The sequence below is a fragment of the Azolla caroliniana genome, unplaced genomic scaffold, assembly GCF_043228905.1.
Source record: "Azolla caroliniana isolate FFs.n. ecotype wild unplaced genomic scaffold, voAzoCaro1.0.p SCAF_4, whole genome shotgun sequence".
Lineage (NCBI taxonomy): Eukaryota > Viridiplantae > Streptophyta > Polypodiopsida > Salviniales > Salviniaceae > Azolla > Azolla caroliniana.
In genome coordinates this window covers 24,389,710-24,514,377 of record NW_028230439.1, presented here as the reverse complement: position 1 = coordinate 24,514,377, position 124,668 = coordinate 24,389,710, and the positions used below count along the sequence as shown (strand labels likewise).

Below are 124,668 nucleotides of genomic sequence, written 5' to 3'. Positions count from 1 at the left end.
GTAATGCTCTTTGGAAAATCACTAAATTTGAATTTTTGGAGGAAAAGATTTTATAAACATTGGAGATCAAGCTTATCACCTAAACAAAAGTTGTTCTCATGGTAACATTTATTGGGTTAGAAGAAAGGCATTCTCTTTGTTTGAGATGTCATAGAGGATTGGAAACAATGATCCACTTGTTATGTACTTGTTCATCAACAAATTAAAAAAATAAAATGCAACCTTTGAGTATTCAAGAAATCCTTTTGGTTATTTTGCCTATATTCTTGATTAGGTTCATGACAATGTCTTTTTTCCCATTGGCTCTAACTTTAGATATTTTGGACTATTTGGACAAGCCCAAATTGTACGGATTAGGGGGATCGGCTATTGTCACATTCATTCTTTAAGCCCTCTTAGAGACAATCTTTCTATGATCGCCTCCAATTTGCTGAAATTTCGAAACATGTTTTTCACCGTTTTCTTGAGTGCTTTTGGGCAGTAAAAGTTTGTACATTTTGTGTTGATTTTTACCTCAAGATAAACTTCCGACCAATAATATATGCATTGCAAAAAAAATAAAAGAGAAAGAAGACCAACACCATAAATAGACATTGTTTTATATCCACCACGAGTGCATCCTAATCTTCTTCTTTTTTCCAATAAAGAATATACTCCATTAGTTAAAATGTACACAAACTCGATCCCTTTCTTAGGTAGGCCGTGCCAAGACTATCCTATCCTACATAAGAGATCTCGCTTATTTATCTTACACTTTCACATATGTCTCTAGCCATCCTTTCATACACTTCACCTACATTCACTATCCCACATGCCATGTCTTTCATGCACCTCGTTCAACTAATGGGAGGGGGGAACAACCATCTAGGTACTTCATACTTCCATAGTATATCCATTCCATTTGCTGCGGCCATCGGTGTATTATGTCAAAATGGAAGCATGCATGCTTTTTTCACGAGAAACAAATCTTCAACATGCCAAATTCGATCCTACTAGAGCATTATCCAAGGTCATCTTCAGATCTTAAGAAGAAACTCAATAAGTCTACAGAAATATCACGTGAAATACCCCATTGTGCCATTATTAGAAGCAATGGAAAACTAAATTAAAGAAGCCAATGCCTAAACAAGGAAAAGTGGAATCTCGGATATAAAACACTGCATGCTTGAGACCTAGATTGGTAAATGATACACAAACGAACACAAAATAAAAGAGAAGATATCATCATATTTTTGTATTAACCTAAGTAGAATTTTTATTAGCCGAGACGTGCTTATTAAACTACTCTAGACACTTCAAACAACTTGCCATGTTATGTGCACAAATACTCAATCATTGAGAGGCCAACAATTTTCCTTATGTCATTATTATTAAGTTGTAGACGATAGAGAGCTAATCGAAGCTCTTCAAACAAAATGTTATGTTTGTGTGTGGCCTCATTATCTCGGAGGTGAGAAAAATGTTCTTTGTAGCCCATATTTAAGAATTCGTCAACCTAAAGACTTGGCAACACTAGAGGTATGTCCTTATTGTACGTCCTTTTACTATTGACTCTAACTATAGGAGATAGTGGATATTTGCTCACACTTTGTCCTATCAAGACACATTAGTGTGCATGATCTAAATGTTTTTTTATCATGACTACAACATTAAGTCATCTATTCAAGAATTGATATTACCCTTAACATCTCAAGTAATATTTTTATATTTTTATTTTTAGGACTACAACATGCTAAAGTCATGAATCTATCAACAATAATTTGTGGACACCACCTTCAATCTCATATGCATGTGAGGCATGCTTTGACATTTCTAATTAGCATGTAAATTATATGTCTTGTTCATTTACAAGATTGGTGTCCAATGTTTTTTGCCTGTAATTGTTGCATCATAATAATATGTTGTATGTTTCATGTGAATACATTTTCAACATGACGTGTGTACATGCTTGGCCACTACTTTGTAAGATTGTTTGTTTTATTATTACGATATTTATGATAAGTAATCTACATAAATGTTTATATTTCTTCATGTTAAAAGTTTTGCTTATTTTGACAATTATTTGTATATAGTAAGGCCATGGGTATATATACATGCAAAATAAATATGTATATTTATTAATCCAGACCTTCTTTTTCCACAATGAATATACTATAAGTCGACTCAATGATTTGGACCCAACCCTAGATACTTGATTCTTAAGGGTTTTATTTTCCCAAATCTATGTCAAAAGTACGTATATTAATTGAATATGGTAGATTGCTTAAGATATTCATATAAATTTGATCCGGTCATGAATACTACTTAGGATGCCCAATGTGAGAAAAGAAGATAGCAACACTTTGGAGCTTTCATGAAGTGTGTGGGTCACTTACCAACAACCACTTTCATGGTTTTCGAAGTAAGTGTAAAGAATTTAGTAATAGCAAAGGTTAAAAACATGAATAGGGGAATAATAACCACCAATCCATTCCGGCCAATTACGTTTTGATAAACGGAGTGACCCATTCCATTTTTTACATAACGTTTAAAAAATAAGCTTTCCGAGGCCCTAATAAAATACCATTTGATGAATTGCATAATGTATTAATAATAAGAAAGATCAATATTATTACTACATTGCGCCCTATAACAAAACAAAGTTTTCATCATGACTAACAAAGTTACAAAATTGGGATTCCATCATTATCAATTTGATCGCTTTCAATTCATGCATGTGAATAGGGATACGTAGCTATTGCTAACGAGACATAATACATACATTGATCAAAATAGCCAAAAAAATTATTATTCCATAGATTGTGTTACACTTTATGTGACTTCATATATCTCTATAAACTACAGGTGTTGGGATTAACCAAAAGAAATTGCAACTCGCTACAATCATAACAAAGTTTATTTCCATTACATCAATGTCAACTACTAAAAAGTGAGAGACATTACCAAAGGCATTGTTGTGCCTTTATACTTATGCATCATAAAGATGGATATTCCAAATGTCATGAAGTGCTTTCACATCTTTGCAAGGAATCTAGAAGAGTGAAATCAAGAGGGGGGGGGTTGGAGGAGATTTATGGGAGTGAAATTCATTTGTTTTTTTGAGGTATCTTAGCCATAGAAATATGATGATGAAAGAGCATTTGTCCTTTTCGATTTTACAGTTAACATGAATGCTTCCATATATGTGTTTGCAAAAATTGTAAGGACTTTGGGGAACGTGGGTTACTTCCATGGAAAGCATACAAGGGATTCTATGGAAATTTCGACAATTAGAATCCACATTGGGTCCTGAGCATGAGAAAGTGATGTTCAATATTGATATTAAGTTATTTCCTCTCTTTGATCAAACAAAATCCAAGAAAAGAAAAGTGAACCAAGTAGGTCCTTTGAAATTTTAGAAGTTGGAATTAGGGAGGAATTCTATTAAAGGAAAAAGAAAAAGCAACTCAAATTTACAATGGACAACTCAAGTCGAGGAGCTCAGTCCAATGCAATATTTTTGTTGGTTCTCTCTACTGGAGAAAGAAGAGAATGTTGGGATTATGATTCAATGAGAACCTAAGCCAATGCAAAGTTTGGAAGCTCCGTCCAATATAGATTTGGATCATGTCTTTTAAACAAGTCGGATTCAAACTTAGGGGTGGGAATACATGAAAGTGGTTAATAACTCTAGACAGCTAATTAGCATATTTCAAAGTTCTCTCTAAAAACATCAACAAATAACAAGCGAGATTCAAAAATTGAGCTTATAGTTATACCAAAATTGGAAACTCATTTCTTAACTTATTGTAAAATCAATGTTACCTATTCTAACCTAAGACTTGAACTCATAACCTTAACATACAAAACACAACAAAGCATCATGTTTATCCCATTCTAACTACTGTATCGATATTTGTAATCTCAATAGTAAACTCATTAGACAATAGTGTATGTCCATTCCAATATAATAAAACATTTAAATGGACATGTGCTAGTGAATCAAGCAACATTAAACCCATTGCTTGAGTTGAGACTTGAATGTGTCACCTTTAGTCTCCTAGCACACCATCATGTTTATCCACCGTTAGAATACACTTGTTACCTTTAGTCTCTAACCACACCATCATGTAAATCCACCTTTAGAGTACCATTTTTTCGTATACTTTGCATGCTTTGTGGATTATAAATTTCACCAAAATTAAATTTGCATTTGTGGGAAGATAGCTTAGACATGTCCATGAACTTCATGATTGCTAACACCTAATATGTCAATGGCCTATGCTTCCATTAGATCTTTCATTTACTTTCAAGCTATTGGTAAATATTGTGCTCACTCTAACAGGAAAAAGAAACATTTATTCAATTCTAAGACAGTAGGTCTAATCCCATGATTTCATATGTAGTTTGCGTATGGGGTTGTAAATACCCCATGTACAAAAAAAGGTTGGTAACGGTGATGCATAAAGGCTAAATGCCTTCATATTGTACTTGAACATGTAAAGTTGTGTTGTTTTTTTCCTGCTTGAAAAGTTGTTGGGTTTTTTGGGTGATAATTATGAATGGAACCTAACTTGTTGTTTTCCTCCCTCCCTCCGCAGAAGATTTCAAAAGGAGGAAAAGACCGAGAAGAGAGAGAGAAATACGTATCGTGATAACAACGGGTATGGAACGACTCACTTTATGGAAAAGCGCAGATGTACTAGAAAGTGGGGGGCAGAAAGGGGAGCCTATAGGAGGGGAGATAATCCAGATAAAATGCAGACGAGCCAATGAGGGATTGCAATGTGGCAAGGAGAAGGCAGATAAGGTGATGTGGAAAAGGCTGACACCCACGGTGAGGTGGTGGTGGGGACAAACCAGTAACATCCCAAATTCCAATCATCATCGAGGGATCGACGAAATCATCCAAAACAAAACATTGATCATCGAGAAGGCGTGGGACGTAAATATAATAAACTAAAACTTGTTCGAAAAAGATGTGTTGGAGCCCCCACCCTTTTGTGTTTTTTGGATTGTATTGTGTTTTGTTTGTTATTGCTTTGTGTGTGTGCTGTTTTTTTTAATGTATAGGTTTTTCATGTGAAAAGGAATGGTATATGTATCTTCACCAATTTATATATGTAACATACATAGTACGTAATATACTCGAATGCATTGCCAAACATTCTTTTACAAACGAATGCAAACGAATGCGTAGGTTATCAAAACATTCTTAGGTTTTTTTTTACCCTTTTTACCTAAACTTTCATACGTTAAATTTTTTTTTTCCTTATAATAAATAATGAATACAAAAGTATGGTATTTACCATACTTCGAGGGTGTTTAACATACTCGAATGCGAATGCACGTATGGTTCTTACTATGCATACATACATACATACATACATACTTACATACACACACACACACACACACACACACATACATACATACATACATACATACATACATACATACACACATACATACATACTTACATACACACATACATACATACTTACATACACACACACACACATACATACATACATACATACATACATACATACTGCTTCATAGATTGTGATTATCCTACGTGTTCTTTTGTTCTTTTTATTATTTATTCTGCAGTTAATTTTTATTTATTAATAATGTTTCCATCATCATCATCATCATCATCATCATCTACCCTGTTTCCTCTTCTTATAAGTCCTCAAAATGCTCCCTTGATACTTCCCTTAATCATGTTTTGAAATGCTTAATCCCCGTATCCCACATGGGTTTAATCCCTTAGCCGTTCCTAATCAATTCTGTTCGCTATCATAATTAACTTCTGATGTGGTGGGCTAATTAACTAACTGGATTCTTGGATTTTCAAACAATCCGATCCATCGCAAAAACAAAAAAAAACCCCAACACAATTTGTCGAAACAACACTCCCCGATCTCCGATTAGTGCAAGACGATCGCCTACTACTACTACTACGGATGTGGCGAGGATTGCACACACATGGATTTATAAGATTATACTTTGCATACTACATGTCAATTGCGAATTTCCGCATTGAAGAAGCTCGCTTACAATCTCGATTCAATTAACTCATCATCGGAGGAGGAGGAGGAAGAAGAGGATGGTGTCGGTCATTTCGAGCAATCAAACATACTCGAGGTCAGGTATGGCTATAGCGGGGCGGGGGGCGAGGGCATGTGACATGTGTGGTAAAGAGAGGGCTCGATGGTATTGCGCCGCGGATGAGGCATATCTGTGCGAGAGGTGCGATGCATCTGTCCATTCTGCGAATTCTGTCGCGAGGAAGCATGACAGAGTTAAATTGGGTCCCAATGGAGCTCCCATGAAGCTCAAACCCTCTCATCACCACCATCATCATTCCTCTGGCCACACCAACAAAATTCGCAAGACTGCGGGCGGTAACAAACTCGGCTCGAATCATAACATTAGAATGGATTGTGATCATGAGATTCATGATGAATCCTTGCCACTACTACTACTAGAGGGTGGAGCTGCTAATGTGTTAAGCCAACAAGTCCCTAAGGTAGAAGAAGAAGAGCGAGAGCAAGAGCAAGCAAAAGAAGAACAAGTAGTATGTCAAGACCAAGGGGACATCATGAGCTCAATGGGTTCTCGTCGGTGGTGGCGAAGCTCTAGGAAACGTGCCCGGACACCCCGTGCCAAGTGTTTCACCCCGGTTACCCCATCGAACCTTATCTTATCGAATCATCCACATCCCAATAATATCGAGCACGATCATGATCAATACATAACTTGTGGCAACCCTATAAGTTCTATGGTGAAGGAGGAGAAGGACATAATTGATCAAGATCAAGATTCCATCCTCTTGTTTGACTCTCTTTTGTCATGTGATGATGATTGCATGGATAAATTTGGTCATGACTACCCCCCATTGCCTTATAAGGAGGATCCCTTCACTCTAAGCCATGGTGCTTACAATACTTGCTTCACCACTAGTGATCAATCCATGTCACACCATGAAGTCCCCACATATGAACCTCTCTTACAAGAGCTCATTGATGATGTGAACCATCATGGGGACTTGATGGAGAAGATCTTATCCCCGTCGTGCTCGACTAGTCCGTCATTTTGCATAACTAATGCGAGTTGTTGTCATATAAATGATAACCCCGATATCCATGCACCCCCAAACCTCGAATTTAGCCCCACACATGACACATGCGACAACAACAGTGGTGAAGGATTAAGTGGGATCTCGTCGTCTAACGTGGAAACAAATAGTTTCCGAGGATGTGATTTCATCGATGATGGGAGCCTTTCGATCAATGAAGACTCGGAGATCGATACATTTGACATGATGGATCTATGCTCCATTAATGCAAACCTTGATGATGATCAACTAAATGGTAGCGACATCCAAGAAGAATTCCCTGGTGTAGAGATATGGAGAGAAGCCTATGGGGAAGATCAAATGGCTTGTAATGGCAATGTCATCTTTGAAGGGAATCCTTTCAATGGGAAGGGAGAGAGGGCCTTAGTGGAGATTGGATCATGTGTGAAGATGGAAGAATTAATGGATGGAGAGGTGGGGTTGCCACAACCATTACCTTCAAGGAAAGTTTTGTCACTAAGGTTGGACTATGAAGAAGTTCTAAATGCATGGTCTGATAGAGGATCCTTGTGGATGGATGGTCAAAGGCCTCAAATTGTCCCGGATATTTGCCTTTTTGGCTATGTAAGTATCCTTAACTCCCATGGATGGACATGCTCATTTAATGCATTAACTTGTCTCTTTTAGTGATGCTAAGTTTATAGAAGTGCCATGGTGGACACTTCTACGTGTATCTCAATTTATTGCATTTTCAGGCCTCAAGTTTTGGTTATAAGTTAATTGAAGTTTGTGGTTTATATATATATTAATGCATTCATAGTGTATCCTATACTCATTGTGAATGATGCTATGGTATTAGGGGAATGTAGAGCAATACGGTGGAGCAATATTAATGGTGGACAAGTCCAACGGTGACAACAATGGTGGTGCTAGCCAAGTAGGACAGGTGCCCATGTTGGTGACAGATAGTGGGCGAGAGGCTCGAGTGTCACGATACCGCGAGAAGAGGCGTACAAGGCTCTTCTCGAAGAAAATACGCTATGAAGTCCGCAAGCTCAATGCAGAAAGACGACCTCGAATGAAGGTATGCCACTCTTGTCTTAAGCAAAGCTCTACTTTTTGAAGCTCTACTTTTAAATTGTAGTGCGGAGCTAACTCTCCATCTTGTTGGATGATTTCAGGGGAGGTTTGTAAAAAGAACAACAATTGCGGCCATGTAAATGTGGAGCTATGATATCGTGTAGAGAATATTGTGCATACCACCCCAACTCCTAGCACCTCATCCTCTTAATAACAGAGGAAAGGAAACGGGCTTGTGCATTACCTAACATTTGTCTTCTTCTGTCTTTTGTCGAGTCTCTTGTAAAGTAAAGGTCATGGCATGATTTGAAAGAGAGGGGGGTTGGGGATGCTTTGATCTATGAGACTTCCTTCTTTTTCAATCATGCACGAATGAAGTTTGCAAGATCACAAGTCTCATTGTTTTTCTTTTTCCTTTTTCTTTCTAGGCGTCATTAGATGGCCTTTGAGTCCTAAAAATCATTGATTTTTCCATGGACATTCAAGAGTATCGACCACCCATTTTTTTAGTATGGGTTCTTTTCTTTTTCTTTTAGGCCTTGGTGTAAACATTTCGTCTTGTACCTTTATCCTTGTATCATCAAGTCACTTGTATTGTCATGTGGACAATTGCAATTCTTGAATGAGAGGTATCTAATAAGTTCATCGAATGCACACAATTGCAATGTACTTTTTCCATGATAATAAAGTGACACCTAGATCTAACTAAAGAAAACATAATATTTACCAAACTGGTTATATAGACAACCAACTTAAGTACAAAATATGCTAGTAGGTAGTATGTACATGTAAGGTAACATGGATAGTGCACTCAACGTTGTGAAAAGAAACAATAAAATACCAAAACACAACAAAATTAGAAATTTGTAACCATGCATAAGAAGGAAACCCGTCCTTCATATCTAAATGAGGTACACAATCAAATACATCACAAAGATATGCATTATTTGTGTTATAAAGACAAGGAATTACTACTGTGTGTGTGGAATTCTTTTACTTTTTGGTGCATAATTCCCAAATTTGACTTCTCAATTTTCCAACAAAAGTCTTTTTTCACTAGATGAACCATACTTCAAATTGAGCCATGATGATATTCAAGGTAGTACAAATAGGAATAGAAATTGTAAAAGTTTCCATCTGATCATTATTGTGTAGAGTGCACCATAAGATTACAAAGTCATAGTAATAGAGTACTTGTTTTTGACGAAATTGAACTCTTGACATTGCCACGAAAGTGGGTATTCATAATATGAAGAATTTTACAAACTCTAAATAGAATAGAAAACACATAGTTATTGTAAGCTTCTTAATTACCAAAGACCAGTTTTGATGGGAAAGGAGGTAATAATTGGAACAAAAGGCAATTAGTTGTGGGGCATATCAAAATGACAAATGATTCCGCATAAAATAAAAAATTGTTTCAAGGAATATTGTCACTTTTGGAGGCGACAAAGTCTAAAAACATTCATCATTAAGTATTATACATACATACCTTTCAAATCAAAGGGAGATCGTAAGGCAAATGAAGCCCAAGTCAAATTCATTGCAAGGAGACATATCTACCAAAGAAATCTTAGGTGTGTGATGTGTCCTAAAGGTTGAAAGTAATTTCGGGGTTAGGGGGGTGTTAAAAAATGGAAGTCAAATATCTTAGAGAGCATTACATTACATTAAACCTTCAACCTTGGGATGTGGAAAGTAAAGGTTGCGTAGATTGTAGTGTTATTTGCTTGCAAGCCCCCTAGAGGATGTACACAATGTATAAAAAGGGGATTCCCCAAGGTAGACCTCAAGTAGATCAATGTCAATTAAATCCCTGTTATCAATGTGTCTTCTTGTTTGTTATAAGGATAACCTTAAAGGCCAATTCTAATTCTAATATTAATGGGTTAATGTTAGGATAGTTGGGAAATTAGTTATCCCAAGATTTGGGACAAACCCATAAGTATGACACATGGGAAGTTGGAACATGTAGTGGTATGGAAGCCTCTTCCTACGACATCGTGAGACTCTTTAGGTGAGTTGAAGCTCTCTTCTCAGACCCTTTACTCAACTACCAAAGTAGAACATAATGTAACATTCACTGGTTTGGGACATCGAAGGAATTATATGTTTTTCTCATGTCCTTTGCTTGGGGATGGTCGATGTGGTTAAGCATACTTAATCCATTCGTCTCCTTAATATTGTATTCCTTTGATCATCATTAGTTCAATCCATTATGTAATCTATCTTGTTAAATCCTCATTATACCAAATTTCCATCATCATGACTAGTAGCATTGTCAAGTTCACCATGTTTGTCTCATCTTTTCTTGCATCTATGCCTCTCCCCTCTTCTAGCTTTGCTCATTCAATTTAACTCCTATGTTTGCTCATATATGTATTCACCTAATCGAAGTCACATGATCTCGTCCATCCATCATCAAATCCTTAGACCCACTCATCTACATTTTCATTCATCTTATCGTCCAATATCCAACTCATTGCTTGTCCTCTCATTCCACCCCCCTCTTGTTTGCACATTCTCTCATCTGCACTTCTACTTGTTCATCCGCCTATCTTATCATCAACAACTTCATTCACCCTCTTGTTTGATCCCTTGCTCATCAACCTATCTGCTTGCTAAATCTTTCACACATTCATTCATGCTTTTCTTACATCTAGTCATTCCCATGTCATGCTCCCTACATTTGTTTGACATACATGACTAGTGACATCATAAGTATCTTACATTTATTTGTAGCGATAATTTGTTGGCTCAAAATGGAGGGAACATCTTAAGTGTCTTATATTTATTTGCAATCTAAGAATTTCAATACAACACACCCGTGAATTTGTAAACAATAATTGACATAATCAAATTGGTGAGGATATCTTAAATGTTTTATGTTTATTAGTAATCTAAAAAGTTGAATGTAATAAGATCGTGAAACCTATAAGGAGTAATATTATGGATTAGAATAATGAGATATTATGAGTGTCTTATATTATGTACAAAGGAGATATGTTGCACATTATGCTTAGGATAGTGTTGGTCATCCAACGAGTTGTAACATTATGACGCAATGTAAATGTATGATCAGCCACATATAATTATAAAGGGTTCGAGATCAAATAAAATGTCATTGTTGAATTTGAATTATCTTAGAAAATGATTGATGCAATCGACAAAGCTATAATGTGGCATGCAGTTGTATAGTCTTCCCTCCCAAGTCTCTCTATAAAAGAGGGAACTATATAAAACTAGGGAGCTCTAGTTGACACTTCCTAGAATAATTAGGGGATTAGTAACTATGAGAGCTCTAATTGACACTCCTAGAATAGTTAGGGGATTAGTAACTATGAGAGCTCTAATTGACACTTCCTTGAATAATTAGGGGATTAGTAACTATGGGAGTTCTCCTAATTGACATGTCATCATAGCATAGCATTGCTCCTCTAATAATCGCCACTAGTAATGTTCTTTTTTGAATGACCAATTGGTTACTGTGAGCGGTGCCATGACATTGCACTACTTCTTGTTGGTAAACCTTTTTTGGTTTGACCATTATTCTATGTTGACTCTATTTCTTCTTGTGGTGTTAACCTTGTGTATTGGATGCTTCTCACTACTGATCATACACCACAAAGTACTTCATTCATAATGAAATCCAACTAGCTTATGTCCTCACTACCAATTACCATCCATCCATTGTCAATTAATGGCCACCATTAGCACGACAACACCTAGTCATTTGAAGGCACACAATACTAAATTTAGTTTCAATCTACATATTCTATGACATGGGGTTATGAGAAAGAACCATTCAAATATGATTCGCTTGCCTCTATAGCAAGGAAGCACAAGAATATTGAAACGTATATGAATGAAATTGTTGCGAAGATTTCAAGGTGCAAAATCGGTTATCCAAGTGTTTAAAAAAAAAGTATTCTAGGTTAATTTGAATGGGGCTATCATGGTAGGAATCATAGTATGAACCATACGTAACATACGTGCATTCGCATTCGCGAATGATTCAAACATTCGCGAAAGAAAAACACCCTCAAAGAATGATAAATATCATACTTTTGGATTAACTATTTATTATGAGGTAGATAAGCCTAAAAATGAAAAAAAAAAACAAAAAAAACATTAAAAAAATGGGAAAAAAACAAAAAAAAAAACACAAGAATGTTTGGATAACATTCGCATTCGTTTTCCAACGTAGGAAAACGAATGTTATACTAGACGAACACGAATTTTACGTACTATGGTAGGAATGACTAAAGCAACGGTCAATGCATTGCTAGTTTTTCACTCATAAAAGGCAAGGTTTCAAGAAACTATTAGGGAACCGGCTAAAGCGTGCTCTTTAGAGTTCAAATTGATTGGTTTGACATCATTAAAGGGTTATTCCTGATCTTAAGGGGATGGGCAATCGAGAGGTTCTTAGTTCATCTAAAAGTGAAAAACAAATACAAGGAGCTTCGTTTGGCTGGGCACCCGATCGGCTAAAAATACTAGACGAATAAGGATTCTGAGAATGTAAGCCAACACAACAATTCAAGTGTCCGGTGGTTGGGACTAATTTGGACACCGGACAAAAATTTAAGCGCGCGACCAAATCAAACTCAAAGACCTAACACTTGGGAAAGACAAGACCTAACACTTGGGAAAGACGCAAAAGCATGTGTTGAAGAAGACATGATTCCATGAACTAGCCAAAGATATGTCATTCTCATTCTATGTATATATATGTATGTATACCCCTGCATGTGCTTGCTTTTGCTTCTTCCCATAAGAAGAAGAAGAAGAAGAAGAAGAAGAAGAAGAAGAAGATGATATGCATTTCATGGGCTTCTCCTTCATCCGAGAAACAAAAGGATTACCTTGCAAGGATTAGGTGTGTCTGTGTATATGGGTTACCTAAATTCTCCTCCCTGCTCTCTGTTTGAAGAACAGAGGTAATTGTTGCTGCTATTGTTGTTGTTGGTCAGATCAGGGGGGTTCAATTATGATGAGAAGTATGTGGGCAATACCCAAGCAGAGCCCTTTTCTCACCACATCGAAGACAATCTCCGAAAAGATGGATATGCTCTCAATTCCGTTCGCATTCGGCTTGGAACAGGAGAAGCAACTTTCCGAAGAGCAAAAGAATGTCTCAAGAGATGGAGGTAATGACTCTTCCCCTCTCTTTTTTTGGGTGAATGTGGGACAGTCCTTTATAAGATGTGCAGGCATTTCCAGCTAGGATGGGCTTCAGTAGATCCGAGCACTCCTATCAGAGTCCATCAGAAATTTTGTGTTTGTGTCAATGAATTGATGACATGGATTACCACACCTTTGGAGATACTGTATGTTAATGAAGTCCAGCGAACACAAAAGGATGTGTCTTCTGTTCTCATTAAACCAAACACAAGAGCATATTTTGCGTTCGGAAGTGGTACTCTTGAAGGGCACCTATTGGTAAGTGATTCTAATGCCCTTCAGCAGTTCAGTTGAAAAGTGTGATAATCATTGCGAGTTATGGTAGTCAAACTCATATGATTTATCCCTCAATAGCAAAAGCTGCAGGATTAGATAAGAGGGTAGGCCCTTTGATCCTTGTCAAGAATAGAAAAGAATCCCACTGAAAAGGCCGATGTTTTCATAAGGTTTTTGACTAGTTATACAAATCGCAAAGGTGTCCTGACATTTAGCATGTTAACCCTACAAAGAGACTTCATTTTAGTTACTATAGTTCAGTTCATTTGGTTCAATAGCTTCATTGATGCAACTTGAAATTAGAGATTGTGCTGAAAAGATAATGTGTTTTTTATGTCTTATATTATACCTAGAGAATTTGCTTATTTTAAATGGAGATTGCTTTTTCAAACTATGGAAAATCACTAGACATGTTGACTGAGATAAAAATAAAATAAAATGCAATGTTATATGAAGGCTGGTGAAGAAATGTTCGCTGTGAAGTGGGAAGAAGATGATAGTGTTTGGTATGAGGTTCTTTCATTCTCAAAGCCAGCAAAACTACTTTCTAGAATAACTTACCCCTATGTCCAGTGGAGGCAACGACATTTCGCGAAACAATCAAGCAATGCAATGCTAACAGCTGTGTCAGAGCTCGGATATATTTGATATGAGAGCTCCAAGTTCAATGTGATATATAATGTTTTGGTGTGGTTGCACTTTTATTTAGAGATCCAAAGACAATTCCAATGCAAAGCAAAACTTCACTGTCTTGCTCCGGACTATTGGCTATTATCAACATTGAAGATTGGACAAAAAGATACGTTGCTTAATCTTATATTAAAAGCAGAAATTGATCCCAGACGAGTTTATTGTTTGATTGATAACGAGAGGGGAAACTCCAAGAAATGCTTGCAATATTTACTTGTTCCGAATGTATGCCTACGGTATTGTGATAAGTCTGAATTTTAACTTTATTGGTGCTAATAATATGTAAACGAATATAACTATTAAATTAAGAGATTAATGAGAGGAATCAAGGTAAGATTTGTGGATTAAAAATAGATTTCTGAGGTGGGTAAGATAGATAAGTGGATTCAAGAGAGATTAGTGAAGGGTTTAGCATAAAACAGTTGCATTAAGAAAGAGACTCAGGGTCCGGGTACTTGAATGTTGGATTTAAGAGAGATTATGATAATGATATTCAGATCATTGGTAGTTACAAATTTTTGATGACTGCGATCATTTTCCTCCAAGGTCTACGTTTTAGCCTTACCGCCAAAGTTATTAAACTATTGATATTGAAGTTCTTTGCATTGAAAAGTACCTAAAAACATATTAAGTGGACCTTTTTTTTAGTTTCAAAAAGGCTGATATTGATTTCTTAAAGTTTCATTGACCAAAATGAAATAATTGTTGTTAGAAGTAATTCCTAACGGTAATTCCATATCTATATTTGTTAGACCATTGTTTGTGGGTGAACACCCTTACAAAGTGTGGGGTTTTAAAAACTTAGGGTGATGGAGTGGCAAGGAATGTGGTATAGCTCCTTAGTGTGGTGGTTTGGTTTTCTTCTTGTCGGATAAACTCCATCCTCTAATAAAGACTTCAAAGAAACATTTTCTTTTGAAATGTCATTTCTTTGTGTGGTCTCATCCTTGTCTTTGTTGAGAACTTGAAATATCCATTCATCGATTGCTCCTTTGCAAGTTTCATAGAAGCTCGCTAGTAGCGTGTCGATTTCATTCATTGCATTAGTCATCGATCACATACGATTTATCAATTTCATTCATTTGCATTAGTCATCGATCACATACGATTTATCAATTTCATTTCTTAAGTCTATGGCTAAGCCTAGGTCTAAACAAAGGATTCTTTTGATTTGTATTTGTCTTCATGTATGCTTGGAGTACATGTAACAATGTTGCCTTGTCCACCAAAGCTATAAATACAATAAACCAACTATTATATTATTATTATATATAAGGTAGTGTTTGTAATTAACATTACTTATACAATCTCTCTTGTGCATATACTAATAATAAAATTATAGAACTAAAGGAAAAAACATTCTTGATTGTCCATGAGGTCACCTTGTTATATTGTTTATAGGATGAATTTGCCCCTGCATGTTTGAGCTTAGCATGCATATTGTGTGTCCCTAATTGTGTTGCCTGTATTATTGCTTCATCTAGCATTGCACCTTGTTGAAGGAGTATGGTTTGAGCATTACGGCAATAATATTTCTTTGTGCCTTTTCTAGTACTAGCACCTTTATCACTAATAGATGTGTCTCCATGAGCTTTTCTCAACCACCACAACTTGAGTTGTAAATATGACATTGAGTACAATCAGATGTTCTTCCCATGAGGAGTGACAATAAAAGGCCATACATGCATGAGTGAACTTTGTATTGGAGCTTAGAGGCAAAGCATTTTATTGAAACTCCTTTAGTAGCTAACATATCCCATAAAATCATGGAGTTGTTTCTCGATAGTGCGATCATGCATATCGAGGGTAAGCTTGACATTGGCTTTGTTGGTCATAATACCAATTTTGTCGGTGGCATGACCCAATATAACACCATGTTGAGCTAAGAATCGGCAAATATAAATGGGTTCAACAAGGGTCGGTACTCAAGACTTCGTAAATATGGCATGAAGTAGAATCAAATTTTCTTCCCATTAGTTAGAACAAGGTCTTCCATGTATGAGTCAACTTTGTTTTGGACCTTAAAGTCAAAGATATGGTTGGCACCTCGTTAATGTGTGCATAAAGCACTAGTTACTACAAAAGGCATTTGTTTGTTGGGGAACATGCTAAACTCTGTAAGAAAATTTTGTTTTATGATGATGGTTAGGGGCTGTCATTATTTGATTATACCCACCCCAAAAGGGCATCAATAAAAATATGTGTCATTCACAACAATGTCTTCAAGGAGGTGCTCAATACAGAGACCAAATAGCTACCGCAAATGGTAGGTTCATTCACCTTCCGAAAATCTACACATTCTAATTTTATTGTTCCTTCTTAGGGACAATGCTGACAAGAGATACCCTGGTTGTGCATTCTATTTAGTAGATGATGTCGGCATCTTGCATTTTATCTACATCTTCCTTTACCTATTGTGCATACCATAGGTTCATGGGTCTAGGGCGTTAAAGGACTAGCTTCACTCCTTTCATCAAAATAGTGTCTATCACTACTTCTAGGTACTCCTTTTATATCATCATAGCTCCATGCAAACATATCTTTCTTTTTCATATTTTTCAAGTCAAGATTCACGTTGGTATTAATGAAAAGATGCCCAAAGGCTACAAAGAATCCATACAATAAAATATAACCCTCCTACCCACTTTAGTCAACATGTCTAGTAGCGGAAGCCCTCATGCAGTGTCCTTCCACGGTGGGGGGTGGAAAAAGCCATCTTGGTGGAGCATATCTCCACTATATTCTCTCCCCCAAAAAGGTGAAGCCCTTTGTCTTTTTCCAAATTTCCCGAAAATGTTTTTGCTTACGAAACACAACATCAGGCTCACTAGGTGTTGCCTCATATTGACCTCTTAGAGTATGCAAGAGCATCAACCATATCTCCTTGACTAACTCCATCGCATTCGGTTTGACTTTCTGAAATACATACTTACATCTTGCCTTCAATAATACCCAAACTACTAAAGAAGATATCGTAGACCAAACCTTATCCTCTTCTGAACAATGGATTGGTGTAATATAAGAGACCTCCAATACATGTCTTCCATCGGAGAGGAGAAGAAAATCAACATAGTCCCTTTCATAATTCTGTGTCTTCAGCCAACCTTCCCCAGCTCACAAAACCCCATGTGTACACTTGTTTACCATAAATAGGATACAAAATTCTCAACATTCTTTTCCATACTGCTCTAGCAATAGGACATACCCATAAAACATGGTGAACCGTTTCACTAGGAAAACCATAACTGTCACATTTTAAATCGTTGCAATGGCCCCTCATCCATGACTTCATAGGAATGCCATAATGTACCAACAACCATCTAAACAAGACAACTTTTCTAGGAATTTGAATGGCCCATAGCCATTTCCAATAAGCATTCAACCAAGAGTGTTGTACAGTACCTAAACTCCACAATTTACACGTTGCTAACGTAACAACCATACGCCTCCTTAGCAATTCTCTACCCATTTTTACCGAGTACTAAAAAAATGGGATTAGTGTACCTAGAATTCCTTGTGTTGATATGCTTTGCCATTTCTATTCATTGGGATCCCACAAAAGGTGATTAATGGGCTTATTCTCGTAGGCTCACGATTCAAATAAACAGTTTATATCATTTGGATGTGGATTCAACATCCATTTTTTATTGTTCTTCCACAATATACGAACAAGCAACATACTCCCTTGAGTTACAACGTCGTCTTCCATAAGGATAGAAATAAAGACGCAAAACATCAAAATAAAGACAATCACGAGAGTTTTTATAACCCCTGACCCCCAACAAGACATGTAAAGATGAAAACATACCATACCTAAATAAACTAATTTGAGAAGGCTGAAAGGAAGACATCGTAAACATTGTATCAATTTCTGCATACATAATGTTCCCACCGCAAATTGTGCAACAAGCATGGGTTTTGTTTTCCATTGTCAAAGAAGAAAATTTCAGCCAATTCCTTACTGATCCAGCTTCTCCTCTCTCAAAATCGGCCCACTTCAACCTAGTTCTTTTCCCTAACATTACCCCCTCCTCTGATAGAAACAATGGGTTCATTATGAGGGGTTGGCACAATCATTCCTCCATACATGATGGTAGAGATTGGACCAAGTTATGTTTCAAATCCCACCATGCCTTCATGATACCTCTAAAAAACTTAATATCCTATTGAAAAATATCAATGGAATGATTAAAATCTTGACTTAAAAACCACCATCTAATATTATTTGCCAGTTGCCACCTATAGAAGGCATAACCTTAACCATTTTGTGCCTTAAGATTTTTTTCTATGGGCTCCCCACCTGGCAACAAGCCTCTTATAATAAATTTCCCCCAAAAAGCCTTACATTGTAATAGAGGATCAATCAATCCAAGACCACCCTCATCCTTTGGACCTGTAATAACTTTCCAAGATACTTTGTCTCTCACATATGAACAATCTTTAGATCCCTAAAGGAAATTTCTAATAAACCTTTGTACTTGTGATCAAGCGGAACGTGAACACAACCAAACCGACAAAATGTACCACATGGAAGCCAACAATTCTTGATTGACAACAACAACCCTACCTGCCAATGACAATTTCGCAACATTCCAACATAGCAATTTCTTCCTTATAGCAAGCAACAAAGGAGCTAGATGATCTTACGGCGAAAGGTTAATACCTACCTGACATCCTAAGTATCTTACAAGTTTACCATGCGGAATCCATTGAAACCCTTCCTGTGGACAACACAAGGGTTTTACTGTGGTACTTACCCAGAACCCCATACTCCTATCTTGTAAGAACCCTGTTTGAGTGTTATGAATGATGTCTGTTAAAAATGCTTGCAATCTCATAGCCAACAACTTAGCATATATTTTGTAATAGTATTCAATATAGTAATAGGTCACCACTTCCTAATATCATACCTTCTGTCCATTTACTTGGCATAATTCTAGCGTCAAACACCTCTTAGAATACAATAGTTTAATGTCATTCCCAATAAATTCTCAATAATTCCGAAAAAAATTTGTTGAAAGCCCATCAATACCAAGGCATACAGGGGAGCCAATTGCATCCAAAGCAACCCTTACTTTAGAAATCAAAACTGGCTTAACCAAAACAGTTCCCATATGTAGTGAAACCCGTGTGTATATGGTCTACCACACACATCGACGACTCTCCAATTGATCAAGTGTAAAACATTGAACAGACAATAGATTGCATAAACACGTTCGCATTCACAAGTGGAAGGATCGCGCATTCCACTTGTAGAATCTTCTTGAAAATATCCAAATATACCCTCTCTACAAAAATTGGATGCACTAGTATCACATGTTCCACAACTTGATTAGAATTTGCAAATATAAAAATACATGATAGGTCTACGAGTGGAGATCATTAGAAATTCAAATAAGTTTGGATGTGTTGATAAGTTAATGTAGGCATAATAAAGTTCAACAATGGTTCAATATCTCATTAATGTGCAACATGGGAAACACTAAGTTAAAGACTTATATTAATTTGGTAAGTTTTACAAAAATATGAGGTGTACTTGTAACCATACTAATAAAATGAGTTATAATTTGTACTTTGACCCATACTCGCATGTATATAATTGTGGACAATGTAGGATGGTGAACTTTAGGATAATGTGATTGGAATAACTAACTTATTAAGGTATTTAATACTTGTATTTAAAGTTGATCTAATCTATTTCTTAGGTGATTCACACGGGATCAAACTCTGAACGATAATGCTAGTGGAACTACAAGCGTATAAAAACATGCGGATAACGCTAGTGGAACCATTATTAACACACTACACAATCTAAGCAGCAAAGGAAGAGAAATATAACATTTTTAACAATAGAAGACAAAGATCTATAATATGGACTGGTATATATTAGACACGGAATGACAATCTCAATAATTGACCACAAATAACAACATGGACAATCATGGCAACAATTCTACGAGCATGTTATGTTAAGGTAAAGTCTGACCAAAATCAGCCTTAATTTAAACTAATCCATGTTTCTCCATATTGGTAGTCAGCAATGCACGCAGTGAAACTAATGTCATAAGTCTACAAACCAAGTATATAGAAATAAAATTGAAACATATAGAAGATTATAAAGATTGGAATACACCAAGTAAAACCCAAAATTTATATTGGTAATGTGAATTCCAAACAATACATTTCGTGAACAAAAGAGTCTATTACATATCAAGCAAATCGTCAATGTCATTTTCTTCTTCATCCTGTATAGAAGTCTCTTCGGCTATACATGCGTTGTCTTCCCCTGTTAGCCGAGCCAACGAAATATTTTCTATAAGCTCATCATCAAGCTCTATTAGCTCCCCCGGTTCCCCGGCTAACAGAGGAATAGGCTCTTGTGAAGCAGAACCTTTCGGTATCAGCGAGGTTCTTTGCACCGACCTCCTCGTCCTGGTCTGGGCACTCCCACAAAGCCTTAATCCTCATTTTTATAAATATAACTTGCTCCTCGTCCTTCTCCAATGAAATTGTGTTTGTAAAGAGCTTCAATGCACATGCAAATGTTGTCCATGTGAAGAAAGTAACAGGAAGAATTAGTTTTCAAACAAAAAAGATTCAGTATTGGTTATCTCAAGATTGTTAACCTAGTTTGAGGAATACTTGTGCTAGAAAAGAGGTTTAATATCCAATCTCCTTCTACAGAAAACATCTTGATCAAGCTCATCATAAGTCGTTGAGGTTTTTGGTATGGGTTGACAAGTCCCCGTTCTGTCGTGGTGGCATGTCGCAATTTCCGTGTTAGTAGATTTGAACCTCTAACTTCATTAGAATGCTCCTTGATTCTTTGTTTCTTTATTTCATCGAAGTAGCCAACCGTAATGTATTCAATGACATTTACGAACCGAAAGGTTGGCCCTCTATTGACATTGGTTTTTATCCTATAACAAATATTGCATCGAGTTAAGAATAGATTGAACAATCTTAAGAAAGGCAATATAGTGAATGAGACTTATAAATAATCCTTACCATGTAAGGTTCTCGATGCCATGGCAACGAGATCTCAAAGCTTGAGCTACCGAGTACCCTTGGTCCATACTATGAAAGACAACTATCCTCCACAAGGATGCAATCATTAGCTCAGCAAAATCCTTGACCATCTTCTCTAACTGTTTGAACCTAAATGGTTCATCGTCGTATGATGACCCTGCCATTTGAAATTCGTATGGAATATCAGCAATCATTAGCGTATATTCCTTCTTTGGCACTTTTTGGATCATGTCAACGACATCGCCGTAAATCACGTTGTAGTAAAGATCTCTCGTAATATCCTTTTTGTGGCTAAATTTTTTGAAGGAGCCATCTTCCTCAATTTCATATGCCTTGACTAAGCGACGATCCTTTTCTTGTCTGGCTCTCTCGAGATGTGCAAGGAAGGATGTCGGGAAATCGTGTATATCCTTATCTTCTCCTTGTTTCTTGCCACGACACGGTTTCTAATAGAAGCAATAAGTCATCAATTATTATTACACAACCTCTACATATGAGGAAAGCTTAATGAAAAACACCAATACTAACCTAATCCTTGAATGCAATAAAATACTCGGATAACGCCTTAAATGAAGACGTCAGAGGATAATCCTCGGTCACTTGTTCCCAAGTTATACATCCAAGTTGTTTCATCATAACTTCTTGGATCTTCATGTACACCTTATGATTGTGAAATTAGAAAACGAGATTAGAACTTTCAATTGCACCATATTGAATTCAATATCACTATTTGAAAGACTTACTTATTGAACTCAGTGACCATTTCTTCACGGCTTAAATCTTTCGCCACAACCCTTGACAAAACAGACACAAGAAGCTGCTCGTCCTTAATACCTTGCATCGCTCTCCATAGAGACAGCTTCATGTCGTCAGCCGCTTCTTCCATTGTCAAATCAATTTTCTTGGCCGCTTGTGACTTTAATTCTAGTTGAGGGTCTACCTTACATTTCTTTTGTCGTTGACCCTTGACCTCCTTATTCTCCCACATTGAGAAGATTTGATCTTGTAGGTCCCATACTTCTCCATCTCTAAAGGCAAGTTGAAACTAGGACTCATATTTCCGAAGACCATCGGACTTAACATTATCATCCACCACAATGCCGACTTCATGCTAGCATTGACGTCGTAGGCCTGGATGTAGCTTCACACCGAACTTTTGTTTGACGTCCAAGTAATAGTGGTGGAAGAACCTTATACGCTCAATCGATGACATTTTCTCCCTATAGTCATTATCATTATTGTGGTCCCATGCCAATAGCTTTGCCTCTTCAGTTTTGAGGCACACCTAAATTTTGCACTCGGCATACTTGAAGAAGAAAGTCATTGGATGTTCTCTCACAAGTTGCTGACGTGCCTCCGCCGAATGCGATCTTCCAATTACAAAGTAATTGTATTGATCATGCTTTCTTATGTTGAATTCTTTAGTGGCTTCACATTCTTCGGGATCCACCATAACAATAAAAGACACAACGGTAGCATGTGGATTAATTTTCATTTTTTTCTTGAGATTTTGAACATGCATTCGGTGTGGCTCTCTGATCTCAAGTGGTCTTCGTCCTGTTTTTTCATCTACAGGGGGCCGATGGATGTGTGTTATAGGCAAATTAAACACTTGCCCTTTTCTCACCAATTTATGCTGCATTAACTCTCTCCGTATCTTATTCTACTTGGATGACAACACACTCGATGCCAGCTCAACACCTGGTGTCCCCCTAGTGTCCTCATCTTCATTTGAGCTTCATGAGTCGGAGTCTGACATTTTAGTGGTCTTCTTTTTTGCTGGTCTTGATTGCACTTTAGATGCCCTTTTCGAGGCCTTCACTAGGGAGGGAAAGGGCTCCCTTAGAGTTACATGGCCTTGTATATAAGGCCTCAAGGTGACAATAAGGTTTTGTGAGCTTCGTAGATCTTTTTTAAAAGATTCTGGCCCACAAGATTCCTTTACTAGTCGATCTTCAGAAAGGTACACTTTACGTACCCCCTTCGAGCACTCTATCATTACAAGAATGTTGGTTGAATCTAAACATTCTTAGTCAAATCGTAGAATATGGCCATACATAAATGCGGTGTCATTTTCAAGCTGATCATCACCCTTCTTCTTTGCTGTATAAAGCACGACTTTTTTGTTGGAGTCGACGTACTACATACACCATTCCTTTTCCGTTAGATCACGGTCAGGAAGGCCCTCACCACCAGTAGCTGCTAACATTTTCTTTTGGCTAACATCATCAGATGGTTGAGATTTTGTCTCCTCGTTAAAGAGAAGTTTTTTTTCCTCTCTTCATGTTCTGAGGAACTATTAGTTTCCGGGTCTCAATTGGAGAGCCCTGAAGCCGGAGCTTTATTTTCTTCACAGGTCGGTCCGACAAGTTCTCAAATGACCTATTTAAGAAAGGACGTGCGAAAATATAAGCTAGTTGGTTCCCTAGATTAAGGTTACTTATTAAAATATACATAAGTAGATCAAGACAAAAATTAGTAGGCGATTTATGCTAAACTCTAAATATCAATCATACCTTCTGTGAACATGATAGACCTTTATTCAGAATTTAAATCTAGTAAGGGCTATTCAACTTCGAAAATTATATATCTTAATAATTATACCAGGATATGTATGATATTGAAGGGTAGGTATGGCTTATATTGATTCCATATCCATATTGTTGAGAATTTTAATACGATAGACTTAAATTTGGTATATCATAAAGGTAATTCATGGGTTATTTTCTATTATTTTAAGCTATTATAGGTCATAAAACCTTTTTAAGTAAGGCCGCTAAATGTTACAAAATGTAACAAATGTCACTAAAAAAGTCTGAATTGGACATAAAATTGGTATCTTTTCACACATACCAAATTGTTCCCCCAAAGACACAATATTCCTATTTAAATTTTGTGTTTTATACAATAACTCGATACGGCATATTGAGTTCATGTATAAAACACAAAATTTAAACATGAACTCGATACAAGGTATCGAGTTCATGTATAAAACACATACTTTACACAGGAACTCGATCCGCAGTATCGAGTTCCCGTATGTAATAGAAAATTTAAACAAGAACTTGATAAGCCGTATCGAGTTCTTGTTTGAAACACAAACTTTAAACAGGAACTTGATACGGCGTATCGAGTTCTTGTGTAAAACACAAACTTTAAACAGGAACTCGATATGCCGTATCGAATTCCTGTGTAAAACACAAACTTTAAACAGGAACTCGTTACGTATAAAACACAAACTCTAAACAGGAACTCGATACGGCGTATCGAGTTCCTGTTTAAAACACAAACTTTAAACATGAACTCGATACGCCGTATCAAGTTCCTACAAACTTTAAACATGAACTCGATACGCCGTATCAAGTTCCTGTACACAGTTTGTGTTTTATACAGGAACTCGATACGCCGTATCGAGTTCTTGAGTGCTAAAACATATTTACAAAAATGTTTGGACTGCCAAGCACTTACCTGGATTCTTGGTGCTCGATTTTCTTCGAAGACATGATTCTCGTTGTCGATGCTTAGGGGGAGATGACAATTTGGTGTTGCGTGCTATGGGCTCTTTGTGCTTTGTCTGCTCTGTGTGCTTGTGTGCTCTGTTCTGCACGTGAGTGATTGAGAAATGAGGACGTCTTCCTATTTATAAGGATTGACCACTATGGTTAAAGTAACCACAATCACTTTAACTAGGGTTGGTAAGCTTAAGGTTAGTTAGTTAGACCTAAGAAAGAGTTAGTTAGTTACTTTATATAGTACATAATCTTGAATGTACCAATGACTCTCTAATGGATTTAAATTAAATGATGCTTATGAATGAATCAATGATTAAATACTCAAACTAACATATTAATGATTATTTTATACTCAAACTAACATACAATGCCTTTGAAGGTCATGAAGGAAACAATGATAGAGGTTCATGAATGAAACAATGATTGAATACTTAAAGCAACATTTTTATGACTCTAATGTTTTGTATTAAAGATGTGGCCATGAATGAACCAATGATTGAAAAGGCTATTTTGGCTATTTTAGCCCCCCCCCCCCCATTTTTTTTTAGGGGGCGGGGAGGGGGGATGTGGTGGTGGTTTAGCCAAAATAGGGGGGCCAAAATAGCCAAAAGGTTTGTATTTTTAGGAGGGGCAAATAGCGCATTCCTAAATTTATTATATTAAAAATAATATCTTTATTTATTGTATTAATATAATATTAAATAATATAGACATTATATTGAGGGAGCTTCTGTTTAGAGAGGAGTTTATGTTTAGAGAAGACATTATCAATTTTTTATATTGGCCCAAGCACATAACTTAAAGAGCTCTCAATGGACCTTAAGCCATGAGTGAAGACTCACCGTTCTCGATTGAAGAATATTGTTTGTCATCAGACTCTTCGTTTTCTACCGAAGAGTATTGTCTGTCGATAGACTCACCATTTTCTATCGAAGAATATTGTTTGTCGATAGACTCACCCATTTCTATCGAAGAGTATTGTCTGAGCTCATCTTCACCTACAACACATGTGAAGAGTTCTCTATTGAAGAATACGATATTAATAAAGATACGGAGAATGAAAGTAGTGCCAATGAAACATCGAATATCATGGGCGATGGTCACAACAAAGAATTGGATTGTAACAAGGTTACTCCAACTTCTATGCAAGAAGAGAAATCTGGAAGTCCTATGCATATTAGAAGAATCCCACGTAGAATTCGTCTGGCCAGATTTAACTTGGTGACATCAGATAAGCATATTGGATTTGATGTCAACAAAATATGTTGTGCTTGTGGTTGTATGTCTTTGATTGGAAAATCAAAGTTGCGAGAATTAAGGCGATACTATTTTCGATGACTGGTGATGACCAAGACACTTACCTCGGGTCACATATGCAACTAGTGTCTGACAAATGTACGGGGATCAAAGTATCATTTGAGTATTATATCTTCCATGCACAACAAATATGTAGAGTTGCATTCAAAATTGTGTCATGTGTTAGTAACATGTGGCTACATAGAGTACAAAAACGTCTACTTAGCGGGGATCAGATGCTCAATTGTAAAGAGGTTCCAAGTATGAAAGGTGCAAGTGGAAGACATGCTATTGGTTGGATGAAAAGTTACTTTCAGTTAAATTGTGAAGTAATGCCCACTACAGGTAGGATGCACCTCTCTGATAATTACACACGTCGGGAAGTTTATGATGTCTATCAATCTGATATGGTGGGCTCACGTAATAAATCTGTCACATATAACCAATTCACAAGATTATGGAGTGCTCAGTTTTCAAATGTTATCATTCCACGTAAAGTGCGCATGGGGTATTGCTCCATTTGTGCAAATCTTAAAAGTTTGGCTAAAGGTGCAAAGACATCAATGGAAAAGGATATGCGTAAGAAGTTACTACAGGGGCATCGTGAGGCACAATCGTTAGAATGAAAGAAGGCGATGCATCATAGAGAGAAGTGTTTGAAGAGGCCCTAACAATACATGTGCTTAATGATAGATGGCATAGACCAAAAGAAGACGTGCTTGCCACATATGCGGAGGCTCCCCAAAGACATCAATGATGAGTGCCTTGTTCAAATGCACTTGGTGGGATGCTTGGCTTATAATAGGTTAGTTGGACCTCACATCTTCATTACATACCCCAATGTTCACAATGACCCTAACCTAACAGTTACAGTGATTCACCAAGTTTTGATGTCATGGGGCCAACCGTTCCCCCCTGTTCTATACATTCAATTGGACAATACTACTAGAGAGAACAAAAATTCAACTGAGTTTGGCTGTCTAAGTATGTTGGTCAACCAAGGATTGTTTAGAAAAGTGAAAGTCAATTTTCTTTTGGTTGGCCACACACATGATCATATAGATCATATGTTTAGCACATTCTCCAAACTGTTGTCTCGGCATGATGCTTTCACATTACCAAAACTATTTGATGTCATTTATGATGCATATACACCACGCCCAAAAGTGTTACACTTGAAGGAGGTATATGACTTTAAGAGATATATATCAGATGGGGGTGTTGGGAATGTTAAAGTGCCGCCCAGTTAAACAATATAAGCTTCAATCACATTTTTATGATAAAGAAAAATGAAATAAGTGGTTCTACGCATTTGTATGCTAAACAATATTCATCTTCTACAACATGGGAACCTGAAGGTGATTGCGAGTTATTACTTTGTATGCCGAGTACAATTGTCCATGGTGACAGGAATGCACGCTCCCTTTGCACACCACTCGGCCACAACCGAGTCTAAAATCGAAGCACAGAAAAATGGATAATGAATGCACGACACAAAGGAGAGAAGAGTACACAGGAAAGAAAAGAGAATACAGGATGTTAACGTGGAAAACCCAAACTAGGGAAAAAACCACGGCAGCCCACAGACTGCAAACTATCACTATATCACAATGATTACAACAGTAAGCTCACGGAGGCAACGATCTCATGCTCACGATCTTCGCCACAGGCGGCGGTTACAACAGAGATACGAACTCTTCTTCTCTTTCTCTCTCTCTCTCTCTCTCTCTCTCTCTCTCTCTCTCTCTCTCTCTCTCTCTCTGTACACGGCTGCGCTATAATCTTGCGCCAACAAGAATGACAACAGCTACACACACACATCATAAACAACAGTTTGCCCTAAGTCATATTTATAGTAATATGACTTTCCGGCTATTTACAAATATAGCCCCGATGGACTCTCAAAAACATATTTACGAATATTTCCCTTCATCTGGTGATCACTCTTCACCGGGCCTGCATCATCCAGCGCTTGCCGGGCACTCATCATCCGGTTCTCACCAGGTCTTCATCATCCGGTTCTCACCGGGTCATCCGTAGCCGGGTACTCCTCATCCGGAGGGATCTGTTTCCTAACACATGGAGCTAAACAAATGCCAATTGAGAAGAAAGGATAGTTGCATAGTGACTTGGTATCGGAACAAAAACAATTATGGCTCCAAGCCTTAGAAGAAAAAAGAAAGCATATTGAGGATGCCAAGAAATATGCCGCACAACAAGACACGTCATGGTGGGATGTATTTTTTAGTGATTGGAAAGGAATTATAGACAATTGTGTATTCGGTGATAATTGGAATTTGGAAACACCATTCACATGGTCGCTAGAACATGATCGTGTAAATAAAACTCCGGAGCAACCAACAAATGCGATTAATGACAGTTTAGTCCATCCACAACAAAGAGACATTTATGTGGGACCAAGGATGACCAAAGTAGCCGAAGCTAGATGGCAAGGCAATTTGCAAGAGCTCGCAGCGGGGATGTTGATTGCAACGCCGGCTGATGAGAACTCATATGACCACTAATTTTGGGTTGGTAAAATTCTAGAAGTGCTAATGCATGAAATAGAAAACACGATCAAGTCCCTAAACGTTTATTGGTACAACACTAGAAGTGCAAATGCTTTTACAAGTAAGTATACATTGGAGATTATTGAATGCCCAACGACAAGGGGAGGTTGGAAGAGGAAGCGAAACATTCGTAACACCTCGACCCTTGATATCTCTGATGTGGATATCATCGTGTACGACCTCACGCTTACAAAAGCCGGACGATTAAGGAAGTCAACAATAGATATAATAAAAGAAAAATTACCAGGTCTACAAGGTGGCTTGAGTCGAAGGCAAACGAGATCTGCTACATATAATCTAGAGTCAAACCATTTGGTTTATGACGAAGATAATGCATTGATTGGTACATCCGAGGATGACGAGGAGGAATCGTCATTGTACATTAGTTATAATAGTGATTCTCCGTAAAGGAGTGATCATGAATGTATTTTTGGCTATTAAGTGTAACTACATTCCGCTTGTAACAAATCGAGCAATATAAAAGCATGTGTTTTGAATTCTTATGATTTCTAAAAAATCGTTTCTTATAAAATAACATTGGCTGTAAAGTTTGTGATATAAATTGAGAATGTAACTTTTTGAAATTCCTCTTCTTCTTCTTTTTCTAAATCACAAAAATAGTGGATTTTTAACCTTTTTCATAGTATATTTGAACATGTATGATACTGGTATTAATGTGTTTTGTAAAATCATTGAAAAAGTACTAAAATCAATCAAAATATTCCTTATCCTTCCATTTATGCGTGATCCTTCCACTTGTGAACGCGAGCGTGTTTATAAAACTATGTAGCAATATGCCTCATTTCCTCAACATCCTCCGTAATGGATCCATCATCCCTCTGAAGTTGTTTCATCCCATTACAAGATTTTTTTGCAATTACAATTTTGAAAAAATCGGCAGAGACTTTATCCCCCACTTGTGCCCACTTTGTAGCAAATGAATTATAAGTGCATTGAGCCCAAACATTTTGTAGTTTAGAAAGCTTATCCATTCTATTATTCAATTCAAACATCACCCACATCGCTCATGGCATACGTTGTTGAAAATGTTGCAAAGAAACAACCGTTTGTTTAGTACTCGCTATCTTTTTTTTTAATTGACATCGGTCCTCCTTTGCTTTACTACAAAACCAATTACTAACATTGGCAATTGCATCCACAAATTTATTACACCCCATCAGTTGTGATACACTTGTATCCTTCCAAATTACTAAAACATCTCTTCTAATGACAACATCATCATACAAAGAGGAAGGTATAGGTGTCCTAAAGGCCTTCATTTTTCCCTTTTTTTCAAAGTAACAATAAGAGGTGAGTGATCTGAGAAAGTTTTCCCAACTAATATATGTAATGAACCTCCTAACTTTAGCAAGAAGTCATTAGCATACAATTTGTCTAATTGATCTAGATTAGTACCCAACAACCGTCTATCTAATCTAGAGAATTACAAGGATTCAACATGTTTGCTAAAGGAAGAAGAGTGCCAAGTATCTTGAAAACCATACTTAAAGCACAACCTCTCCCAAAAGCTTAATTCCGAACTATATAAAACAACTTGGCTACCTCCACTTCTATCCAACATATCCTCGATCATATTAAAATCTCTGACCATACACCAATGATCCACATTGGCAAAGTATCACGTAGATAAGACCATAACCTTCTCCTATCTGATGACGCATTATGAGCATATACATTTATAAAACCCAATTGTAGATTTTTTATTTCTACGAGTAAGAAACTTGATTCTGCTCAATGTCGGTATACCGTTCAAGAAAAGGAATTATTTGCAGTTATACATGCGCTCAAAACATGGCGCCATTATCTTTATGGAAATCGCTTTGTGGTAACTACGGACCACGAGTCCTTGAAAGATTTTTGTGACCAACAAGACATGAAAGGTCGTAAGGTACGATGGGCTGATCTCATCCAGGACTTTGATTTTTCCATACGATATCGTAAAGGTTCCATGAATACTGTCGTTGATGCACTAAGTCGCATCTATGAAGTTAACATGCTTAGCTTCAGTGAAATAACATCAGATCTTTATGATCAACTTCGAGGGAAGTATCCTGATGAAAGTTATTTCGCAAAATAATGGGCAAGAGTTGACTCTGGAACAGACACCACCACATCCTCGAAGGAATACTTCCACATTCCTAATGGTCTGCTCTACCATAATGGGAAGGTTTGTGTTCCAGATTTGCCTGAGGTCAAAAAGAGAATTATGTTTTAATGCCATGATGCACCCTCAGTAGGGCACCCTGGTATACATCGTACACTCATTCTCATCTCCACTCAATTTTATTGGCCTAAGATGCGTCCTGACATACATAGCTATGTGACTAAATGTCCCCAATGTCAGGTTAACAAAGCCGAGCGACCTAAAGCCACAGGACTTTTACATCCCTTGGACATTCCCAACAATAAGTGGGAAAGTATATCCATGGATTTTATTGCTAGCCTTCCTCGCACCCAAAAATGCCATGATGCCATATGGGTTGTGGTTGATTGACTAACTAAAATGGCCAGATTTATTGCTACTAAAACCACAATAATAGCTCCTAAATTGGCTTACCAATTCGTTGACGAGTTATTTCGTTTTTATGGGTTACCGATGGATATCGTGAGTAATCGAGATCCAAAATTGACTAGTGACTTATGGACGGAAGTCTTTAAGAAGTTAGAAACTATGTTGAGCATGAGCTCCACGGATCATCCTCAATCCGATGGACAAATAGAACGAGTAAATCAAATTATTGAGGACATGCTTCGAGCATACGTTGGTACAAAACCAACAAAATGGGAACGTTATCTCCCAATTTTGGAGTTTGCTTATAACAGCTCCAAGCATACGTCGATGGGATATAGTACTTTTATGTTGATGTATGGTTTTCAGCCACGAGCCCCGATTGATGCTAATATACATCATGATGAGTTGCGAAGTACGCAAAACTTTCTTCAGGATATGTAAGATATGTTGCATATTGCACGAGACAATATAAAAACAGCTCAAGATAGATCGTGTTTTTATGTCGATCATCATAGGCAACCTCGTGTATTCAACCCTGGACAGAAGGTATTTTTACGTGTACCTCACAATTCTAAGACATTGTCTACGGGTAAGTGCGCTAAGTTAGCCCCACGGTTTTGTGGACCTTTTACAGTGCTCAAACGCATTGGGTCATCAACCTATCGTCTCGCTCTTCCCGATGGTGTTGGAATTCATCCAGTCTTTCATGTGAGTCATCTAAAAGAACTTCTAGGTTTCGGCGACAATACAGTTACAACTGAAACTCTGGTTACTTCTGAAGATTTATCTTCTAAACCACATGTACCTGAAAGAATTCTCGATGTTAAAACAAAAAAATTATGTACTAAAGAAATCCGAGAATTTAAAATAAAATGGATGGATAAATCAATAAAAGATGCCACATGGGAACGCGAAAACATAGCTGAGAAGTTTTGTCTATATGAACTTTCCATTGCAAGAGTGCAATCTTTTAAAGAGGGGGAGTATGTTACGGGCATGACCATATAATATCCCATGGTGAGAATTTACCGTAATATTCTATACACGTGGATAAGTGTAAGGGTTAAACGAGAGTGTAAAAAAGGGAGGATTACTTTTAAATCCTCGGGATTGAGACAACCCATTAGGCCAAGTGTGAACATGGTTGGGGGCCTTGGGTATCGCTATAAATAGAGGCCTAGCTACCCTCATTTCGGGATCTGGTTGACTACGTCGAGACTCTGTCTTGTGGTTGATCAACTCTTGTAGCGACGGCGCCAGCACCAAGTACGACTCGACGCCACGGCGGTGGTATGGGACGCCGATCGAGGCTCGAGTCCGTCTTGATCCCTTCGCTCGGGGGTGGTCGGGTGGATCGGCACCCTTCTTTCTCTCTCTCCTTTTTATCTATTCATCTATATTCTATCCTTATCTAATGCTTACATTAGTGTATGTCTCTAACAGAATTGGTGCCTTAGGTCATGGCCATCTACATCTGTAGCTATTAAAATCCCCACCTTGAGTTCTTGCAAGTTTCCACATAAATGTTGTCATGTTGTCATCCTTAGTTCCACATAAATGTTTCTCTGTTGTAGATGAACCAAACTATGAAGATCAACATTAACTGCTTGAAGTGGTGATTAAGAACCACGAGAATATTTTATGGACCACGTAAATGGCATTTGCAATGTTCAATTACCATCAACACAATTATTAATGGATTTTTGTTCATCAATGTTGTCCGCCGGAATAGTAACCGACGGCCAAAAGCGTAGGAATAAGAAAATATATAAGCGTAACGTATGTAACGGTTCACGCGGGAAGCGTGAACGACTAATTAGACCCTGCATATATAAAGGGCAGAAAACCTCCTAAGGAGGTGCGTGTAATTTTTGGGAAATGTAAAAGAACGCCTGATAATAAAATACTATCTTCTCTGAGTTTCTGTGTATAGCTACGACTAATTCAGTGTTTGTGTCTCGGATACGTAAGCATAGTAGTACGTAAGTGCAACCTGTGATAAGGAGTCGGTTGTAGCCGTTGAAGCACATGTTCACCATAAGGTGTCTTATTGTGCAACATACTTCTTTGCAGTATTGATATGCATTTTTTTCTCTTGTAAAAATGGAGATTTTAGTACAATTCGAGTTCATGTAAACCCTAAACCTCTTTCATTTGAAAAAACAGAAGATTTCTAAACATGAACTCCATACCTTGTATCGAGTTGATGTAAAAAACAAGATTTTCCTTGCAATTCCATACAATGTATCAAATTCATGTTCAATGTTTTTTTCCCAAGATTTAAAAAATAAAAAAATCAGGCTTGAGTTGATGAAAAAACCAAATTTTTCACCACAATTCAATACAATGTATCAAGTTCCTGTTTAAAGTAAATTTGTTTCAATTTCTTTATTTTTTATTTTTGAAAAAATAAAACTTTAAACATCAATTTGATACATTGTATCGACTTGTGATGAAAACTCTGGTTTTTTCATCACTTCAAATTTATTTATTTATTTTAAAAACAAAAAGACCCAAAATAAATAAATAAATAATCAAATTTGTTTTTTAAATAAACCCAAAAAAAAAAAACTTTAAACATGAACTCAATACATTATATCGAGTTCGTGTTGGAAAACAGGGTTTTCAACAGCAACTTGATATATCGAGTTCATGTTTAAAGTTTTCTTTTTGGGTTTTTTAAAAACAATTGTGATTTTTTTCCATTTATTTTGGGTTGTTTTCTTTATTAAATTTTAAGTGATGAGAAAACCAGAGTTTTCATCACAAGTAACAATCGGCAAACGGTTCAGTTTGAACCGAACCGAACCATGAAACCGTGGTTTAAGGGTTTCACTGGTTCAATTCGGTTTCAACAGCCAAAAACCGCGGTTTAAATGGTGTCGTGAAGATTTCCGACTTTGGTGTGAAACTGGGATGGAATGGGCAAGTCGGAAGGGTGCAACATGTGCACATGTATAGTAGGAAAATAGTGTATAGAATAAGGGGGAGAATTCATCCCACATTGTAACGTTTCTCCCTCCTTGGGCTATAAAAGGAAGGGAGGGGTCTCTTGTGAAGGGGTTGCCTATTTTGAGTGAGAAGGGTATACCACTTAGGTCGAGGGTTTCTATTTCGGTTTTAGGGTTTCGTTTAGGGTTTTACTATTCTTCTTCTTCATACCATTTCGGGTTTAGGGTTTTGCTTAGGGTTTCTTCTTCATCATCTTCTTTACTTTACTTATCCAGTTAGGGTTTTCTTGTAGTCGTTTTGGTGCGGCCTATGCGGCCATGGTTGTAATCGTTCACGGAGCCTTAATATAACTTGTTGTGTTTCTTTCTCCATCTATCTTCTTGTTCCATCCATTCTATGTTCATGTCCTAATCTTTCTCCTCTCCTCTCGAGTGAAGCTTCCATTCCCCCTCTACTCCCTAGTCCAAGACCCCCGTGGTCCCGCCTAAGATCTTACACATACTCGCGGAATACCGCGACAACAGTTTAACGGTTTTTTTATTTCTTTCTTTTTTAAACAATTTTTAAAAAATTTAAAATTGTTTTTAATAAACTTTTTTATTTTCACGCCTTGTTCTCACATTTTGGAAAATTCTCAAAATTTTAAAATTTTAAAAATTTTAATTTTGACCTAAGGTGAATACCGAAACCCAACCACGAAACCACGATTTTACCGATTTAGTGGCTTAACGGTTTGAAAAAAAAAATGGTTCGGTTTAATGGTTTCGTGGTTCGGTTCAGGTTTCAGAAATTGTAAACGGTTCGGTTTTGGCCCTCTCGAACCGAACGGAACCATTGCCGATTGTTAATCACAAGTCGATACAATGTATCGAATTCATGTTGAAGGTTTTTTTTTCCAAAAAATAATAAACAAATTGAAACAATTTGAAAACAATTAAAAAAAATTACTTTAAACATGAACTCGATACATTGTATTGAATTGTGGTGAAAAATCTGGTTTTTTCATGAACTGAAACTCGATTTCTTTTATTTATTTATTTTTAAATCTGGGAAAAAAAACTTTGAACATGAATTTGATACATTGTATGGAATTGTGATGAAAACTCTGTTTTTTACATCAACTCGATACAATGTATGGAGTTCATGTTTAGAAATCTTCTTTTTTTTCAAATAAAAGAGGTTTAGGGTTTACATTCACTCGAATTGTACTAAAATCTTTGTTTTTACAAAAGTAAAATATATACATATCGATCTTGTAAAGAAGTATGTTGCACAACATACCTTATGGTGAACATGTGCTTCCTTGATTAACGAAAAACCATTAATAATTGTGTTGATGGTAATTGAACCTTGCAAATGCCATTTACTTCACAAATTTTGTAGGGGAGTTCTTAAAATGAAGAAAAGGAGAGCATTTTGGATACCTTGATAACTATGTGATATGTTCAAATTGATATATTAATGTTTAAATCTAAGTTTGGCAGTTTTGACAGTTTATGAATATCGTTTACATTTTAGGAGTGATGGATTTATCAAAATAGTTTATGAATATTGTATACATTTCTTGAGTTGTGAATTTATGGATATTAATGAGCAATAAATGTATAGATGATAACATTAAGGATTGTAACAATGTTACCTCTTATACTTAAAACATTTTCAAGTCTAAAAATAGATGTAAATTCCACTTATGGAACCTACATCTCCCCAAGATGGTGAAACCATTAATCTTAACTTGTGCCTTGAGTTAACCATTGTGATTTTCTTTAAGTTAACTACATTTCATATCTGTAGACCATCAACATTTAAACATTTATTGAAAAACTATTCAATTTTAGAAATTATCATTTTGAAACTTGTCGAATATGAAAAAAATAGCAAATTTTACATGTTATTTAAAACATGTGATAATGATGTATCAAGTTTATGAAAATTGCCTAAAATAGCAAGATTATAGAAAGAATCTATAATTGGAATGCGCGAACCTTCCTTGTGAAGTCGAACGTGTTTATCATATTTTGAACATCAACAACTTGATGAAATCTTAAATGATTTTTGTGATGTTTTTCCGTGTGGACTACCACATGGGTTACCTCCTAAACATAATATAAACCATCGTATAGATATTGTACCTGGTGTTGCACCAATAAGTATACCTCCTTATCGCTTAAGTTGATCCGAAGAGGATGAGGTATCTAAGCAACTCAATGACTATTTATGAATGGGTTATATACGTTATAGTAAATCTCCATGGGGTGCACCTGTTCTCTTGGTATAAAAGAAAGAGGGCACATGGCGTATGTGTATTAATTACCGACGCTTGAATAAAGCGACGATCAAGAATTCATATCCATTGCCCCAGGCTGACGATCTAATTGACCGTCTCTAGGGAGCTCAGTATTTTACGAAACTTGATCTTCGTACGGGCTATGGGCATTATGAGTTTTTGTTCATGCCTTTCGGTTTGACCAAATTTGCTCCGTCCACATTTCAACAACAAAATGAATGACATTTTCCAAGAACAACTTGCAAAATTTGTCGTCATTTTCTTGGATGATATTCTAGTTTATAGTTGTACATTAGAAGAACATGCTAAACATGTCCGCTTTGTTTTACAAACTATTGTACGCGAAGATCTCAAAATGTCAGTTCTTTAAGAAATCAATTACTTATCTTCAACATCTCATAACCGAACGAGGAGTTGAAATTGGTCCTTCTCACATCGAGAAAGTCAAACTTTGGCCCACTCTTTGGAATAATCGAGAAGTTCAATCATTCCTTGATTTTTTTTGAGTTTTTGCAAAAATCTCTTTGTAATTACTCCCAATTGATGACAACGTTTACCAATCTTCTCAAAGGTCAAATGTGTAAGTCTACAAAACCTATTGTGTGGAATGCTACACTAGACCTCGCCTTTAAGGAACTCTAGGACCTAGTGTGCTAGGCTCCTTCGCTTCTTTTACCAGATCCTTCAAAACCTTTTAAAATTGAATTTGACGCAAGTGATTATGTTATAGGTGTCATCCTATATCAAGATGGAAAACCAATATCATTTAAGAGTAAGAAACTTGATTCTGCTCAATGTCTGTATACCGTGCAAGAAAAGGAATTATTTGTAGTTATTCATGTGCTCAAGACATGGCATCTTTATGGAAATCGTTTTATGGTAACTACGGACCACGAGTCCTTGAAATAATTTTGTGACCAACAAGACCTTAAAGGTCATAAGGCACGATGAGCAGATCTCATTTAGGACTTTGATTTTTCCATAAGATATCGTAAAGGTTCCATGAACACTTTCGCTAATGCACTAAGTCACATCCGTGAAGTTAACATGCTTAGCTTCACTGAAATAACATCAAATCTTTATGATCACCTTCAAGGAAAGTATCCTGATGACAATTATTTTGCGAAATACTAGGCAAAAGTTGAGTCTGGAACAAACACCACCACATCCTCGAAGGAATACTTCCACATTCCTAACGATCTACTCTACCATAGTGGGAAGGTTTGTGTTCCAAATTTGCATGTGGTCAAAAAGAGAATTCTTTCTTAATGCCATGATGCACCCTCAGCAGGACACCCTGGAATACATCGTACACTCTTTCTCACCTCCACTCAATTCTATTAGGCTAAGATGCATCCAAACATACATAGCTATGTGACTAAATGTCACCAGTGTCAAGTTAACAAAGCCGAGCGACTTAAAACCGCATGACTTACATCCCTTGGACATTCCCAATAATAAGTGGGAAAGTATATCAATGGATTTTATTGTTAGCCTGAAGGCAGCACGAGGATTAGGGTTTAGGTCAAAAACAGAGAGGGAGAGAGTCCGAGTGAGAGAACGAGATGCACATTGTCTTGGGTACAAAAGAGTGTACCTCTTTTTTGGTTTTTAGATATTATGTATATACAACTCAAAAGTGTGTTACGAGTGCGTTCACACTCGTGCACTAATAAAAGGCACGATGGCCCTTTATTCCCAACAATCTCCCACCTAAAGGCAATGTGCCCTGAGAAAAACAAAAAACAAAAAAAAAGTCAACTAAGTCCAAGTATGTACAAAGCTGAACTACATACATACATCTATCCAACTCCCATCATCTGTCGGCAATGAGCAAATTGCTCAACTGGAAGACCCTTCGTAAGAAGATCTGCAGGATTATTATTTGTATGTACTTTGACAAGCTCAATGCTCTTGTTGTCAAGTACATCTCTGATGAAGTGATACTTCACCTCTATGTGCTTCGTCTTTGCATGAAAGACGGGATTTCGAGCTAGCATGATAGCACTCTGGCTGTCACAATGAAGAATAGGTAACTCTGTAATGCCAAGATCTCTCACTAGATATTAAAGCCATAAAGCCTCTTTGCATGCCTCAGTGGCAGCAACATACTCTACCTCTGTAGTAGACAATGCAACACACTTCTGTAGTCTGGAGATCCAAGAGACCGCTCCTCCTGTGAAAGTAAACACATACCCAGAAGTAGACTTCCTGCAGTCTGCGTGACCAGCATAGTCTGATGTTGTGAAGAAAACCGTCCCTTAGCGCAATCGGTGCATAGCACGCGTGAACCAGCTCTTCACGCATGCGCGCCCTTTAATGTATATAATAGGGAATTAGGTACATAGGCATATCCGGGGGTAGTTAGATTCGGTAGGTAGGAAGTAAAGGAGGGAGACGGCTCCCTTCCTGAAGCTATAAAAGAGAGGGAGACGCGGGGGAGAAGGGATCGCGCATTGAGGAGGACGAAGTGTTGTCGAACTGTAACCGAACGCTTCTCCTCTGTTCATTCTCCGTCGCTCTTCTCTGCAGGATTTCGGGAGGCTCGCGCTGCTTCGAGGAACGCCCGTGTGCTTCCGGCAGCACCTCCATCCTATCCCCTTTCGTGCGTAGACGAACAGGCATCAGCATCTGTTCGCCGGCCTGTTTGGTTGTAACCGCTCGCGTGCTCTGTTGTTTTGTGTCATTTGTTAATATACAAACATTCGTGTCTCTCTGTCTCTGTGTCCATTCGTGTTTTTTGCATTGACGGGCCGTGCCCCTGTGTTTCTTTGCTCATACATAACCGGTCGTCTCTCTCTTTCTCTTTCCCCTCCTATCACCTGCTCTTCGGTTCAAGACCCCGGTGGTCCCGCCTCGTTTCTCCACGCACGCGCGTAGCAACGCGACATATTTGGTGAACCCGATGTGAACAAGGCGGCAGAGGAGCAGAAGATGAGGGGGTCGGATCTTGCAGAGGCCATGGCTTCGGCCGTGGACCGGATAGTGAGCGCGCGCGAGGGCACCGGTGCCCTTGACAGGGCTATTGAGGCGATCGTCGATACGATCAGCCGGTTCAGTGGAAAGGATGCCACGAGTTATTTGGCGTCCTACCGGGCGGAGATGTTGATGAGGGATATTCCAGAAGAGAGGCGTCTTGCCGGATTCCCTCGAGTGGCGATGCCGGGCATCCATGCGGAGGTGCTCGAGGTCCGGGCGGAGAGCCGGACCTGGGAGGAGTTCGAAGGACGGCTCCTAGAGAAATACGGGCTGGATGACGCGCTTCGACTTTCGAACTGGGGCTTCATGGAGTGGGTGGAGTCCCCCAACAAAGGAAGAAATGCGTCGGTACTCCTCTGGGAGTTTCAGGAACGCTTTGCGCGCCTTTCGGCGCTCGATCGGACCGTTCTAGACACAAGTCGTGTCCTACTGTTTGTCAAATCGGTTGACGCACGGGATCGGGAGCAAGTGGGCTCCTTACTGGAAACCGAAGACGGGCTGATGGCCGACTGGGCCGTGGTAAAAAGAGTCTGTGGTCGTTTTGACAAAAGGTGGGAGTGGGCTGATACAGGGGTGACCGGGGCGGGTCCTGTCGCAGCAAGGAAGCTCGAACCGATACCGCAAGCACGACGGGAAGAGACCCGGGAGTGGCTCGAAACCGGTTCGGCTTCGACCGGCGTGGTCAGAGGCTCGTCCGGGGGGACAACTTTGGAGGAGTTGACACGGGCGGTAAAGGATCTCCAGATCGCCCAGGCTCGGAGGGAAGGTGGCGAACAGGCTCGTGACCGACAGCCTCCGGCAGGAAATAGGTGCATGTGGTGCGACGAGGTCGGCCACATCCGGAAAGACTGCGGGGACTTTGCGGAGGCTTTGAGAAACCGGGTAGTATACCTGTGGGAAGGTCGGGTGCACGCCAGCGATACCTGGAGGGCGCTGAACCGAAACGACGGGCGAGGAGGAATGAAAAGGTTGATGGAAGAGGCGGCGGCCCGGCACGCGGAGACCGTCCACTACTCGGCGTCAGCCGGTATTCGGGTCCGGTGGCAGCGAGGCCCAGAAGGGGAGCAAAGTCGGGTTCTGGCCGACGGTGCTGGAAGGCCTCGCCGGTGCCCGACTAAAGAAAGACGAGGCGGACCGCGCGGAGAAGCGGGTCCAGGAGGTAACTGGGTGGAGTGACCCGGTCGGAGAAAAGGTGGGTTTCGTCGAAGCAGCTTGCCAGAACTACGAGGCTCTGGTTGAAGACAAATGGGTAGGTAAAACCGGAGGGGCTGGACCCTCACAGAGATACGAAACCCGATTCAGGCCGAAACAGAACGAGGCCGGTGAGACCAGTGCCCGGGATAACCACAAGAAGGGCGGATACCGGTTGGGCACGGAGATCGAAAGGACCACGGACCTACGAAAGGTCCTCGAAGAACGAATCCTCGACAGCAAGGTGGAACTGTCGTTGTGGGAGGTGCTCGGAATCGCCAAGAAGGAGTTCCACGACTCCATCGTAGACTTGGTGAAGAGGAAGAGGCTGTCGACGGAGACAGAACCGGAAAGGCCGGTGGAGGTGCGGGCGACGCACATGGAGGAAATGGCGATGGAAGACGAGTGGGCGGAGAGCCACTACTTGAGGCCACACTGGGCCCGAGCGACCACGGAAACCCTGGTGAAGATCGGAGATGTTCAGGAACCGGTGGTGGCGCTGGTGGACCACGGTTCGGAAATAAACCTGATGTCCATGGACTTCTACAAGAAGGGGAAATGGTCGATCAACACCAAGCACGGGTGGAAGATACAGGCGGCGACTCGTGCCACCGAGGAACTACACGGGGCCTGCCCAAACGTGCGAGTCAAGATCGGCGACGTCGAGATAGATCAGCACTTCTTTGTGCAGGAGACGTCCTCACACCCGGTCATACTGGGAGAACCGTACATTACGGCAGCGCGGATGGAGACCAAGGTGCTAGACAACGGGTCGGCTTACGCGAGGGTCAAGAGTCAGGACGGGCGTCATTCGGTCCAATTCCTAACGGTGCGACCAAACCACGAGCGAAACCGCGAGTCCCTCGGTGGCGAGAACCGAGAGGATTTTTAGAGAGGGTTGTCAAGGCGTGGGGCCACGACAGTCCGGATGCTCTGGGAAAACCCCACAAATGTACGATAGAGGCGAAACCGAAGAATCCTTGTACCATAAGTAGGAAGTTTTGTTTCTCCGACAACGGAGAGTGTACGATAGTCGGCGTCGTTGGCCGAGAAAAGACAAGGGCGGAGGAGTGACTTCGGGCGTGCGGAGTTCTCGGGCCCAGCGAAGAAATCAACGGAGCCGTGGAGGCGGTCTCCTTCGACGATACCTTGGGAGTACTGCAAGAGGTGGTCGGAGAGGGCCTTAAAGAGGACCGGACGATACCGGTTTGTTCAGAAGAGATGTACGAAGTCATCGCGGACATCAGTCGAGGGCTCGAGTCGGATCGGACGGCCCGGGTTAACACGAAGTACAAGACTGTGGACCGAAAGGTAAGGCCAGTCGCGGCACCCTTACCAGAGGGCAGCGAGTTGCGAATCAAGGGGGTCGCGTCGGACCCCAGTTTACGAGATCCGGCCTGCATAGGACACACCTTCATCGACAGAATGCTACGGGAGCTCAAAATCGGCGGGGGCGGGTTCCTACTGCCGGCGGAAGAAGACCGGTTTCGGAGAATACTCGGAAGGCACGGGAAAGCCTTCGCATTCTCACCGGGAGAGATCGGGTGCGTAGACCCGACAGTCGTGAAGCCGATGGTGATATTCACGGTACCGCATGTGCCGTGGAATCTCAAACCAATTCCGGTACCGAGAGCTCACATCCCGGAGCTGATGGAGCTGTTGAGGCAAAAAGTCGATATGGGCATCCTCGAACCGTCGAGCACCCCGTACTCGAACCGGTGGTTTACTGTACCGAAGAAGAACGGGACGTTGCGCTTCATTCAAGACCTGCAACCAGTCAACAGAGTGACCATTCGGAACGCAGGAATCGGACCAACGATAAACGAGTTCGCAGAGGCCTTCACCGGAAGGTCGATCTACTTGGTCGGTGATCTGTACTCGGGGTATGATCAGTTCCAACTAGCCGTAGAGAGCAGAGACATTACGACGATGCGGACTCCACTCGGCCTAGTGCGGATGTGTACCCTGCCACAAGGAGGGACGAACTCGGTGGCCCACATGGTGAATGCGATGAACAAGGTGTTGAGGGATTGTATCCCGGACATCACCATGCCATTCTTGGACGACATCCCGATCAAGGGATGTCCGGTGGAGGAAAAGGACGAAACGATCGGACCGGACGAATGCCGGAAATTCGTGGCGACACACATTGACGACTGCGAGAGGGTGCTGCAGAGGCTAGAGGATGCGAGGCTCACCTTCTCCCGGGAGAAATCGGCCTTCGGGCAATCAGAGATCATGGTCGTCGGACATCTATGCGGACTGTATGGCCGGAAACCGTCTCCGGCTAAGGTGGAAGCCATCTCCGCAATGAAGCCCGACTGTAACTCGGTCACGGAGGTACGGAGGTTCTTGGGAGCATGCGCGTTCTACCACATATGGATCCCGCATTACGCCCATGTTGCCGAGCCGCCTTACGGGTTGCTGAAAAAGGGGCGAAAATTCGAGTGGCGAGACGAGCATACGGAGTCGGTCCGAAAGATGAAGGAGGCTCTTGCTGCAGCTCCGGCACTCCGGAAGGCTGTCTACGAGAAAGGCACTCCCATCTACATAACGGTAGATACGAGTCCAACCGGGATCGGATGGGTTGTCAACCAAGAAGATGAGGACGGCATTCGGTTCCCAATCCGGTTCGGTGCGAAGGTCCTCAGCGAGCGACAGCGAGGATACGCCCAGGTTAAACGCGAACTCTGGGGTATCGTTTCGGCGGTGAAGGCCAATAAAGACTATCTGATCAGGACGGAGGTGATTATCGAGACGGACTGCTTGCCGATTCTGGGCATGGTTTCTGGATGCGCAACCCCGGACCTGGCAATGCTCAGGTGGATAGTGTACATCAAGTCCCTAGATCCGGAAATACGACACATTTCCGGGAAAGACAATGCCATGGCCGACATGCTTTCGAGGGCGCAATTCGACGACGAGGGCGGCATGGTTTCGGAGGACGAGGAAGTCGGCGTGGACTTCTTCGAGGCGGCTTACGTAACAACCGAGGGGGGGAGCACTCCGGCGCTTAACGATTTTAACGAGAGCAAGTACGATGGGGAGTGGCTGCAGATTGGAGGATTCTTAAGGACGATGACGTCGGACGCGTCATGGACAAAGGACGAGGCCAACCGGATCCGGATGAAAGCGTACCGATTCTTTCTCCGAGACGGATACTTGTGGAAGCACCCGAAGAAGAGAAACGGCATCCCGCTCCAAGTAGTGGCGATGGAGGAACAGGAGGAGTTACTGAAGGCCTACCACGACAGCCCCTGGGCTGGACACCGTGGAACGTGGCCCACGTTCGAGAAACTAAAGGGGAAGTACCGGTGGCCGAGACCGTACCGGGACGTACATCGGTTCGTGACGACTTGTGAGAGCTGTCAGATACACTCCATAGTCCGACATCGGGACGAGCTTCACCCTACATACCCTCCAGTCATCAACTTCAAATGGATGGTAGATTTGGTGACGATGCCGATGGGCGTAGGGCAGATGCGATATCTGGTGCTGGCCCGGGAGGACCTGACGAACCAGGTGGAAGGCCGAGCCCTGCAGAACAAAACGACCGCGGCTGTGTGTCGGTTCCTGATCGAGGACGTGATATGCCGGTACGGGTGCGTCGGGAAGATCGTGGCTGACCGCGGGGAGTTGGACGCCGAAGAGGCCGAGGAGTTGTTCGACCGGTTAGGGGTCAAGCTCTCGCTCACCACAGCGTACAATCCGGAGGCGAACGGGAAGGTGGAGCGCGGACACGGACCGATCGTCAAAGCATTAGTCCGGGCATGCGGAGGCCAAGTCGGGAACTGGCCACGACTGTTACCTTATGCCTTGTGGGCGGACAGGACAACACACAGTTCGGTAACCGGGATCATGCCGTCAGAGCTCATGTTCGGACAGAAGCCGATCATGCCGATGGAACGGACAATCTCCTCTTGGGCGACAGTGGACTGGAGAGACGAGATGAGCCGGGAAGAACTGCTAGCGATGCGTATACGGCAGCTCGAGCGGAGGCCAGAGGACGTGGAACGAGCAGCGGAGAGACTTCGGATGGCGAGGATGAGGAACAAAGCCCGGTTCGACCGAACCCACCAGCTCCGACCAAAGAAAATCGAGGAAGGAGACTGGGTGCTAGTCTACGACAGCAGCCTCGACAACCAGCACCGGGCAACACGGAAGTTTGCAAAGCGGTGGTTCGGGCCTTACGTGGTAACGAGCGCCAACGACAACGGGACGTATCACCTGGCGGAACTCGACGGTACGAGGATGGCGATACCGGTAGCAGGGAAGCGGATCAAAGCGTTCAAGAAGCGCCACGACGGCGAACCGGATCTAAGAGGCCTGGACAACGACGACGAACAGTCCGAAACGGAGGACGAACCGATGGACGAAGAACCGGAACTCGGACCGGTTTTCTCCAACCAGAGCACAATTTTGGCCAATACCGGTGGATGCACGGTTAGGTGGGGGCGGATGTCGTGAAGAAAACCGTCCCTTAGCGCAATCGGTGTATAGCGCGCGTGAACCGGCTCTTCACGCGTGCACGCCCTTTAATGTATATAATAGGGAATTAGGTACATAGGCATATCCGGGGGTAGTTAGATTCGGTAGGTAGGAAGTAAATGAGGGAGACGGCTCCCTTCCTGAAGCTATAAAAGAGAGGGAGACACAGGGGAGAAGGGATTGCGCATTGAGGAGGACGAAGTGTTGTCGAACTGTAACCGAACGCTTCTCCTCTGTTCATTCTCCATCGCTCTTCTCTGCAGGATTTCGGGAGGCTCGCGCTGCTTCGAGGAACGCCCGTGTGCTTCCGGCAGCACCTTCATCCTATCCCCTTTCGTGCGCAGACGAACAAGCATCAGCATCTGTTCGCCGGCCTATTCGGTTGTAACCGCTCACGTGCTCTGTTGTTTTGTGTCATTTGTTAATATACAAACATTCGTGTCTCTCTGTCTCTGTGTCCATTCGTGTTTTCTGCGTTGACGGGCCGTGCCCCTGTGTTTCTTTGCTCATACGTAACCGGTCGTCTCTCTCTTTCTCTTTCCCCTCCTATCACCTGCTCTTCGGTTCAAGACCCCGGTGGTCCCGCCTCATTTCTCCACGCACGCGCGTAGCAACGCAACACCGCATCCATAAAACCAACGACAGATGCCTTTTGCTTTCCAAAGCAAATACACAAGTCCTTTGTGCCTTTGAGGTATCTCATAATACCTTTCACCGCTTCCCAATGCTTTTTGCCGAGATTTGCCATATACCTACTAACCACTCCCACTGCAAAGGCAATATCAGCGCGTGTAGCAACCATCGCATATATCAAACTGCCAATGGCAAAAGCATATGGAACCTTAGCCATTTCAGCCTTCTCATCATCAGATGTAGGGTTGTCTTCTGCACAGAGTTTCAAATATGGAGGCAATGGAACCCCAATTGTTTTCCCCCCCTCCATATTGAAACGCTACAAAACCTTAGAGATATACTCCTGCTGAGATAGAAAGAGTACCCCTTTCGATCGGTTTCGGAGTATTCGCATGCCAAGGATGTGATTTGCATCACCAAGATCCTTCATATCAAAGCTGCCATGAAGGCTTTGACAAGAATACACGCTCCCGATGAACAACGCTCGGCTACAACCGAGCCTAGGATCAAACACAGAAAACGGGTAATGAACGCACGACACAGTGAAGAGAAGAGTACACAGGATGTTAACGTGGAAAAACCCAAACTAGGGAAAAAACCACGGCAGCCCACAGACTGCAAACTATCACTATATCACAATGTACAACAGTAAAGCATCGAGGCAACGACCTCGGGTTTGCTATCTTCGCCACAGGCGGCGGTTACAACAGAGTCAATGACCTCTTCCTCTCTCTCTCTCTCTGTACACAGTTACTCACTCAAATCTTGCACCAACAAAAATGACAACTCTCCTACACTAAGTTTGCCCTAAGTCATATTTATACTAATATGACTTTTTGGCTACTTACAAATATAGCCCCAATGGACTCTCAGAAACATATTTACGAATATGTCCCTTCATCCAGTGAGCACTCCTCACCGGGCCTGCATCATCCGGCTCTTGCCGGCCACTCGTCATCCGGTTCTCACCAGGCCTTCCTTGCCGGGTACTCGTCATCCGGTTCTCACCGGGTCCTCCATTGTCGGGTACTCCACATCCGGATCTCACTGGGTTTTCCGTTGTCGGGTACTCCACATCCAGTTTCGGCCTCGGCCGAGTTTGCTCATCAACACTGTTCTTCTCACTTCCCATCCAGAGGGACCTATTTCCTAACAGGCTTTGCTTCAATGAATTCAAGGCATGAACATCCTTGCCAACAATCAACATATCATCAACATACAAAACCAAGATAATCAGGCTGCCATCTCCTGCCTTCATGGTGTACAAGCAATGGGTCCACTTGACTTCTACGAAAACCTTGAAACTGCATAAATGCATCAAATTTATGATACCATTCTCTTGGTGCTTGTTTCAACCCATACAAACTCCTTTTGAGCTTACAAACCATCTTCTCTTTGCCTTTAGTGACAAAACCTTCAGGTTGCTGCATATATATGTCTTCATGTAGATCGCCATGTAAAAAGGCGGTCTTCACATCCATCTGTATGAGCTCCATATCTTCAGCTGCAACTAAGCCCAAAATGATTCTTAATGTAGTCATCTTGACTACAGGCGAGAAGATCTCATCAAAATCAACTCCATATTCCTGCTTGTATCCTTTTGCAACCAATCTTGCTTTGTACTTTGGCGAGGAATCAGAAATGACCTTCATTTTATAAACCAATTTGCATGGAAGTGTTTTCTGCCCTTTAGACAATTGCACCAAATCCCAAGTATCATTTTTCTCAAGAGATTCCATCTCTGACAACATGGCTTTATACCATTTCTTATTGTCTTGTCTGTCCATTGCTTCCTTGAAGCAAGTCGGTTCGCCACAATCAGTTACCATGACATAATCAGTCACATTGTTTGCATCAGGAACAAATCTGTCAGGCAGTCTAGTAACTCTAGACAATCTCCTAACCCAATGCTCATTGTTTGGTAGCTGTTGAGCCTGCAAATCATCATTTTCAATTTGCAGTCCAGGCATTTCAGCCTGCAAATCAGCATTCACAGCTTGTTGTTCTAGCTATTCCTGCACATTTGGTGGCTCATCATTATTGGCAAAGACTGGATGATCATTTCCAACCTCATTTTCTGCATTTGCATGTAATTTTACAGCAGGTGTTTGCTGTTGTACAGCGGGCACATTTTCCTGTCTAAAAGGTATTTCTTCTCGGAATACAACCCTACGTACTTCCTCAGTCTTTTCGGGTTGTTTATGCGTGCGATTTTCCCGGAAGATAACATCATTGCTGCGTACTATTTTTCTTTTCTCGAGATCCCACAATCTATACCCCATTTCACCCTAGTCACCGTATCCTAGGAAAATACATTTGCAGGACTTTGGCTCAAGTTTGTTGCGTTGTTCTTTACGAATGTGCACAAAAGCCTCACAACCAAACACTCTCAAGTGAGCATATGAAGGTGGCTTGCCCGACCACTCTTCTTGGGGTATTCCCCTTCCCAAAGACCTGTTAGGTGACCGATTAATCAAGTGAATAGCTATCATAACAGCCTCTGCCCAAAAACCATGGGGTAATGCAGCATGAGACAGCATAGTACGGACCTTATCTTGAATAGTCCTATTCATACACTTTGCAACTCCATTTTGGGGTGGATTATAAGGGGCAGTGAGTTCCCTCTTTATCCCTCTGCTGTCACAAAATGCTTGAAAAGCCTTGGACACATATTCCCCACCATTGTCAGAGTGAAGACACTTAAGTGTCTTATCAATTTGATTCTCAACTAATGCCAAAAATGTTCGAAATTTGTCGAGCACTTCATCCTTGCTACGAATAGGGTAAACCCATACCTTCCATGTAGCATCATCGACAAAAGTGACTAAGTATTTCTTTCCCCCTAATGATAGCCCTGGCATCTGACATACATCTAAATGTACTAACTCAAGCGGGGACGACTTCAGCAAAACAGACTTTTTATGAGATGTTTGTACATGTTTACCATAAATGCAATGATCACAATGTTCAAAATCAGCATAACGAAGACACGGCAAGTAACCCAAACGAGAAAGTACTTTCATACCAGTTTCACTCATGTGTCCCAACCGGCCATGCCACAAAGAAACACTAGGTTGCTCGGTTATGGCAACAACATGGTCACTCACACTAGATACATGGAGAGGATACAAAGTATCACTTTTACTACCCTTGGTAATAACTCTAGATCCCTTACAAATCTTCCATTTCCCATCACCAAAGGTTGTGTGAAATCCATCATCATCTAGTTGTCCTATGCTAATCAAGCTCTTCTTGAGCTGAGGTACATGTCGTACATGCTGAAGTGTGAAAGCAGAACCATGCTGAAACTGTAATTGCACAATGCCAATACCTGCAATTTCACATGCATAGTTGTCCCCAAGATGGACAACACCATGTCGACCCCCTATGTAATCTGAAAACCACTCACGATGAGGGGTGACGTGAAAAGAACCACCGGAATCGAGTATCCAAGTGTGCATGTCACCATCCGTATCTGCAAGTAAAGCATGTTCTCTATGGCATGATGAAACAAAGAGTACATCATTTCCACTATCACTATCATGAGTGACTACATTCACCTCTTCACTTTTAGTATTGCCTTTCCTCGGTTGAATGTCTCTCTTTTCTTCTATGAAATCATCTATCTTCTTGCCCTTTCCTTTCTCTTTCTTCCATTTGAAACAATCACGTTTAAAGTGACCCTTTTTGCCACAATGATGGCATTCTACATCTTTACCACGTGATTTACTACGGCCATAACTATCAAATTTGCCTCTTTGTTATGACCTACCCCTCATATGCAACGCACTAGAGGACTTATTGGATGCATTATTTTGCCGACTCATCTCTTCCATGAGTAGAGAACTCTCTACATCGGCATAAAGAAGCATCGCATTTGAATTGCTCATAGCAGTCCTGAAAGTATCCCAACTTTCTGGCAAGGTGCAAAGTAAAAACGTGGCCTTAAACTCATCATCAATGATGAATTTCAAGGCAATCAACTGGCTGAAAATGGAATTGAACTCACTCAGGTGAGTTGACATGGGTGTGCCCTCAGTCATACGCAAATCCATAAGTTTCTTAAGCCAATAAACTTTGCTAGCTGCCGTCTTTTGGGCATACAGTTCCTCTAGTCTAATCCATATAGAATAGGCGGAGTCCAAACCTTCGATATTAAAAAGCACGGCATCAGAAATCGACAACTCAATAGTCGAGCGTGCAAGCTCATTCAACTCTTGCCAATCATCTTCGTCCATATCTATAGGCTTTACCCCTTTGACTTTTATAGGCTTTGCATGCTTCTTTTGCAGCAGGATGTTGTAGCACTGCTTTTTCCAAACTGCAAAGTTATGTGCACCCTCAAGCTTCTTGATGTGCATAAGGTGGCTACTTTCAGTGCTACTAGTCATGATTCTAGCCCAAACGGAGGACCAAACCTGCACTGCAGAAAACGTGACCTGCTCTGCAGAAACCCTAAACTCTGCTCTACAGAAACCCTAATCTCTACTCTACAGAAAACCCTAATCTCTGCTCTACAGAAAACCTTAAACTCTGCTCTGCAGAAAACCCTAAACTTTTCTCTGCATAAAACCCGAAACCTTGGCTCTAATACCAGTTTGAAGGCAGCACGAGGATTAGGGTTTAGGTCAAAAACAGAGAGGGAGAGAGAGAGATGTGCGTTGTCTTGGGTACAAAAGAGTGTACCTCTTTTTTGGTTTTTAGATATTATGTATATACAACTCAAAAGTGTGCTACGAGTGCGTTCACACTCGTGCACTAATAAAAGGCACGATGGCCCTTTATTCCCAACATAGCCTTCCTCACACCCAAAAAGGCCACAATGCCATTTGGGTTGTGGTTGATCGACTATCTAAAATGGCCAGATTTATTGCTACTAAAACCATGGTAACAGCTCCTGAATTGACTTACCAATTCGTTGACGAGTTATTTCGTTTTTATGGGTTACCGATGGACATCATGAGTGATCGAGATCCAAAGTTTACTAGCGACTTTTGGATGCGAGTCTTTAAGAAGTTAGAAACTACATTGAGCATGATCTCCACGAATCATCCTCAATCTGATGGATAGACAGAACGAGTAAATCAAATTATTGAGGACATGCTCTGTGCATATGTTGGTACAAAACCAACAAAATGGGAACGTTATCTCCCAATTTTGGAGTTTGCTTATAACAGCTCCAAGCATGCGTCGACGAGATATAGTCCTTTTATGTTGATGTATGGTTTTCAGCCACGAGCCCCGATTGATGTTAATATACATCATGATGAGTTGCGAAGTACGCAAAACTTTCTTCAGGATATGCAAGATATGCTGCATATTGCACGAGATAATATAAAAACAAGTCAAGATAGAGCGTGTTCTTATGCTGATCATAATAGGCAACCTCGTGTATTCAACCCTGGACAGAAAGTATTTTTACGTGTACCTCACAATTCTAAGACATTGTCTGCGAGTAAGTGCGCTAAGTTAGCCCCACGGTTTTGTGGACGTTTTATAGTCCTCAAACGCATTGGTTCATCAGCCTATCTTCTTGCTCTTCCTGATGACGTTGAAATCCATCCAGATTTTCATGTAAGTTGTCTAAAAGAACTTCCTTGTTCTGGCGACAATACAGTGACAACTAAAACTCCGGTTACTTCTGAAGAATTATCTTCTAAACCACATGTACCTGAAAGAATTCTCGATGTTAAAACAAAAAAATTGTGTTCTAAAATAATCCGAGAATTTAAAATTAAATGGATGGATAAGTCTATAAAAGATGCCACATGGGAACATCAAAATACTCTTAGAACTAACTTCCCTAACTTTCCATTGCAAGAGTGCAATCTTTTAAAGAGGGGCAGTATGTTACAGGCATGACCATATAATATCCCATGGTGAGAATTTACCGTAGTATTATATACACGTGAATAAAGTGTGAGGGTTAAACGAGAGTGTAAAGAAGGGGAGGATTACTTTTAATCCTCGGGATTGAGACAACCCATTAGGCCAAGTGTGAACTTGCTTGGGGGCCTTAGGTCTGGTTATAAATATGAGGCCTAGCTACCCTCATTTGACACATTATCGACTACGTCGAGACTCTGACATTGTGGTGGGTCAACTCTTGTAACGAGTGCGCCAGCACGAGGTACAACTCGACGCCACAACGGTGGTATGGGACACCGATCGAGGCTTGAGTCCATCTCGATCCCTTCACTTGGGGGTGGTCGGGTGGATCAGCACCCTTCTTTCTGTCGCTCCTTTCTTATTTATCTATCTTTTATCCTTATCATATGCTTACATTAGATCATAACTCTAACATCAATAGTAAGGTCTATTGGTCGAAATCCTTGGTGAACCAAATCATACATATCTAACATGGTCGAAATTTGCCACGTTAGAGCTACAAAAACTATGCATGAGAAAGCTCAAACCAAAAATCCTATGTTGTGAAGAAGGTTGAATGATGTTGACAAACTCTCCACCTTTATTGGGTGCTTGCCTTTGTCAGCGTATTATTGGTCGTTGCCTCGATTTTTATGAGTAGGATTCATCATCTAAAATGAGGGAACGGTTAATCGAGAAAGAGAGACAAATGGGAAGGGGCAATAATGAAAAACCAAGGAAGGGAGCAAAACAATAATGGGAAAGAAAACAAAGAAAGAGAAACAAGGAGGAGGCATAAAAACAAAGGAAGACAAAGAAAGAGAAATACCCCCACTTCATAATAAAGAGAAAGAAAACAAGGGAAGAGAGAAACAAAGGTCATAGACTAAAAAAATTAAGGAATAAGGGTGCCACTGCATGAATCATGAAAATGAGTTGCAAACAAATATAACCTTGACCTTTGTTTATTTATTATCAATTATTTGGAGATTATCTCTTTCCTAGAGCTTTTTGTATCAAACTTTTGGTTAGTTACACAACCTCGCTTGCTTTTAACCAAATATATTAAAACTTGAATTTCTAATTACTAATTACATGTTACTGATTATAGTGGTTAACTAACAATAGATCATTTCCAAATAGCCTAATTCTCTTAGCAAGACATTTGCCAACTCATAGGACAAGTGCAACGGAGCGAACTCGTTAATATTTCCCTCCAAGTGGGGGTATGTTATTCAAAGCTACCCACTACACAATTGAAAATTTTCTAAATGATCACTTAAGTTCACACGATTTTCTTCAAATTTAAAGTTTGATTTAGGCCAACAACATTGTTGAGAAACTTAGATAAGCTCTTTAGTTCACCTTATGGCTCATGGCCTCTCTTCCTTTGTCTTATTGAGAAAAGTGTTCACCCAAATTTGTCCAATTTTAGGAGTTGTCATGTTTCTCTAATTGTTGGATTTTGTTTGATAATCTTTATGAAGAAATTTAAACACAATCCATATTTCTATATTTCTCTTATGGCCCACTCCTCTACCTCTTGGAATGATTGTCTAATCACCCTCTACCTATAGTTGGCTCAATTGTCCTCATAGAGCCACTATTTCATGGTCAGTATTGTTTGCTTGCCTCAATGATTAACATGATAATGTTGTGTAACGTATTTCTCAAGTCTCATGGAGAGTGCCATTATCAAATATATACATGAGCTCTTTACAAGGTTCTTAACAATCAGAATTTCTAATATACTCTTCCAAGTGAAACTCATGTCTCCTTTAATTGTTCATTGTTGATCTATAACTTCTCCACCAAATCATCAAACAATCAATGTTGATCCTTGATAGTGATATTCTTTACCACCAAAAAATCCATGGGGAATGGTTCAATGGGTGAACTATAAATTTTCCTTATGTTCCATTTTTGGGCTTGGTTGATGGAAGACAATGTTCGCTTCATTTGATGTCACTAATCAGATCTTCGTAGAACACTAGTGTCAGATTTGTTGATGGATTAAACTGGTCTTGGGAAGATTTTCCTACAAGATCCATTTGTCTTTCTTTGTACTCCTTGACTTCTTTCGGAATCCAATGTTTTCACACCATCTTGATCATCATTGTATGAGGGATCACAAACAAACAATTTGCATTCTACAAGTGGTCATGCTTTGTTGAATTTAATAAATGACTAAAGCTTCCATGGATAAAGCTTGTTGGATTTCATCGAATTCTTCTAGGTTTAGAGTGAATGGTCCTCTATCATTCTTGCTTTCAACATATGGATTGACAATTCTACATGCATTTCTCAACACAAAATACATAAATATTGTAAATATATGATTATTATGGTGCAACCAAAGGTATATTGTTTCAATTGAAGCAAGCAACAAAATAAATAATAATTTTTTTCTAATAGACCCATGCGTAATGTTATAGTATAACATAACATGACTAGATTTAAATTACCTCTCTAATTTGATCCAATATATTTACTTATTGGCCCAAGTCTGAAGCAAATGAAGGTGTAAAGTTGCAATCGTTAAATTACACTACCACAAATTTATCCTATAAACTAGTTTAATAAAATTTACATTTTTCCTAATGAAAGGGAAAACATTGTCTATTCATGAATAAATGCATCTCCCATACTAGTTGGTCCAATTTATTGATAGATGTACGAAAAATGAAAATTGTAATATGTACAAATCCGACTATGATCTTTCATTTATGGTGATTGTCTCAGAAACTATAGTTGTAATATGAAAATTATATACATGTTGGGTCAAAATCAAGTGTACGATGTTTAAAAGATGGCATGATTCAATAAGCATTATACAAAGATATACATATAATTTTCCTTTGTAATCGAATTGAAAGAGCATTGAATCACGCATGCTTCATGCGATACCTCTTCCTTTTCCTACAACTAATAGTGTCACATAAACTTTAATTCAAGTCAGGTGACATGTTTTGTTTTGGGAAACAAGTTATTCTCTAGTAACACCACTATCTTCAATTTTTTTCACTAGAGAGTATCCTTGTTCCTCAAAAACTTGGAATCCACTTTTCTTTGGTGACACCACTTCTATTTTTATAGGGATTTGGATAAGGTAGCTTATGTGTTTGTATACTTAATGTTGTATTATTGAAATAATTTTATTGTGATACCACCTAGAATGGGATTTGACTGTGATGTTTCAATTATCCAATAAGAAATCATATCTTCATTAAAACGATATTTACCACAAGAGACACTGTGAAAATTATCAATAGAAAATATAGTTATAAATTATCAATAGAAGCGGCATCTATAGATGTGACATGTCAAATATGAAATGTATCTTTTTCTCCTTCCATCGTTGTAAAGATGCAATCTATTGCTTTCAAAAGTCTTGTTTGCAATGATAGCAAATCCTATGAATCCTAAGTGATATGATATATATTAACAATTATCTTGTTAAAAAAACAAAAAATGCTTGTGGATTTCGTAGTTCATGCATAGTGGTAAAAAAATGGAATTAGATTATTTATCATTTTCTCCGCAAGGAGTCGCTCGAATGTATATTTTGGGGCAATTTTGTCACAACAATGAGAATTTTTGTGTGTACATAAGCAGATGTTCAAATGGGAACCTAATTCTACTCATCCTTTGAGTGGATGACAAAGAACATTTTGGGTATGTAGATCACTCAAGCAATAAAGAATCTATGAATTCATCTATTTCAAGGAGAGTACCTCACCAAGATAATTGATTGGTTCTCCATGAGGAGAGTCAAACATGAGACTGAGTAAGGAAATTTCTTAAAGCCAAATCTAAGTGGGAGGTGTTGCAAAAAGTTCCATACTAATCTGTAGACAATAGCCTAATGTATTCCATGCTTGGCATAAGGCTCAACATCACATTATTGGAGTGGTAAGCAAGTTGACATTATCGACATGAAGTATTGGCAAGTGGTGATGAGCATCATATAGTACCTGTGTGGTACAAGACACCAAACCTTGAGCTTTGGAGAGGGTGATTCCATAGTAGTTGGTTGTGTGCCTAGTAAAGACTTTGACTCCGGGCTATGTCGTTGAGTCCACAAGAAGATTGATTTTGTGGAGGTTGAAACTTTATAATTGCAAGGAGGTGTGACAACAAAAACTAGTAATTGAAGCATACAATGAAACATTGTGGCTTTCTCACCTAGTGACATGGGAGAAATCCACCAAAGCCCATGTCTCCATTGCAGTACTCAACGACAAGCAACAAGGTGTAACATCACTTCATCCAAGCTTGTATACAGAAGAACCAAATTCATCTATTGAAGTTGTATACATCAGAGGATGTCATGAATGCACTATCAAAGATTGTTTCTATAATATTGTTGAGGATGGTTGCAAATCAACCAAGTGTTGGACCTAGGATTGTTGATTGTCAATTGCTAGTCCAGGGTTGATGTAGGATTGTTGATACCAAATTACCCTCAATATGGGGGCTTTAAAATTTTTACTTAACTAAATTCTCTCCAATATGACCTATGTAATTAGAAGTCAAATATTTCCTTATAGCTTGTGTAGTGTTGAATTTTACCATTGAGTGTTCCTATTGATAGTGCAGAATGTGGAATCTATGTAGTTCTCCTCAATGTCAAATATAACTTATGGGATGAAAAAATGGAACATTTTCATCTAGTATGCATAGAATTGATAGTGATTGTCGATGTTGAAGAATTTTACAAATGACTATTTGTTATTGAGTTGGCACAATATTAAATGTGTGTAGGGATAGGATTATATTAATAGCATATGAAAAGCAAAAGTCGAGTCAAAGATAGAGCACATATCTAAGTATATTACACAAATAATCAAACCTATTTAGGGCTAAATATGCATAGTCGATGATCCTCCCTACTTATGCCTCAACCTCCCATCTTTCATTGAAAAGAACATGAGCCAAGCTGTATGGAAGCAATTGTGTACATGGCAAGCAACGCAATGGGCTCTAACATTTATCAATGACTTGTGTGGTTTCAATATCAATGACTTGTAGTTTGGTGCAACATATGTAATGCAACTTGTGAAATGTGAGACTCCATATCTTTCTCACATTGTGCTATAATGGCATTGCCAAAATCCTTATTCACAATTGAATCTATTGGAGTAGAATGAATCAATCGTAATTCAACTCATTTTCCAAGCCATTTCTTCATTATCCATCTAAAACATAGAATTTTGCGTTTGTGCCTCTTTTGGATCCTTTTATTTGTTTCCCATATTATTCAAGAAAATTGAGGTAAACTTTACTTGTTTCCAATGTGAATCAAGGAAGTTGAGGTAAAGGGTTTTTAACCTTAAGCATGTACTCAACAACACTTTCCATGATCACAATCTCTAGAAGTAGGCACATCTATAGTGTTTGTGGCGTAACTTAACAAAACCTCATAAGGAAATGCTTCCAAACATTTTCAAAATCTTTCCATGTGGTTTTAGGGATGCTACAACCCCACCTTGTGCCTCAACCCAATAGAGCTCCATTGTTGTTATCAAAGGGTCGAAGAGGCATTTCTTAAAGACCCAAACTTTAAAATCTCCAACATTGCATATTTTTTAAGAATGCAAGAGTTTTCATGGTGATAAAATGTCTTTAGGATAAACTAGCAATAGTTCTTCATAACCATATGAAACCAAGAACAAGCTCAAGATCCAGATCCTTAATCATTAGTTTTTCTCTAATCAAGTGAATGACAATGTGAAGGCCTTAAAATATTTGTCAAGACGATAAAATGTCTTCGAGTTCGGCTAGTAGTACTAGGGGTTGGCGAAAATGGACGTTAAGATAACACAAAATCGTATTCATGCCCAACTTGCAAAATCTAATGGCCGTGTCAGGACAATGACTACTCTAATGAGAACTCTCCCACTTCCCCTTGGAGAATTATCCACATTTTTCAGATGTGAAGAGATGTAGATAGGACCACCTCAAAAGACAATTAATACAGATCATGCATGCTAGACAAGATTTCTTAAAGAGAATGGTGAAAATCAACCAAAATTAGATGCCACGACTATAGTAAAACAGGACATATCACAAGGACTACATATAAAACAATAAAAATTTGATGCTATCTTTATGTTTGAGGACAACGAAGAGCTCTTTGCATAGTTGGTTGATGAGGAGAGATTAGAATCACTTAGGAGCACATGAGACATAAGTTTCTTCGTGACAAACCCACATTGTAATCAACTTAAGCATTCTACATAATATAATTTATCTCTATTTCATTCTTCATTGTCTTCTTGTCAAACACATGGGTCTATGCAATATTAGCAATTTATCATAATATAGGGACTCCATTTTCTCCATCCAAAAATCTACGGTTAATACAATCTAGTAGTGACTTACGCTAGAGCTCCTATGATCCCTTTTTTGCAAAATAAAATAGACCTCCTTACCATGTCAAGGATCCAAAACCAAATCAATGTGGATAATGGAAACTATGAATCAATATGCTACTACCATTTTCTTAGTCTTGTGTGTGTGTGTGTGTGTGTGTGTGTGTGTGTGTGTGTGTGTGTGTGTGCACGCGCGCGCATGCGTGTGAGTGTTTGTGGGTGTTTGTGTGTGATTACATGAAGATACCTTTAGTTGTTAACTTCACATATTTAATACATGTCAAATAGATGAATATGAAAACATCATCTATTCATGGAATCATATGTAGAGTACATGCACCTACACACACGCAACTACATATTTTTTTTTTTTTCCAAAAAAAAACACTACTTCCCATTAGTTAGCAAAAGAATTACATCGAAGAACAGCCATAATCAAAACAGCATAATCCTCACCTAACTACATATTACAAAGGCATGCATAAAACATTGGTATCACGCCAAATGCTATGACATAGTAGGAGTATTGTGTAAGATCCAAGAGTGGTGAAGCTTTGTTGTAGATAGATTTTCTTCACAGATTCACTTTGTTTTGGAAAACCTCTTTTGGGTGTAATTTTGCTTACTCTAATCAGTGGATGATCTAACACCCATCTACCTTGATTTATAGACATATTGTCAAAACAATGTGAGGAAAACTGAAAAGGTGAAATGAATGAGTAGAGAAATGAGAATCAACGATAACTGAGGAGTCCTATAGTTTAATACTATTTTGTCATAAACTTTAACATCGTCCTTCTCTTTATTTACTCTACATCATGGGATTCTATATACAAACAAGTGAAAATCTGAATGAAGGGAAAATGTAAAAAATTTCACTCATATTAAGTGTATGTTGAAATGTTAATGCAAACATTGGTAAAAAAAAACATGATGGAGATTAATGACAATTGAACCTTGATTAATTAATACTCTCATAGTCTTAAGTTCACAATCTTCTATAGTCTACTCTTTCTCTCTAAATTTGTCAACTTCTGTCTCTTTCTTAACGATAGTTCCTCTATATATGTATAGCTCTCTCACACTCTCTTTCTCTTCGTCTTTTCTAAATCTCCCGCTAACATGTCAAGGAAATGCCCTGAACAACTTTAGAGAAGAATGAGACACCCAAAAAAGGTAATGTGAAGCATCATAGGCTCAAGTCAAGACTTCTCAAGCATAATTGTACAATTAAGACGAGGCATTTCATAACTGAACATGAACAATCTTACCTTCTCGCTTTTTATCTATATTTTAAGTTCTTGAACAAGCGAACAACCTATGAGGTGTATATGTTTTAATCTTATAGTCTAGATATTGGTATCTATTGAGATTTTGATAATACTAACTTGCAATTTTTTAGTATAACTTCTCATGTTATAGAGAGAGGAAGGTGGTCAGAAACTTGTGACATTAGAGTTCTTATGAGTGTTGGATTTTATATTTTCAAAATTAGGAGGGGTACTTTTACATTACCTTTAATATGATGTGAGTTTTTCGCATTGTATGGAAACTGTTGGAAGCGGAGGAAACCATTCTCCCTTGAATGAATAGTGGACCTAAAAAGGAGAGTTTTAATGTGGTTAAAAATTTCCAACGGCAAAAGATATAGATGCTTCTTCTTGAAATGAATATGGTTTCAAATTCCCATGATAACAAGGAAATTTCTTAGTTCATATTCTTTGGGAAAAGATGTCACTTTTTTTAATTGTTGTGTTACTTGTCAACGAGGTTCCAATCCATAAAGAGCATTAGTTGGTAAATTGGCTTCTTTGGAGAAAGCACTTAGATGAAGGTGGGTAAGCTTCACATCTTCAATCGTCATCGAATTGAATGAAAATTTCCCTTGGTGAACGAAAAATCTTGAAGATATAGATGCTTGAAAGGATTTTGGGACCAACTGCTATAAATGTTGAGCTCGACAACACTTTGTCTTATTCAACTCATCATAGTCACGTCAATTGTTTGGCAGTAGGACAGACTAGTTCAATTGAATGTTGTAGCATCTTAAAGTCCAACGAATTTATCGTATTCCTAGCAACCTAATGAATGGTGAAGGGAAGATACTCATGCAAATGTTGCCATTGCTAGATGCACGGACAAATTCTTAGTAAAAACTGGACCTCGTGTAGTTGTTCTCAAATTTTGTAAAGTTAAAGTGTGAACCTATGAGGTTAAAGCTTTCATGTCCATTAGTATGTAAGCAAGATTCTCTGGATTACAATCACATTTATTCCATAATCAAAAAACTTTGTGTAGCTCCAATTACATATTCTCTTGTTGAAAAGTAGGTATTTTCTAGTCAATAATAGAATGCATATATGTAAACAACTCATTAATGATGGAACATGAAAGATGATGATGAGTGATCTCCCCTCCATCATCTTTGGCTATGAAAATATCACGTAAATGTTGCTCCATGGAAGGAAGAAGCATACAACTTCTGTTGAGTTGTTGCTATATCCAGTCACATGCCTACCCTCCACTAACATTTTATTTGAACAAATTGATTAAGTGTTAATTAATCATGAATTAACTATTGATTATGTGTTGACTCTTAGTGGGCAAGTACCAACTACTAAGAAACATGTGAATCAAAATAAGACAAGTTAACAGTTTGTTGCTACATCACACAAAGGGGCACAATCCTTATTCAAGAATCAAGGGAAACCTATCATTGGTTTGTGTTCTATAAGTCCAACACAGCAAAACAAAACACCACATTAATCACAAGAACCTCTACTAGTTTTTCTTTTGGCAAATACTAGTTAAATCTTGTTGATGTGTTGATATATACTTGGGTTTGTTTACTATACTGTGCTCAATTGTCAAAGCTGCACAATCAATGCTTCGCATGTCCATGGACATGATCTTGCTTTTAGGCATTGTGAAAACTCAAAACTTTAGGTTGACACCATCAAAGTTCCATTTCTAGTGAATAGGGCCGAACCATAACTCAAGTGTATAGTTATTGGGACTTGTGTAGAAGTATGAGGCTCGTGGCACAAATTACATGATATACCAAAGGGTTTATAAGTTTCTTATAATGTTTTTTGTCGATGCGTGAGTTCTTGAGCCCAAGACTGTTGAGAATGCATGAATAAACCAATGCCTCGAATAAAGCGTGTGTGATTGGAATAACAAAGAGAAAGAAAGTGTTTTGGCCCATAACGAGTTAGGAAAAAGATGCATTCCATTTGTGGGGTCTCATGATCTCATTGTTAAAGAAAAAAATGATTGGGCCCATAACTCATTAGGAAAAATATGTATGTGAGACCAACAACTTCACAAATATGAGAAGATGATGAAGCCTTTGTAATTCAATGACATGCATGCTTTGAAAGTTTAATGAATGCTTACAAAACCAATGTACATTTTAAAGAATTTACGTGTTTCCCCCGTTTTCGTATTGCTTTCTTTGGGGATGAGGAACATTAAATTGTGAGTCTTTTTAAGAGAAAAGTGTGTGGCTTCATCTCGTGAAAGTTGGGAAGGAATGGGAATCCCAAGTCAAATACATATATCTTGAAGAGAGAGAGAGAGAGAGAGAGAGAGACAGCTATTTACAATTATTGGTCTCCGATGAATCCTCAATAATTTGTATTAGCTTACCACAATTTGGACCAAAGTTACAACAACTATCAAATAGTTGGGGAAAATTACTCACTATAGGTAACTTAGGGGCCAAATTAGCCTAATGCCTTGGCAACTTTATCAAAGAAAGGAATCCATGTCAAGAAATCATGAATAGTTTGACAATCATGATTGTTTTCTTGGTAACCGCAATTGACATCCTACTAGATACCATTCTTATTGTGCCTAAGTCCCAAACTAAATTAGGAGCTAATAATTTGCCCAAGAACTATTTTCAAGTATTTTGAGAACATTTAGGCTTCTTTTTTTATGACCAAGGTTTTGAAAACGTTACCCAATTATGTAGAAAATTAAGGAATTCGGAGTACGCCAAGTATTGGGAAAGATGAAGAAAAGATTGGCCCAATCTTGCACACTTCAAGATTTTTGTAACGTATATATACTTCCTAATCCGTTTATATTCAATAACTCCAATGAGGAACCGTATCTTCTTTTTCACTCCGATGTTGTTGCAACCAATCTACACAAAGAAAAGAAAAGTTTGACAAGTTCTTTGATGATGCATGCCCCATTATTTGATCATCAATGTTGCACATTTGTTTCCCAACTAGGAAAATTAATCACAATACAGGACGTTGTTTCAAATGTTCCTTAATTGCTACGCAATCTAAGCATTCCACACAATGCCCCAAAGTTTCATTGTAATTTCCCCAAGTACCCAACCTCAATTCTATTTTTCTCAAAAGTATGGGTGCTTGGTAGGGGGGATAATATGATGAATTCATAATACCCTCTATCTTTTTTCTCTTTTTTACCAGTGTGAATTCATCACACCCAAGGGAAGAGTGCGTTTTTTGTATGCATTTGCCTCAAAGAGGATTGTTATGGGGTCGCGATCAGAAGCAGTACATGGTTATTGCAATATATGCCAACCCGAAGATTGTTGGCGGATAAAACGATACTCTCAAATACTTGGGGGGTAACCAAATAAGGTTCGATTAAAGGGATGGGGTGCGTGTTGCGTGTGTGTCCCGAGATTTCATTCCTTATATATTGGGCCCTTGTTTCTCTTCCATGCTACTACATGGAGGCACGCGATCCGGAATGTCCGGGGGCTGGTCTCCCCTACACGATAGGGCCGCCCAAATTATGGGCATTCTTCGGTCACTGGGCATGCATGGATGGCAAGGAAGGCCATGGGGTGACATATATATATATATGTGGCCATGGCTATGGTGATGGTGATGGCCATAGTACGTAATATACTCGAATGCATTGGCAAATATTCGTTTTCATACGAATGAAAACGAATGCGTGCGTTACCAAAACATTCTTATGGTTTTTTTTTTTTAAAAACACTTTTTACCATACTCGAAGGATCCACGAATCCCTTGCCTCCCCACCACCCAAACCACGAGCCCTGAGGCTATGGTGACATTCTCGGATGCGAATGCACGTACGTATGGTTCATACTATGATCATTGGCTATGCATCCATGGCTCTATGGCGATGGCTATGGCGATGGCTATGGCTATGGTGGTGGCTCTGCAAGATCCATGGCCATGGCTGTGGCATCATGGCAGTAGTGTGATGATGGAGAGAGAGAGAGAGAGAGAGAGAGAGAGAAGCATTTAATGCATGCAGACAATCAGTGTGTTTGTTGTACTGCTTTCACACGTAAGGTAACGTCAAAAAGGCTCTCTCTCTCTCTCTCTCTGTTTCTCTCTCTGTGTGTGTATCATCTGTCTCTGTTTCTCTGCGTGTTATTTGTCTGTCTGTCTGTGTCTGCCTCTCTGTGTTTGTCTCTCTGTTCACAGTGTGTCCAAAGGAGAGAAGGGCCACAACAAAGAAAAGAAAAGCAAAAAAAAACAGAGGACCCCAACCCACATCAATGTCTGCTAGACACAAGTCTAATGATTTCTCCATCTCCATCTCCATCTCCATCTCCATCTCCATCTCCATGAATCCTCGCGCAAATAATAATGGACGCAGAGACTAGGCCCATCTAGCTGTATCCACCGCCATAGCCATGTCTTCTTAGGGGTTTTTTTTTCTTCTTCTTCTTCTTCTTCTTTTATTTTCCAAATTACAAAATTTAGGGTTTTGCTATAAGGTGGGCGAGTGTATGTACTCAAGAAGGCGACATGAGGTTCAGGTTGCTCCATGTGAGACCCCATATCTGGTTCTACAAGCAAAACGATCACAGCACCATTGCAGGTCAAGCAGACAATGAGCAGCTTGCTACAACCTGCTGTGATGATGATGATGATGATGATCGACGAGCCATCAAAACAGAGGTTTCTGAAGGTATCCTTCATCATCAAAGTGTGGTCAGGGGTAACCCTAACCCTAACCCTAACCCTAACCCTAACCCTAACCCTAACCGTGTTTCTAAACCCTATGTTGCAGTCAAACACTCCAATCTTCATAAGAATCAGTATCACACGCAGGCCTTGAGCACTCGAGTTGTTCGGAAGGGTAAGGAAGTGCGGGAGTGTATGGTGGTGGATGCAGGCTGTACATGTAGAGCCACTGTGAGCAGCTCTCAGAGCAAGGCCGCCGCCATGGCAGCTCGCAAGCTAAGGGCGTCGAATGCGGCTCTCCCATCGCCCCATCCCATCAACGATCATCAGACACTGGCGGGTAGCAAACGCGATCACGTGAAATGGCACCAGAAGCTCACCGTTTCTATGAATTCAGGGCCTCCCGCAGGCTTCGGGACGGCGACGAAGAGCAATGTGGTCTCGCGGCTCGTCTGCAAGTCTGCAGACGACGTGGTGGACATAGCAGCCACTACCACCACTACTACTAATAAGGTCTTCGAGGAATCGGCGATGGTGCCTCGGCATGGTATGGTGGAGGAATCCTGCAGTGCAGGGGGGACAGAAGACGAGAATGCAGTGGACCTAGCAGATGTGGCCATGCCATTAGAGCTACGCAGCAGAAGCACGGTGGAAGAGGGAGGTCGAATGGCCATGGATGTGGCGCGTCAGAAAAGCATCAGGCACATCGGTGAAGAAGATGAATCCCCAGGTAGCAGTAGCTCCAACAGCAATCTGAATGGCAGCACCATAGCCAGTAGCAGCCGCAACAGCAGCAGCAGCAGCAGCACTGCTCTGTACACTCCTGCTGGTAGTACCATCAGCAGCAGCTTCTCTGTTTATACTCCTGCAGGTACTGAGAGTACCCAAAGATCTGTGAGCTCGAATGCCGCCATAGCTTCTGAAATCAGCTGGGATAGCAATAACACTGGCTCTCCAGCCATGGCGACTGCAACTGCAACTGCAACTGCTGCAGCTGCGGCTGCGAAGCTCCATGAGAAGGTCATCTCTTTGGCCGAACTCCGAGACTCCATCAAGCAGATGAAGCTGAATGCCAAGGCTCAGCAATTGCCTTCATGTGAGTCCTTGAGTAATGCCATGGCCAGGCATGCCCATAGCCATGGCCATGGCCATTTCCTGCATGATAAGGCTCCGGAATGTGTCGAACATGCGGATGTGGGAACCAACGGTAATAGTGATACATCTGAGCTAGGAGCGGGGTCTCCGGATGGACATGGACACATGCGCTCGAGTAATGCTAGGTGGAGGAGATCTCCGCTCTACGGCTTGAATCGACACAGGCTTGACTACACCGAGGAGGAAGAGATGGACATGGATTCGGCCGAGACCAAGGCCAATGTAGTAGAAAGTAAACAAGGGAATTCGGGTGGCTTATACGAGATTGATGATGAATTAGATGAAGACGAGGTTGCCCAGATGTGGGCTTCGACAACTTCGTGCGAGATACAAATACTAAGCGATTATGATGGTTACGAAGGAGAGCATATGGAGGGAGGAGAATCACCATCACCATCACCATCACCATCGGCATTGGCATCTCCCTCACCTCCACCTTCATCATCATCATCATCGGCATCATTCTCATCGGCATCCACATCATCATCATCGAGATCTTTGGTGGGCGAGGAAATGATGATGTCTGGCCCTGCCGGGAACAATCGGATCGATCGTATGCATGGCAACATGATGATGAATTCATGTGGTCATGGTGCCATGAATAGGAAGGGTACTAGTACTAGCAGTAATGGAGGAGGAGGAGGAGCTGTGGCTATGGTGAAGAGCTCGTACGATCCGCACCATGATTTCAAAGAATCGATGGTGGAGATGGTTGTGGCGAAAGGGCTACGAGGACGCCGCCCACTCCAACAGCTCTTGCAGTGTTACCTCTCCCTCAACCCTGAGGAGTACCACCCCACCATCGTCAAGGTTTTCCATGAGCTTTGCTCTGAATTGTTCCATGATCACTATGAACATTAGTTGAGCAACAAAACTATGTTCATTTGTAATATCACTCCATGATGTAAGTGTTCCCTCTTCATTCTACAAGAAATACAAGCTTCTTTTAATCTCCTTACTATCTACTAAGTTTGCCTCAATCTTGCCCAAAGTAATGCATTTGGGTTCAAATCTCACTAACTTACTCAATGACCACATGATGGGATAGCGGGGTTTGAACACGAACTTCTGGCCTCACCTAACCAACTTGGGGCGGCGATTCATTCAAACGAAAGGACCCCATTGGCATCCTCTGGAGCAACTACAAGTTGCTATGTGGGATTCTTCACCCACAATGGAGGGATGGATCCTCCATTTCCAAATAATTATGTAGGCTTACATCTGAATTGTTAGAGATCTGTGTTGGTCCTACTTCCTTGTGCAACCAATTCTAGAATTGTATGAGTCAAGTGTGCTCTGAAGGTTTAGGTGCTCTTGGGTTGTCACCGCTAATGAACATTGTACTGATGTGCGGTTACATTTGTTTTGTTGGCCTCTTGAGTGTTTCCTTGTCCCATCCCCTTTCATACGACTCATAATGATCTGCACCATTACTTCCTCCATCTCACATTCTCTTTGAGGTGGAATGAGGGTGTTAGGGCATAGGTGAGGAGACTCATTGGGCTGTCTTCACTAGGTTAGTGAGTTAGTGGCCATCATGCTATTGCAATACAATGTGTGATCACTTTTGATTTTGGTCCTCATGTTTTCAGCTTGAATCTATACCTACATGCAGTTTATCTCTTAGATTGCGTAGTCTCAATTTGAATTTTGAGACTCACTACTACATGCTAAGGAAAATGTGACGATTTGTTCCCATGGATCATACTTTACCTTCAAGTCCTATAATATGATCATCTAAGATTTCTTGCTAAGGAAGCTTGTTCGAGTCAATATATAATTGACATTCATGTTTGTACTATGTGAGATGGGATCTCTTCCCTTTGAGATAATGGGAATTGAGAGTGCATGCGCACATGAGGTTGTGGACGATCAAAGAGTGAGAATGAGAGAGGTGCTCAACACACCTTACATCCTAAACGTCATACAAATCAAGAAGATGCTCACAAGGTACATGATGTGATACCTTTATCATGTTCGCTAAGTGGTGAGCAAGATGGTGGTGAGCAAGATGGCAATGAGGTCAATTTGGAGCTATTAGCGAAAAACATGAAAATGGCGACACAACAACCTAAGTTTCCTTAAATGCGAGTGATGTCATGAAATGCTCAGGGGTTAGGGGGGCCCTTATATAAATGATACAAACATCGTCTCCATCAAGAAATTAACAAATGCGTAGTGGGTGGAGGATCCCTAGATTTTCTTTTTGTACAAGAACATCATTTAAATACTTTTAGAATTTCTTGTTATGGTTCTATTCTATCTGGAACACTAGGACATGTTCTGGAACACTAGGACATGTTTTGATAGAATGGGATGTAGCTCAACCACGATACATGGCCATGAATTAGCAATGTGGGAACAATTGGTGTTTTCCTTACAAATATTAGATGCTTGGCGCGCTCCTTTGATGGTTCATACAAACACCTCACTTTTGTTTTCAAGATCAGATAGGCATGTAAATGTTACTAATTTATCTAGCCCGGATAGATTCTACTTATCTTGCAAATATCTTTCAACAACTGGTACAATACATATAATGCCAGGAATCACCTTCTCTGATCATGCTCCAGTTATTCTTTAAGTCTTGACTCAAAACCTTAAAGAATTCTCCAATATGAAGATTCCAAAAAATCAGTTGTTAGACAATAGTTTTTCATTATAAGTGATTGAATTATGGTCTCAAACAACTACAAAATGAGAATGGGACTATCTCATCTAACCCTCAAGTGATGAGAGAAATAGCCACACGATACTATTCCAACTTATTGTCAGTTGTTTCCTTTTCCGATAGGATTTAATAAGTTGGTCCTGTGTATGGAATAAGTTGAATTCAAGAATAACACAAAATATGAATGTGCGTCTTTAGGATGCTCTTACTTATGATGAATTGAGTGAAGCACTTCAAGCTTTGCCTAAAAATTGTTGTCTAGGTATGGATGGTCTAACCCCAACATTCTTCATTAAATATTGGGACTTGTTTAAAGCATATTGATGTATAACATTCCAACAAATTCTTCAAGAGGGTAATATGCCTTCACATTTTACAGAAGGACTAATTTACCTTATCCTTAAATCAGACGGTCCTTCACTGGACATCAAGAAATGGCGTCTGATTACACTACTGAATACAATGTATAAAATCCTAGATAAAACAATTAGTATACGACTTAGTACTATGATGCCTACAATTATACATCTGACTCAAACAAGATTCATTTGAGAAAGGAGCATTTTGGATAATGTTTATACATTTTGGGAATTTTGTTGCCTTGGCAGCCAAATCTAATCAAAAGTTGGCCATTGTTATGCTTGATTTTGAGAAAGCTTACGATTGTGTTGACTAGGAATTTATACAAGTTGTATTGGCTCATTTTGGTTTCTCAAAACAATGGATAAGAGGTATTTCTTCATTATATAATTCTGCACAAAGCCGACTCTTACTGGCTAGGAATTATGGCCCTTTGTTTTCTATTTCTCGGTCAATTCGTCAGGGTTGTCCTTTGGCTTCCTTCCCGTTTTTGTTTTTTGCTGAGCCAATGATTTCTTTTTTGAATGTTGGTGATATTGGTATATGTGGACTATGCATCCCACTCTCAAATATAAAAGTAAGGGATGTTGAATTTGCAGATGCCACTGCCCTATACTTAAAGGTGATTCGGAAAATCTCCAAAAAACAAAATTGGCCATATCCACATTCTGCAAGGCTTCAGGTGCACTGGTCAATTGGAACAAGTCCTTTGCATTTTGGGTGGGGGATGTAGCTATGCAATTTTAGTGGATACCATTAGGTTGCCCAATTTTGTACCTAGGATGTACGATAGGTATTGATCTTTCAATGGAAAATCAAGTGGCACCCCTCCGATTGTCATTGCGGAAAAAGTTGTTATTATGGAGGTCAGCCAAGTTATCTTTTGCTGGCCGGATTGTAGTTGCCAATCACGTTTTATTGGCTTCAACATGGTATGTTCTGTCATGTTGGATATTCTCCAAGTCATGTATTCTGAAAATACATAAACTGATTCGTAATTTCTTGTGGTCTGGTAAAACAGAAGGCAATGTTCAATCTAAAGTGAAATGGGATGTTATTACCTTACCTCGTTCTAAAGGAGGATTAGGTATTATTGATCCAATAAATCAATCAAGAGCATTGTTAAGTAAGTTGCTCATTAGAGGATTTACGCTGGGGCAAGACATATGGAAAGTATTATTACTTGACCATTGTTCAGATTTCTCTCCTCGCTTAGATGCCCCCTAATCGAAGGATGTAAATTGGATATTTAAGGAAAATTTCCGAGTACCTTCAACTAGTGATGGGAAGACAAATATATTAGGACATTATTTTCATCATGGAAACAAGTATTACCTGGTTTGCTCCGCAATAAACCCAACCCCAAACATTATCTTGATTATCTCAGACAAAGGATAGTCTGGAACCCGTTGTTTACAACCTCAGATGGTTTAGTGATGGGTTCTAGACAACGGTTATCGTGGGGAAAAATGACAGAAGGTCTTGTGAAAACAGTTCGGACTTGGCAAGAATTTTTATCACGTTCATGGGATTCAAAAGGAATCCTAGGTAATGTGCATGGCGGTCAAATAATGTATCAACAAATTCAGGAAGCTATGAGTAGACTCCCCATACCACCCAATAACTCTAACCATATATGTGTTGGGTTTTTTCAAGATTGGAAGTACTCTTGGATGTTAAGGGGTATTCATATGATAAGACCTACCAATTTTTTGAGGTGGATGAAACAAACCAATTGTCTCCATCATGGGAAATGGTGATAGATTACCCTTATGCTATTGAACACAAGATAATGGTCATCGGATATGCCGGTCGTAAATGGTATATTGATCCAATGATAGAGGAAATAAGGGCACATTGGAGGTTGTGGGTGTTGGCTAAAAAACCGGTATTCAAATTAGATTGGGACCCAATTGATTATCAGTGGACAGATCCTTTTACAAGTCACAAGTTCAATTTCTTCCAATATTCTGTACATATGGGAAGACATGTGCTTTCAGATACGTGGGATGTGTTACCAATTGCATTTCAATATTGGAATCAACAAGGTATTACTCCTCAATTCCTTGCAAATTTCTAGGTTATCTTATGGGCAAGAAAACAACCACACCAAATATTGCATATACAATGGTTACTTGTACATTGAGCCAGTTGGCACATGCTTGCATAGGATGGGAGTATCTTCTGGTTGTGCTCGATGCCATTTACAAATGGAAACTCAAATTTAACATTGTTTATGGGAATGCATCGAGTCTCAGTTGATATCGCAACATCTCCTTAGAATTTTTGCTAACTATTTTCCCCCATTGGTTTTCACTTGGGACATGGTGGTTTGGACATCACTTGTCTGTCATGCGTTCCATTATGACATTGAATCTATGGACCATGGATTTTACACTAAATCTGGAAGTGTTCATACAATGTCATTACCATTGTTGTCATTACAGTTTTCAGGAATACGAAAGGAAGTCGAACAAGTATGGGAGATACTGAGTAGTACCACTGTATATCGCATCTGGAAGGCTCGGTGGTCTCTCATTTTCCATCAACTTAAAACATCACAAGCTTAATTGGTTTCAAATATTTGGTTATACATAGTTCATACTTTGAAGGGTCAATAGGATAGTATAGTTGGAGATTCTTATGCTAAAATTGTTCAATGGCTTGAGTTTCTTATCATCTGGACAGCTACTCCATTCATGACATCCAATTACGACACTCCTTATTGGCATTTTCAACCTCTGATATGGTTGTTTCCCCCGCCGATCACATCTAAGAGTTTAAAATCTTGCAAAATGTTTACACTAGTGACAGGATATCTTTTAAAAATAAAGAAGAAGAAGATGCTCACAAATTGATCATCTTTGGCCTCAATCCAAACAACCTTCAGTAAGGCCCAAGAAGCTTGAGGCAAATTTCCATCCTCATTGATCTATGAACTCTTGGCTCAAATGTATAGCTTATAAGCCTTCTAGTACACTTCGATGCTTGTGTTTCCCAATTACATGATCATTCATTTAACATGCAATATTCTTAAAAGTATGCATTAGATCAAGAATATAAATGATAAATAAGTGGTTCCAATAAGGAAGTTCATGGAAGATTGTGTTGGGAGACAGGTCCCTCCGGATGGGAAGGGAGAAGAACAGTGTCGATGAACAAACTCGGCCGAGGCCAAAACCGTATGAGGAGTACCCGACTATGGAGAGCCGGATGATACAGACCCGGTGAAGACCGGATGAGGAGTACCCGGCTACGGAGAACCGGATGGTGCAGTCCCGGTATGAACCGGATGAGGAGTACCCGGCTACGGAGAGCCGGATGATACAGACCCGGTGAAGACCGGATGAGGAGTACTCGGCTACGGAGAACCGGATGGTGCAGACCCGGTGAGAACCGGATGAAGAGACATATTCGTAAATATGTTTCTAAGAGTCCATCGAGGCTATATTTGTAAATAGCCGAAAAGTCATATTAGTATAAATATGACTTGGGGCAAACCTTTAGTGAGAGTTGTCGTTGTCATTCTTGTTTTGCACGAGATTAGAGCGCGTAACAGTATACAGAGAGAGAGAGAGAGAAAGAGAGAAAGAGATCGTTGCCTCTGTTGTAACCGCCGCCTGTGGCGAAGATCGTGAGCACGAGGTCGTTGCCTCCGTGAACTCACTGTTTGTACATTCCAACATAGTGATAGTTTGCAGCCTGTGGGCTGCCGTGGTTTTTTCCCTTAGTTTGGGTTTTCCACGTAAACATCTTGTGTACCTTTTCTCTCCTTTGTGTCGTTCTTTATTTCCCATTTTCTGTGCATGAATCTAAGCTTGGTTGTGGCCGAGCGTTGCGTATAGGGAGCGTTCAGTTCTCGACAAGTGGTATCAGAGCAAAACGACACAAAAAATGGACAAATCATTTGGCGGCATGTTCAAGCTCACCGGCTCCAACTATTCAGTGTGGAAGTCGAAGATGAGGGACATGCTCGTGGTTAAAGACCTCTGGCTGCCGATTCAGTTCGGGGACAAGAGGTCGGACAAAATCGACGCCGCGATATGGGAGGTGATGCACATGAAGACAATGGCGTACATACGGTGCTTCATCGACATGAGCCTGTACAACAACTTCAATGAAGAGAGCAAAGCTCATGAGCTCTGGGAGAAGATCAGCATAATGTTTCAAAACAAAAATGTTGTTAATCAGGTTTCGGTATTCCAGAAGCTAGTAAGACTCCGGTACCAAGATGGCTCTAGCATGGCGGAGCACATGAATGCCTTCCAGGGGCTGATCCACTAGGCAACTTCATTGGAAGTACCTCTCGCCGATGAGGTACTAGCACTACTCCTGCTCGGTTCCTTCCCGGATAGCTGGGAGACATTGGTTGTCACTTTGGGCAACGCCGGGCCGGAAGGAAAACGGTTATCCCTAGCAAGAGTAAAGTCGAGCTTGCTAGATGAGGAGGCGCGTCGGAAAGATAAGGATACGAGCTCCGACTCCAAAGCGCTCCTTACCGAATCGGAACGCGGAAGACATAGAAACTGTAGTCCCCAGAACCGGCAGAAGTCGGGGACACGGTCAAAGTCAAGGGGGAGGCCCACTTGCTTCTATTGCGGCAAGCCGGGACACTTCCAAAAGAACTGTCGGCATTTCCGAAAAGATAAGGAGACCGACGGTACCGATTCGAAGCGGACCCCGGACTGGAACGGTAAAGACCGGAGGGGGCCGGATCAGAAGGGAACAACGACAATCGCGGCAAGTGAAGAAGAGTTGATGCTCATCACCGAGGAGAGTGAGATAAACCTTGCCGGCGACGAGATGACCTGGGTGGTAGACTCTGGAGCATCGTTCCACCTTACCCCGAACTGAAAATGCTTCTCATCCTACTCAGCCGGTGATCACGGCTGTGTCCGGATGGGGAATGAAGGCACATGCCGAATTGTCGGCATAGGAGACTTGTGGCTGTCAACACCAACCGGATGCAAGTTGCTGCTGAAGGATGTCCGACACGTTCCGGAGGTTCGTCTGAACCTGATATCAGCCGGTCGGCTAGACGATGAAGGCTACACGGGTAGCATCCGAAATGGTGTCATGAAGTTCAGCAAAGGGAACCTAATTGTGGCTCGGGCCCGGAAGGTCAACACATTGTACCTGATGAGTGCCCGGTTATGTCCGGAAGAAGTGAACATGGCATCTGACACTGCCGGTGAGTTGTGGCACAAGAGGCTGTGTCATATGAGCGAGAAGGGGATGAAGAGGCTTGCAGACAACAACCTCATTCCAGTGAAGAACGTGCACTTGGAGAAGTGCACTGATTGTTTGGCCGGTAAGCAAAACCGGACCTCTTTCCGACCAAGGCCACCGATGAGACGTAATGCACCACTGGAGTTGGTGCATACGGATGTGTGTCAAGTAGACACGAAGTCACATGCCGGAGCGCAGTACTTCATGACGTTCATAGATGACCACAACCGGAAGCTGTGGGCCACACCGTTGAAGATGAAGGATCAGGTGTTATCCGTCTTCAAAGAGCTCCACGCAAGAGTGGAAAGAGAAACCGGCCGGAAGCTGAAGGCAGTTCGAGCAGATAACGGAGGAGAATACCGGGGGCAGTTCGAGGAGTACTGCCGCTGTCGTGAAGTACGAAAGCTTCACATTAAAAGTCTACAATAAGATAAATACGTAACTAAAATAACATTTGATAATGTTTTATAACAACACATATGATAATATTATATATATGTAAAGAAAAATAATATATATATATATATATAAATATATTATATTACACGAACAAGAGAGGACTTGAACCAATAAGCCCACCCTATGACTCTCAAATCTTACCATTTACTCTACACTAATAATATTCAGAAAATAAAGCATACTTTATATATACTTTATATTACATAAAGGATTTGCTTCATGATATAAAAATAAAGTTGCATGTTGTATTCAATAGTATTTTGAGACTCGAACCCACAACCTCATACACTAAAGTCAACACACCTACCATTAGGCTAGGCCCTTTCTCTTTAAGATTATGTTTTCATGTTTATTGTTATTGCATATATTGTTTCATACATAAAAGCTCAAATGAGCGAGATGTTTATCATGCATCACATGTAATGCATGAATGCCAAATGGCGATCATGCATCACATGCATTTCATGCACTACATGCATGATTTGTACCCTCCAATGCATCATATGCATGGGGGCACCTATTTAAATGGTGAAAGAGAAGATCAAAGGGGGATATGTATGAGATATCAATCAAATTATGTATTACATAAGAGATACCATAAAATAGAGAAAGAAAGGAAGAAGTTCAAGAGAAAGGTGGAGCTCTAGCTTGGCGGTCGTGGTGGTCAACTCTCAACAAGAGGGAGGCGGTTCGAGCCTTATCTTCATTAAAATATTGAAGTGAAGATTGTAGTGGTCGACGATCAAGAAAGAGAAGAGCGATTACCTTGCAAGACAAAGTTCGGAGGTTCAACGACGTGAACAACCACTTTTGTAACTCTTTCATCAAATAATTATAAATCTCTTTTATTGCTTCAAATATCATTCTATATCCTATCTTGTCATATCTTGTTGATCACTATTTATCTATCTCTACCCTTTCGTCTCTTCCGTCCATAATCCCAGTGATTCCTTCCTCACTTTCACGATATCTTTTGTCTACGCAACGCTACGCTTCTAGGCGAGCCACGCCACGACACAATTTGGTGAACCCGACGTGAAACGGGGAAGTAGAAGAGACATCTAAAGTAAAGATCAACATCAACATGGCAAGTACGAGTACAATGGATCCGGTAATGTTGTTTATTAAAAAGTTGAATCAAGATCGATTATTTCATGCCTTACGAGAAGTCCGAGAGAAGATTGGTATGTTTGATGGCACAAATATTTCGAAGTATGTGAATATATATTATGATGAAATGGAAATGTTTGGTATAAATGATGTCAATATGATAGCAAACTTTTATAAATTAGTGGACATGGAATTAAGAGATAGAATTCATGAAATACAAGCATTGCATAGTTTGGATTGGAATGCATTCAAAGAAGCACTTGTGTCTGAATATGCTCGTGAGGATTTCTCTCGAGTTACTATGCGTTCATTTCATGAATGGATCTTAAAAGAAGATAAAGGGTTATCTGTGTCTGACACAAAAAGAGAGTTTGATAGGATGTATGGACACCTAAAGCCAGAAGAAAGAAATTCTTTGTCTTGGCAAAAGGTTGCTTTATTTTTGCAGGCAGTTGACAAGAGATATAGAAAAGAATTGGAATTTATGCTTGAAGTGCCAAATACCGAGGATGGTATAACGACAGATTGGAATGAGGTAACAAATGCTTGTAATAAATTTATGAAAAGAATGCAAAGGAATGGTGTAATGCTACAAATACCACATGTGGGAAACACAAATCGGCTTGAGCAAAACATCGAAGTTCAAAGACTTGGTCGAGAACCATCACACGAAATGGTCCATCAACCACGAGAAATGACGGGAACTAAGAGTGAGTTTTTGCTTGATGATTTAGTTCAAAGTATGAAAGATCTAACAATTAAAGTGGCAAAGCTTGAGAATGGTCAGACTTCGAGGTCAAGGGAACCATTTCGACCTCGATGCATGTGGTGTGATAGTCTCGACCATCGTCTACGTGATTGTGAAGAATATAAAGACATGGAGAATCGAGACTTGGTCTATTGGAAAAATGGTAACATTTACTTAACTGAAACTAGATCTCTGCTTACAAAGAACTTTGGTGATGGTGGTGTTAAGGTTAAATTTGAAGAAGCTGAAGCAAAGAAGGCTTCCGCAATGTACTACTCGGCAACGGCAGGGGTGCGTCTCGATGACATGCCATCCCGATCACCATTCTGGGAGAAGGTTGTAAGTACCGCACAAAAACAAAAGATGAAGATGGAAGACCTTCGTGTTGCCGGAGATTCTGTGAGGAAAAACACTGGATGGGATGTTCCAGTAGATGTTATGACAGTCTATGCTCAAATGGCAAAACACCAAGAGCATGAGGTGATAGTGGAAGAAAAAAGGAAAAGATCGGATGAGGAGATTGGCTCAACCAAAAAGCATGAAACAAGAGAAAGCAAAAGAAAAGAGATGGACGCAAAAGTTGAAAAAGGTAAATCTGGTCCTTCATTCAAATTAATGTCTGATATTGAAAAGGATACAGATTTAAAGAAAGTTTTAGAAACAAGAATACTAGACAGTCGAGTAGAATTTACACTAAGAGAAGTGTTAGGTATTGCAAAAAAGGAATTTCATGATGAAATAATTGATATTGTGCGAAGAAAGAAGCAAGTAAATGAGCAGGTTAAAGAGACAAATCCGAAGGTGGCATATGAAGTGGTGAGCAACGAGTCAAACAATATTGTTGTTGACTCTCAACATGCATCAACCTCAATGATAAATTCAACAGATGTAAGAAGCCATTACTCTCTCAAATGTTGGGCAAGAGCCACTACTGAGCATCATGTGAAGATTGGAAATGTTCCAGACCCCGTGATGGCACTTATTGATCATGGTTCTGAAATAAATATAATGAGTGCTGATTTTTACAGGAAAGGTAGATGGCCAATTGATACTCAACATGGTTGGCGAGTAAAAGCTGCCACATCAGTCACGGAAGATTTATTTGGTGCATGCCCAAATGTAAAGGTTACTATTGGTGATATAGAGGTAGATCAACATTTCTTTGTGCAGGAAGGATCTACCTATCCAATAATCCTGGGGCAACCATACATTACAGCCGTACGGATGGAGACCAAAGTCCTCGACAATGGTTCTGCCTATGCGAAAATCCGTAGTGAAGATGGACGACGAACTGTACAATTTATGACCGTTCGCCCAAATCATGAGAGGAACAAGCAAGAGCTTCGTGATCATTCAATACCAAAAGATTGTGATGATTTTGATAATCAGGTTTTTGACTAGGACTGTTGCGAGTGAGGGTTGCAATAGTCCCATTATTAAAAGACCCTCATATAGGGCATTACAACATATGAATAAGTCATTTCATGTTTCTGAAAGTGGTGCTATATGTGTGACTAGGATGTATGAATGCAAGAGGAACTTGAAAAAGAATGCTAATCTGTTTCAGCAGGCATTGAAGGATACTGGAGTACTTGAAATGGAAGAGCAGATTGAAAGTGTTATGGAAGAAATTTCTTTTGCAAATACTTTAGAAGAGTTAGAAATGTATTTGAAAGAAGATGATGAGAATGTTAGAAAGATACATGTAAACTCAATTGATATGTATTATGAGATTGATAGGTATAATTGTAAATATGAAGAAGTAGAAAGTTTATGTAATACAAAATACAAAACAATAGATAAAAAGGTCAAACCTGCTGCAGTACCATTACCTATTGGTAGTGAAGAGAAGATGGAGGCAGCAGCAACCGAGCCTATGCTTCGACCAATAGAGAAGATCGGACATCACTTCACTTCGGAGACAATAAATAACTTGAGAATCGGAAGGGGTGAATTTCTTCTGCAATCAGAGATCGTGACTTTCAAAGAAATGATCTTTAGGCATGGGAAAGCGTTTGCATTCAAAGCTGAGGAGATTGGTTGTGTAAATCCAAAGGTGGTGACGCCAATGGTAATATTTACTATCCCTCATATTCCTTGGAATTTTAAACCTATTGCAGTACCGAGAGCTCGATTACCTCAATTGTTGGAGTTGCTGAAGGATAAAGTCAAGATGAAGATTTTAGAGCCTTCAAATGCACCATACTCCAATAGATGGTTCACAGTTCCAAAGAAAGATGGTTCTCTAAGATTCATTCAAGATCTACAACCAGTCAACAAAGTCACAATCCGAAATGCGGGAATCGGACCGATCGTTGATGAATTTGCGGAAGCGTTTGCTGGCAGAGCGATTTACTCTATGGGAGACCTATATTCAGGATACGACCAATTTCAACTAGCAATTGATAGTCGCAATATCACAACAATGAAAACACCAATTGGGTTGGTTCGAATGTGCACTCTACCTCAAGGTGCGACGAATTCGGTTGCTCATATGATGAATGCAATGAACAAAGTTCTACATGAATACATCCCAAAGGTAACTATGCCATTTTTAGATGATATTCCTATTAAGGAGGGATGCTTAGAAAGAGAGAAAGATGAGACTATGGTTGGAAATGGTTGCAGAAAGTTTGTGATGGATCACATTAATGACTGTGAAAATATTTTAAATAAGCTTGAGCAGGTACATTTGACACTATCAGGAACAAAGTCTTGCTTTGGGCAAAACGAAGTTCTAATAGTTGGTCATATGTGTGGGTGGTATGGGAGGAAGCCTTCACCGATCAAAATTAACGCAATACAAAATATGAAGGAAGTTTGCGACTCGGTAACAGAGGTGAGAAGATTTTTGGGTGCATGTGTGTTTTATCATATTTGGTTACCACACTTTGCACATGTCTCAGATCCTCTCTACCAACTTTTAAGAAAAGGAAAGAAGTTTATTTGGACTGATGAACATACACAAGTTGTTCAACAGCTGAAAGAAGCATTACTGAAAACACCAGTTCTTCGTCAACCAGACTACAAAGGTAAAAGACCAATTATAGTAACAGTTGATACTAGCCCAATCGGGATCGGTTGGGTTATCAACCAAGAAGATGAAGACCAACATCGATATGCTATCAGATTTGGAGCAAAGATATTAAATGAAAGACAAAGAAACTATGCACAAGTTAAACGAGAATTGTGGGGTTTGCTTACTGCATTAAAAACAGATAGAGATTACTTGATCGGAGCAGATGTAGTGGTTGAAACAGATTGTTTGCCACTCATTGGAATGATAGCAAGTTGCACGACACCAGATATTGCAATGCTTCGGTGGATTGCATACATCAGAACCATGAACCCAGAATTGCGGCATATAAAGGGAAAAGACAACCCAGTTGCAGATATGTTGTCAAGGGCAAGGTTCATAAATGAAAAGGTGATGCAAACTGAATATAGGAACTGGGCAACTACAAGCCATCAATTTGCTCATCAAGAATCTATTACGCCTCATGATGAGTTTAATGTAAGTATAATGTTCAAAGACACAGAGTATGAAGGTCAATGGTTAGAAATAGGAAATTTTCTAAAGACTCAAGAAGCCAACCCATCATGGTCGAAGAAACAATTAAATGAATTTCGAAGACGAGCATTCAAGTTTTTTTTACATGAAGGGCATTTATGGAGGCGTCCAAAAAGGCCAACCGAAAATCCTCTTCGAGTCATTTGTAAGGATGACATTAAGAGAAAATTAATTAATGAATTCCATGATAGTTTGTGGGCAGGACATAGAGGCATATGGGCGACATTTATGAAGTTGAAAGAAAAGTATTGGTGGCCACATATGTATAAAGATGTAACGAAATTTGTGGAAACCTGTGAGGTTTGCCAGAGGTATTCAACTATCCGGTATCGAGATGAGCTAAAACCAACATATTCATCATCAATGCATTATAAATGGATGGTTGATTTAGTGACAATGCCACTTGGGGAAGGTCAAATGCGATATTTAGTACTAGCAAGAGAAGACCTTACAAACCAAGTAGAAGGAAGACCACTACGACAAAAAACAACTAGAGCTGTATGTAAATTTTTGTTAGAAGATGTAATATGTCGTTACGGGTGTGTTGGTAAAATAATTGCAGATAGAGGAGAACTCGACTCTGATGAAGCTAGAGAATTCTTCAGCCGAATAGGGGTCAAATTATCACTTACAACTGCGTATAATCCAGAAGCCAATGGAAAGATCGAAAGAGGACATAGCCCAATAGTTAAGGCGATCGTGAAAAGCTGTAAAGGTAAAATAAGAGATTGGCCACGCATGCTACCTTATGCACTATGGGCGGATCGAACAACTCATAGTTCAGTAACAGGATACATGCCAGCTGAATTGATACTTGGCCAAAAGCCCATCATGCCGATAGAAGAATCAATTATGTCATGGATATCTATTCCATGGAGAGAAGAGGTGAGCAGAGAAGAATTACTTGCTTTGCGAATTCAACAATTAGAGCGTCGACCTGAAGATATAGAAATAGCAGCCCAACGATTAAAGGAGGCTCGACTAAAGAATAAAATCCGTTTTGATAAAAGTCATAGAATTCGACCTAAGAAAATAGAAGAAGGAGATTGGGTGCTCGTGTACGATAGCAGTTTAGATAATCAACATAGCACCGTCCGCAAGTTCGCTGAAAGATGGTTTGGGCCTTATATAGTAAGAAAAGTATATGATAACTTTACTTATAAGCTTAGTGAATTGGATGGGACACTAATCCTAAACGTGGTAGCTGGAAAGAGGATAAAAGTATTTAAGAAAAGGTTTGAGCTTGAACCTCCTCCGATAGATCAACATGAAGATGAAAGATAGTGGCACATGCCGGAGGATGTGCAGGTCTAGAGGGGGTGGATGTCGTGAAGTACGAAAGCTTCACATTAAAAGTCTACAATAAGATAAATACGTAACTAAAATAACATTTGATAATGTTTTATAACAACACATATGATAATATTATATATATGTATAGAAAAATAATATATATATATATATAAATATATTATATTACACGAACAAGAGAGGACTTGAACCAATAAGCCCACCCTATGACTCTCAAATCTTACCATTTACTCTACACTAATAATATTCAGAAAATAAAGCATACTTTATATATACTTTATATTACATAAAGGATTTGCTTCATGATATAAAAATAAAGTTGCATGTTGTATTCAATAGTATTTTGAGACTCAAACCCACGACCTCATACACTAAAGTCAACACACCTACCATTAGGCTAGGCCCTTTCTCTTTAAGATTATGTTTTCATGTTTATTGTTATTGCATATATTGTTTCATACATAAAAGCTCAAATGAGCGAGATGTTTATCATGCATCACATGTAATGCATGAATGCCAAATGGCGATCATGCATCACATGCATTTCATGCACTACATGCATGATTTGTACCCTCCAATGCATCATATGCATGGGGGCACCTATTTAAATGGTGAAAGAGAAGATCAAAGGGGGATATGTATGAGATATCAATCAAATTATGTATTACATAAGAGATACCATAAAATAGAGAAAGAAAGGAAGAAGTTCAAGAGAAAGGTGGAGCTCTAGCTTGGCGGTCGTGGTGGTCAACTCTCAACAAGAGGGAGGCGGTTCGAGCCTTATCTTCATTAAAATATTGAAGTGAAGATTGTAGTGGTCGACGATCAAGAAAGAGAAGAGCGATTACCTTGCAAGACAAAGTTCGGAGGTTCAACGATGTGAACAACCACTTTTGTAACTCTTTCATCAAATAATTATAAATCTCTTTTATTGCTTCAAATATCATTCTATATCCTATCTTGTCATATCTTGTTGATCACTATTTATCTATCTCTACTCTTTCGTCTCTTCCGTCCATAATCCCAGTGATTCCTTCCTCACTTTCACGATATCTTTTGTCTACGCAACGCTACGCTTCTAGGCGAGCCACGCCACGACACCGCTCGAAGGGAATCCAACTCGAATTTACCGTGCCGAAGACGCCGGAACTAAACGGACTGGTCGAGAGGATGAATCGGACCATAATGGAGAGGGTCCGGAGTATGCTAGCGCATGCAAAACTACCCAAGAAGTTTTGGGCTGAGGCATTGTCGACGGTGACATATGTGATAAATAGATCACCCTCAATACCCTTGGACGGAGACACGCCACAGAGAGTGTGGACCGGTAAGGAAGTATCCTATCGGCATCTGAAGGTGTTCGGGTGTCTCGCGTACGTGCATATAGCTAAGGACCAGAGAGGAAAGTTAGATCCAAAGACCCGGCCATGCATATTCCTCGATTACGGTGACGATGAGTTCGGCTACCGACTGTGAGACCTGGTCGACAAGAAGGTATTCCGGAGTCGAGATATTATCTTCATGGAGAACAAGACGCTCGCCGACTGGGAGCATGAGAAGAAGATAATGAACTCTGAGTCGACCGGTAAGGATCGACTCTACGATGAGCGGACCCAACCGGCAAGAGACCGGTTAGCACTCGAGGGACCAGACGGTTACGGTGAGGATACTGAACGGGCTGAAGAAGAAGTAGAGGAAGCTGAAACCGGAACCGGCCAAGACCCCGAATCGGATTCGGATGAAGAGTAGATGAATGAGCCGGTCACCGAAGCCCAGAGACAGAGATATCCTCTCAGAGAGAGAAGGGCCCCCCGGAGATTTCCGGATGCAGAGCATGTTCTGCTGACCGATGAGGGGGAGCCAGAAAGATTCGAAGAAGCGAAGGAAGACACCCACAGCTGAAAATGGTTGAGTGCCATGCAGGATGAGATGGATTCCCTGCATGAGAACCATACGTACGAATTGGTGGAGTTGCCGAAAGGAAAGCGGGCACTCTGAAACAAGTGGGTGTACAAGTTGAAACCGGGAGATGCCGGCAACCCCCCGAGATACAAAGCCAGGATCGTGGTGAAGGGGTTCCAGCAGAAGAAGGGCGTGGACTTCGACGAGATATTTGCCCCGGTAGTAAAGATGACCTCCATCCGGACGGTGCTGAGTATAGCGGCAAGCATGGACCTCGAGGTAGAGCAGCTAGACGTGAAGACGACATTCCTTCACGGTGACCTCGAAAAAGAGATCTACATGCAGCAACCGGAAGGATTCGTGGAGAAAGGGAAGGAGCACCTGGTTTGCCGGTTGAAGAAGAGCCTCTACGGGTTAAAGCAGGCCCCTCGACAATAGTACCGGAAGTTCGACTCCTTCATGACCGATCAAGGGTACCACAAGACGCAGGCCGGTCACTGCGTGTTTGTGAAGAAGTTTGAAGGAGGCGACTTCCTGATACTCCTTCTGTACGTAGATGACATGTTGATCGTCGGACATGACCAAGTCAAAATACGGATGTTGAAGAAGGCTCTTAACCGGACCTTCTCAATGAAAGACTTGGGTCTGGCAAGACAGATGCTGGGGATGCACATCATTCGGGACCGGTCAGCGAAGCACTTATGGCTATCACAGGAGAAGTACGTGACAAAGGTGCTTCACCGGTTCAACATGTCAGATGCGAAACTGGTCGGATCGACACTTCCGGCAAACTGCAAGCTATCCGGTAAGCAAAGCCCAAAGACGAAAGCAGAGAAGGCGGATATGATGAAGATTCCATATGCCTCTACCGTCGGGAGCTTGATGTACGCAATGGTTTGTACCCGACCGGACATAGGATACGCAGTCGAAGTGGTGAACCGGTTTATGAGCAATCCCGGCAAGGAGCACTAGAACGCGGTCAAATGGATACTCCGGTATTTGAAGGGCACTTCAAATATGTGTCTCCGATTCAGCTCCGGAAAACCTCAACTTGACGGTTTCACCGATTCGGACATGTCGGCTGATGTGGATACCAGCCGGTCTACATCCGGGTATGTAATGACATATGCAAGGGGAGCTGTTTCGTGGCAGTCGAGGCTGCAGAAGACGGTTGCATTGTCAACCACAGAGGCGGAGTACATGGCGGCTGTGGAAGCCGGTAAGGAAATCTTATGGATGAACGACTTCATCGGAGAGCTCGGTATCCGGCAAGATGAATACCAACTCTATTGCGACAGTCAAAGTGTCATCCACCTTGCTAAGAATGCGGCCTACCATTCCCGGACGAAGCATATCCAGCGGAGGTATCATTGGATCCGGGAAAGAGTAGATGACCAGGAGTTCGCGCTAATGAAGATCCACACGGCCGAGAATGGGTCAGATATGCTGACCAAAGTGTTGATACCCGACAAGCTGGATGCATGCCGGAAGAGAATCGGACTGGTAAGACACCCCATGCCGGAGTGAAGGGGGAGTTTGTTGGGAGACAGGTCCCTCCGGATGGGAAGGGAGAAGAACAGTGTCGATGAACAAACTCGGCCGAGGCCGAAACCGTATGAGGAGTACCCGGCTACGGAGAGCCGGATGATACAGACCCGGTGAAGACCGGATGAGGAGTACCCGGCTACGGAGAACCGGATGGTGCAGACCCGGTATGAACCGGATGAGGAGTACCCAGCTACAGAGAGCCGGATGATACAGACCCGGTGAAGACCGGATGAGGAGTAGCCGGCTACGGAGAGCCAGATGATACAAACCCAGTGAAGACCGGATGAGGAGTACCCGGCTACGGAGAACCGGATGGTGCAGACCCGGTGAGAACCGGATGAAGAGACATATTCGTAAATATGTTTTTGAGAGTCCATCAAGGCTGTATTTGTAAATAGCCGAAAAGTCATATTAGTATAAATATGACTTGGGGCAAACCTTTAGTGAGAGTTGTCGTTGTCATTCTTGTTTTGCACGAGATTAGAGCGCGTAACAGTATACAGAGAGAGAGAGAGAGAGAGAGAGAGAAAGAGATCGTTGCCTCTGTTGTAACCGCCGCCTGTGGCGAAGATCGTGAGCACGAGGTCATTGCCTCCGTGAACTCACTGTTTGTACATTCCAACATAGTGATAGTTTGCAGCCTGTGGGCTGCCGTGGTTTTTTCCCTTAGTTTGGGTTTTCCACGTAAACATCTTGTGTACCTTTTCTCTCCTTTGTGTCGTTCTTTATTTCCCATTTTCTGTGCATGAATCTAAGCTTGGTTGTGGCCGAGCGTTGCATATAGGGAGCGTTCAGTTCTCGACAGATTGACAACCATTTAACATGGATGAGGATCATTAAAAAAGATTTTCAAAAGCATATCATATAACTTACATGCCTATGGATGGGCGATATGCTAGAATGTGTGCACTCAAGGCATGGTCATCCATGCCAAAAGCAAAAGAGAAGGATGCAACTTCATGGCCATTGGACATGTTACACATACAATTAAAAGGGCGAATAGAATCGACTAACAAATGTTGTGGATATAAATATTGATGAATAGAAACCCTAAATTCTAGAATGATATTTATGTGTTAAATTGTTTCCCATCAAATAATATCAACAAGAATGACCATCAAACTAATAGCAAACCAAACTCTATGAGAGAGAGATCATTATCGTCTTCGGTGGTCAAATATGATGTAGGAGACAAAATATAACATTTTCACATAATACATGTGAAAGTGGGTAGCAACTTTTGATGTTCAAGAACTTTACTAATGAATGTCACATTCGAGAGTGCACACTATGACTATGAGAGGAATTTGTGCAAGGATAGGGTTTGATTGAAGGTGACAAATAATGATAATATAAAACAAAGTTGAGAAATAGAAGCCTGATACAAAAATCAATGATAAGTTAGCACTTTGGGCCACAAACAACGATAACATGACAAGGAAAGACCATCGGAGCATGTAATAACCCAACCACCCTATGCTAATTGGCTTTGAAGCGAGGATATGCTCTATTCCTTCTATGAACCATACATATCTTGGTAACGTTATGTTGTCTAAACCAATGAATCAATGAGTGCATCTAGCTTGTAGCGGTGGATGTTACATGGAGGGGATGAAATAATACTACTCCTCTACGACACTCCTTCATTGATGTTAGGCCTTCATCACTCACTCAGAATTGCTAAAAAAGATGGTCTAATAGAAGTATGAAGCCAAGGTCTTCCATCCTTCATTCAATCGAAAACTTAGGGATGTTCTAATAAATGGAACTGTAATCTTTCTGTTATGAATGTCGAGCTCTAATGACCAAGGGATTCTTGTCCATTTTTTTGTTATGAACTCCAATCCCATACAGAACCGTTTGTTCGGCTCGAACCCATGCCAATAATCTAGAAAGGTACTCCTTTTTTCGTACACACCTTTTCGGAGCTATTCAAAAAGCTCCCTACATGACTCCGTTCTTCGGCAAAGTCATCATGCAAAACACAGAAACTGCAAGTTACCAATGAGCACTCGGAGAAGCCTATACACATTCTATACTACAGAACAATCAAGTGACTGTGTAGGCGAAAAGCACAAGAGGCATCATCACGGGTGATTGGCGACCGGACTCCCATCTACCATCGAAGAAGAAATTCTCTACCACATGTGGCCGAGATGAGTCATGATGTGGGAAAGAAAATTGATATATATACATATATGATATACATATAGTCTTATAGATATATCATATAGATAAATACTGTATACATAAACTTATACGTACATATACATTTATACATATACATACATTATACATACATACATATAATTTCTTTACTCAGTATATATGGCTAGTATATTCTGCCTCGTTGTGCCATATCCTTCCAAGCTCCACCATCGCCATCGCCTCCTTCCTCCACTCCCGGCTCTGCAGAAGGATCTCTTTCCCTCTCTTTCAACTGCTAACATGGATATGGATCGCTTCCTCTCCGTCGCAGTCGAAGCTGCTAAGATTGCTGGAAACGTAAGCAAACAACACTCTTCGCTTTCTCATCTCTTTCTTCTTCTTTTGACATGTGCAAACCTTTGATCTTCTGTTTTCATTCTGTTTCTTGGCTGAACTTATTGCAAATAGACAAACTATCGTATTCTTTTTTCTGTCTTCTATCTTTCTTGTAATTGCTGATTTATTGTTACGGCGTTTCTACGTTTAAGTTGTAGCAGACAAAGCTAAGTTCCTTCTTTCGGCATGTTTTGTCTTCGTATTTTCCCGTAGGGGTTAATTGTTTCCTCAGGTTAAAGTTTTCTTTTGCAGAAAATCTCTCCTTTCTTTTGAACGTTATTCTTCGATGTTTGTTAAGTAATGCTGATTTTCTGCTCTCCGTTTCTAGGTGAAGCTATGGCAGAACATGTCCTCTTTCTTATTTGATCTTGTAAATTGTGATTATTTTCTAGATTTAAGTTGCAGCAGTTGCCTTTGACATTTTAAAGGCTGACTTTCTTCATTCCATTATGTTATACGTATCTCCTTACGTTTGGCCTTATCTTTTTATTGGTAAATTCTGGATCTTCAATGAGTTTCGAGTTTAGGTGACACCAGACAAATCACCTCTCTGCACTCTGTTTCTAAAATAGGTTTTAAAGGCGCTTTCTTCCTTCCTTTGGCCGTATCTTTTTATCATTTTGTAAATTATTTTTCTTATCAACACTGATTCTCTGCACAATGTTTGTAGGCTAAGTTTTCAAGGCGTCTTGTTACTGCCATTGGATTCTTTTTTATCATTTTTCAATATCATTTTGCAAATTATTTTTCTTATAAACACTGATTCTCCGCACTCTGTTTCTAGTTCTGATTTTATAGGCATCTTCTTCCTGTCTTTGGTCTTTCCTTTTGATAATTTTGTAAATGATGGTTGTCTGCACTCACATGTCCAGGTTATTGTAGACAATTTTTATGGAGCAAAGAATGTGGAGCACAAAGGAAAGGTAAGAAAAAATCCACGTTTTATGTTAGAACAGAATTTATAATATTAGTACATTGTTATAGCTCCATCGAAATGGTTGAATCTGGAGAGATGAGCTGGTGGCTGTAGTATGATACAAGTTCTTTACACTATAGTAGCTACATAATGAGAATCTCCTGCAGAAGATTTAGTTCAAGAATTTCAGTGTTTTCTTGTGCATGATGATGAATTCCTTGCAAGAAGAATAACCTTTTTTTAGTTTTTTTAAAAACTGCCAATGCCCTTAATCAGAATCATTATGCAGGTTGATCTTGTGACTGAGACTGACAAGGCTTGTGAGAGTTTGGTTTTCCAATACCTTTCAAACAATTTCCCTGATCATAAGGTAAATGGTTTCATCGGAGGTTCCTTGTTCGTACTGCAGCAATAGTTGCTTGAATGTTAGATACCCATGGCAGTTTATTGGAGAAGAAACATCAGCGATCTCTGGGGCATTTGAACTTACAGATGCACCAACTTGGATTGTTGATCCTCTTGATGGAACAACCAATTTTGTACACAAGTTAGTCAATGCATTGTCGTTGATTCCCATTCTAGAGTGCGCAGCTGCGTGCAACGTCTCTAATTTTTTTGTGCAACATAGTAATTAATTAATACAGTTACCCATTATGAGATGAAAAGGCGAGGAGAGAGAGTCTAATGTGATATTGTGTTTCGATATTTGATAGATTTCCATTTGTTTGCGTATCAATTGGATTAGCAATTGATAAAGAACCAGTGGTTGGAGTTGTATACAACCCGATAATCAATGAGGTATTATATGATAATTTGAACATTCTATGGTTATACTAAGTGAGATGGAGCTGATATTTAGTTGAATGCAATGTGTAATTTGAATGAACTGAAATGCATGAGTTATTTTTGGTGTTTAGGTCTTACCAAGCCTAAGAGATTAGCTCATCCTTTTACATGATGATATTCTCTTTATTGACAAAGCTGTGTTGCATGTGCTTTTAGGATTGTTCATATCACAAACTGCTTGCAGTTTACCTGCATAAACGCAGAATAATAACGCACTATTGCCGAAAAAGGTGTATTGCATGTTCTGATAGGATATTTGCTTGCATTTATATGGATGAAAGAAACAAATCTATCTTTCAAGACTTTTGCTATTTCTTTGTTCATATGCATCATGATAAGCTATAGAATTTTGCAGGTCAAGTGTAGCATGGTAGTAAACCTTAATAATAAACTTGGAGAAATAATAAGGATACATTGCTGAAATAATAAGGTTTTTTGCTCCCCATCTGAAATATACATCGTTAGCATAATATTGTTTGGCTTCTTATTGCAGCTTTTTACTGCAGTGAAAGGGAAAGGAGCGTTTTTGAATGGAAATGCAATATCAGGTTCCTCCATTTTTTCATTTGGCTTCCTTTTTCCTGTTTAACACTGTTATTTAGATCTTTTTGCTGATAAATGGATCTATTTGAGAGAACAGCATCTCTACAAGAAAACATGGGCAATGCTCTTCTTGCATCAGAAATAGGTACAAAAAGGGACCAAGTGACAGTGGATGCTACTACTAACCGAATCAATGGTCTTCTTTATAAGGTACATTATAGGCATAAGACTTGAACATATGCCTTAGTGCAGTGATTTATTCAACCTTTTTTCTATACAAAAAAACCATGTACTGACGTTGAAATAATAGAGATTAGGAAGTGACAAAACTCATCAACGGACATAATCCATAAGTAAAACTCTGTAAAGTGTATCATATCTAGGTCAAAACATTAGGGTTTGGAACTACTGTGTCTCAGGAGACATGAGGCATTCATGCTTAAGAGGGTTCAAGATCCTTACCTAGCTCGTTCAGTGATGCTGAGGTAGAACAGGTGACACCATGAAAGAGGTGGGAATTGCGATTCGCTCAAATTAGATGAAAGGTTACAAACATCCTCAAGTAAGATTGTTGGAGCAAAAGATTTTCTGGCTAGATCATCCACAGAAGTTTGAAAACTGCAATCTTCCACAATTATAGACGAGGCAGAAATGCAGTCTGAACTGCATATAAAGGGGTTTGTCTTGAAGAGCCATAGCCTAGACAAAGTATCCATGATTAGTTTGAAGGGAGATTTTTAAAACGGATATAAAAATTTCAAGCTTCTGTTCTGACTATTACCTTTTAATATTCCTTAACTGATACCTGGGTATAAGAATAGACTACCATTCCTTGACCCTTTGTCATAACGGGAATGGTCATTTTAGTCCAAATATATGCTTGTGACTATGGAAAGGTGGCATTGGTAGGTAAATTGCTTGACTAACACTCACTACCATCTCAAAGTGACATCTAAAGTCATCGATAACCAGATTGTTGGTGAAATGGCTCCAAAGGGAACAAGTCTGATGAATTGTCCAAAATTGACTAAGATTACACAAATGTGTTTAGAATCGGCTGAAGGCATGAACTAATGGATTCTTGGACACATTGTGTATGGGGTCTGCTGAAGAAAATATCATGAATGTTTCTTCAATCAGTGATGAGGCTGATACATCAATATGCGGTTCTTCAATGTCTGCCATGTGATTGTTGGTACTTGGATCATTGTTGTTGTCTTGTTGTTTCATATATAAGTAAGTATCAGGAGAGTAACTACACAAGGAGCTCCTCAGTATTCATGGTACTCCTTTATGAGTAATCTTATTTATCACTAGTTTGTTACTCCGATCAGAGGGCCATGACAGATTGAAAGATTTAAATAGAGAGTTGGTGAGCTGCAGTTTTTTTTAGATATTTGAAAGCGTATAAAAAGTGGCAATGTGTCTATGAAGTAATACACAAACTCAGAAATTTTCCAGAACAAAAATGGATTAGTGGGTCCATGAGTGCTTGGCAAGAGGCCACGAGTATCCCAGCAGAGTAACTTTACAACCAGTACATACGTTTCAGCAGTGGAATATGTAGATATTGAATAATGCTAGATAAATTGGTGAGTAAAATGGAACAGTCTTGGGCCGCATAATTTAATAGTGTTGCAATTCTGTTCAGAGAGTATTTTGAAGATTACAGGAGTGCATGTCTCCATATCTTCCGATTTTAGTTATACTCAATGCAATACACTCACCTTGCTATTAAAATTTGTAATCAGTCACACTAACTCTTACCTCTCTCATGGTTTCATCTTGTCTACTGTATATATATGGCCTTGTTCAACAGATTCGATCTCTTCGCATGACGGGATCATGCGCACTGAATTTATGTGGTGTTGCCTGTGGGAGGCTAGACATTTTCTACGAACTTGGCTATGGGGGCCCATGGTATTCTTCTGGAGACAGATCATATATCTTTGAAGCATGTTATGTCTATATCCTAATGTTGGTTTCTTGGATAGGGATGTTGCTGCTGGAGTGGTTATTGTGCAAGAGGCAGGCGGGAAGGTCTTCAGTCCGTAAGTCACACCACTATTTCTTTAGGAACTGTGTAGAAGTCTGCTCTTACTTAGCATTCAGTCATAACTTCAGTAATATGCAATTATTTCAACATTATCGTTCAGTCATAACTTCAGTAATATTCAATTATTTCAACAGTTCTGGAGGAGCATTTGATCTTGGATCACAACGTATTGCAGCATCAAATGGATTTCTTAAGGACAGCTTTGTTGAAGCTTTAAGGGAAAGTTTTCTATAGTGATTTGAGACATTTGGAATCCAAAAATGGAGAAATTGTTCCATCTGATGGAATTTTGGTTGTACTGATCCATTTTCTGCAAATTCTGTTTCAAAGAAATAAATGGCCCTTTTACTACATCAGAGTCATCTACATTCATCGAGGAATGCTACATACATTCTTTCACTAGGGAGAGGCATCATAAATGCAGTGCACTATTTATGGGTGTCTCAAAGGACTAAGTTCCTTCTTATCTAATCAAACTATATATCAGCCAACTGCATGGCATTCCTGATAGTAGAGCCCAATGATAGAAATAGATATTATTTTCAACTTTTGGAGGTGCACTGAAACTTATATAATTTATATTGCATTCCACTTGAGAATGCATTGCAATAAAAATGGATTGTTTTCAACCGTTGCAAGGTTACTAAAAGCTTTAAACAATTTATTGTTGGATGTGAGCATAACATGGATAATGTCATGTTACATTCGATGGTTTTATGTGAGCCTACAATATTATAAAGATGTTGCAGATTGAATAACATGGACAATTATAGCTTAGAATGATATAATTTCAAGCTGCATTCAGTGGTTTTATTTGAGCCTATATAAAGGAAGGTTTACAATATGACAGTTTTGCTACATACATTTGTAGACAACCAAGGTTGTAAATATGTAGCAGATTGGGAGACTGTAAAGTCCTTTATACATAAATACGCAACCTGGAGGTAATTGATAAAATCCTTCATACATAAAGATGCAACCTGGTGGTAATCAATGTTCTGCAAAATGGACAATTGCTGATATTGACTGCACATTGTTGGCATATCTGTAAAAGCAATACAAGGAATTGGAAAATGGGAAATCTTAATAATTTTATAATTCAAAATTAAAAAGAAAATGGCACTACCTGGTGGCCACACCCCAATGCCATATCCTTCGGCCCCGAAGCACATATTGGGCAACACTAGATTTTATGCAAACGAAGGAAAAATAGTGACCATTAAATCATACATGTAAACAAAAACATTGACCACTGTATCATTATGTAAGGAGCACGGTGGCCACTATATACTACTATATCATTATGTAAGGAGCATGGTAGCCACTAAATCATTGTGAGACCTAGTATTAAATCATCAGCACTTATCATTCCTACATACTTGGCTTTCCGATGATGTTTCAGTAGCTTTAGCTTCTTCAGGCCTTAAATTATTTAATGCTGGAACACCGTCAAATTGTGGAATATTAACTGGTGGTGGTTTTATGATTCCTCGACGTTGCTTTCCAAATGTCCGACTGTAATATATTTTGTCATTTGCATAAAATGACTTATCAAAAGCAAAACCTGCCATCGTCATCAAAAATAGCAAAACATTTTTAATTCCATTTTACTTTAAAAGTCCAAGCTCCAATGTCGCCCTGTATTGTGTGGGTATTTCCATGAGTGCTCTAAGTGCAAGCATAGCCTCTTTTTGTGCGGAATCCATTTTCATTGACATAATATTGGTATAATTTACAAACTGCAGTTTGATAAATAATCCGCATGTCAGCAATTTACTTGAATTAAAAACAAAGACAGGCAGTTTAGGAAAACTACCTGAAAATTATCAAACGTCCTTCTTGGTATATTATCATCAAATTGCTGCATCGTATCCCAAGGACCATCACCAACTCCAACCAATACAATTGATAATGGATAATCACTAGGGATAAAACAACAGTGTAAGATTCCTAACCATGTAAAAGAGATTACATCATGGACTACTACTACCTCGCCTGCACAATTGCATCAATTGTCTTTATCTCTTGAGAACTCAGGTTTCCTAGGGAAGTGTCTATACTTCTAGTAACCTGGAAAATAAATAAGATATATGAAGAAATTATGCGAAAATCTATTTTGTTTGATAAGATCTTATAAGCACCTAACCTGCCCATCTGCTATTATTAGAAGAACATGATATTGCCCTCCACTTTGTTCTACAACATTCATTGCAACTTGTATGACTGGTGCGAATGAAGTTGGCCCTACGTAATTTGCTCAACGCTACATCTTACAACCACTAAGAAAAGGTAACAGGAAAACATCTGGTATACATTTTTTTTCTTCGTACCAGCAAGATGGATATGCGGTACTATTTCTTTATATCGGGCCAAAACACCTTCAAACCCTTTACAAGGAGCTTCATTAGGATAAAAGCTGAATACAGCCTTATCAGATGTAGTGGCTGGTACAAACAATATAAAAACAAAATGAAAAACATTTCATGCATTTAAGCAATTCAATAATACATGAACTTTGATTCCAACCATCTCCAAAACCAAAGCAAGGAATCAGATTGTCATCATCAAATTTAGATAAGGTCTTTCCGAGTATTTCGATAGCCTGCTCGTATGGATTCAAGGTTGTGCTGCTAATTGAGTGAAGACTTCGTCCATTAAAAGAATGTTTTCCTGCATTTAAGAATCTATAAAAATATGAATTTAGATAAGATCAAAATCCCAAGAAAATTCCAAAATCTAATTTTCATCTGTCAACGTTAAAAGCATTTAAGAATTCAGAGACATTAGAATTTAGTTTGAACATCATTTGATTGTTCAAAAAGCCTGACCACACAGGGTGGCCATCTTTGGACTCTGCTCCTAAGAGACCGTGTCTCACTGTATAGTCACATGCTTCTGTTCCTCACCCCCATTCCACATTCTGCAAAACTAATGTTTACTGGAAAGATGTTATGCTTTTTGTCAAAATTAAGCCTCTTTCAAGCACTGCACTAGCATGCAGCCCTCAGAGACCCTCATGCCTCGCAACATATATATACCCATGTATATAGACAGAGACACGTGCACATTTGTGAGTAGTGAGATAGATATGCATACATACATGTGTGTATACACACTTATTTATAGACATTATTGTGCTGTGAACATGCACCTAAAAGCACGTTCATAAATGATGAAAGAGAAGTGGTTTAACTTTAGTTTGTAAGTCTTTTTATTTCTTTACGGTGAAAAATGAATATTATTGCTTGTGGCATTCAGATTTTCTAGGTATAGGTTCGATATCCTCCGTTATTCTGATGGAACCTATTGCACTGCAAAGTCTACACTTCTCTCCAGTATATAGTGTACACAAGAAGAAGCCTATAATAACAAATTGTGAGATCATTATAATTCCTGTGATCTAGTTATTGTCAAGTATTCTTCAAATAAAAAATTGTAGTGAAATTCGACATGTAAATGTTTGCTATTAATAAGAATTCTGTATTCTGTTGCAGAAGACAACAAATGAGGAAGCATTAACTTTTAAATGCTGATTTTAATGTCAATCTTTTTCACTTCAGACTTCAGCATCACATTAAAGTTTGAACTTAAGATCTCTTAATAGAAAGTGACTATCAAGGAACCACTTTATCCATTGTTTTAATACACCTACCTGTCCATTCATTACTCTTTGTAAAGTCAATGCCAACAATCAAGTTTGATGTCTCAAGACCTGCTTCTCTAAGTGCATCTGTTACCTGCCATGAAATTCTTCTTTTTTCGAAAAGAGGTATGTATTTCATATAATACAGAAAAATGCATAAATGTATTACCTTCAATGAAATTTCCTTTTTTTCATAAAAATGTATACATTTCATACAATCTCTCTCTCTCTCTCTCTCTCTCTCTCTCTCTCTCTCTCTCTCTCTCGGTAAAAGCACACAATTATATTAATTGTATGTAAAATCCACTTAGTTACAACACTTCGTAGTCTCCTATACATATCATATGCCTATGTAGGGAGAGGGACGTTCTGTAATGCTATTAAAAAACCTGAATATGCATTTGAGGAAATGATCCCCACATGCTCTAACATCCAAAAATTCCACATGCGAATACCTTTAAGCCTCTTTATATAGGCTTTCACCCCATGTCTATTATCAAACATGAAATCATTACACATATTCCAATTTGATCTCTCTCTCTCTCTCTCTCTCTCTCTCTCTCTCTCTCTCTCTCTCTCTCTCTCTCTCTCTCTCTCTCTCTCTCTGTGGCTATAATAAAAAATCAATGTGGAAATAATGCACACATATGTACTACACTAGAGACCCCATTCTTACGGAGTCACATACAAGATAAAATGTTTATTTGGTCTAATAGGTCAAAATCGGACTCCTCGTGGACAATAAAAAACCTATTCTATTCTAGATGTGTAATGGAATCAAAGATAAGTTCATGGGGCTGAAAAAAATGGTGAGAGGGCTTACAAACAAGCTGGTTTTAGAAACATCATAGCACCATCAATCACCTTATCACTCTTTGAGTGTTAATAGAAATAAGTCGCTTGAGAAGCAAGGGTTTAAATTGTTGCTTCTTAGACTTCAAGAAAGCTTTGGAGGCACATGGAAAGACTTGTGGTACCAAATGAATTTAAGATTGCAAATCAATGAGAAAGTTCCATGCTTGCAATTTCTCGAAACTTTTGATATGGTACCTTATGTGCATATGGACAATAGAAATTCCGATTTTTCAATAGCACTGTTGGTATTAAGCGAGGATCCCCATTCTCACCAACTTTACTTGGTCTATGCATTGATAAATTAGAACAAAAGGTTGCCAAGTTTCTAAAGGAAGAAGACACTAAAGAAGTTGTCAATGACTATGTAGTCATCATACTTTTGTTATATATAGATAATGTGGTTCTCACAAATACTTTAGAAGATGCAAAAAAACTTGTGAGAGCATTGGAAAAGTTTTGCATGCATACAAATTTGAGAGCCAAAAGCTTGCTTCGATAAGGGATGGAACATTCGAGCACAAGCGATGAGACTATTCCATTATGCACATTTTGTCCTAAACAAGTTCGGGATTTTGAGTATCACACTTTGATACAATGCTCTACCTTTGACTATATTCGACTATGCTTCCTCCACATTTTCGACCGAACCCAATCCTCAGACATTCACAATGTGCACTCCCAATCATTACATTCATTAATAAAGTTCTTGAACATTGAGAATTGCTACTCATTTTCACATTACATAAAAACATTATATTTTTGGTTTCATAGGTCATATTTGACCTCCAAAGTAACTTGTATTGTCATTATAAATGCTTCTATTAACCTGCTTGTTTGGTTATAAAAATCCAATTGTAGAAATCCATTCTTAGTGATGTAAAAAAAAGGCATGACTGTCCCATAACTCCTTAGAGGATTTCCTTGTTTCATATATAATGCAAAACTTCTGTTGCATACACGAGAACGAATCCATAAAGACTACTTATTTCATGTACAAGAGACTATGTGGAGAGGATCTGCCAAATTGTGGAAACATTTTAACCCCTGCAACAGCAAAGAAACCAAAGCTCCAGAAGGCAAACAATTTTCGACTTCTTTTTTTTTTTCTTACCTACGATCAAAAGACTAGAAGAGATCGAACCAGATAGACGAAATCTCTCGCAAAAAAGAAAAAAAAAAAAAAAAAAAAAAAAAAAAAAAAAAAAAACCATTTAAAAGAGGGATTAAGGAAAGGGGAGAAGGTTCTTCCAGCAGCAGAGACTCTACCTGGTCCAGGTTACTGAAATTGTCGCCAATGAATGAGTATTTTCCTATCCGGGAAGGCATGGAAGCGGGGCGAGAATGAGGAGGAGGAGGAGGAGAGTATCCAGGACGTCGTTTCCGAGCCCCCTTGGCGAACAATGATATAAAAGCTCCCATCGCTGGCTCGCTCGCTCTCTCTTACTCTCTCTGTCTGTCACTCTGTCTGTGTTTTTTTTTTTTTTACTCTTCAAACTTTTAACCCCATCACCATGGTAACTCTTAAATATATACACAGATTATGTACATATATGAGCCCATGGCCAAATCAAAATGAGTGCTCCTTAAGCCAACTATTATGTGTACATAAACTTCCTTGAAACTTCCTTCCTTCCATGTTTCCCTTTCCAAATATATGTATTCATATGACCCCATTGCCAAGTGAGTGCTCCTTTAAGCCAACTACATAACTTCCTTGAACCTTCCTTTCTGCCTGCCATCACTCCATACACACACACACTATCTTCGATTCCTCATCGTCCACATGTCCGTCTAGTCCCAGCACGAACACAGATCTTAGTCTCACAACCTTCCTATTGCTCTTCTTCTTCTTCTTCTTCTTCTCCTTCTCCTTCTCCTTCTCCTTCTCCTTCTTCTTTCGCTTTTGCCTTTTGTTCATGTCATTGAAGAAGACCCTGTGACCTCCCACACATCACTCGCTTGACCAACCACAACCTGATTGGGGTTGCTAGATGGGAAACTCGAGGACAACATCTTTAATTATTGTTTATCTTAGGACACAACAATGCCCACAATTTTCAAACCAATCGGCTTTGTCGAAAGTGAGATTGTAACACCATTTTTCAAAAAAGAAATTAGTGTAATAACTTGACTGCTTGTCTATTGCAAGGAAAGCGACGACATGATTATTGAGAAAAAACAATTAGTTTACTTATATTAGCGTTTTCAAACTATCATTAACAACCATACTTTTGCTTCACTGACTAGAGGCAAATGTGGTCCACAAGGTCAATTCATCGCCACGAACAGAGGGATTTCCTTTTATAATACAAAGCTAAAACTTTTCAACCTTGGATTGTGGGAAATGGTTTTGGTAACAACAACTTTTAGGAGGACAGGTTTTCCTAACCAATGGTATAATGGTCTTGGTGTACATTCTTGGATACTTACTACAGTTAGTGCAATGCAAGTCCCATTGATTTCAATCTAAATCTAAGACCACTAAAATTCCACCACTACACCATCACATTAATATGGTCTTCCACATTCTACCTAAGTATGAAGTGTCTTCGTCATCACTCTTCCTAGCTCTAAAGATTCACACGTTTAACACCAATGGTCAATCATACATTTGTTGTTATAAGTTGACAATTGTTGGTATGTTGAGTATCGACCATCTCTTGTGACTCATGGATCAATATTGAGTTCCAAGAATCATGGATTTCTTACTTATAGTTTATCATATGGTGTCTTATCTAGGATAATCAAACCAAGTACTACATGGAGTCCACGAACTTGACCAAAAGTTCAGCACTTACAAGTCACAAAAGTTATTAAAAGGATAAAAATAATAATGAAGTATGTAGTGATAATCTAAAGTGAACCCTGTTACTTTCCTCTCGCCCGAGAAAATTTATGTTGGTTTCATACATACTTATATGATTCTATTTCATATGTTTTCTAATCAATAAATCGCCAAGTAAATTTCCTTCTCAAGTTAATGTTTAGGGCTATGTATGTATGTATGTATGTATGTATGCATGCATGTATGTACCTAAATAACAAATTTTAAGACTTTATGTCTCCATCATCATTTTTCTCCCACTCAAAGATTTTGTTTCCTACCTTAAAATAATTGTAAAGTATGCACAAGAGAAGAGTATGATTATATCAAGAATAAGGACTCTTAACACGAAGAGAATAAAGCAAAACAATTTGGGATTTCTTTTGACGCGCCTAGTAACTTGGTGTGAACGTCATATGTTCGAACTTAGTGACATCGCACATTCCAAACAACAAACTAAAATTGACACATTATCATGTGCCAAACCCAAAATTACTCTCATATGGGATTGAAGATGTGTCTTACATGCTACATGAAATGAATTGGCCTTCATTAACATGCTTTTTATTTCATTTACATATTTTATGGTCAAGTTCGTGGGTTTTGATCATGCATTCCAAATAACAAATCTCAATTTTGACACCATAATCAGTAACTCATTACCGTGTAGACAACCGGAGATGACACTCAAACGGAGTTGAGTACATGCCTCACACGTTATATAAGACGTAACTTAACCTTCATTAACATGCATTTATTTACACTACAATTTCAAGGAAATACAAAAATAATCTACGGATTTGTGAACAAGCATAAATATATCTTTGAATTAGAGATGCAATGTAATATGTAACTCATTGCATAATTGTTAGATAGCAAATTAATTTTTCTATCATTTAACCTTTTCTCCTTCTCTTGTGGACAAAATGTTTGTGTGCATCATCTTAGAGTAAAGCTATTGAGAGTTCATCACAATTGAAAACCCTAATTAAGTGAATGCAACATCAAACCCATGGTTAGAGACTTTAACCAATGGCATTAACGTTGCAAGACAAGCTTTACAATTACATAATCATTATTATATAATTAACGAAAATATTATTAATGCCTTTTAAGTTACACTACCATACAAAAAGATGAATCAACGTAATTGGTAATTAGGGGCCTAGGCATTTGCGTCATTCTCACAAATTTGAAGAGGCATAAATAAGGACGCAAAATGTCATCGATGTGTTTGTCATGTAGTGTCTAACTTCAATGTTTCAAGGATCGATATTTGGGTTCATATAAAATCAAATGTCTCGGGCGTCTTAATATCAGTGGTCACTACTCACAAGAAATTGTTTTTTTATCACCCTTTTAAGAAGCGTCGTCATCTTGGATTGATACAAAGGCATCCAAAACAGATGTTTGACTTTTTGTTAAAAAAAGATGTTGTGGTTTTCAATTAGGAGTACCCTTGCAAACCCATAAACACAAACCCTAATTACAATTGCATTACCATTATAGATGGTGCCATAATTGCACCTATTATTATTCATTAAGGAGGGGGGGGGGGAAGAGGGGAGAGTTTTGCTTGCTTGAACCAAGACTACATGTGATCATGATCAATTTACGACCTTGTCTCCAATCTTGTCGGTTTCAATGGCGAGCTTCATGGCATGGTCACAGAATCGGATGGGTGGGAGCGCGGGGCGGTCGGGGGTGACCAATTGCGGGGCCGGCTTGATCACGGCATCGGGGTGTAAATCGTAGAAGGCCGCAATCGAAACACGGCGTCTCGTTGTGTTGACAACGGCCCGATGTTGGATGCTTTTGTAGATGCCATTGCTTACCACCTTTGGTGTGTAAAACGAGCAAATGACAAGACATTATTAAATGCGGTTTATATGTTATTTTCACACTTAAATGTAAACCCTAATGGGAAGCACTAAAAAAGGAAAGTGAAAAGCTTGTTCAAATTTACCTCTACCATGTCAGCAACATTGATAATGTATGCCCCATCTAGTGGTTTGATTGGGTACCACTCCCCATCCTTGAGCACCTGCAAGCCCACCACATCCTCCAATTGCCATAGACATGTGACACCCCCCAAGTCAGTGTGCTTGTTGGCACCCACTGTGAGCTCAGGGTTTGGGCATGGTGGGTAGTGGTTGATGAGCAAGTCTTGGTGTAGCTCCCCAAGAGCCTCCTGGATGTAGTTTGGTGGCAGCCCCAAATTGATGGACAGGCATTCCAATAGCTTCTCTGACAATTTCTTCATCTCAAGTGTGTAATTGTTGATGGCATCCCTACATTATGTTTGCAGACCTTGTTAGATCTAAGATTGTCATGATGAGCCCCCATGTATGCAAATGAAAGTAGAGGATTGCTAGCTAGCCCCGAACCGAACCGAACCGGGGGCAAATGCAACCCTAGATCGCGATGTTTCCTCAAGAAAAACACATATGCAAATACAAGGATCCCTATGTGTGCATAATCTTTTTATACAACTTGAAAAAGAAACAGAAAAGAAAAAGGATTGAACCTTGGTACTACCTGAAGGACGGGCGATTCGGCCATGTCGAATAGTCACGCATTGACTCGGGGTAGGTGCGGAGGAGGAAGTAGTCGCGCCAGTCACGAGCTCCGGTGTCGGGCTTGACATAGCCAGTACCATAGCCTTGGCTCGCTACGCCTTTGTGGATGCCACCGGGGGCACGATCCGCGACGGGGAGCTGGAGGAATTCCTCCACTTGTTGCTTCATCGTGTTCATGACGGCCGGATCAACCCCATGGTTGAGGACCTAGGGGAAAAAAAAGGAATGATCATGGATTTAGGGTTACCAAACATTCATAGATAGATAGATAGATCATTCGATCGTATCTTCACCCCGGGGGGGGCGGGGGGCGGTACCTGGAAGAAGCCCCACTCGAGGCATGCCTTGTGGATGATGGCGAGAGTGCGTTGGCGTGTTGTGGGGTCGGACGCATCCAAGCCGGCCATGTCGACCACCGGGATCTCGTCGCTACACCTCGTGAGCGCGAACGCGGGGCGGTGCTCCTCGGGGAGTATGAATTTCTCGGGGATGTGGTCTTTCTTTACGCTGCCGGCCATGCTCTCCACGAGGTCCTCCTCGAGGAGTTTGGGAGCAGGAGGGTGAAGAGAAGGGGCCATTGGATGGATCTATGGGATACACTAGGGCAAGGAGGTGATCCAAGACACTATCTTACACACACACACACACCTTCAATTTGCACAAGAAATGAAGCAACTTATCTCTCTACAACCTCAACACTTCACATATATATACATACATACATATATATATATATATATATCAACACACACACTTCTACTACTACTTGGTACTTACTATAGCGTTGTATCCACGAGCTACATGAAATAGGGTGCACGTGAAGTCAATAACCTTTTTACACACATAATTCAGGTTTCATGTATCACGTGATATCTCACCCTGTCACGTGCTTTGGCCAACCCTCCCCCTCTTTCCCCCCCTCTCTCTCTCTAGACACCCATGTATGTTGCATGTTTGACTATAATTAAACCTTAGCCATGTTACCCTTATTCTTCTTCCTACCCTTCCGGTACCAACCTTATTCACAAATCACTGCGAGATCCACAATGTGGCCAAAATGAGTTTTGCCTGTTATGCATTTATTGTTGACTAGACTTTCATGACCTTTGGTATCTTCTCGTCAGACTTGGAATTAGTGTTATGGACTATAGCACAATTGTAATGGAGGTAAAAAAAAAACAAGGAAAGAAATGTCATCTATGAAGTGAGGGAGAACTCATGAGTCATGACATCCCTTGTCTTAGTCTCTAGGCTTGCATGTGCCAATAATGACTGACGTGCTAATGGTCACATAATCCATTGACAAAAGAAGTGAATATTGCATTACACCCACCTTCATGTGCATGATTTGTAGCATACTTGGCTACAAGTTCTCAATATTAATATTCATACACAATGTTTAACATTAACATTAATTTATAGATGTTGATTGCATTGGGGTTATTCTACATTGGTATGGGTTTTCTTGAGTTGTGACACTTTTCCATCATGTTCTAGTTCTTTTAAATTAAGTTAAGTAAATATTTGTATGAAATTATCTTTGAACTTCCAACGAGTATGTTGTATTATTATGCGTGAAAAAATAATTGCACATAAATAAAGTATGGATATAGGTGTGGTTAAACCAATTGAAATGGTTGATATAAGATGACAAAAAGGTTAGAATGTGTTGTTCATAGATGTTGTTCTCAATATGCAAAGTTAAGCTTATGTTAAAAAAGGGTTTGCAATTTTTTAAGCAATTACAATTGGAAGCAAATCCAATACAAACTCCCATACAATTGAAATTATATGGGGAGGATGTTTTAAAAAAAGTAAGAAGAAAATGATTGCACTTTACTATATTGAAGATGCTCAATTTCATCGGTTAAAAATGTTATTTCATTTGTGTGTATACTTAGAGTTAGCATGCAATGAAGGATGTGGAGGTTACATGCATTACAAGTTTATATCATGATGGCAGGATTTGTTCATCTAGTTGCATTGCATAGTTTACTAATGAATGGGACTCTTAGATGGGGTTGAAAAAGAAATTATCATTCTAGTTTCCATTGGTTTTTAGAGACCAACATTGTCATTCTATGATATTGTTCCCACTCATCATAACTCAATCCAAGCCAACTACCATGTTATGATAGTTGTGAAAATTAAGTGATGAGCCAAAAAAATGCACAATTGGGTCGATCTATTTGGTAACCAAAAATTCATTGTTTTGGAATTTTGATCCACCCTCTCAAGTATACCCAAACTAGCTGCGATTTCCCACATTCTGTGGGCGAGTTGTTACTAGTGGATTACTTTGGTGGTGTTTTCAATGCTCCTTCCACTTTAATTTAACCACAAAATGTATGAGTATGAATTTATAATGGAATGTTCAAATAATATCATTAGCATTTTCAAAATAATGTAGTGACTCAATTTTGGTTATTGAACAATCTATATTCCCTAATCCCTGATCTCAATGCCCCTCTCGACTCAAGCCAAACCACTTGTAGATCCCATGAAAATCTTAGCTCACAATTCCTACTTTGTAGATTCCCGTGGGAGTGTTCTCACCCATGTATTACTTATGTGGGGCATTCAATGCCGTACAAGAATTCCTCGTCCTTGATCACTTTAAAATTATTTTTGAATAACGAATATGCACTTATATTTTCACAATACAACCATTTTTAATTGTATTGTATATTTATAAGGAAAACTCTAGTACCTATAACATAGGATGCCCCTCTAAACAAAGAGAAGATAAAGTAACAAGGTTCGTGCTTTAAGAAACATATGCATGTGTGTTTGCACCCCTGTTTGTTGTTTCAATGCAATGTCGACCATCATTGTACTACAAGCAACACAAATTTTGTGTGTGATGCACACGGATACATACTTAGAGCATGCCAAAGTACCAAGTTACCACCAAAACAAATCTCGACCATCTCTCTCACTCCACACAAAACAATGCACACACTAAGATGATGTCCAAATGCCAATCATGATAGCCTCTCTCTCTCTCTCTCTCTCTCTCTCTCTCTCTCTCTCCCTCGTGAGTTCATTTTGGTTATCTTCACATTTAAAAGATTCACATAAATCTCAAAATTATGCTACCCTCATCCCCTCATCCATTCTAGTTCTAGTTGTAAAAGAGGTAAATCCAAGTTGTTATTTCCTTGGTGAGAATTTTTTTTACTTGGTGAGAATTTTTTGTCTGATTGATCTTTTGGTTAGTTTTTGTTTTTCATGTACATTGTTAGTTGTGAATTGAATGCTCTATTCTTTTACTTGCGTTATTTTGCATACATATTGTTTTTACCTTTTTGCTAGTTTTTTAAGAAAACCTCAATAAGACAACTCCCCGTATGAGTATAGCTTGATTATTGAATAACATCATGTAAGCCATATGAGTTTCGAATAGTTGATGGATAAGCTTCAAATACAAGCTACTTATTTATTTAATTTCAAGATGGATATGGTATTGTACAAAATGATTGCATTGATTTGAACATCAATGTTACGAATATGATAGGCTAGAAACTAACTACATACTATAAGTTGTGTACTATTCAACTCATGAAGTATAAAGGAAACCAATCGACGAAAATATATATACATTGTATAAAATGGGAATAATTATAAAAATGGAGATTTATGAAGAGTGTCTTGTATCAGACATGACTGTTGTAAACACACTAAAAGTTGGAATTTTGAAACATAGGTAATGTGGAATGGACTCAAGGATTCATGGTAATTATAACATGGCAATGATAGTCTTATTGGTGATGGTGTATATGAATTCTTGGTGGATCTATGGAGTTAATGCATCCTCCCCTAGTGATTTGAGCGACGCGTTTTATAAGGATTCGTGCCCCCAAGTTGAGAGTATAATAAATGACACATTGACTAGAACTCTCGCTGCAAACATATCTCAAGCAGCAGGACTCCTTAGGTTGGCCTTTCATGATTGCTTTGTTCAGGTACTTTTATTGTAACCACTATCACATTCAATCTTATGATTTGTTTTTTAGCTTACTAAGCAACATATGTGAATGATATGTCTACAACTTGTAGCGAGTGAATTCATTGTGTATGGTTTGTAAGTTTAATAGATGGTAACTATAGTTTTTGTAATTTTAATAGATGTTGACTATATTTTTTAATTGTTCCAATTTCACAAAGTGATTAAACAAGTGTCTTCACCAATGGAATAGATAAACTTAACACAATTCATGAGTTACGAGTAATACAATTATAGTTTCGTGCACGACAAACTCATTATTGATGAGATCAAGCAACAACGTCCTAAACCGAAGGTCTATTAATGTAGGTCATCACATTTCTAGATTTCAACTTGAAGTAAATCTCATTGACCATCAATTCTATGGTTTCACAATAACTTTTCTTGCTAGGTTTTTAGTTAAAGAAAAATGTTAGATATTATATTTAAACAATGTAAAAGATAAATAAAGATGCAATTAGTGTTAGTAATGGTAGACATCATATAATTCATATGAAAAAGAGCATATGTGAGGGGAGAAATCATATATACATATGTTCATGTATAATATATACAAGTTTCTATGTCTATACAAGTGTAGTTGTACAATTGACGCTTGATATAAACATTGATGGGGTTGGCACTGCGATGCTAAATCAAATCTACATAGCACCATATGATTAACTTAGTTGTTATCCATGGTCACCTTATTTCCATTGTCATTGTTAAGCCTATAATGAAGTGTTGCATATAGTTTTAAAGCATATATTCACCATAACGTACCAAGCGGTTTAAAAAGATGATGAGCATACTCATCAAATTTTAAGCATTACTTAAATACCCCATGATTTTCAAAAATTGTTTTCCCAGTTGAAACCATAGTAGTAAAAACCAACTATATACATTTGTGTTGGTTTTCTATTGGAAACTAAGTTCATGGTTCATATTTCTTCTTGAAATGTTATTTATATAGGGTTGTGATGGATCAGTGCTCTTGAACTCGGATTGGGATGATGGTGTCTCTGAGAAGTTTGCAATCCCAAATAAAAACTCCCTTAAAGGATTCGAAATTGTAGATGAAATCAAAGAGAAACTAGAAAGTGTTTGCCCAATGACTGTTTCATGTGCCGATATTATTGCATTATCAGCTAGGCATGCAGTAATTCAAGTAAGGCATCAACGCCCATGTTCCGCTATATAATAAATTGGGTGCATCGATATATGATTTCTATCAAACTTTTGGCAGAGTCGCACTAATGTGACACTCGATTAAATAAAAATCCCAAATAGGCGCATCAATTTTTGATAAAAAAACAATATTAAAATACATTGCAGTTGAAATATTAAAAAAAGAAGTTTAAAATTTTGAGATTGAAGGTAGAGCACATCTAAATTATAAGATGTAATGATCTTTTTGAATAAAAATTGAATATATTTGCTAACAAATAATTTAAGCAAGCATTGGGGAAAGCTTTATTACATTTAATTTTTCAAACATCATTGCGCGAACATTCAAAATACATGTATGTGTTCTTGGCCAATGCTTACAATAGATGTAATAAGGTAGACAGGTGGCCCTACCTATGATTTAGCTAAAGGTAGAAGAGATAGTACGAATTCATCAATGGCAAAAGCAAATGCCGAGCTTCCAAGTCCTAGTTTGAATATATCGGGGATAATTGACATATTTGGAAGGAAAGGGCTAAACAAGGTAGACATTGTGAACCTCCTTGGTGAGTAAGCTTTACACAATCAAACTCAATTATGTACTTTTACTCAAGAAAAGTATGACCTTATACTAACATGGTAGTTGCTTCCATTTAGGTGCTCACACTATTGGAGTTGCGAAGTGTTCGACATTCAATCAACGAATTGGGGCAAATCACAAGATAGATCTTCATGTGAATATGAGCTTTTGGTTAGAGCTTGTGAGACAATGCAAACCATTCAAAGTAAATGATGAATACCATGTTCCTTTAGATGATGCTACTGTTGAGGTTTTCGATAATAGTTATTACAAGGATTTGATGCAAGCCAGAGGCTTGTTAGCTACAGATGAAGCTATCATGAATGACACAACCACAAAATCATTGGTGCAACAATATGCAAAAAACCAAGATTTATTCTTTGAAGGTTTTAAAAAAAGCATGATAAAGATGAGCAACATAAATGTGTTAACTGGAGACGAGGGAGAAATAAGAATAAACTGCTCTCTCCAAAATTCAAGACTAATTAAATAGATTTGGTACATCCTCAAATTTGAAACTCCAAGTTGTTAGCCTTAAAAATTAGAATGTATATGAAATTAATGTTTATTGTTATCCGACTTGATATAAACGATGTAAATATCCAATAACTAGAAATACGGGTGATTGCTACAAATCTACAAATCGGGAGGATCCCATGAAAAGAACTTGAGGAAACTAGAGATTTGAACAAACATTAGTTATTTGTGGCATTTTTTATTTGGACCAACACAAGCATGTGTGAATCATGCTCATGTATGAAGTTTCTTATAGGTTTTCTACTTGTCTTTTGTGTAATTGTCATTTGAGTTCAAATAAGTAAGCAATTAAAGCTTTCGATGACAATATAGGGTATAGCGCATTGCTACTTCCTATAGCATCCTCGTAGGGTGAGTTGTGATATAGGTAAGGATTCTTCGGCCGAAATAATATTATTGGACCATATAGCTCTCTTTTTTTTTCTTTTTTTCTCAACAATATTTCCTTCATTAGTATTAAGAAAAGTGCCGAAGGGCTACAAAAATGTAAAATCAGAGAGTATTATATACGAAAGAAATGGTCAGGGCAAGGACCAGGGGTGATGATATTTCCATAACGGTCCGTTAGAGGAGACTGTGAACAAAGGCAACTTCCACCATAATTGCAACATTTTTTTCCTTTTCTTCAGAACAACCTCCGAAGAGCTTGTCATATTGTTAGATTGCCCCTGCACAACCGCCAATAAGGTCCCCCATAATTCCGGCAATATATCTGAGAGAAGAGGAATTATGGACTCATATCGTCTTTTACAACGATACTTCCATAATGTAATTGTAGATACTGTTTTCCATACATGGGTTGCACGCATTTGTTGGCGAGGTTGCTAAAAAGGGGAGACTGTAATTAGATGTCTGTTGATGACTGTCATAGCCTCCAGAGCATCATTTGCTTCATACAACAAGAGACTGGAATGGAGAACCCCCATACTGTTGATCCCCAAGAGAAGAGGCAACCTGCGTTAATTGTCAAGAATAAAGCAATAACTTTATTCCATACCTGTTTTTAGGTCCTTCTCTCCTCATGAATGGATGGATGGATTTATGGTTGGCATTAGCTTTGTTTTAGTGTTATTGTTGTTCTCATCGAACCAACCATCAACTTTTGTATTGCTAATGATTTTATAATACCAAGGTGTATCTTTTGTTTGAAAAAAAAAAACTTTATTCCATACATGTTGGGCTATTGAGCATGACCAGAGAGCATGTTTGGTAGTTTCCTGCATGTCACCGTAATAACATTATTGTCTAAGACTAGTTGCCACATTTCCTTGCAGTGACTGACCTATTGGTAGTGTTGCATGTAGTAAAAGCCATCTGAAGAGAATATATTTGGTTGGTCCCTTGAAAGACCAAATCCATGTCCAAATATGCCTTCAAATGAGTGCTTGAAGTTGAAACACCCCAGTTATTCCATTGCTTTTGAGCTAGGAGTTGGAATATTCTTAGACATAAAGCATCATGCCATTCACAAGGCATCCAAACCACATATATGATATGCTCCTGCATTAGCCGAAGTCGCGTCGAGGATTGTGAGATTTCCATTGTCATTGGTTTTGCCCCATATACTGAGTGTAACTCCTTAAGATGATCCAAATTTGGCATCTATTGAAATTGAATCGAGGATCTCACTGATGTTGCTGGCCCATTGTCAAGTTTTCCCCAAGCGAGACGAGTCCTAAGGCCCAATACATTTCCAACAGAATCCCCGACGAGAGAATTAGCTAATAGTGCTTGATTCATCCAATCATCCCACGTGTCAGGCATATGCTTGTGTAAGAATATCTTGATTGCATCCCATGCTCTGACGATTCCCAAGAGAAATCTATTGGATGTTAGATTTCGTCTTGGTGTCTGTGCATCTGTCAAGAACATCCATTTCAAAGAAGGAAACTAGTTGCCTCTCGTCTTGGGAGATAATTGCATTCGTTGATTAAGCAACATACCCTTCCAGGCCTCCCATGCTCTGATGATTCCCAAGAGAAATCTATTGGATGTCAAATTTCGTCTTGGTGTTTGTGCATCTGTCAAGAACATCCATTTCAAAGAAGGAAACTAGTTGCCTCTCGTCTTGGGAGATAATTGCATTCGTTGATTAAGCAACATACCCTTCCAGGCCTCCCATGCTCTGACGATTCCCAAGAGAAATCTATTGGATGTCAAATTTCGTCTTGGTGTTTGTGCATCTGTCAAGAACATCCATTTCAAAGAAGGAAACTAGTTGCCTCTCGTCTTGGGAGATAATTGCATTCGCTGATTAAGCAACATACCCTTCCAGGCCTCTGTCCATGGCAAAAAAACAATGGATCTCAAAATACATACATTAACTAAAAGAAGAAGATGTTTTAAAGCTTAGTATTTTGCTATTTTATAAAACAATGGATCAATATCCTTCCTAAATTGCCTTGTAGATTGCCCTTTACTCTAGTAATGAAAATATAACAAGCTTAAATTTTCTTTCCTTTGCTTATACACTCTCAACATACTCTTAACCTAACATTAGTTTTATTAGATGAGGCTCCATGCCACAAACCCATGACTATCCATCAAGCACGTAGACTAATTCGATACACATAAATTTCTTTTCCAATGAAATACACTAATACCAAACATGGCATGTGGTGTCATAAACTACTCAAGGTTGATCAATATTAACACGATAATTCCTACACGAAATAGAAATTAAATGAACACGATGATAGTGGAAACTTGGTTTCCCATTACTCACTAGTGTATGAGCACTTCTTCTTTTTCTCTTTTTCATGAAACCTATTAAGATATGGGTGCCACAATGCAAGCATTGCAAGATAGATTTCTGTTTGGAAATCAAAATTTTGATTTGAAAATTGGGAATCCTTGTTCAATAGTGAATCACATAGTTACAATAAAATCTTCTAAACTACATATAGTTGAAGATGACAAAAAAATATTGGTTCATAAGAATTCCCATATGGTTGGGAAATCCAATAGGAATCGTGTTTGCGTGATCCTTGAGTTAAACGTAGAGTCTACGATCGACGACCACATTGCCTCTTGTCGTCATAGGCTTCTTATGCACCCTTGTGATTAGTTTTCCCACATCAATCCGACTTTTGGTAGAGCTTTTGTCTCGAATCCAAGCCATACACTTTCCTCCATTTTACATGCCATGTCACAACAAACATTATGCTTTAGTTCGAAATAGATGGCTTGTTGAGCAAAAAACAAAAACGTTAGACAATGTTATATTTAGTTTGAAATATAAACAAAAGCTTCTCCATAGATTGATGCGTTAATATTTATTTGCTCAAGTTACATTGCTAGAAAGGAGCAAAACTTGACCAACACAATGAAAGTTCCAATCTGGTTAGTGAAAGCAAATGCCAAAAGGCATTGCATACTAGTTGATGGTAGGGTTTAAAACTCTCTCAAACTACCACAATCCACCATTTCAAGACCTCGCAATGTTGTCTTTTGGCTTCAAAACCATTTGCTTTCTCTTAAAATTATGACTTCATATAGAGCCAAGGCATCAATATACTTCATACACTTTCAAAATTTCTTTACAACATCTCAATTGTGTATTTTAAGAATTTGTCATTTCTCATGTAAGACAAGATGCATCAATAATTTCAAAGTACTTTAAAGTTAACAACCAATCAACAACATTTCAAATCCAATGATATATGATTATATACTAATTCCATTAATATGATCTATACTATACAGAGGAACAAGTGATCCATATATCATTATAGAATTATTTTGAGAAGTATTAGACATGCTTAGCTCAATTGAATTATTATTATTATTATTATTGTTACAGGCATGACCATATAATATCTCGTGGTAAGATTGTACCGTAGTATGCTATACATGCGGATAAAGTGTGAGGGTTAAACGAGAGTGTAAAGAAGGGAAGGATTACTTTTAATCATTGGGATTGAGACAACCCATCAAGGCCAAGTGTGAACTTGCTTGGGGCCCTTAGATCTGGCTATAAATATGAGACCTAGCTACCCTCATTTGACATCTTTTGACTATGTCGAGACTCTGTCCTTGTGGTGGATCAAACTCTTGAAGTGAGCGCGACAGTACCAAGTACGACTCGACGCCACGACGATGGTATGGGATGTCAATTGAGGCTCAAGTCCGTCTCGATCCATTCGCTTGGGGGTGGTATGTCACGGGCATGACCATATAATATCTTGTAACAATTATCATCTTATTTTTCTTGGTGATTTAGCCTTTTGCATTGCAAAACCAAAGGTGGTTGTCACATTGTTATCGATGATTCATTACGCCATATTATCATTTGCATTTGATTCCCTTAAATTCTACTAAGAAGAAAATAATGGTGATGATTTTATTTAATTTGATCTTTAATGTCCTTGGTGATTTAGTCTTTTGTGTAGTGAAACCATAGATGGCTGTCATCAATTATTCATGATGCCACATTGTCTTTTGCATTGATTCCCGTAAAACCCACTAGAAGAAGAAGAAGAAGACGACGAAGCTCCTTTGATGACATTCCAATGCAAGTAGTCTCTAGGATAATTGCGTGGATAAATGTGAAACCAACCAACGAGATATGCTATCATGTGACGAGCATGTCTCGAGGTGTAAGTTGATGCCACCCTTTGTCTCTTTGAGAAACTGAAAAAATGCGAGACAGAGGAGACGTTGTATCACATGATTCAAGCAATATTTGACTGAGGATTTGGTGCTTGGCATGTGCCAGGTTAGCATGATACATCTTCAGAAGGAGGGTGAGACTCGGATCTCAGAAGCAACGGCACTCGGTATTTGAGTATTTGAGGATACAATACTCGGTATTGTATGCACAAGGTGTACACAATATACATACATACATACATACATACATACATAGAGAGAGGGAGGGAGTATTCGGAAAACACAAGGTGTACATAATACATAAAGAGTAATGGAGCGAGTATTCAGAAAGCACAAGGTGTATCCAATACAGAGAGAGTAATGGAGCGAGTATTCGGAAAGCACAAGGTGTATCCAATATGTATGTAGAGAGAGTAACGGAGCGAGTATTCGGAAAGCACAAGGTGTATCAATATATGTATGTAGAGAGCGTAATGGAGCGAGTACCAATGTATAGAAGACTCTAGAGAGGAGTGGTGTCCGGGCAGTAGCCAAAGGAAAGGGCTTTTGGGCGGACAAATGTGAAACCAAAATGTTATCCAAAGCCATTTACACTTCACTGTCACTGAGAGAGGAGAGCTCCCATCGCCATCGCCGTTTCTTCTTCTTCTTCTTCTTCTTCTTCTTCTTCTTCTTCTTCTTCTGCGTAGGCAGAGCTTGAGACGGCAAACATGGCGTCCCTGGCCCTAAACCATTCTCTTATCTCTGCCTCCATGTCCACCGTATCCAGCATCCAAAGAAGAACGAGAGCGAGAAGTTCCGTGATCGTCACAGAAACCCTGAATGCCTCATCGCTGCCAAAGAACTTCCGTTTTGAGAAAACCGCGCCGAGAAGGACGAGAAGGCGTGGAAGTAGATCACAAACGTCCACCAGAGCGTCATCTTACACAGTAGAGGTTGAGCATAACGGGGAACTCCATACCATGCAGGTGGAAGAAGGAGAGAGCGTGTTAGAGAAAGCCTTAGAAATAGGTTTGGATGTTCCTCACGACTGTAAGCTCGGTGTGTGTATGACATGTCCAGCGAAGCTTCTCTCAGGGAGTGTGGACCAGTCTGGAGGTATGCTCAGTGATGATGTGGTCGAGAAAGGATACGCTCTTCTTTGTGTCTCCATGCCTCTTTCAGATTGTCGCGTCAGAACCATCCCTGAAGATGAACTTCTTTCTCTACAACTCGTCACTGCTCAGCAATAAGGTTTTTTTTCCTCCCTTTTTCCTTTCAATTCCTGTTCATTTTTTGGATTTTGTTGTTTTCTTTTCTTGGAAGAGGGTTTCTTCGTCATCTCTATAAAATTATGACTGAGAAAGCATATCTTTTTGTCTCATTGTTCATCTTGTGTAGTTTTTCTGTTCGAGCTATCAAGGATTTTAGTTATTGCGGAAGCTTTTCCTTATTCTTCAGTTCTGCAAAAATGCGATCGAAAAAGTATATATTCATTGACATTGCTCGTCTTTTTAAAATCCTTTGCTGCAAATTCTTTTGAGAAACCTTTTTATTTGTCTCAGTGTGCCCGCTTGTTTCAAAGATATTCAGCACTTATATCAATATCTTTGTTCCAAGCATTTGTAGCACTGGAATTTTCATTTTATTCTCTTGTTGTTAATAAATGTATGTTCGTGAAAGCATATATTTTTGGATCAGTGTTCAAAATTTTTACGTGTCTGATAAAAGATATATTATTTGTCTTAATATTCATCGTTACTGCAAGTTGTTGATACTCTGTAGTACAGTGTTTCCTTTTTAATATCGTTATGGCTTTTTAGTATGCTAGCTGTATATTTGTTTGATGTTATGTTAATCTGCAATAAGACCTCATCTTTTCTTCGTCCTCTTCATTGCTGTGAAAACTTTTAGGACTTCTTTGATTACCTTCTTTCAACATTTACAGAAAAATCATGAAATATTGAAAGAACGTAATCAAAGAAATCCTAAAAGTTTTCATCTTATTTCTATATATTGGTTAAACTATCACATTTTTAATGTGCAGCTTTAAGTTCCTCTTCAGTTACAACTCATGTAACGTTTCATCGGCATTTCCAAGCTATTTTAGATTTTTCAAAGCTTTTATTTTTTATTTTTTTCTGTAAAAAATGAATGTGTTTTTTTCAAGCTTTGCTTCAAGATTTTAGCATTGAAATGGTTTCAAAATATCTGTTAGAGAGCTCATATTGCTTTTATTGTCATCTATTCTCTTTCTTTCTGCTTGTTATGAATTTCAAGTTTTTAGGGTTTCATGCCTGCACTTTTTTCAAGCATTTCAGCATTGAATGCATTTTCTGTAGATATATGTGTGTGTGTTTACCTTTATTGCAATAACCATATGTTGATCTAGGTGTTGCAATCAAAAGATGGTTTAGACATTTTTCCCCCTTGATTTCCTAGCCAGGAATGCTCTATAGCACCCCACTGTGCAAGGGATGCTCATCATATTAGCCTTTAGGTCAATTCCTAATGTGGGAATAATTGTGGTAAATTTTCTTAATAGCCTTTAAGAGTCTCTCTATCTGTTTTCCCCTAAAGGTAGAGAAGTGAAAATTCATGTTATAATGACACCTTTCATTGCTTAAAATCTTCCTTTTGTCACATTTGTACAGTGTTGTGTATCCCATCAATGGAGAAATCTCATGGCAATGTCAAAGTTCAAACTCTTCATTCTCGTAGACAAGGAGTGTGTATTACTCAAAGGGCTCAAAGCATGTTTGCATGGAACAAGTACCTTCCATCTGCACTTGAATTCATGAGTAAATCAAACAGTTTTCCTCGTAACTGGTGGCATATGTAACACATGTATTGAACAGCAGTTCAACTAAAGCAGTTTAGCCCACATAATTGTCTCTGGACGAAAGCCTAACATGCTATATGGTCTGTGTTTTTTGCACTAACTTAGCACACGATGATATATATCAAATACCTATCATGAGAAAATCTGATAGATGACATACTGAAAATTGGAATGCACATTTGTAGATTATACATCATCATCATCAATAAGAGAAACAGAGTGAAGATGTCTATTTTGCGGAAAAATCATAAAACCAACTAAACCATTTTAATGGGTTCTCATAAGATTCTACAAGTGAGACCTATTTACATCTTGGAAAGATTGCTAGAGTTTTATCAGGCTTTTGCTGAATTGTGTAGTGAGTGTAACGGAAGATTATTTGATCTAACCCAAAATTAAAAACATAAAATGACCAAAATTTAGCTTGAATCTTATGATGTTTCTAATTCCACAAATTTGAGGTGTATTATTGAGGCATAGGGATGATCGGTTTACACAAGGACTCCTATTTTTTTGCATTCCACTGTTTTGATCATTTTGACTTCAATGAGACTATACATGAAGGAAATTTCCATACGATGTTTGAGTGGAAAATGTAGATTCTGAAACCTATTACAAATTAATTTTCACTACAATCATTTGAGAAGAGAGAGCCTATCTAAACATTCATCTATTGATATTATTTTACTGCTTTCAAGGCTTAGATGAATTAGAGGGGATGGAGTTACAAGAGAGGAAACTTCTACAGAAACGTCAAAAGACAGACATCAAAATTTTTACTCGTCTTTTTAATAATGCTGCAATGCTATCTTCCCAACAACTATTTTCCACCCCAAAATTACAGGTTGATCCATCGAAGTGTATCTATTCACCCTAAGAAATTTTTATAGAAAGCTTAACCACTATCCTTGTGAAAGCTCTTTTTGTGCAATATATATCTCAATGATTCTCTCTCCACTTACTTGGTCCGCCTCCCCAACTTTCAAACCCCATGCAATATAATGTTGTCTGTTTAAAAGGGAACAAAAAACACCTAATGAAATGGTGTAGTGTGCAAATAACATGCAGGCCAGTCCATTTCTCTATATGGTGGCATCCATCCATAATGCTAGACATTAAAAACACTCATGATGGAATTAATAGGTTGTAAACTGAAAAGGATGATTTATTTCTCACATTGAAAATATACTTCAATATATAACATTCCAAAATAAATGGAATTAATAGGTTGCAAACTAGAAAGGACGGTTTATTTCTAACATTTAAAACATACTTCAATATACAATATTCCAAAATAAATGGAATTAAAAGGTAGCAAACTAAAACGGATGGTATATTTCTCACATTTAAAAAATACTTCAATATACAATATTCCAATATAAAAAGGCTCCAACAAATACCTATTGATTTTCAGAGCACACAATGGTCACAATTCTACACAACCCTTGCATATTAGATGGGGCATCTTATGCAATTGTAGCCATAAACATTCTCTCTTATAGATAGGTGGGGCATATACAAAATACCATCATCCTTTCCTGTGATATTTTTCTACTTTTCGTGGAAGTAGATTCACGTACACTTGAATCCAATCAATAATTCTCTGAGATGCACTCATCTACCAAGTTAGGAGTAATGGTCACATCCTGCATCTGCCCCAATGTCCACAGGTTTAGCAGCAGTACCTAACACACGTCCTTCGGTCATGCATCCCCTTGTATTCTCAACATAGAGTTGCTTGGCTCCTGTATGAAAGCTTGTGAGTGGCCTTTAAGAATTACAGCAAAAACATTGCAAAATCAACAGATGCTGCTCAAAGTGTATGCCAATCTTCACCACACAACCAACATACACTGGCATGCTCTCAAAGTTGTCTTTGACCAAGGAACTACCGCAAGCTATGAGGAGAACATGATCAAATTTACATTTATAAACATGATAAACATCAATCTTAATCTCTGCCTCAGTGCTGTGTTCCACTGCCACATTTATCCTTAGCCTTCCAAACCTTCTTCAGGGTTGCACTTCTGAACCCACTCTTTGGCGCAGCTTTATCTGAAACGGAAGACGACTGCAGATAGCCACTTGATTGCTTATTTACATTCAGATTTTCAGAACCAGCATCTGGTGGTTTCCTCTTCTTGAGCTGTTCTTCCCATTGTCTTAAAATGTTAGTTACACTCATGTGCTTCTGATTTTGAGCTATATCAACAGCCCTCTTCTGATATTCATCGCGAATATTCAAAGAAGCACCAGCATGCAACAGATTGGAGACAAACCAAACAGATGCCCTCCTTGCAGCAATATGTAAAGCTGTCTGACCATACCGGTTCTGAGCATCAAGGATCTGAGGATATGATTTTCTTTCTGATATTCTAACATATTCTGAAGCTCCCTCTTTTTTATCCTTGTAAACAGCAGTTTTGGCGCCCCTCTTCCCCTTCTTACATATGGTGCATCCATCCGTTAAACAGTTAATCTGCAATGGAGCACCAGCAGCATCTAAAAGAACCATTGCTACATCCTGGCGATCTGCTACAGCAGCAGCCATCAGGGGGGTCCAGCCATCACCTTCAGCAAAAAAAGAGTAGATCAATGCATAATATCCTATTTGAAAAGGTTGTTGAATGACATCAGTATATACAGATTTTGAAGTTAGATATAATTAGTCCACAAAGTATCAACGAAAAACATGAATATAAGATATCACAATGAAGTTATAAAAGTAGGTGAAACAGAAATAACCCAGAGGTGGACTTTACAGAGGTCCATTAGGACAAGGTTAAAGAAGTGATTCATTACTCTAAACGAGTTTCAACCTGATCATAGTATCACACAAAAATATTCAGTTGAGACCATGAAACAGAGTTTTCAATTTAACACATTTTGATAATAGAAGTCAAATTAATATAAGAGCATCATAATCTCATAGGAAGGAAATAAACGGATAGATGGCACTAGTGGTATGAGCATAGCACAGTAGTGCAGTCATCTGGTAAGAACTCAAGATACATGAAGGAATATAACTTTCTTTGGTGGCCCTCAGTTTAAGCGTGTTAGTCAGAAGTCAATATTTTAATACCACAAGAAAGACCATATGCCATCTAAATCCAAAAAAAAAAAACTTATCCACAAAAATAAAGGTTCTCAACTTCTTTGAGGAATTGTCTGTTTCTAGACAACCTACTAATAAACAAAAGGGGGGTTATGGTTCAGAGAAACTTTATGCGCAAATAGGTCCATAATTATATGGATGCTTTGATTGGCCAAGAGGAGAGTAAGTTTATACTGACAAGTTTCGCAATCAGCAAGTTCTTAAGAATAACAAGTTTGGTTATTATTGAACAGAATCAGTTTCAAGATAATAGTGTTCAGACACATAAATTTTGATATTTTGATTTTAATAACTGTCTCCAATATAGACCAATTTTAACAACTGTTTCCAATATGAACCAACAACAAATCAGATAACATATAAGTATGAAGGTTTGGACAATACCATATACTTCTGCACTTTGCCAGTTGATGTCATTTGCTTGACAATGAGACAGTAATACTTCTACAACGGCTGTATAACCTCTTAAGGCAGCAATGTATAGAGGATTTTCACCAGATCTGTTTCTATTCAAAACGTCAGCTCCACTCTTTAAAAGCATACCACATATTTCAGGATGTCCATACCACGCTGCATTGAACAATGCTGTTGCTCCTGATGAATCCCTTAATCTCGGGGATGCACCCAAAGAGAGTAAACCCCATGTCATCATTACGTCTCCTTCAATTGATGCAGCATGTAAAGGAGTCCTTCTCCTTACGTCTGAACAGTTCACTGCAGCACGGAGAGCCAGGGAAATATATTCAGCCCCTTCTTTCACACCACCAAATTTGTTTTCGACCTCAAAAATGTCATAAGGACGTAATTTATTCATCATATGCTCGACAGGTCCCAGCCCTAATTTACCCGACAAGAGTGAAAGTGCTGCATAAACTGATTCTCTTTTACGGAAATCCCAGACTTCGACATGTTTCCCAAAATGCTCCCTGCAAGAGTAATAACATCAATGATCAGAACTTAGAAGCACTCCAAATGATATTGACAAACAACACACCTTTTATTCATCTTTCAAAGAGCTTTGACAACAAGACAAACCTACCGTACCAGAATCTCTAGATTCAACTGTATCACTTTGTTGCTTCAACAGCATACTTGAGACAACCATTAGAAAACTAGAAAACAACATGTGGGGATTGATTCTTCACAGAAATCACCTAAGACAGAACTACTGTACCAAATCTCTAGAAAAAAATATTCCTCAAACCTTGCATATAAAAACAATTACACTCATAATTGTGATTCAAGTATCATTAACCCATGTTGACAAGATGATAATAGCCAATCAGATACACTTGGCAAGTATGACATATGTCAGCTAATGGTCAGGTTATTCTAGAAAATAGAATACATTGTCATAGGAGATCAAGCCTCATCAGAAACTTGAGAAAAGGAAACATTTGCATAACTTAAATCCAGAGAACTGATGCGAATAAACTGAAACAGAGTTTATTGCATCTATAAGCCTAGTATGGGTGTTACTTTATCCACCACAACATTTACACATATTGTGGGGTGTTATAAGATGATGTTGAGCAAAGAACATAGTAAGAGTGGGGAATAATTAGAGTAATTCTCTACCTGGTGTTGAAAACAAGCGATGATATTCTCCCTCTCCTCAATTAGTAAATTGAACTTCCAACATACTATATAGTCTACAGTGATAGAAGAATGAGATAAAAGATCAAAGGTGCACATTAGCCACACAAACTTGAAGCTGTGGAAAGAAATGTTAGATACGCATTTGACACATAACAAAAGTGTATGTGCAGCAGGCTTTCAAGACATTGTTCATTCTTCCTCGTATTAGAGAAGATATTGTGGTAGTGATTATGAAAAAATCTATAACACAACAAGATGGAATAAGCTCCCAGCCGTTAACAATACAATCAAGTTATCAACTAAGGACTCTACTGACAACTAGATTCTCCATGGGTAATGAGTAAGAGAAGCCAACATTAAAAGGAAGATGGAATAAACTTTCAGGCATTAACCAGTACAACCAGGTTGCCAACAAAGGGTTCTTGTGATGATTAGATTCAGAATTTAGTTATCCACAAACATTGTACACAGCTGCATCTTGACCTTTAACCATGTCTGTCATGTTCGGTTTTTCTACAATAAGCACAGACAAACAACTTTAATGCCAACCTTAGAGAAAGCAATCAGAAAAACACTTCCCATCCCTTCTGTTATGCTCCCTTATGATATGTCTAATAAAGCAACTCTACTTTTCCTTTCCCATCTCTCTTTTATAGTGTTTTCTAGTAGTGCTTTGGTGAATGTCTAATCTTGTAAGAGGAACTATAATTGCCAAGGTACAAAATCTTAAGCGCTTTATTGCCACAAACTTAGGGTTTGTACCCAATGTAAAATATGGCACTAGTATGATGTCCAAAGTTCCTTTCAAATTTTCCGTAATATATGTCATCTAGAATCCAACATGATCTTTTGATAAGAACCCAAAGAAGCTGGTTATACATATATCAGGGCTTGAGTTTCAAAAACAAGTAAAACAGAACACTTAATACCTGATTCCTTCCACAATAGACTCTGGAAAAAATGTTGTTTCCAGCACATGTAAGTGCCTGATGAGCTCTAAAGCTTTGATAATAGCTGACACTGCATTAGCAGTAGTAACTGGTGAGGAGCTGTCAGGCTTAGTGCTAGGACACAATCCTTCGAACGATCCTCCTATCATCAAAATCTCTAGCATTGGGCAAGTAGCACCCTGCAAGATGGGATGAAAATCTCAATGAAAAGAACGTGACTGTTCTCGCATATAAGGAGTGAAATGTCAACAAGAACAAAAATCATTGAACATCAGAAATACTCACTACAGCAGCAAGTTCATGAGGACCAAGATTCCCACAATTATGAAGAGCAAGGATTCTAATTCCAGAACCAGTACCATATCTTTCCGGATCAAGCAATAAGTCAACAGAATTTGCATCTTCGGCAAGGTCCCACTCTTGCGTCTCTAACAATGGCGAGCCTCTTGGAAGATCTAATCTGTCAAGATGGCTCAATAGAACACAACGGAGCTGAGATCCTTCAGCTGCAGATGCAGCAAGTAAATTTCCTGCTGCAGCTGCACCGAGGCCAAAGCATCTTTCTAGACTAAGTGCTTGAGGTCCGGATCTCACCGACACTGCCAAAGCATCAGCAACAACTGATGTCCTGCAAACCACCACGTTTCAATTACCATTTAACAATAGTTTCCATTATCAAGTAGTGAGCAGCAAAGATTGCCTGCACTAGAGTCTAGTATTAGTTTGCGAAAATCTTCATTATCAACTCAAGGGACCGTTATCAAGTTACTAGCTCACACGTTCTAAAGACTAGTACTAGTCCATAAAAGCCTCCATTATCAAATATATGACAATAACTGCATGTTTGGAGGGATCGTACTAGTCTATTCATAAATAGCCCCAGTATCAAACGAACAAAAACGATTCAATATCTGCTAGTACTTGTCCATAAAAATCTCCTCTTAAATTTCCAATTCCATTCTTTATTCCCTAGTAGTTATCTTCACAATTTCTATCGCAATGAACTCTTGACAGCTGTTCTGTAGAAAAACATACTTCTTTCATGAAAACTGTTGGAAGATTGGAACAGTCTGGCATAAAAGTTGTTTTTCTCTTTAGAAGATGGAACCTTAGATCCGAACATATCTGTATATTTCATTTTACGAACCATTGGCAGCAGTTTTCTGCACAACAGTATATTCATGGTGAACAGGTTTTGACCTTTTCTTATTTGAACCTTAGTTTTGAGCTATACACATGAGAGAAACAGTATGTTTGGGGTAAACAGGTTTTGACCTTTGCTTATTTGAACCTTATTTTTGAGCTATATACATGCATAACAATGTTTTCAGGGTAAACAGATTTTGACCTTTGCTTATTCATTCTTAGTTGTGAATTATACACAAGTTTTTTATTATTTTCTGCTGTTGACATCTGAAAACATACCCATATGTTTCATTGTACTCTGTAGTTAATAATAGTTTAGTTGCATACCCATTGCATATGCATATGGAATAGGTATGCTAAGAACTATGAGGGAGCCATTGTCATAGCAATGATATCTTTACCGGGGTTAGTAAGACAAGAATAGCAGAAAATGGTTTAGTTTAATCTAAACTATTTAAGTGCCAATAGAATCATAGATGATAGTAATAATGTGAGAATGATATGAATCAAAAATAATAATAGAACTATAAAAGGAAATCTTACCATTTTTGGCACCCATCTAAGACGAGAGTAGTAGAAAATGGTTTAGATTAATCTAAACTACTTAAGTGCCAATAGAATCACAGTTATAGTAATAATGTGAGAATGATATGAATCAAAAATAATAAAAGAACTGTAAAAAGAAATCTTACAATTTTTGGCACCCATCTAAGATGAGGCAATTCAAGCATCGTAGATCTGCCAAGACAGCTGCTATATCCTCATCTAGTATCCAGCATCCTGATAAATCTAACGATTTTGTCATTGGCATCTGACTTCTTATTGAGGCCAACAATCTTCTTGTTCGCACTCCTAAATTATATTTGGTTTGAGACCCATCTTCAAGTCCCAATTCAATGTCTTGTTTTGTGTCTGAAATCCTTAAACAAAGTGGAGCTGACATGCATACATACCTAAACAATCTGCACGTGCATAGCACCTGAACAATTGTAAGAGGGTCAAATATCCGAGATACTATAGAAGTCAATAGCCCAAGAGGTAAATCGAAGATGTGTGTACTTCCCAAAGTTTCATTGGTTCTACTAGTCCATGCTTCCATCGATATTTCTGTCGGAATTGGAGACTTCCTACCCAGTGCCATGAGAATAATAGTCCTAGGAACACAAAAAGAATGTTCCCCCAATGGCTCTTTGTCGGAATACTAATTCGATTGATGTTGTGATAATCACAAGGATGCGTTATCGAATGTTCCATAAACAAAGTGGTCTGAATTTATTCCAGAGAGTTCCTTACTTCTTTACAACAGCAATTTCTTCACGCAACAGCATTCCTCTCAATAATACCAACACTTTGATAATCCAGAATATTAACCAAATTCTTCCATGTTTCGCGTCTTTTATATATACCTTCTTCAGATAAAGAACAGCTAATAATCATAAACCGTATCCTCCTCAGATTTATTTTTTTTACACCCAGATATCACCCGAACGTCTATTGAGATGCAACGCCTTCTTGCATGTGCTTTTCTTATATAACCTTTCTGGTAAAGTAAATCTAATAATACAGCATATACATCTTTGAATTGATTGATTCAGAGACCACCTGAACTTCTCTTACGAACTAATCCTCTCTTGCATTTGATCTTCTCATATACCCTTTTCTGATCAAGTGAATCCAACCATACACCACATACTGTTCAGACTGATTTCTTCAGTCAAATTCTGGCTTAACATTCAAAATTCACAAATGCTTTGATCTTAAGAACAAAATGCGTCTGTTAAGGACAACACAAAAAGCGCACAGGTAAAAAATCTGAATATTCTGTTTGTATAGATTGGAAATTCAAAGCTTTCCATTGGAGCATTTGCAATTGACATTAGATAATGCAATGGTTCTGTGCGTATTTATTGTAGATATAATGAACAGACAGAAACCCTGATGGAAACCTCTGGGTGTGAGAAGAAGAATTTACTCACCTGTTGATCGATGAAGAGGCGAAAAGGAAAGAATGGGAGCGTTCCAGAAGGTTCAGCAGAGGAAATTAGCACGACAAGGGGCACTCCCGGTCTCTCTGACTGACTGTATCAGTATGTATGCATCTCTCTCTCTCTCTCTCTCTCTCTTAGGTATGAGAATAGTAATATGCCTATGTATGTATGTATGTATGTATGTATGTATGTATGTATGTATGTATGTATGTATGTGTGTGTGTATGTATGTATCATGTATGTATGCCTATGTATTGCTCGTGACTAACTACTACCAAAAATTAAAGAGGGCAAGTGAGGGAATCGCGGGCACGGACGGTGCAGGTCGCTCAATTGATGGCGCGTGCGATCTCCACCATCCAATCTGGATAAAAAGCTGACAACGTCTGTCACCAGGAGCCCGACTCTCTGACAACCTCTGCCACCAGGAGCCCGACTCTATCATAAGGAGCCCCGCTATCGTACAACCTCTGTCACTAGGAGCCCGACTCTGTCAAAAGGAGCCCCGCTATCTGACAGCCTCTATCACTAGGAGCCCGACTCTCAAAAAAGTAAAAGTAATAAATAATAATATAGCAATCTAATAAAATAAAAATGAACAAGGTATTGGTTAGAGTTATCCCTAAGTTTTGCTAGGTTTATGGTTCAAATCCTTCTTCTTTTTAATTCTTTCTCTTTGGTTTTTTTTCTTCTTCGATTACTTTCTTTATTAGGGTTTCAACATTTAGTTAGTCACTTTACACTTCATTTACATTTAAGGGTCGTAATAGTGGTATTGAATTGTCGTCTTTACAAGTTACAACATGATGAATTCTTGTCTTTTGCAATTGTAGATCTTTTACCCTATGATCCTTCTAATCCGTATCCTGCCCTTAACACTTTTGTTTGAGTAAAATTAGCTCTTACCATTTGGGCTATGTTGATTGTCACTTTAATATGCAACTCACTCATGTTCCAAGTTAAGTTAACTCTCGTAATTTAGGCTTTTTCTTGATTCTTTGACTTTATACCATGGAATACTCTACCTATGGATCATGAGCCAAAACAAGAAGAAATGACGCATTCACATTTTCAAACTCACTCGTTCACTCTATTCACAATAGTATGCAACTCACTCATGTTCCATGTAAAGTTAGCTTTCATAATTTGGGCATTTTCTTGGTTCTTTGACTTTCTACCATGGAATACTACTACCTATGGATCATCAATCAACACAAGAAGAAATGACACAATAACACATTCACATTTTCAAACTTGTAGGAAGCATTGGACACTACTTGGAATTTCCAAGGTTAAATAGACATAGCAAACAACTACTAAAGAGTACAAAAAACAGTGGCACTTATAACATTTCA

At 39.1% G+C, this 124,668-nt stretch overlaps 9 protein-coding genes across 17 annotated transcripts; 6 read left to right on the top strand and 3 right to left on the bottom strand.

Annotated features, from left to right (window-relative positions):
* The first annotated feature begins 5,872 nt into the window (after positions 1–5,872).
* Positions 5,873–8,793, top strand: LOC147865572 (zinc finger protein CONSTANS-LIKE 6-like). Its single transcript, XM_087318415.1, has 3 exons — positions 5,873–7,687; positions 7,923–8,147; positions 8,245–8,793. The coding sequence occupies exons 1-3, from the start codon at positions 6,092–6,094 to the stop codon at positions 8,281–8,283; spliced, it is 1,860 nt and encodes a 619-aa protein (XP_087174541.1). The 5' UTR covers positions 5,873–6,091; the 3' UTR covers positions 8,284–8,793.
* Positions 8,794–12,906: 4,113 nt separating this feature from the next.
* LOC147865571 (outer envelope protein) lies at positions 12,907–14,562 on the top strand. Its single transcript, XM_087318414.1, has 4 exons — positions 12,907–13,025; positions 13,120–13,296; positions 13,360–13,588; positions 14,063–14,562. Exons 1-4 carry the CDS (start codon positions 12,961–12,963, stop codon positions 14,252–14,254), a joined length of 663 nt encoding a protein of 220 aa, XP_087174540.1. The 5' UTR covers positions 12,907–12,960; the 3' UTR covers positions 14,255–14,562.
* Positions 14,563–28,958: 14,396 nt separating this feature from the next.
* Positions 28,959–66,053, top strand: LOC147865570 (uncharacterized). Of its 2 annotated transcripts, XM_087318413.1 has the most exons (3): positions 28,959–28,968; positions 63,755–64,008; positions 64,039–66,053. In XM_087318413.1, the coding sequence occupies exons 2-3, from the start codon at positions 63,786–63,788 to the stop codon at positions 65,958–65,960; spliced, it is 2,145 nt and encodes a 714-aa protein (XP_087174539.1). In that variant the 5' UTR covers positions 28,959–28,968; positions 63,755–63,785; the 3' UTR covers positions 65,961–66,053. The 2 variants fall into 2 exon arrangements, with proteins under 2 accessions (XP_087174539.1, XP_087174538.1); XM_087318412.1 differs by having other exon boundaries at positions 63,755–66,053.
* A 20,283-nt stretch (positions 66,054–86,336) lies between these two features.
* On the top strand, positions 86,337–91,266 carry LOC147865569 (inositol monophosphatase 3-like). Its single transcript, XM_087318410.1, has 10 exons — positions 86,337–86,513; positions 87,425–87,475; positions 87,758–87,838; positions 87,912–88,015; positions 88,182–88,266; positions 88,808–88,862; positions 88,955–89,067; positions 90,677–90,777; positions 90,852–90,908; positions 91,048–91,266. The coding sequence occupies exons 1-10, from the start codon at positions 86,337–86,339 to the stop codon at positions 91,145–91,147; spliced, it is 924 nt and encodes a 307-aa protein (XP_087174536.1). The 3' UTR covers positions 91,148–91,266.
* A 567-nt stretch (positions 91,267–91,833) lies between these two features.
* Positions 91,834–96,860, bottom strand: LOC147865568 (E3 ubiquitin-protein ligase RGLG1-like). Of its 5 annotated transcripts, none has more exons than XM_087318404.1 (11): positions 96,678–96,860; positions 94,566–94,650; positions 93,440–93,583; positions 93,244–93,357; positions 93,060–93,157; positions 92,904–92,983; positions 92,730–92,835; positions 92,525–92,652; positions 92,293–92,428; positions 92,040–92,096; positions 91,834–91,958 (listed from the first exon to the last, which is right to left on the bottom strand). In XM_087318404.1, exons 1-11 carry the CDS (start codon positions 96,828–96,830, stop codon positions 91,875–91,877), a joined length of 1,185 nt encoding a protein of 394 aa, XP_087174530.1. In that variant the 5' UTR covers positions 96,831–96,860; the 3' UTR covers positions 91,834–91,874. The 5 variants fall into 5 exon arrangements, with proteins under 5 accessions (XP_087174530.1, XP_087174532.1, XP_087174529.1 ...); XM_087318406.1 differs by having other exon boundaries at positions 93,440–93,597; positions 96,678–96,742; XM_087318403.1 differs by lacking the exon at positions 96,678–96,860 and adding an exon at positions 96,015–96,476 and having other exon boundaries at positions 94,566–94,663.
* A 2,757-nt stretch (positions 96,861–99,617) lies between these two features.
* On the bottom strand, positions 99,618–101,510 carry LOC147865567 (jasmonate-induced oxygenase 4-like). Its single transcript, XM_087318408.1, has 4 exons — positions 101,132–101,510; positions 100,774–101,021; positions 100,202–100,526; positions 99,618–100,073 (listed from the first exon to the last, which is right to left on the bottom strand). The coding sequence occupies exons 1-4, from the start codon at positions 101,390–101,392 to the stop codon at positions 99,843–99,845; spliced, it is 1,065 nt and encodes a 354-aa protein (XP_087174534.1). The 5' UTR covers positions 101,393–101,510; the 3' UTR covers positions 99,618–99,842.
* Positions 101,511–104,515: 3,005 nt separating this feature from the next.
* On the top strand, positions 104,516–107,158 carry LOC147865566 (peroxidase 2-like). The gene is made up of 4 exons (XM_087318409.1): positions 104,516–104,779; positions 105,773–105,967; positions 106,367–106,532; positions 106,624–107,158. Exons 1-4 carry the CDS (start codon positions 104,531–104,533, stop codon positions 107,037–107,039), a joined length of 1,026 nt encoding a protein of 341 aa, XP_087174535.1. The 5' UTR covers positions 104,516–104,530; the 3' UTR covers positions 107,040–107,158.
* Positions 107,159–112,304: 5,146 nt separating this feature from the next.
* FDC1 (2Fe-2S ferredoxin-like superfamily protein) lies at positions 112,305–114,569 on the top strand. 4 transcript variants are annotated; one of them, XM_087318400.1, is made up of 2 exons: positions 112,305–112,927; positions 114,328–114,569. In XM_087318400.1, the coding sequence occupies exon 1, from the start codon at positions 112,405–112,407 to the stop codon at positions 112,924–112,926; it is 522 nt and encodes a 173-aa protein (XP_087174526.1). In that variant the 5' UTR covers positions 112,305–112,404; the 3' UTR covers position 112,927; positions 114,328–114,569. The 4 variants fall into 4 exon arrangements, with proteins under 4 accessions (XP_087174526.1, XP_087174527.1, XP_087174525.1 ...); XM_087318401.1 differs by having other exon boundaries at positions 112,305–112,937; positions 114,326–114,569; XM_087318399.1 differs by having other exon boundaries at positions 112,305–112,941; positions 114,326–114,569.
* A 1,325-nt stretch (positions 114,570–115,894) lies between these two features.
* Positions 115,895–123,429, bottom strand: LOC147865564 (uncharacterized). The gene is made up of 6 exons (XM_087318398.1): positions 123,302–123,429; positions 122,018–123,099; positions 120,465–120,807; positions 120,159–120,358; positions 118,015–118,556; positions 115,895–117,086 (listed from the first exon to the last, which is right to left on the bottom strand). The coding sequence occupies exons 2-6, from the start codon at positions 122,464–122,466 to the stop codon at positions 116,479–116,481; spliced, it is 2,142 nt and encodes a 713-aa protein (XP_087174524.1). The 5' UTR covers positions 122,467–123,099; positions 123,302–123,429; the 3' UTR covers positions 115,895–116,478.
* Between the last annotated feature and the right edge of the window lie 1,239 nt (positions 123,430–124,668).

Bases quoted from the DNA above. Each gene is read 5' to 3' on its own strand.
- LOC147865571 (XM_087318414.1), top strand. From the start codon at position 12,961: ATGATATGCATTTCATGGGCTTCTCCTTCATCCGAGAAACAAAAGGAT. The intron at 13,297-13,359 runs GTAATGACTCTT...TAAGATGTGCAG, and splicing joins GAATGTCTCAAGAGATGGAG to GCATTTCCAGCTAGGATGGG. The intron at 13,589-14,062 runs GTAAGTGATTCT...TGTTATATGAAG, and splicing joins CTCTTGAAGGGCACCTATTG to GCTGGTGAAGAAATGTTCGC.
- FDC1 (XM_087318400.1), top strand. From the start codon at position 112,405: ATGGCGTCCCTGGCCCTAAACCATTCTCTTATCTCTGCCTCCATGTCC.
- LOC147865564 (XM_087318398.1), bottom strand. From the start codon at position 122,466: ATGGCACTGGGTAGGAAGTCTCCAATTCCGACAGAAATATCGATGGAA. The intron at 120,359-120,464 runs GTGAGTATTTCT...CCCATCTTGCAG, and splicing joins CTCATGAACTTGCTGCTGTA to GGTGCTACTTGCCCAATGCT. The intron at 118,557-120,158 runs GTATTAAGTGTT...TTACTCTTGCAG, and splicing joins TCTATTGTGGAAGGAATCAG to GGAGCATTTTGGGAAACATG.
- LOC147865572 (XM_087318415.1), top strand. From the start codon at position 6,092: ATGGTGTCGGTCATTTCGAGCAATCAAACATACTCGAGGTCAGGTATG. The intron at 7,688-7,922 runs GTAAGTATCCTT...CTATGGTATTAG, and splicing joins ATATTTGCCTTTTTGGCTAT to GGGAATGTAGAGCAATACGG. The intron at 8,148-8,244 runs GTATGCCACTCT...GGATGATTTCAG, and splicing joins AAAGACGACCTCGAATGAAG to GGGAGGTTTGTAAAAAGAAC.
- LOC147865566 (XM_087318409.1), top strand. From the start codon at position 104,531: ATGGACTCAAGGATTCATGGTAATTATAACATGGCAATGATAGTCTTA. The intron at 104,780-105,772 runs GTACTTTTATTG...TTATTTATATAG, and splicing joins TTCATGATTGCTTTGTTCAG to GGTTGTGATGGATCAGTGCT. The intron at 105,968-106,366 runs GTAAGGCATCAA...GTAATAAGGTAG, and splicing joins CTAGGCATGCAGTAATTCAA to ACAGGTGGCCCTACCTATGA.
- LOC147865569 (XM_087318410.1), top strand. From the start codon at position 86,337: ATGGCTAGTATATTCTGCCTCGTTGTGCCATATCCTTCCAAGCTCCAC. The intron at 87,476-87,757 runs GTAAGAAAAAAT...ATCATTATGCAG, and splicing joins ATGTGGAGCACAAAGGAAAG to GTTGATCTTGTGACTGAGAC. The intron at 88,267-88,807 runs GTATTATATGAT...TTCTTATTGCAG, and splicing joins ACAACCCGATAATCAATGAG to CTTTTTACTGCAGTGAAAGG.
- LOC147865568 (XM_087318403.1), bottom strand. From the start codon at position 96,187: ATGACCTATGAAACCAAAAATATAATGTTTTTATGTAATGTGAAAATG. The intron at 92,836-92,903 runs GTAGTAGTAGTC...TTTTATCCCTAG, and splicing joins GATGCAATTGTGCAGGCGAG to TGATTATCCATTATCAATTG. The intron at 91,959-92,039 runs GTAGTGCCATTT...TTGCTTTTACAG, and splicing joins CATTGGGGTGTGGCCACCAG to ATATGCCAACAATGTGCAGT.
- LOC147865567 (XM_087318408.1), bottom strand. From the start codon at position 101,392: ATGGCCCCTTCTCTTCACCCTCCTGCTCCCAAACTCCTCGAGGAGGAC. The intron at 101,022-101,131 runs GTACCGCCCCCC...TTTTTCCCCTAG, and splicing joins TCGAGTGGGGCTTCTTCCAG to GTCCTCAACCATGGGGTTGA. The intron at 100,074-100,201 runs GTAAATTTGAAC...TACACACCAAAG, and splicing joins ATGTTGCTGACATGGTAGAG to GTGGTAAGCAATGGCATCTA.
- LOC147865570 (XM_087318412.1), top strand. From the start codon at position 63,786: ATGAGGTTCAGGTTGCTCCATGTGAGACCCCATATCTGGTTCTACAAG.